General features: G+C 33.6%; 1 pseudogene; it reads left to right on the top strand.

Moving 5' to 3' along the window:
• The first annotated feature begins 43,148 nt into the window (after nucleotides 1-43,148).
• Nucleotides 43,149-114,135, top strand: LOC149574928 (DNA (cytosine-5)-methyltransferase DRM2 pseudogene; annotated as a pseudogene).
• The last annotated feature ends 30,044 nt before the right edge of the window (nucleotides 114,136-144,179 follow it).

Here is a 144,179-nt window from a genome sequence, read left to right as displayed (position 1 = left end):
ATTTATGTTGCATTATATTAATAATGATAAGGAGATTATCCTTCCATATTTTTCTAGTGATAACTCAAGACTCAACTATAAACTTGGAAAATCTATTTTTCAATGCAATCACCCAATCCAAAAAAGGATTGAACTTATCCACAAAAAAGACCACGTCCTCCTTCAAGTAGCTAATGGTTTGTGGAACAATGATTTGATACAATTACCTTCATTTCTAAAAGCTTTTAGTTCTACCTTCAAGATCCATGAATACTGGAATAGTCCAATTATTAATAATTTCAAAGGATGATAATTTTTATTCAACCCTTGCCTCTTCCCACACAATGTAATATAGTTCCTCAAATAGTGAGTCCATTATCTTTTTTTTTCCTTTAATCTCTTTAGGAGCTTTAGGATTTCATTGAATCATGTCATATATCTTGGTGATTTACAATGTAGATGGTTTCCATCTATTTGATATTTATGCCATATAGAATTGTTTATCTTAAACCCAATCAACATTTCATTTAATAAGAAATATCCTTGATACACATCCTCACATTTTCCTATTACACTTTTCACCTTGAATTTCAAGATTTTCTCCAAACTTAGGGGAACAGTTCTGCATAGGATTCATGTTTGAGCTTCGCACTAAGTGCATTCTCTATATCTTCTTGAGTCTTTTGTTGTTCCTTACTAGGTGGATTTTGAGCATTTTGATAAAAAAAATTTTTCTTTTTAGGCTTGGAAACCTTTTTTTTTGGATTTTCTTATCCATGTTAGCAAGTTTGATGTACAATTCATTTATCACCTTGTTCTATCAAAAAAGATTTTTAACTTCTCCTTAAACCTCATCACCAAATATTTATTAAAATAGACTGAAACATTAATTTATTATTAGATATCAATGGATCTGTATCTCCCATTATTATGAAAATAGTATTACCATCAAAATCTCTAGCAAAAATTTATACTTTTGTTTCGTGAGCTCCTTTGAAGCTCATCCATCTAGCCAAGGTATAGGTCTTTGGGTTGTATCGTGAGCCAATAATCTTTTATTCAATATCAAATTCAAAAATTAAAGATGGATTGTGTTTTGTTCTCACTTGGTCTAAAAAGAAAGTTTTCTTAAGAGTGAGACCAAGGACCAACAACACATCACATTTCTTCAACATCTCTTTGGCTTCCTCAACTATGTAGTCAATGTTAATAAAACATTTAATTCTTTAAACATTCAATTCATTGTCTCATCATGCTAAGACCCCTCCACTTCCACGAGTCTGATTTGATTTTGTTCTTCAAAGTTCTTCATGTTCATCTTTATCCAAATATCTTTAAATTCTTGGGAATGTATAAAATCAGTAAATTTAGTGAACCTAGTAGCCATAGCTTCCATTTTATCTCCTAAACTCATGGTATTTTCTTCAACATTTTCTTGTATAGAGCTTTATACCCATAAATATCCTCTTGGAAGACATAAGAAGGGGGAAATTTTTTGACCACTTCCTCTTTCCTCATATCTCTCAATGTGTAAGCAATCTCTTTATTATCTCCCATCCCTTCTAACATATCATATGGGACAATGGGAGGGTAGGAATTAGCTTTTGATATCTTTGTGGGAGGTGAATCATAATCATAATTATTAATAATATTTTTTGTTTCACTTTTGGGAGGAGGCTTAGGTTTTGGATCCTTAGTCACAACCATTTTTCTATTCAATTTATCAATGTCTCTAATGCATAAATCCTATCTCTAAAATTCATCTGCCTTATCTTCATGAAATGTTTCAAGGCACATTTATCTCCTATTCTTTTCCAATTCCACAAGGGTTTTCACTTTACTAAATCTTTGTAGAATTTGGGAAGCATCCTCATGATTTCTCACTGTATACTCCTCTAAAGCAAAAGATTTAGTATACTCATTCACCCAAGACTTGATATGACTCTCAAGTTCATGGTTCTTAGCCTTTCCACTACCCATGTGATAATAATTCAAATATTCTTGAATCTAGTCTAAGGTTCATTTAGTAACTTCATGAAATGTTTCAAGGCACATTTGTATCCTATTCTTTTCCAATTCCACAAGGGTTTTCACTTTACTAAATCTTTGTAGAATTTGGGAAGCATCCTCATGATTTCTCACTGTATACTCCTCTAAAGCAAAAGATTTAGTATACTCATTCACCCAAGACTTGATATGACTCTCAAGTTCATGGTTCTTAGCTTTTCCACTACCCATGTGATAAGAATTCAAATATTCTTGAATCTAGTCTAAGGTTCCTACACCAATAGCAATGCCACCAAATCTAGTAATATTAGGAAAAAAGGTGCCCTTCCTTCTTGGAGAAATAGTCTCTCTCTTCAATCATAGGAATTTCCACATAAACTCTAAGAATTCTATTCTCTTTGACAAAAATACTATGAACACAATTAAATCACCTCTACAAAATTGATCAACAAAGTTGTGAGTGAATTCCTCATCTAGCCTATTCTTCATAGGCCTTAAGATTTCCTCAACTATGGGAGGGATCCTTATCACCTATAATCACTCAAAAATGGTTATTTAGACTATAATCCCCTTTTCTATCAATTTTACTTAATCTATCTATTACTTATTCTTGATCAAATAATTACTTTGCTATTTATTTGATTAAATATAACCTATGGTTTGACCACTTTATCCTAAGTTTCCTATTTAATTAAAATAACTTTCTCCATTTTAATTAAATAAATCCCCCACTTCTCACTTATCTTAAGTGTGTACACATAAAGCATTATTCCTATTTTAAAAATGAGGTTCACATTTTCTAAGGTGGGTGGAATCTTCATTCTCCTCCACACATCTCTCACCTTTTTAAACTCCATTGTCAATCTTTATTAGGTGGGATTCTTGTGCACATTGATGACTCAAGATGCATCCTCCACCCTTGATTAATCCTCTATTGAATTTTAATCTCAACCATCCATTTTTATTTAAAAGGAGGTCTTTATCTTCATTTTCTAATCTAGGTCTTTTATGCTAGCATTATGTTTCGGGTTTTCTTAGTAATTTTAGAGCACTTGGAGCACTCATTTAACATTAATCTTGAATCTTGATTATCTTTCTTGCATTTTATCTTGATGGAATAGTATCTTATATTTCCTTTATTCTTATAACTTAAATTACATAGTTTAACTAGGAGGCTTTGTAATACTTGCATTCTTGATAGTTTAGCTTGCATTTGCATTCTTCATTTAGATTTAATCTTGCATTGTATTTGCATGGTGTTTATTGGATTCTATCACTCTTGCTCTCATTTTTTAATCTCTCATTCTATGGTGCACCTTGCAAGGTTTTCCTAGCTAGGTTCATTTGAGAGCCAAAATATTACTATTTGCACCTTTGCATGTCATAGATTGAGAGCTATAAGCTGCCTCTCAAGTCTCTCTTTCTATGAGATTCTTTGAGAATAAGTGTTTATGGAAGTGTGACAACATTTTGGTATACACCACATACTATGTCATAGCTCTAAGAATCCACATAGGTAAAGCTATCATGAAACATAATATAATTGACATCCCTACTATGTTTTTCCCACGAGCGATACCACAACCATATAGGGAGTTTAATAGCTTGACCATCTATAGTGGTGAGTCTTAATGAATTATGAAAATAATTGTAGTTTTAGAAAAAAAGCATATGACATAGTAAGAATTAAGTCTTGAATGAATTCAACCTCTTCCATTAAATCAATTCACCATTTATAAGCCTTTCCAACTTCGTCACTATATCATATTCATGGGAAAAATGAGCATTTTGTATTCTCATAGCAAGATACATCATGTCAATAGGACACCTATCCTTGTTATCTTCAACCAAAACCTATCCCCAATCCTAGTAAGTCCTTTGGAAAAACCACATGAAGCTTTTTGTAGGGAAATGGGCTTTACACTATAGTTGAATTGTCTTATTCCTATCCTCCATATTCATAAAGAAAGAAACCTCTTTAAAACTAATTCTCTTTACTAGGAGCTCATAACCAACATGGAAGTCCTCTCTATCAATTCTAGAAATATCCTGTATGTCAAGCCCAAAACACTACTGTATCATATGTATACTTAAACATAAAAGAAGGGTTTCATCATTTTTTCTCACACATCTAGTTTTTGGTCTATAATACTTTGCTAAGGCATCAATCAATTGAGTTTTTATAGATACATTAGGAACTATGAGCTTTTTCATCTAGTCACCAAGGGTTGTAGATAGAAATTTTCTCTTCCTTCATAGAATAAAAATACTAGAACAATTCCCTACCATGAATGGGGTAAAAAACTATCACAACAAGCCCTCTTAGTGTCACTAAATACACTTGTAGTTCCAACATCTTGAGATATTGGAAAAATTTCAATAGGGTGTACTATGGAGGGTGAGTTACTTTGTCCCCTACAATCACTTCCTTCTTCTTCCTGGGCATGACTAATAATTAAGATAGAATAAGGGAAAATAGGAAGAAAGTCTAACTCACTGATTTTTTTGTAGCTCCTTTCATTTTTCTATAGTCCTTCATGTGCTAGAAAACCAAAATGTCAAGAATGTTTCAAAATTTCACCAAATAATGATGCCCACCTTAATATATTTCACCTCAAAATAAAAATTCTTCATCCAAAATGAATTTCCTAATTGGTCATGACCTTGTCTGACTGATATCATAAATGTGTCATCATTTTTTACCACCCAAAAACTTTTGAATGCGAAATGAAACCTTTTTTCCAAGTCACAATCCTACATTATCTTTATGTGTGAAATAGCATCGATCACTATTTCACACCTCCTTATGAAAACCTATAGAAAAATAACACTTGTGTATATTTTGGAAACACTCCATTACACTGATAGTGAAACAACAAAATATTGCTTATCACTACTTCACAACCTCCATGAAAATGTTCATGTGAAATAGCAAAACACTACCATTTATTACAACTCTACAAAGGATTATACCTTGAAGATTTAATGAATGAAATATAGGTGATCATTGCTTGATTTTTTATGTTTTAAAAAATAGCACTAGTGGTTCATTCTAAGGATGAGGTGTTTCACATAAATGCCTCCAAGAATCCAAGATTTCTCTGGGTGAGAAGACCCTTTTGCAACCTTATTGGAAATAATATAACAAAAAGAAAAAAATGGAATAAAATATAAATAAACTACGTTATGACTTGGAAAATCTAAATCATTGGTTGAAGAAGTGATTAAGGAAATAAACATGGACATGCAACTCTTGAATCTCCCTAAGGCATTCTCCAAGTAATATTAATCCTTACCAGCTTCACCAATAACTACATATGGACTATCCCATAGAGAATCAAAATTTCCATGCTTTCCTTTATCCTAATCCTTAGCATTCCATTTGATCACGCATTCTCCTTGCTTAAATGATTTGTCCATAGAAGTTTTATCATACATGTTCTCATATTATTTTTGGGTTTTCTCATTTTGTTTATGTGTTTTATTTGTACTTTCATCCAATATTGTTGACTTCTCAAGTCTATTCTCTATGAAATCAATGTCCATAATATCTTTATCAATAAAAAACTTATACACTAGCAACAAATTATTTAAGGTAAATCTATTCTTATATACAAGTTCAAAAGGTGAGTATCCAGTAGATTTCTTCATGGTGATTTTTTTCACTCAAACAACTATTTGTAGTTTTGAATCCCATGATTTTATTATTATTAGAGTATTCTCTTGACAATCCTTTAACAATTATAATTTCTTGATTCTTCCTGACCATTTCCTTGTAGATGATAAGGCAAGGCATAAGATACAATTATCCCACAATTGTTACATAATTCAACAAACTCTTTTGACCTAAAAAACATCCCATTACCAGTGATTATCTTGGATAGTGCCCCAAATATTATCCAAATATTTTCCATCAAAAAATTAATCATAGCCTTTCTACTTGAATTTTTGGTAGGTGTAGCCTCAACCCATTTAGCAAAATAATCATGTAGCTACTAGGATCAAATAATGATCTCCACTAGATTTGTCATGGATTTCACCAACAAAATCCAAACCCCACGTTGGTATTTGTATAGGCCTAAGTGGTAGTGCTCCTATATATTTTCATTTACCTAAGAAGTTTTGACAAGGTTCACATTTCCAAACATACTTGAAATGATCTAAAATAATGATGACCAATAATATCTTGCCCTTAAGATCTTTTGAGCAATCATTTTAGCTGAAAAGTGTCCCACATATACAACATCATGCATTTCTTGTAACACCTTTTCAGCTTGAAACTAATCTAGGCAAAAATGTAATAGATCTTCAAAATTTCTCCAATATAAATCCTCTTAGATTAAAACATACCTGGGAAACTTTTTCAATTATCATTTAGTTTATTTGAGCATTTCATATTCTTCAAGAAATATACTATATCTTTTTACCAGGGGACTCTTTCAATACTGGTAACCATATTCTTAAAATCAACACATTTTTCTTGTGCTACTTCTAAATTTGATTATGTCATGAGCTTTGCTAATCCTTGACCCCTCACAAGTTTAATGATCTGGATGTTGATATTGAAATTTTGAACTTGATTTATCCATCTACATCTCTTCTTAATCACTCCAGGTCGTCTAAAAGTATCTTTGACAATAACATTTGGTACATAAGCGATTACTTCTTCTCCTACTAAGTATGGTTGGAAATATTTCACAATTCTCACTAATGCATAAGTTTGTTTTTCTATAATATCATATTTGAGCTCTACATCTTGCAATGTCTTATTAAAAATGATACAGGTTTCTCATGATCTTCACCATTCTTTTGCAACATTATTGCCACAATGATGAGATATGAAGTAAAAGAGAAAATATAAAAAATCTTAGTAAAATCATGGGATTTTAGGACTCAAGCCTCTTTAATTTCCCTTTTAATTTTTACAAAAGCATCAAATACTTTTGTAGTCCAACTTAAAGTTTGCCCCCTTTTTCAAAATTCTTGCAATAGGTTTGACAATCTCAACAACATTGATAAACACCTTCTAATGAAGTTGATTTTCCCAAAAAATTATTGAATTGCCTTTACTATTTTGGGAATGGAGATCTTATCAATAGATAATATTATTCAATAATCAATTCTTATCCTAATCTTTCATATAATGTGCCCCAATAAATTGCCTTTGGTGACCCCAAAATGATATTTCTTGGGATTGAGAGATATACCATATTTAAATGCAATTATAAAAATTTGTTCCAAGTGGTTAAAATGGTCTTCTTATTCTTAGAATAAGTAGTGTGATCATCTTGGTATACTGCCATGATTACATTTATCAAATATTCAAATGCTACATCCATTTCTCATTGGAAATTGGCTCTTACATTTATCAATCCAAATGTCATCCTTACATAGACATAGGTACCCCAAGGAGTATTGAATGTTATTTTGAACTCCTCACTCTCCTTCAAATTAACATAATTATACCCTAAAAAACCATCCATTATTGTTGTCAACTCATTTTTCCATCACCCTATATAGTAAGGCTTCCATGTCAAGCAATGCATAGTTGTATTTAAGTAAAGACATACTGAGGTTTCTAAAATCAACACACAATCTAATATTACCATTCTTCTTTTTGTGTGGTACCAAGTTTGATACCCAAGTGGAATGCCTAATAGGTTTGATAATCTACCTAGCTTAAGAGGCATTTCATATTGAAAAAAATCCTCCCTATAAGACTTCAATTCATCATAACATCATGCACATACATATCTATACTTTCTTGGAGTTTTATCTATTATGATCTCATTTTTGGGGTTAACTCTTTTCCAATGAGCACTTCTCTTTGGGAATCATTAGAACCAAGAATTACCTTTTCCAATTTATTTTCAATATAAAGGGTTGGTTTCTTATTCACCTTTATCAAATATTCTCAAGGGAAACTAAATCTCTTAGAATCTTATTAGCCTTTAGTTATACAAAATCCTTTCTAAATAGAGTTTATTTTCTATCCTCAATTTATACATTGGCATTGAAGTCCATCTCTTGATTTTGATATTCATCTTCACAGAAAAGAAATCTTAATAAATCCTTATCATCTTCAAAAAAAATAAAATTGAAGATGTTGTTAGGCACTAAGGGTCAAGATTTCACTTCTATTTCTGACATGCTTTAAAGGTAGCATCACCAATTTTGAGTGCTACACTTGTAAAGAAGTCAAACATAATATTTGTGATCTATCTACCTAATCAATAGAAAAAGAATCAAAATACTCAATAATATCCCAAACTTCATTTCTGTATTACTTCAATCTTGTATTTCTAGTAGTATATCTTGACCTGATTTGAGATATTATTATCTCCGAGTCCCAAACACACTGAAAATTTATATCCCATACTTTCTAGCAATATTCATCCACAACAATAGTGTCTCATATTATGCTACATTATTTCCATAACAAAAGGTTAACAATCAATAATATTTGAAAATTTTATTTGGTGGAGAAATGAATTCCAGTATTGCTTCATTCCCCTCTTTATTGTAAGCTCCTTAAAAAATAAATCCAAATCTGCCGTTGAAATTTCTCAACTAGAACCCTTATTGAATTAGTACTAATAATCTCGCATTGGAAAACTTGATCACTAAAGATGTCCATATCAGAATGACAAAAATAGGTCAACATGTTTGGATCAATGTTTTCAATGATATATGAAGATCTGGGCTCTTTATTTATCTTGAATTGTTTCCCATTCACAAGGATAATGGTATAGGATAAATAAAGTTGCAGTACATGTCCTCTAACCATTCTTGTCCATTATCTAGACAAGAGAATACCATAATTTAGAGGAACATCAACTATATTGGTTATATAAGTTGTTTTTGGGCATTCAACAATTTTGAATTCCACGTCCTTTATCATACCAACCACAAGAAATGATCTGTTATCCATAGAATAACACTAACTATATGTAGTGTCAACATCCAAATTTAACTCTTCCATCACCTCTAATGGCATGACATTTATGGATGCTCTAGACTCAATTATATAATTTCTTACCAATTTTTTATTTGCCAAGAGGGTCATATAAAATGGGTCCATTTGAGAAAGATGTTAAGGTAGGGTTGTACCAATATAGATTTATGGAATTGCATGATCATTCATATTGATATCTCGCCCCTTTTGTTTCCCAAGGGACATCAATAATCAACTTTATTGTACTCTATCTATATTGTGCAAATCTCACCATCTCTAGTAGTAGTACTAATACTTTTATCTATTGCAATACACAAGTGATGTCAAAAATAGATGAAGGTATATTTGTGCTTGAGAGTCCATTTGCATCTTCATTTTTGTTCAGGGTCTTGGATATGTTTTCAAATCTAGCTTCATCTTGTCCAATGTTATCTACTAGTTTTGAAACAATGGTATTATTATTCATATTTTTTGGCAGTTGACCTTTCCTTAACACTTCTACAAACTTTTCTTGTTCATTATTTTCCACCCTATTTCTTAGGTGATAATTACTTTTGTCTTGAGCCACTATTGCTATGGTGAGAGCCCTATTTTCCTCATTAGTCAAATAATATCCTTCTTGGCATGCCACATCATCATCTAATAATCATTTATGTTGTTGATTATATCTTTGGGCATCCACATAAATTTAATTCCCATCCTTAGAAGAATCATAATCATTTGGTACTCCATATCTATGATTGAACAAAGTATTAACAATTTTATTTTGATCGAACTCCTTATTTTCTAGGAACTCTCTTTCCAAACTTTTTTCTACTACACATTATGAAGATGAATGGGGAAAATTATATACTATACGCCATCATCCTTCATCAATCATACAATTTCTTTATTTATTGAATGGATTTGGGGTATCCATATTCTTCTTGGGGACTTTCTAGTTTACCATCTTTCTATGATATATTATAGGGCATATCATGAAGTCAAGGTATATAAAAATAAGACTTATAACTCCCAGGCCTTTCATTTTTTCTCACTTTTAATGAAAAATTGTTCAAATATTCAAGGCTTTATCTAGCTTATCTTCTTCTTTAATTTTTTATGAGCCCAATGATTTTTTGATTTAACATCATCCCATTTACCAAATTTTCCAACAACTTTCTTATCTCTCTCAATTATTAAAGTGATCTTAAAAACATCATATAAACTTCTAGGGTCTCTTGATCTTATTTCATAATTAATTTTGTTGTTAAAAGCATTAGAGTAAAATACTAAAAAAAATTCATTTGGACACTTCATATATGGGGGAATTTTATATAAAAAATTGTTAAATCTCTTGTTGAAATTAGTCATTTAATCCCCTTTTCACACTAGTAACCTCATGAAGAACAAATAATGGGTCATTGTGATCACCAAATTCTTCAAAAATATTTCTTTTCATCCTAGCCTAACTATCAATTGAAGAATCATGTAGTACTTTAAACCATTCCCTCACATCTTTAGCCAAGGATTGAACAAAAAGCTTCATGTAGACATCCTCAAGAGGGACCTCCTTAGTTTGTATGACATATTCAAACATGTTGACATGAATTTCACTCGACTTACAATTAACTTCAATGAACTTAGGTAGATATTTTCTCCAATTAACTAGTATATCATGAGGCCCCCTCCCCTCCAAATTATTGTGAAGTCAAAAGGACTATACTTATTTGCATTCATGGGTCCCCTGCTCAAAAATGAGGATCATGTACTGGTATTGAAAATTTTATGGAAGTGGGGGAGGAGGTGGGTTATGATACATATGGTAATAGTGGTTATACATAGGTTTTGTACCAAATTGATTATTGTTAACAAAAGAAGGATAATGTTTATTCTAAAAATTATGACCCATTTGTTTTTCTAATTTCCTAGGTAATGGAATATCATTCCTCCTCTATTGTTATCCCTTGTATTTCTTGTTGACCATTTTATTCCTCAAGAGCCACATTATCTAACTAATATATAAGTTTTTGGTAGTGTATAGGTAGCTGAACATTACTATCTTTAAGCCTTTGGAGATATGAAAAGAAATATTGTATCTTATTATCAAATTCTCATTTTGTACCAAAAAAAATCCCTAATAAGCATGTGTTCTATGGAAAAATTAGGAGGATGAAGCTTCAAAGATGAGAGGGGCATCACCTCTTTGAAAGGAAACACACCCAAAATTTCTTGGTTATCCATTAAACTCTTCTCGAAACTCTCCTTTCCTCTGATGAGGTAAACACAACCATTCACCCTAATTAACCTGAAATGGATCCATCTTAGTAGGGCCCTTAGTTTTCCTTGTAGGGAAATCTCTATGTATCAAAATATCTATTATCACATTGAGACCTCCTCCCATTGATATGATTAAGGACTATAGAAAATTTATACCTTATGTGCCTAAAATCTTTAATTTTATGATCTATCATGAAATAGTTTTAAATCTAGAGTCGCCACTTCTCTTAGAGAAGATAACAATGATCAAATATGTCCCTAGTGGATTCACCAATCTATTGGATCACAAATCAATACATTGGGAAGAAATAGATTTTGCTAGACATTATTATTAGACTCTCAAACTTGATATGCCCAACTAACAAAATCTAATCACAAAATGATTATAACTCCTTGCTTCTTCAGGATCTATAGGACTCAGGTAGTTGTACCTACTCTCTAACTCTTTCCTAAGTTCTAATATTTTTATAAAAGAAATAAATGAAGCTCTTTTGGAATCTCAAACACTAAGGATAGAAAATTGATGCAGAGAACACTACAAAAAGTGTGGTTATGGGTCGTTCACCAAATTCACTCTTAAAGGATCATCTCAAAAATCTTTCTTTGCTTCAAACACTCATTTACCATCCCAAATCCATATTCATGGGATAAAATGGACCTAAGGACTCCACTAACCAACTTAGGAAAATTTCCATTCAAGACAAATTTTAGCTTTAGGACCAAATTCCCTATTTAAGGGAAAAACATGGATTTGACCTCCAAACACACAAAAATCACAAAAAAACACCTTGTACACGTATAAATTGAGTAATGAATAGATAATCAACCATTGGTTGGGCTCCCAAAATCTTACAATGCACATAATCCTTACTTGGCTAATAGAAAGGCCTAAAACAATTAGGTCTCTTAAAGAGGTTTTAGGGACTTAACTTTGAAAACCTCCACATATACCCATGAATAAATGTACATTATTTATACCCTTTTTAGAGTTCTATGAAATTCCAAAGAATTAGACTTAGACTCCTTTTGCATATCCCTAAACTCTTCTAGTGGTGACAAGCCATTAGGCTAATTAAGCTTCAAATACAAAGAAACTACTGATAATTGGATTGATCAAAATTTTCTAATCCATTGAAAAATTCCCTAAACATGTTACAACTCCAAATCCACTTTTTTTCTACATCCACCACTTGCATTTTGTCCACTGCAGAAATTGTACTATTGTTTCCTACCTAAGCACATAGGGATGCTTTATCTAGGGCTTGACCTTAAAAATATCAAATAGTGGTTTCTACTGCCATTATTTTGGAATCCTTAAGAGTATTGAACCTAATTTATTTTCACAAGAGATCATACAAACCAAACTATGGAAAGTCAATTTGGGGCCATTTTTATTACAAACTCTTATGGGAACAAGAGTCTAGTAACTACTTGCAAAAAAACCAAGATTTCTCACTTATTCCTCCACATCAAACAATGAAACTAGATTAAAATGAAAGCTAGGAAAGATAACTATCTTACCATAAACATTAATCACATTTGTAAGTCCCTACAAGTCTATACTATGTGCATAAACATGGGAATTGCACCAAAATTCACTATTTTATTATCAAAATCTCCACTATAGTATGCACAAATCATCATTCTACCTTCAATAAACTATTAGAGGGATACATAGAGCTTTGCTAATGGTTACAAGTAAATTTTTGTTGATGGGAATGTATTTTGCTAATATTTTTCTCAAAAGTTGTCAATATTGCTTTTGGCAACATTTACAAATTTTGCATCTTTTTCCACAATATTTGTTAGAAAGACTTGATGGGGATCCAAATTGACCACCTACAACCTAGGACCATACTAAACCATGAAAAATATCATATCATGCCACTTTAACCAAGTCTGACTAAGGGTTTATACTTACACCTTGTGTCAAATTACCTTTCAAAAATGGGCTCACACATGGATCTATTGATCCTTATTAAAAATTGAAACATTTTAACCTACCCTACATCATTTAGGAGGGGTGCCCCTAAACCATACTCCCCAAGTTTTTTGATCTCAAGTCTTCTTGAGATTAGTTCTTCCAAGATTGTGCCATGCTTCTTCATTTTTGCTTCATCTATCCAAATAGCTTCCTCTTCAGGGTATCATGCCCACCTAAACAAATATTTTTTGTATATGTTCTTTCTTTCCCTCTTAATGAAATTTGTGTCCAATTTCCTTTTAGGTCTCTTAGATTCATGGTATGGAATGTCTATAATGACCTCTTCCAATTCTTCAACCCATATCTATGAACTTGCATTCACATATCCCTTATAGGGGTTTAGATCAACAATATTAAATATAGGTAAAATTTCAAGATGTGAGGGGAGCCCAATTTAAAATGCATTAAGGCCATGTTTCTTCAACAACTTGTAGGGGATCACATTTTTCACTGTTAGTTTGGAATAATTTCCTTTGGGAAATCTTTCTTTCTTGAGGTGTGGCCATGCCAAGTCTCCCACCTGCAACTGTACATGTCTCCTTTTATCTATAATCCCTTTGTACTTTTTAGAAGTCTTTTGTAGGCCTTTTCAAACTTTATCATGGATCTCTTTTATACTATCTCCAATTTTTTCTCCATGGGCACTTATCCATCTATCTTGAAGAAAATCTCTTAACTACAACACCCTCTAGGATTATGACCATACACTATTTGAAAAGGGCTTTTACTAGTGCTTTTTTTCACTAAGTTATTGAAGACAAATTATACCTAAGGCAAGATAGAATCCCACATTTCACCATACTATTTATTCAAACACCTCAATAAGTTTCCTAAGGATCTATTCACCAGTTCAGTTTTCCCATTTGTTTGTGGGTAATAGGTAGAAATGTTAGTGGAATTGGTTCCCAACCTCTTCCACAATGTACTCCAGAAGTTGTCAATAAAATTTGTATCTCTATTAGGAACAAATATTTGAGGTATTCCATGTATCCTCAATATCTCCTTGAAAATATTTTTGGCTATATATGTAGCATCACTTGTGCTATTGCATTGCAAGAAATATGGCATTTTACTAAACCTATCAACTACTAAATAAATGTTGTCAAACACTTTTTGAGTTCTAGACAACCCCATGGAATTTTTTTTGGAAATTTGGCTAAGGTGATGATGTGATGTTGTCATTTATGGCAACATGATTTTTGTATGACCAAGGCAGGTCATGAGAATGAAGTTCAGGCAGTTATACTTAGAAAATGTCTTAAGTATCTAACAATTTTATTAGTAGTAGAAAGACCATTTTGATGTGCATAGTCAGTAGAGGTATATCAACACATGCACAATTAGGTATGGATAATATAGATTTTTAGGATGATGTATTTAAGTGCATGTAACAATACAAATAGTAAGACAATAGTTATGACCAATTTACTAGTCAAACAAATTAAAGGGAAGAACAATGCATGAAAAAGAAGTGAGGATTACGAGTTAAGGAATTATTTTGGTTACAAAATAATTACTTAGTTAATTAGGGATGACATCCTAGATTTTAACCCTAAGTCAGATAAAGTTAATTTTGTATTATGCCGAGCATGTGAATTCTTGAAGGCCAACATGGCAAGTTTTGTAAAAAGAAAGGTATAAGTAAAAGATCATTATATGCAAAGTATGAAAGTTATACATGTGAGATGAGAACTTATGAAAAGGTAGTAATATATGATATGTGAAGTGCTATGAAAATTATATGATGCAAAATATGATGTATGATCAAAAGATTATGAAGTACAATAGACAAAAGTAAGATGCTTTTGTATCTATCTCTTTTTGTATAAAGGAACTACATTGTATAATTGCATGTTTGGGTAGTGGGCTCTTCTTGCATACATTCTATAATTGTATGTACCAACTCCTAATAGGGCTGAGGCTTTTGATAGGGCCTAGTCCTCTAACAAGGACCGAGACACTATATGTACTTCATAGACTCCTAATAGGGACAATATCCTTAACCAAATTCTTTTGTTTAGTGGATCATTTTGTGGGTACCATCTCCACTGGGGTTTTCCTTTGGCCTAGATTTCCCTAGTTAATAAAATATGGTGTTATGAGTTCTCTTTGTGTATGGTTATTATTACTGTTCAACATGTTAGTTTACTTTTGTACATATGTTATAAAATAATTAACAATATTTAGTTGTGGGAAAAAGTTTGTAGAATACTGATTCACCCCCCCACCCCCCCCCCTCAATATTTACTTATTTCTAAAAATTGGTATCAAAGCTCAGTTACTCTAAATAGGCTTAAGAGCTTGAGTAAGATCCCTATGGATATGAAACAGTTAAAGAGGAATCTCAAAGAAGCCCTTGAGAAGATTGATCTTCTTACTAAAGAAAGAGACAACCTAAAAGAAAGGTACAAAGATGCAAAATATTACATTGAGAAATTAAAAGATAAGATTGATAATCTCAAATATAGAAAAGAACCTAGAGAGTAGACAAAAGATAGTGATGAGGTAGAAAACTTAAAGAAAGAAAATGATGTTTTGAAACACAGTTTGAAGATTGTTGAACTAAAGATAAGTCTGAAGAAGGATGGTAGCAAGATTGAATCAGATCTAAAATTTGAGAATGAAAATCTAAGATCCCATCTAAAACAAGTAACATCTGAACTTTGATTCTTTCATAATAGAGCATGTAGAACTTGAGAAGTACAATACTATTATGAAAGGAGAATTAATCCAGGCTAAGAAATAGTTAGAAAAATTATATTTCAATAGTGAAAAAATTGATGAGCAATTATATTTTCAGATATCTTCCCATGATAAGACTGGTCTTGGATATTTAATTGGAAAAAAACAAGAAAAGAAATTTGAAGCTATAAAAGAACCAAATCCATTTGTTGAAACCCTTGAACATAAGAAGAATGATCAAAATGAAATTGAGCCAAGTAAATCTAAAGAAGTTGAGCAAGAAATGCAACCTGAGAAATGTGATGAACCCAAGCAAACAGAGCAAGTTGAACTACCTAGAGAGGCAAGGTATGAATTCAAAGGTAGATGATTTATATATAATGAAGTTTTTCATATGAAGAGATATTGTACAGGTAAGTCTTTTAAACCTATTACTAATTTCTATTTTTATAATTGTCATGATTTTGGTCATAAAGAAATTGATTGTAGGAAACCTAAGTTTGATAGTTATAATAGCAATAGTAGAATGGTTAGGGATACTAACCCTATAGGTAATAAAAGGAGAAGATCCTCAAGTAGACATAATGAAGGAGAAGGAGCTAATGGGACAAGGGGAAACATTGTGTATTACAAGTGTAACAACTTTGGACACATTGCTAGGAATTGCATAGCACAAATTAATCAGAATGGACCTAATTAGAGGAGTACACCTGTATGTCACTTATGTAATAACTTTGGTCACATTGCAAGATTTTGTAGAATGAATATGAGGAACTTCAATAGAAACCCAAACTTTAGAAGAAAAAACATCAAAAAAGATAGAAGAAGTGATTGCAAAAATAAGAGTTAGAAAGTTGTACTCAAAGAGCATGTTGAAGAATTCAAGGAGGTATTTGTGATGGTAAAATATTGATCAAGTTCACATGTGGTATTAGAAGAACAATATTTTGATGCACGTGATGAAAGATTGAAGTCAACCATTATATGTGATTCATCCTACTTGAATTAAGCATTTTTCTATTGAAGATAGAGCATCAAAAAGTTACAACTAAGGATAGAGACCGAGTCAAGTGATGTAGAGTTAGCATAAGGAATAGCAATTTGTATGGAAGATATGGTTAAGAGCGCAATCAATTTGGAGATCTTATGAAGTCATAAGGCAAAGATAAAGTTTTCTAGCAATAAGGAACAACTTTTTATGAACTAGTAGTTGAAAATTTAATGTGAAGTTCAAATTGATAGGATTTAAGGCATGTACACAAGATTTATTGTGCCATTTGATCGAGTGAAGAAGTTAAGAGTGAAAAGACAACGAATTGGAAGAGTTTTTAAGTGTAAATTGAACCAAGCCCTATTTACATAACTTCTAGGTATTTTATAGAGTTTCAATTGTGTTTTTGAAAGTGTTAAATCAACTATAATGGAGAATCCCACAATATGCATTGTGAGTGAGAGGCCTATGTATAAGTTTAAGAAACACCCTTAAATTTTCTTGGAAGATGATCCTCTGGGTGCATTTTCTCAAATTCTCACTAAATTTCTACACATAGAAGATGTTAGAGCTTATATCCATTGTAAATTTGAGAGTATTGGTGACAACGACATTCATAATGAGTTGAATGAGGTCTGCAATAATGATTTTTCATTAAAAAATGGGTGTGAATACCTAAAGGACATGAACATTATTAATAAAATGTTCTATACTAAGTTTTATAACCATGAGTGGACAAGGATAAAACTAAGAAAAATCTACGAAGACATGTTTTGGGTTGGAGACATTCCAGTTATGATTGACAATAATATGATCCATAAACTCACTGGATTTAGCAATGAAGGAACCAATCCAATAAATGAGAAAAATGTGAAGAAACAGGTAAAGGTAAACCTCAAAACAAATTCTATTGGAAGAATATGAGAACTAATTTGATAAAAAAAACTAGATATCAGATTGATCAATAAAATAATTGGTTACAAGTTTAACTATAATTCAAGAGTGAACTCTATACCTGCTGGATTCATTCATGTAGCTTATCTGATGGCGGAAAAGAAGGAGAAAGTAAACTTATGTTAAATTGTGAAACAACAACTGTTGGACAATATTGATAGGTTGAAAAAGAAAAAGAGCACATTATTTAGATTTGAGTCATTGTTAGCTCATTTATTTATTTCAAGTAATCAAAAAATTTTGTGGGATATCTAACTAGGAATGGGACATGGAACCCTGCACTATGAGATCAATAACTCAATATTTTAGAAGATAGTTAGAACAAAGAGTTACTGAGGACATATCAAAGATGATGAAGAGTTTTTAGTTGTGATGAAACAAAGAGTTAGAATTACACCTACATTAGTTGGAAAGTATAAGAATGACACATGTATGGAGGCAGTGGAACCAAGAGTAAAGTTCATAGATCCCATAAGCTATAAAATGAGTCAAGAAATCATTGAAGGGTATGTGAAGATCATACTCAAATTAGAAAGAGATACATATTGTCCTAGACTTGGGACTTATGATGAGAAAATCAAAGAAGTACAAGGAGAATTGTATAGCAAAGATATCTAGAAGAAAGTTGAAAAAAGATATATGCAATTTTAGTTTAATGAAGCTAAAGGTATTGCCTTGGAAATTAAAGAAATTGGAAAAAAAAAAGATATTGGTAGTTACACCTCTTGTAGTAGTAGGACCTACAAAAGGTGTTAAAATAGTAGGGCCATCTAGTTAGACCCCTATTGCTCCCTATGTTGCAATGTCACAAGTACAACCCACTATTGCACAACCCCTCTAGAAAAAGAAAGAAGAAGAGGAGGTAACTATAGTTGAGGAGAAATTAGCTACAAGGAAGTTAGAAATACTTTCTAAAGTTAAGACATAACCCACTGAGTCCTCATCTAAGAAAAGAACTAAATAACAATCTAGTGGATTGAGAAAAAGGAGAAAGTCATTGCAAATAATTGAATCTGATTATGATGATGATGAAGAAGAGACATAAGACAAAACTATAGAGAAGATAGTTGGAGAGGAAAAAAACATCATTTGGAAAGAAGCCAAGGAAACCCAAGGTAGAGAATCTAAATATTCAAATCATTGATAATGATTAATTTTGTTCTAGTAAATAAGTATTATAGCTTGTACAGTAACATGGATAGACTACAACTAGAAAATGCAGCAGTCAACAATATAATTTCGAGGAGTAAAAGATTTAAAGACATTTAGAAGAGTATCCCACAATATTTATATAATGGACTAATAAATAGGAGAAGAATATTTGTTGATGAAGATAAAAGAATTACAGAAAATGAAGTTAGAAAGATTTGTAACGTTAATGATGATGAAGATATGAGTAGAATAATGAAGGGTATTGAGCCCTTGCCAAGAAACAAAAGAAGATTCATTCTTCTAATGGGAGGTAACTATGAAGAATTAAATAAAGAGACCAAGGAAGCCATTGTTAATTACATGACTTCTATACCCAACTTTGTCAAGGAGAGCATAGAGAAAGGGGGAGCAATCCCTAAGACTGTTGAGCAAAGTGTACTAGAGAAAGAAAAGGACACTAAGATGACAAAAACATCTCTATAGATCAGAATTGGTAATGAAACCATGCAATTGGATAGTACACAAATAACTACGATGTGCAAAAAAATCCTTTTAAGGATTATGGACCATGCATTGTTGACAATTTGGTCAGTTACACTAGTTTTGAAAATGATGAAGAAGATAATGAGTAGCAAGAAAATAAAATAAGAGAAGATGAAGAAAGTAGGAAGAAAGAAGAGGATGAGAAGAAAAGGAAAGAGGAAGAAGAAAAGAAAAGGAAAGAGGCAAAAGAAAAGGAAGAGAAAGAGGTAGAGAAAAATAAAAAGAAAGAGGAAGTCAGAAAAGGAGGAAAATAAAAGGCAAGAGGAATAGAGAAAGAGAATGGATGAAGAGAAGAAGAAGGCAATAGAAGAAAAGAAGAAGACAAGGAGGAAGAAATACAAGATCAAGAAAGAAAGAAGAAAGAGGAAGAAGACAAGAAAAAAAATGAAGAACTTGAAGCACTAGTTAATTAGCTTCAATATCTAGACCACAGAATAGAAGACATTGACATACAAATTGAAAAGATCTATGGAGAGATAAGAATAATTGATATCAACAAAGTAAGGATTGTAAAAAGATTTTCACTCTTCAAAGAGAATCTATCTCTAGAAATTGGAACCTTAGAGCAACATATAGAAGAATGTCTTAAATATAAGATATTATTTGAGAAGTTTTCCTATTTAGACCTTAATGTAGCAGATATTGTAGCTTATGGACTTTGCACCCTTCTTAGCATATTTGAATGTGTTATAAATTCATGGAAAAAGAACTTTGAGAGTCTAAAGATCAACTTTGATGATTGTATGACATGACTATGTTGGAAATATAAGAGGAGTAACTGAGAGGGGAGGGGTGAATAAGATACCACAAAAATAATTCCAAGTCCCTTGAATGTATTTGCAAACTTATTACTAAGCCAAGATCTTGCACTGCTTGGTTAGAACTAGATATATATTGTAACTTAGTTAACAAAGCAATCTTTATCTTTAACTTTGGTCTTTGAAACCTTTCCTACAAGCACCAATTGCTCTTATACCAATTGTCCCATATCCCTATCGACTAAGGAAGATGATTGAAAATTATAGTGATATCATGGCACAAATGCCTAAGGAGCCAATAGGTGAAGAAGGAAGGGTAAACCCTAAGTCCCCTGAGCTTGATGTAGTTTTGGAAGTTGAAGAAGAGGAGCCAACAATAGTGTCATAGGTAGCCAAGGGAAACAAAAGGCAAAAAGTGATCCAAGTGCCTGATAAGGTAAAACAGAGGACACTACAACTAATGCCTAGAAAAAATCAATATTTTGATGACCTAAGGAAAATTTATTTACAAGATAGAGTAACATCAATAGAGAATTCTCTAACTGACTTACAACTGACAACAACTAGATTGGATGATAGGATCATCTAGACATAAAAGTTCATGGAAGATGATGAATTCTTGAAATCTACTAAGTCTAAAAGTTTCTTATACATAGTGAGTTAGTATTGAACCTCAAACCAGGTGAGTTTGAGGAGAAGATTTAGGAACTAGTAGTTAAATTGTGGGCATATGATCCCAAGAGTGAGAAAATGAATCTTATAGAGGCTAGAGACCTTGTACAAAGGAGTGGAATGCTTCTAGTGCCTAGTTGGGATCTTAAGAAAGCATTCATGCTAGATCAAATTAGAAAACAAGAAAATGCAATTTTATATGAGGTGTTTGGTGCTGATGGTTTACAAAGAGGATTAGCATTTAACGTATATTCTAAGTCCTTGGCAGTTTGGAGCATGACAGCTGAAATAATAAACCAAAGCTAATGGGCATTCAAAGCACTGCTCAAGGAAACATGATAGTATGTACCATGAAAAATACTTTTAGTACAAAAACCTCAAAGGACATGAAATATTTTCATTCATGAATGAGGCCAGGGTTGAATAAATTAAGACTAGATTAGCCAAGACCTTCCATGATTACATTAACATTAGAAAATTATATGAGGAAGAGCTCAAAAAGAGCTATATCTATGGGCAAAAATAAATGAGTTAGAATCAAAGGCGAAGGAGCTATAAGCTAAAGTGGCATCTTTAAAAGATTAGCTCAAGGAAGTGGAGCAGAGCAGAGTAGAAATCAAGAGTGAGAAACCAACAAAGATTACTGAAGAGACATCAACTTAGACTATAGAACAAGTGTAGAGTGGTACTGAGCCACAAAGAATGAGTTTGGATGTTGAAGCTCCATAATAAGGTGGTGAAATACTTAGAAATTTTTTTCTAAAGGGTATGATAGTCCACAGGATAGGCACTTTGAAGATCTCTCAACAGGTACATAGCATTTTCATTTCTTTTCAAAGTACTAAACATATATGCAATGGAGCACTATTATGGTTGTCACCTATTTTTAACCAATGGTGGCCATACAATTAATTTTTTTGAAAGCTTAATTTTATTAATGGCAAAGAAGCAAGATCTGCCTGATAAAATTTTCATAGTAAAGGAAGGTTTAGAGATAGTAAAATAATTAATTGGTTTCTTTACTAGTAGGTTATAAAATTGTGCAAAATAAAATGAAGATTTTGATAGGGGGATTCATTCTTACATCCCACCAATTTTGGATGTTGAAACTAAGTTAAAAGACTCATAGGAAAGGTCAAATTCTTTTGACTCAATATTATCCCTAGAAGGAGTAACAACCACTTTTAATGGTGATACTGATGATGTTGCTTTTAATTATTTAATTGATTCTCTCTTCAAAGTGGAAATTGATATCAACCGGTTTGTAATCGAGTCAAGAGCCACAACATATGCTAGGTGGAATAAGGTAGTTAGTGATTTGGATGAGGTTAGAGGAATTGAATGGCCAAAAAAAGAGAGATTTATGTGTGGGAAGTAGTTGGAAAAATTAAAGTTTTGCCCACACGAAGTAGTTGTTAGAAATAGATAACACTTGGGGGGGGGGGGGCAATTAATCACTATTCTACAAATTTTTTCCCACAACTAAATATTGTTAATTACTTTATACCTTGCATATGAAAGTAAACCAACAATTTTGAATAGTAAACATAACCATACACGTAGAGAACCCATAACACCATTATTTGTTAACTAGGGAAGCCCTGGCCAAGGGAAAACCTTGGTGAGGATGAAACCCACTAGATGATTTACTAAACAATAGGATCCTATTAAGGATATTGACCTTGTTAGGAGTCTATGAAGTGCATATAGTGTCTCAGTTTGGACTAGGCCTTGTTAGAAGCACCAAACCTATTAGGAGTTGGTAGATCAATTACAATGCATGCAAGAAGAACCCACTTCCCTAACATGCAATTATAAAATTCAATTCCTTCACAAGATATATATGTAGATGGTTCTCACAATAGTTTTCATGTCACATCTAATCATACAACTTCCACAATATCTGTGCATAACATATATTCACTGCACAACACACTTTCACACTCCATACTATCTGCACAACATAAGATCTTTACTTATATCTTGTGCATTCACAAATTGTTGCTCAGTCATCTTCCATGTCTTTACACACTGTAAATAATATCCACATATTCAGCTTAATATGACTTGGTAATTATTTTGAAATCAAGAATAATTTATAAATTCGTACAACTCTATTTTTTGCTATGCTCTGTTCTACATTATTAAATACCAGCATAGTTAAACTTACTGTAACTTGTGTCGTATTGATCATACACATATGCACATTGGTAAACATCATCATGAAAATGTTACAAATCTTTCCTCAACTATGCATAAGCTAACTCTCTATGCATCGTCTGTATTGTTAAGATATGTTCACTGTACTCCTACAAATTGTCTCATACTTAGACAATTTTTTATCTCTGAATGTATAAATGAAATGCTGAGTATATGTTGCCATAAATTAAAACCATCAAGACATATAACTAACCATATTAACAAAAATATCCCCCTTTGGCTTTGATGGCAACATTTGGGAAGATTGGCTAAGTCCCAAAATGATGTCATACAAAAAAAAACTATATACAAATTGCCTTCAAAACATAATAATTTTATTCATGTTTTGATGGATCATTACATCCCTTATCATTCCTTTAGATTGGTACATACATAAGCTCCCTCTTACATATACATTTACATCTATACAATTTTCCTCTAATAATACTCCCCCTTTGACATCAATGCAAAGGTGTCAACAGAAATTGTATCACAAACACTTGCTGCCTGTTGTTGATGAGCTCATCATTCTAGATATAGAATTTGAAAAATCAATATTTAGTCTATCAAATGCATGCTTCCAGTTGACTTTGACTATATTTTATATATTGATGAGTGTGCAAAGTGCATAGGATGCCACTTCAACTATGCTCAAGTCAGTATAGGCAAAATTGTCATAAGAATTCTTTGTTGAAAGACATTCCTCCAATTGCATCTACAAAATTATAACCTTGCATGCCAGATATTCTCTAAGAATAGAGAATCTTCCTATTACCTTCTCCTTATCAAATTTGATGCTTCTAATAGTATTGTGGATCTTCTCAATCTTGTTCTTAGAATCTTCAATTCGGATCTTTGGTTGTTGCAATCTTATATTGAGTGACTAATGCTCACTCATATGGCCTTTATCTTTGCATCAAAATAAAATAAGTAAGTATAAGGCATTTGACACTACCATACAACTTCTTACCTTCAGCAATACACTGTCTCAATTCCTTGATGTTTCCATCAAGTTCCTTCAAATCATTGTGCATTGTGTTGAATAGGGTTGCATCGTGATTATTTTGTGCTTGTGTTGCTACTAATTCAGCTAAGGTTGTGAATTCCCCATCAAAGGTCTTCACCGACTCTTTTTCCTTGGCTTGCAAGTCTAGATTATGTACAGTTGTAGAAATTGTCTTTTACATGCGCTCCAAGACTTCAAAAAGGGTCTTCTCCAAAGACTTTACAGATTTATTTTTCTCAAACAATTTGAGCAAGGTGCCCAATAGCTCTTTCTAGTCTTCATCATCAGATGGAATAAGTACTATTGTTGATGTTCTAGCTACTAATACTACTAAGGATATAGTAGTCTTTATATGTTCCTCTGCATTCTTCTTTTCCTTGGCCTCTTTCTTCTTCTTAATGTTTATGCTCCTTTTCCTCTTTCCTCTTCTTTTCCTATTCTTCTTTCTTCTTTTCTTCTTCTTCTTTCCTTTTCTTTTATTCATGTTCCTTTCTCTTAATTTCTTCTTTTTCCTTCTTCTTTTTATGTTCCTCTTCATCATCAGAATTGGTATAGGTAGTGATATTACCAACAATATTTTCCCCATACACTACAAATGAATTCTCCTTTGTGTCCATAATAATGTGCATACTATCCACTTGTATGGATTTAGTACCCATAAGAATATGAGGTGGAGATAGTGCTTGATGTGTCCCTTCTACCTCTTCCTCTTCTCTACAAGGTGTGTCTATCTATACATATACTGGACTATTAGCCTCTACTTGCACACTCTCCTTAGGCACTGAGGACATGAAATTTACTATAGCCTCCTCTATTTCTTGCCTAACCTCTTTGTAATTTCCTCCCATCAGAAGAATTGATCTTCTTTTGTTCCTCAACAAGGGCTCAATACCCTTCAAAATTTTATCTGATTCCTCTTTAGATCCAACATCACATAACTTGTTTATAGATGTGATCTTCATATTCAAATCTTCTTCTACTACCCTTATCTTTCCATTGATCAACCTATTGTATAGGTCTTAAGGAATCTTATTTTGAATGCTAGAAAATTTCTTATTCCTCACAATCATATTTCTTATTATCACATTTTCTAATTGCCTCCTATCCATACTATTATACATGCTATAAAATTTATTCAACTATACAAAATTGTTATCATTTATAATTTGCATGTTTAGATTCTCTATCTTTGGTAACCATGCTTTCTTTCCTGTGACTATTGTAATACCCCAAAATTGGCTCATTGCCATCTCAACCAATTCTGGTCTATTTCTAATCAATCTTAAAGTCCTATTCTAATAGGCAATTCTCATTCTGCTATTCGCTACTTGACTTAATTGTCAGATGCAGAAAATCTAAATCTACATTCATCATGCTTATTATTTAATTCCTATAGTATTTACTCATATTAGTCACATTAAACCTATTGATTAATATTTAATTTAATTATTAAGTATTTATACTTTAATTAAATTAAATTATATCCTAAGGCTAATGTACTATGGAATTAAATTTATTTAATTTAATAAATACGCCTATTTTAATTAATTAAATTTAATTATTTAATTAAATAAGAAAGGTATTTCTAATTAATTGAAAGAAATTATTTAATTAAATGGAGTACTTACTTCTAACTAATTAAACAAAGTTATTTAATTAAATGGGAAGACATTCCTAATTAATTAAATGAAGTTATTTAATTAAACAAAAGTGTTTCTAATTAATTAAAGATTATTTAATTAAATAGAAAAAGTAATTATGAGAGCATATCTCATTTTATTAAATTAAATATCTCAACAAAATCTCTCTTCAGTTCAAAAAGGGAAATTTCCAGTTCACTATTGATAAAAAATGAGTTAAATCAGTTAACTCCTTTTTCTACTCAAATTAAAACAGTTAACTCCTTATTTTACTCAAATTAAGTTTGTTAACTCCCTTTAATTTGGGAATCTCCCTTTATGATTGAACCTCATATTCAATCCTGACCGTTGATCTGAATCGATCTCAACCGTTGATGGATTCCAGGAGAGTCTATTTAAGAGACCCTCATCTCCTCATTTTAGGAGGATGAATTTGGAGAATTTGCATCGAATCACTACTAAAATTCATGCTCACGTTTGCTTACATTTCTTGCATACATTCTCATTTTAGTTTAATCATGCATATGCTTAATCTAGTTTGCTTTATTTGTTCTTAGATTACATTGCATCTTTCATTTTAGATTAATTTGCATTCTCATTCTTAGCTTAATTTCATTGTCAAATCCTTCGTTCTTAGAGGGTCTGGTTGCCTGCACCTTGATTTTGAGGATATTAATAGGCAAAATCCCTTTAGATAGAAGGCAACAGGTCGCTTTGCAAGGAAAATTTTGGATGAACAATCCAATTTTCATTCCAAGATGAATTCGCATGCAATGACCGTGTTGAAGTGTGTGTGTTAGCATAGGCCGCATTTTCACATATACAACTGCCATGGCTTCTTGTGCATCTTTCTCAATAGGTTTATCTTCATCATCATCATCTAAGCTTTTAGAACTACTCACTTTCATGGTTTTCCTTCTTTTTATAGGCTCGATGCTGATATGCTTTACTCTTTTCTTTGCTTGAGGTGCATGTTCTTGCTAACCTTCACTAGTCTCCCTAAATTTCTATGTGTAGTAGGTGCTTCAACCTCTGACTACCTTCTTACTTGTCCATAGCTTACTCTTATATGTTGTACATGTGTAACTACTACATATGGTGTAATAGGAGCTTGCACACATGGTTGTGCCATAATTACTTCTTCTGAGGGTCCTGCAACTGTAATAGGTGTTACTATCAACACTTTTGTCTACCCACATGCCTTCATCTCTAGTGCAATTCCCTTTAGCTCATTGAATTCATTTCTAGTCATGCTAGATTCCTTGAGTATGGAATCTATCTCCTTCTCTACTTTCTTTTTACTCTTCTCCTTGTGGAGCTTAGACTCTACAATCTTTAACGTTTCATCATAGGTCCCCCATCTAGGACATTATGTGTCCTACTCAAACTTGAGTATGATCTACACATACCCTTCAATTAGTTCTATACTCATCTCATAGCCCATATTCTTAATGAACCTCACTCTAGGTATCATTGCTTCCATCCATGTGTTATCTATTTCCACCATGAAGCACAAATCATCCTTATACTTTTCTACCATAGAGTAAGGTATCCTATAACTTAGTTTCATCTCAAACTGAAAATTCTTCATCATCCTATCAATATCAATGTCTCTGATATTCTTAGGTTTAGATCTATAAATTTGAGTTACAATCTCCATTGTGCACTCATTTCTATCCCAATTTATTACTCTAGGAAACTTCTTAGTAACATAAAAGAACAAATGATTCAATAGAGACTCAAATCTAAATACTACGCTCTTAGTTTTCTTTATCTTTGTAATATTGTCCAATAGCTACACTTTGACAATGTCACACAAATTTACTTTTCTCCTTTCAACAAGCATCACATATTTTGTATGAAGAAATCCAATTGTTACAAAGCTTACCCTTGATCCATGGTTTAACTTGTACCCTAAGATTTTGGTCAATAATTTAACTCCTTTATCCTGAATAGGATCAACCCTCATATTCCTTTCATCAAACTTGGTTTTCAGGTTTACAACTAATTTCCTAATTCTTTTCTCATTCATAGAATTACAACCTTCATTGCTAAATCTTATGACCTTGTGGATTAGGTCATTGTTAATGACAATCTATGCTCACCTAACCAAAACATATCATCATGTATTCTACTCAATATAATTTGGGTTCACTTGTGATTGTCAAATTCTATGTAGAACAAATATTTTACCATATTCAAGTCTTCAAGGTTCACATACTCAGACTTTAGGGTTAAGTCATTATTACACATGACTCCTAAGTCCTTGTGAATTTCCTCACCACCTATGCTCTCAATTTTACAATGTATATAATTCCTTATGTCTTCTACATATAACACTTTTTTTGGAACTTGCAAAAATGCACCTACAGGATCATCTAATAAAGAAACAAATGGGAGTTTCTTGAATTCATACCTCAATCTGTCACTAATATCATGCACTCTTTGCCTAGCTATTCCTTTATAACTATAAATACTTCAAGAAACTAGATTCAATACTATGTAAAATACCTCAAATTTATAATTTTAGGTATTCTGCAACTTTCATCTTCACAGACTTTCTTTGCACTTCAATTGTTGTCAAATCTCTCTTTAATTCACTCAAGATACTTAGCTTGAACAAATGGTACATCAAATCTTGTTTATGATCCTTAAATCATTTCAAATCCTATTGCACAATAAATGCATATCTACTACAAACTCAGAATATTGTCTATATTTACCAATGACCTTGATCTTACAATTTCCACTTACTACAATCATATCAAGACTTGTGCACTGAACCATATCTTTCTCTCTATATCTTCTACCTTTTGTTAACTACACAATCTCTAACTCACTCTCTAACATCAATTCTGACCATTAATGCTCTATTGCTTATGCAATAGCTTAATTCAAATAGGTCGAGTCACAAAAAATTAGTGACTTCAACTTTCCATCATATGCATCAAAGAATTGCTCTTCCAATAATGTGTGTGAACTCTCTAGATTACTAGCCTTCACAGATGCTTCTTTGAATTCCTCAACATGTTCCTTGACTACTTCTTTCTTATTGTTGTTGCCTCCATTTTCATTCTTTCTATCATTCTTGTTGTTGTTTCTTCTATGATTAGGGTTCATGTTGAATTTTGCTGTGTCTATTCTACATAATCTTGTTGTGTGTCCAAAGTTATTGCATAACTGACATACAGGTGCATTTCTCCTCTGATTATTCCCATTCTAATTTTTAGGTGCTCTACAATCCCTTGCAATATGTCCAAGATTGTTACATTTGTAACAAAAAAATTTCTTTCTTTCATCATCATGTTTGTCTCTATCATTAGATCTTCTCAGAGAGCTACTTATTCCATTACCTATAGGGTTAGTATTCCTAAACATTCTACTATTCTTATTATCATCAACAAACTTAGGTTTCTTACATTCTACTGCCTTATGTCCATAACCATGATAATTATAACAATAGAAGTTAGTAATAGGTTTATAAGACTTACCTATATAATCTTTATTCATATGGTTAATTTCATTGCATATGTAGGATCTACCTCTGAATTCATGTCTTACCTCTTTAGATAATTCATCTTTCTTAGGTTCTTCAACTTGCTCTATAGTTCTAGGTTCATCAAATTTCTCTGTCAAATTAATTTTCTCAACTTCATCAGACCATTTGAACTTTTCTTTGAGAATTTCTATTATATGATCTGGTTCTATCCTAATCTCATCTTTCTTTGTTGATTTCTCTCCAAGAAGATATCCAAGGCCTCTCTTTTCATAAAAAAGTCTTTGATGAAATATTTGTTCATCAATTTTCTCAAAACTTGTGTAAAGTTTCTCTAACTATTGTTTAGCTTGCGTTAACTCTCCTTTCATAATGATGTTGTATTGTTCCAACTCTGTATGATATCTCTTAATAAAATCTAATTTAGATGTGACTTGACTTAATTGGGATCCAAGGTCTGCATTCTCAGATTTTAGATCAAGTTCACTCTTATTGTCACTAGTCTTAAGACTCAACTTTAGTTAAACAATTTTCAACTCATGTTTCAAGATCTAAGTCTCTTTCTTGAGATTTTATGTGTCATCATTACTACTAATCTGCACAAAAGGTTCCCTTCTAGATTTAAGATCACTAATTTCATCTTTTAGTTTACCAATGTAAACTTTTGCATCTTTGTATCTATCTTTCCAGTTATCTCTCTCTTCAATAAGAAGATCAATTTGTTCAAGGGCCTCTTCAAGATTATTCTTCAACTGTTACATATTCATTGGGATCTTACTTAAGTTTTTAAGCCTCTTCAAAATAAATGTTCTATGATATCAATTGTTAGAAATAGATAATATTGAGGGGGGGGGGGGGGGGGGGTGAATCAGTATTCTACAAACTTTTTTCCACAATTGAATATTGTTAATTATTTTATATCTTGCATATGAAAGTAAAAAATTAATGTTGAATAGTACATATAACCATACATATAGAGAACTCATAACACCATTATTTTTTAACTAGGGAAACCCTGGCCAAGGGAAAACCCTAGTGGGGATGATACCCACTAGATGATTCACTAAACAATAGGATCATGTTAAGTATATTGACCCTATTAGGAGTCTATGAAGTACATATAGTGTCTCAAGTCCTTGTTAGAAGCCTCAAACCTATTAGGAGTTTGTATATCAATTATAATGTATGCAACAAGAGCCCACTATCCTAACATGCAATTATACAATTCAGTTCCTTCACAAGATAGATATACATACATTACTTGGTTGATATTGTAACTCACACTTTCTCTATTCTTACATCAAATTTTGCATCATATAAAGCTCACAAATTGTTCTCACAATATTTGACATGTCACATCTAATCATGAAACTTCCAAAATATCTATGTATAACATACATTCACTGTGCAACACACTTTCACACTCCACACTATTTGAGCAACATAAGATCTTTACTTATATCTTACACATTCACAAATTATTGCTCAGTTAGTTTCCATGTCTTCACACATTTGAAATAATATCCACATAGTTAGCTTAACATGACTTAGTAATTGTTTTAAAATAAAAAATAATTCTTAAAGTTGTACAGCTCTATTTTTTGCTATGCTTAGTTTTGCACTATTAAATACTAGCACAATTAAACTTATTGTAACTTGCATCATACTGACCATACACATATGTACACTGGTACACATCATCACAACAATGTTACAAACCTTTCCTCAATTATGCATAAGCTAACTCTTTGTGCATCATCCATACTGTTAAGATCTATTTACTGTACTCTTACAAACTGTCTCATACTTAGACAATTTTTTGTCTCTAAATGCATAAATGAAATGTTGAGTATATGTTGTCATAAATGAAAGCCATCAAGACATCTAACTAACCATGTTTCCAACAATAGTTAGAGATCATAACTAGATGGAAAAAGAGACAAAATAGAGAAAAGGCAGTGATTATGACTGACATGTTGTTAAAGTTGTACACATGCTCATCTTGGAGACACCTAAAGAGAAATCGCCACCTGCTAGTTTTGAAACTACTTCCTATCTTTTCTCTAAGTACAAAGAATGTTTGTAAAGAGAAAATATCTAAATTGTGTTTACATTTATTTTTTAATCAAATTTTGACAAGTGTCTTCCCATCTGTATCTTTTTTGCAATCCTTGTGTTATAAAAGGATTCCCAAGATGTGGAGTTGAGGTCCAAATTTTGTTTTCTTTAGTGCTTATTTAAAATCAATCCAAAATTTTGTGTCAATGGATGTTGTTTCAAATTTGTATCTCAAGAACATAGTGTGTTGCATAAAATTGTAACCAAGACTATGCAAATCTCAAATTATGAACATAACAATGGAGAGTATGTTCGGTATGCTCTTAGGAACACAACAATGGATGAATCTCTTGGATGTGTGAATGCAAATGGAATGATGGAATATGTACCTAGACTAGATGATGTGAGAAATCAAAATGACAGAATGATGATGCAATGATAAGAAATTCTAATGGACCTCTAATGACTCCTAACCCCTGCCAGTATCAGGCCATTCTTCTCATGAGGAAAGCTTGAGACAAGGCATCCATTTAAAGTGGATGGAGGAAGCATCTAGAATGTGCTTAGAAACCACTAGGAGATAAGGATAAGAATTGACAACTAAGCACTGGAGATAAGGATAAGAATTGACAACTAAGCGCCTTATCTCACATTCTAGATAGATGGATAAGACTAATGAGATGGCATGTGTGTGTAGAAGGTTCCTAGGGTGTAGACAACATGTGCTTAAAAGATGTGATGACAACTCATATGAATGCACATACTTCTAGGCAGTTTGAATAAAGATTAAATAAAATTTAATTTAATTTAATCAAGGTCTAGAAGAATTAATGGGAATATGGAGGATTTTAAATAAATAAAATTTATTTAAAAAAAAAAGAATATGTGGAGAATCATGTGTTAATTTAAATTAACACATTAGAGCTAGGAGTATTTAAATTAAATTTAAATACTTAGACAAAAATGAACCTATTTAATTAAAATAATTTAATTAAACAAGTAGAGGAATGTGACTAGCATTAATTAGATTAATATAGTCATTTGGGATAATTTTTTACGTCTACACATAGTGATGAATGAATGAACTACCTTTTATATTTTGAGTTATATTTTGAGTTTTGTATTAGATAAATTTATTATTCTCAAGGAAATTAATACAAAAGAGAGGAGTTACTACATATCTATGTCCTGAGTTTCTATCTCCCTTTCATATTCTTATTATTTTGAGACTAAATGAGAAAAGTTCATTTCAGTTTAATGCAGCTTGGATATGTTGTATATCAATTCATTGATGCTTTTAATTCAATAAATTAAGTAAATGCTTCTATGAATTGATAGGGTTTCTAAGTATATGGGAGGGATATCATAAGAATGTAAATTAGGGTTAACAACTAATATATTTAATTGCATGTCAATTGAATAGATAAAAATTTACTGACACAACTCTGTGTAAGAATGGATAAGGCATTGGTCATAAATTTAGATACAAATTGAGGTAGTCAATTAGTTGTATAATTCACATTTAAGTCCAATCAAATACCTAAAGTCTATGAGAATAAATTACATGTTGGTCATTTAGTTATTGTGATAGCTTTTGAGTTTATAGTTGGCCACTATAAATCCATAGTTGATTTCAATTTCAAGAAGATATTAGACCATTTTCTGTTGTGAGGGATGAATAATGGGTAAAGAAAGTAAATAAATGATATAATCCCTAGGTATACCTACCTTTTCCTATAAATCCTAAAGTGTAGAGTGTCCATGTACTTTGTTAAGTTGGTCTAGATCTAGAATAGGTTTTGTTAAAGATGGGAAATAGATAACCCCTAGGTATCTACCTTTATTTTGTATTCTAGTGTTGTTTTAGATCTGTAGTTTTAAAACACCAAAAGATTCAAAAGAAGTAAATCAGACTACCTATAGATTCATGATTGGAAAACTTTAGTATGTGTTTCGCACAAGGCCTGATATTGCATTAGTAGTTGGTATAGTTGCATGATTTTTTGCAAATCCTAGAGAAATCATATGATGGGAGTGAAAAGAATTATGAGATACCTAAAAGGCACTCAAGACTATGGTCTATGGTAGAAGAAAGGAGGAAACTTTGATTTGAAATCCTTTACTCATGTTGATTGGGATGGAAGCATTGATGATAGGAAAAGCACCAGTAGAGGAGCATTCTTTCTTGGAAAGAGGTTAGTATCATGGACAAGAAAAAAGTAGAATTGCATCTCTCAGTCTACAACAGAGGCAAAATATGTTGTTGTAGCAGTTAATTTTTCCAACATAATTTGGTTCAAGCAACTATTTTCAAGAATGAAGGAAGAAATCAAGGATCCAATGGTTGTCTATTGTGATAACATAAGTGAAATTAACATATCCAAGAATCCAATAATACACACCAAGAAAAAACACATTAGAATCAAGTATCATTTTCTGAGAGAGTTAGTTCAAGATAAAGAGGTTAGATTAGAATATGTGAATAAAAAGGAGCAATTTATTGGCATACTCACCAAGCCATTACCTAAAGATGCATTTTTGTATCTTAGAGGTAAACTAGGGGTCATTCCCCTATTTGATGCTCACTAAAGTATAGATTAGTGATGTATCAACCAAGCTATATTGAAGATCTATCTAGTTGATGCAAGAATCTCATAGCTTATTACATATGAATCAGTACATCAGGTACATTATAAATTCATTGCATAAATTCTTTAGCATTTGGTGTCAAAGAGGGAGAGATTGAAACATGTTCATATCAAAAAAATTGAGGAAGAGATTGATTATTTTTTGAATCAAAGGAAGTTGTCTATAAGAGGGAAATTTTGATTAGATAGATTCTAATGTTAGGGGGAGAATCTCAAAGGGAGTTCTCATGGAATTAGAATAAAACTAAGGATATTATAAAATTATATTGATCTAATTTTTCTTTTCTTAAGAAATGTTGTGTTTTCATCAATGTCAAAGAGGGAGATTATTGAAATCAATAATCAAACTGTATATTGTCATTGATGTTACACAAATGTTACATTTTAACTAAGCACAACTACTAGTAACCAAGCTCAGTTGGGCACTAAAGAAGACTCCAGTATCAGAAAAGTATAATTTAGAAGGAATCTAGTTTAGAGAACCAATGTTAACCAAGTTAACTTGGTCAATGAAGGATTCCAGTATAAACTAAGTCAAGTCAGTTACCAAAGGAGTTCAGGGTGAATTGAGTCAAGTCAATTACTAAAGGAACTCAGTGTTAACCAAGTGACTCAGTTTTAATGTCATTTGACCTTTAGCAAAACATTTTTGTTAATTTATAGGTTAATTCAAGCTGACTTAGTGGGTGTTAATTGTTTGTTTGAAAAGGATTTTTCAAGCTGACTTGACATTGGCTTTCATATATATGAAAGGTCAAGTTGTGGATTGAAGAAAGTAGTTTTGCAAAAGAGTGCATGATGTGAATTAAGAAGGATATTTGATTGAGGACAGAGTATCTAGGGAGCCACAAAGAATATTTTGATAAGAAAGGATCTAGAGGATAAACTAGAATAGTGATCTGAATCTACAAATGAGTTGCCTCATCAATTAGGTCAATCATCGTTACTCTCTAACAATTGTAGCAATGAAGAAATCTCTTAACGAAGTTGACTTAACAATCATTTTTGTAAATCCTTTAACAAGGTGGTATTTCTAGATTGAAGTGTCTCAAGACCTCTAACAAGGCCACTCCTAATAGGCTGATTCAAATCCTTTAATAGGGTCACACTTAACCATGTGTTTTGTAACCTTTAACAGTGTTGGCTCCTAATAGGGCTCACTTTAGAAGAGTGAAAAAGTTGTAACTAGTTGCATTGGTGTTTTTCCCAAATCGGTTTTCCATGTTAAATCTTGGTTTCTTATGTGTTCATATTATTTAGTTATTGCTTTATGTTTCTAAAACTAAGTTACTAAAGGTTAATATATATTAATATATCAAGATTGCTTTGTTAATCGAGTTACAATATATATCTAGTTCTGATTGAGTAGTGCAAGATCTTGGCTTAGTAAGAAGTTTGTAAAGACATTCAAGGGACTTGGAATTATTTTTGTGGTAACTGATTCACCCCTACCCTCTTAATTACTCTTCTTATATTCCTAATAGACTATTTTCCTACCAAAGAGGTATTGATCAAAAAAATTGACTTGTAAATAAATTTTAAACTTTGATATCTTTGTCATTGATGTTAAAGGGGGAGAAAAAAATGTGGAAAATTGTATAGATGTAGATGTGGAAAATTTTGATATCTTTTTCATTGATGTTAAAGGGGGAGTAATGTAATTAGGAGGTATATAGAAAGATGGTTAACAAAATGATCCACAATTTTGCAAACTTTTTTCAAGGCCAATTTTGTAAGGTGTTATGGAATTTTGGAGAGATTAGTTTTCTTTTTTGGACTTAGCCAATTTTCCTCATGTTTCCATCAATCAAAAAGGGGGAGATTGTTGGCAATTTGGCTAAGGTGATGAACTGATGTTGTCATTTATAGCAACATGATTTAAGTATGAACAAGGAAAATCATGAGAATGAAGTTTAGGCAGTTATACTTAGAAAAATATATAAGTATCTGATAGTTTTACTAGCAATAGAAAGATAATTTTGATGTGCATGGTCAATAGAGGTAATATCAGCACATGCACAATTAGGTATAGATAGTATAGATTTTTTGGATGACATGGTTAAGTGTGTGTAACAATATGGACAGTACAACAATAGTTATGATTGATTTTCCAGTTAGACATATTAAAGGGAAGAACAAAGTATGACAAAGAAGTGAACAGGTTAAGGAATTATTTTGGTTACAAAATAATTACTTAAATAATTAGGGATGACATCCTAGATGTTAACCCTAATTCAAAGAAATTTAATTTTGTATTATGCCAAGCATGTGAATGCTTGAATGCCAATAGGAAAAGTTTTGTAAAAAGAAAGGTATAAGTAAAAGATCATTATATGCAAAGTTTTAAATCTATACATGTGAGATGCAAACTTATGAATAGGTAGTGATATATAATATGCAAAGTGATACGTGAATTATATGATGCAAAATATGATGTGTAAGAGTTTTTGTATCTATCTCTTTTTATATAAAGGAACTACATTATATAATTGCATATTTGGGTAGTGGGCTCTTCTTGTATACATTATGTGATTATATATACCAACTCCTAATAGGGTTGAGGCTTTTAATAGAGCCTAGTCCTCTAACAAGGATTGAGACACTATATGTACTTCATAGACTCATGATAGAGTCAATATCCTTAACCAAATTATTTTGTTTAGTTGATCATTTTATGGATACCATCTCCACCGAGGTTTTCCCTTGGCCAAGGTTTCCATAGTTAACAAAATATGGTGTTATGAATTCTCTTTATGTATGGTTATTATTATTCAAAATTGTTAGTTTTCTTTCATATGCATGTTATAAAGTAATTAACAATATTTATTTGTGGGAAAAAATTTGTAGAATACTGATTCACCTCCCCCCTCCAGTATTACATATTTCGAACAATTGGTATCAAAGCTCAATTATCCTAAAGAGGGTTGAGGCTTTTAATAGAGCCTAGTCCTCTAAAAAGGATTGAGACACTATATGTACTTCATAGACTCTTAACAAGGTCAAAATCATTAACTAGATTCTTTTGTTTAGTTGATCATTTTATGGGTACCATCCTCACTAGGTTTTCCCTTAGCCAGGGATTCCCTCGTTAACAAAATATGATGTTATAAGTTCTCTTTGTGTATGGTTATTATTACTATTCAAAATTGTTAGTTTTTTATTTCATATGCATGTTATAAAGTAATTAACAATATTTAGTTGTGTGAAAAAGTTTGTAGAATACCAATTCACCCCTCTCAGTATTACCTATTTCTAACAATTTGTTTTAGAGCTCAGTTACTCTAAAGAGGTTTAACAGCTTGAGTAAGATGCCTATGAATATGGAATAGTTAAAGAGGAATCTTGAAGAATCCCACAAGTAGATTGATATTCTTACTAAATAAAGAGACTGTTGGGGCTAAAAATTGCATGGTCAATTTTGAGCACCATTGAAGAAATTGAGCCCTATAAATGCTTTTAAGTGCACATGTAGCTGACTTTACCTTTGAGACCCCTAAGGTGTTTAATTTTTCTAACACCCTACATTCAATGCATCTATATGTTCTATGAAGTTAAACTGTCATTTCGAACCATTTTGCGAAGTCCTGTTTTGAGTGCATTTCCAATCTACATTTTCACCTAAGTGTCAAACAATGATAGGAGGCTGTGTTTGCAAGTGAATATCTCGCACCCAGAAACATTTTGTGACAAGCTTCTTTGAGAGTGTCTAGTGTCTATACTTGAGAATCTATGTTTCATATTTTGAGTCGTTTCAAGTTCATTTGATTAGGATTTGAATCCCTCAAAGTTGGTCAGTTACTGCTTTCATGCTTTTGCACTTTGCACCTAATTCTAGGAAGCCCTATTTGACGTGCTATAATTTTGACCAATTTGACCAAAATGAAAAATTCCTTTTGTGTTGCATTTTAGACATTAGAGACTTGTTATGTTTCAAGTTTTAGCTTATGATGAATCTATTTGATCAGTTTTCAAACGCGATTCCAAATGGAATTTCTATCTTTTTACTAGTGTCAGTATTTGTAGATTGATTGGAAGCCCTATTCATGATGTCATATCTCATGATTCATGATAGGTAAAGTCAAATGGATTGTACCCCTATGTTTTCCTCTAGAAATACTCCAAGTGTGTCAGTTTTTAAATCACAATGAATCCATATGCACACTTTTTCGAGTCAATTCCATTTCCAAAAATCGCTTTGTCATTGTTCCCAGTTTGCAAAATCCAAGTAGTCTACTTTGAACATTCACCAAATCTGTCTTGTTATTCTTCATGAGCCCAAATTCTAGATCCATAATTTCCTCATGATAGAGAACCAATGCCCCAATTTTCATGTTTCTATGTGTTCATTTGCCCAGTTTTCAAAGCCAATTTTGATACCAGTTTATTGTTTTTTGACATGTTTTCTTGTAGGAAGTCTTGAAGGGTCAACTTTAACAATGAATATATTTTGACCATGAGACGAGATTCAACAAGGTGCAAGAATTTGGAATAGAGAGTCAGTGTGCCAGTTTGTAGAGTCTGATCAGGTGTTCTGGTCAATTTTTAAGGCCAGTCAACGGACCCTCTGGCATTAAAGTGATAGTTTGTAGAAAGTGATAAAACGAGATTTTAATGATCAATTAATGTTTGAAATAAATTCCAGTGGATATTAAAGGGGTTAATAGGCTAGTTTGAGGATTTAGTCATTCAAAAATGAATTTTTTTTAGCCGGACCCTCTTTGGGGTCCGACTAATTTTATCATATTGACAGAACTCTCGAGAAGTGAAAATATTTTAAAAGGGGGAATTGTACAAGTTAGGATCATCTCATATAAGAGCTTGATAATATTGATGTTGGAAGCCCTCATTTAGGCAGTGTGATCTATTGATGAGCATCACAACCGAGGTATTAATTAAGAGAAGCCATATATCAAGTGTTGTTTGATATGAATGTGCTTGCTATAAGTGCAGTTGATCATTAAGTTAATGTGAAGGAAAATGTCATGCATCCAATTAGGCCACATTTTATTGAACCACTATCTTGGAAGTGAAGGGCAAGGTGTGACAGATGTCATATTTGGGGACTATGATTTTTATGGAAGACTACCAAGGACCTGGCTTAAGAATGTGAATCAGCTGCTTATGAATTTTGGGATGAACATGAATTCACAAAGAAATTCAAATCATTAAGTCCAATGTTTATTTTTCAATTTTCAAATATGAATTGTTGAAGGCATTTGGTGAGGAAACCTTTTTGAATGAAATTAGAGCATTTTCTACTGCACGACTTCTTGGTAGCCATAGGGGCAATCGAAAAGCAGGAAGACACCATGATAGGAATAGGGGTGTCTTTTATAATAGTCAACGCCTTGAAATAGGTGGGTTGACTTAAAAAGGTAGAAATGGTTGCCATGTGTGAAGAAACCCACATGAATGAAGCAAGCCACAGGGGAAACATGCAAGGCACAAGATTTTCAAACAAGGAAAATATCCATGTGTTCAGTGATGGAACCCATGGAAAAGGTAGAGCCTCATAGTGTTGAGCGTAATTCATTGTAAAATAGAGCACAAGTAGCAGCAAACTTCAAGCCATCCCCACACATTTTCAGGGGAGCTCACCTTGATAAAAAGCGATGGCAATTTGAAGTAACAAACCCATGCAATGGTCAAAAGAAGAGGCACATTGCAAAGGATCTCGCAGCACTAAAAAGAAAACCCAACACATTCAACAGGAGACATGCATAAAAAATGATGCAGCCCATGCCATGAAAGCTAGAAAACCCACATAGCTAATAAGAGCAGACATGTTAAAAGAAATCGCTAAGAGGTAAAAGAAAAAGGTACCTGCACGTGACAAAGAGTAATTCACGCTGAAGTAAAGAGGAAGGTGTAGATAATAAGAAGGACAATAAGTAGTCATGCCAGGAAAGAGGAAAAATAGAATGCCAGTTACATGGAGCAAACCCACCCAACATGAAGAAGACTCCACGTTGATTTTACAGAGCATATTAAAAGGAACAAAGCAAGCAAAGGAGAACAAGGTGATTTCAAAGGTAACTCGCCATCCAAATGCCGCTTCAACAAAGTGCAATCTATATTATTATTTTTAATTAAGGGGAAAAGCAAGTTCAAAAGGAGTCCAAGGCATCGGTTGAAGACATAGGGCGTCCATGCTATGAGGAAAGGAAAAGTTTGCAGGTAGAAAAGGGACATAAGAGTAATCAGCGTTAGTGAGTTTGAAAGAAAACTAGAAGCATTTATCCCACATTTCTTATGAGGTCGACCTTTTACATATTTAAATACTCAAACACACCTTATAGAATGTGAGTTGAAGTAAGAGCCTTTTGAAAGGCTGCAGGTTGTGTGTGGGCCCCGTGTACTAGTGGAAGGCAACTGACATGCAAACCAAGGGAATTTTGAACAAAGTTCTATCCGCGCTTACATGGATCGATTCAAGGAGATCACAACACATGGAAAATCTTATGATACTTGCTATTTTGCTATGGGAAAGTTGCACAAAAATTACCATAGCGAGATAGCGATGCTGATGTGGTGCGGATAACATGGCACTGACATGGATGAGGTGGCGGTGATGTGTCCAGTGTAGATGATCAGAAAAGGTTGTCAAAATTCAGTGGTCACCAAGTCGCCACCGAAAAAGTTGAAAATTTTTGGCAAGCAACTTCATAACTTGCCAAAAATTTGAAAAAGTCAGCAAGTGTATGTGGGTCTCGCCTAGTTGCAGATGGCCAATTAGACTATGAAAAGTGGTATTGTTGAGCGGATTAGAGCCAGTTTAAATGTGCCAAGTGTCGATGTCCGATTGAATAAGGGGATGAGGAGATTTTGAAAAAATAAAACAATAAATGTCTCTGCACGTTCAGTCATAAAATTGAAATTTTTTTTTTAAATGTTGGATTTCTATAGTTGAAACTATAGAATATGTTAAATTTTTCAATTTCATTCTTTTGTTATGCAAAGCTATGAATGGAAGCCTGAACTTCAAAAGGCCATATATGGGGCAATTTTTGCCAAAAATGGGCACTTCAATATACAATCAAAACTAGAATGAGACGAACTTTCCAAATTTGAGGTTAGTTTTTGTACAGGTGCTCACCAGTTTGACATATAGGTCAATTTGTGTTTCCCAGGGTATTGGTAGCAAAACAGGTAGTTTTGATCACTAAGCATCAGAATTTGTTAGAGGGCATATTTAAGAGTTTGTTGGAGCTTGATGGTGAAGAAAATTGACTCTAAAAGGTTTTCTTGAAGCCAATTAACTAATTTTTCACTTTTGCATTAAATTCACTCATACGTCAAAATCAGTTACATATTTTCATCATTAGGTTGCTGAGATATTTGATGCCTTTGAGAGGTAAAATGAAAAGATCTTGATTCACCATGGAGGAGAGAGATTAGAGAGAGTCTTTTGATGGCAAAGAGAGGGAATTTTAGGTGGACAGATGTTGGAAGCAGAGAAAATCTAGAAATTCTTTCTTCCTATATCAATCTCATTCTTTCTCATTGTAAGGGTTCCAATCTTTGGAAAAAATCAGCACACTACTGTGATACCAAGGTTTTGGACCCTGTTCTTGATGCATTCCCAATACTGAGACACCATTTCATTTAGCACTTTCTCTCTTGTATGAATAGCATTAGGAAGGTTAATATAGATAGTTCAGATCTGTTAGGTTTTTCTGTGTTTTCATTTCATGCATTTGGTTGTATAATTTCAAGGAAATAATACAAAGAGTAGCATATGATTGAGTTTCAGTTGAATCTTGTCTCCATTCTAGTGAGTTGTAATGTTTTATGACCTTTGAACAAAGAGCCTCAGTCATAGTTGTAGTCCCTTAAGATTGTATGTTGTTTCATTGTTGCTGATAATTCAAGGAATTGTGCAAATGCTTCATAGAAATCAACAGGGTTGCAGATTTATTGAGGAGGATATCAAGTAAGAATGAGATTTAAACTAAACATAGATGTCTATTTACAAGTTGAATAGATAGATCAGATATCTGAAGATGCACATATGTCTCAAATATTCATATGTATGTTTGTGATTCATGGATTTGCCCAATGATTAAGGCACTGATCAATTATAGAATCATTAGGTCTTACTGCTGTATATCCGAGGTTTTGCTGAATTCAACATTATTAATCAAATGTTCTTTCCCTTTCATGTTGAAGGACCTAAATGTTTAACCCTCACTCAGCTTCTAAAATTCATAGATCTGGATTTAGCTACTATAGATTGATGTTATTTCATGAGTTATTAGGAGAAATAAGGGTAAAATCTACTTAATAGATTCAGGGATATGTTTTTGTACTGGTACCATATATTGAATTTGAGGTCTACTCACCTAGGTCTTGCAGAGTCTAAAGAAGAAGAAGGGTCGTGGCTTATAGTTGGCTTGATGTCTAAAATAGCATGTTGAAAATGGGAGTTAGCTACCCCTAGATGTGTTATATTCTCATTGGGATAATTGAAAACCCTCCAACATTTTCAAACACCAATAGAGACAACCTAAAAGAAAGGTATGAAGATGCAAAATATTACATTACGAAATTGAAAGTTAAGATTAATCATCTCAAATATAGAAAATACCCTAGAGAGTAGCAACAATACCAAATTAGGAGGACAAAAATTAGGAGGAAGAATAAAACATGAATGAGGGTGATTTTGGTTCCGACCTGGAAGGCTACCCGGATAGCAAGTAAAAAAGCAGGAAGGAAGACGACGAAGAGAATAGTGAGGAAAATATTGAAATGGGTAATATTAGAGAAGGGGGAAATCTAAGTGACCACTTGAAAGAACTTAGGGATGAAAAAGAGGAGATGGAGTAGGCTAAGGAGGAAAATTTGAGGGACGAGGAATGGATTGATAAGGAGATGTCTCTGGCTAGAGTTGATGTGGAGAAGGATAAAAATGGCTCACCACATAAAGATTCTATGCTCTTCTTTTTGCACATTGCAAAATTAAAAGATGATACCATATTGCAAGCTAACTCATGGTTGTATAATGAGTTAATGAGTCTCAAAAAGAAAGTGGAAAATTTGCAGCAAAACTAGGACATGGACCCTAGCAAGCTCAATCAAGTGGAAATCTAGGTGGGGAACATACCAGACAAACTTAAAGACTATGAACAAAACCTATAGCTGCTTATCAAGGAAAGTGGTAATAAAATGGAACAGGTTACATCCAGTACCTATGTAGCTGCTACAAGCCTTGGAAAGAGGACCAATGAAGAAATTATGTCACCAGGGGTCCGTGTAAGAGAATCAGGTAGAGTTCAAGGAAGAGAGCTGCGGAGACTGCTGGTGGTTCGATTGTTGATTCCATTCAAGATGCTGTAGAGATTGATAAAGAAGTGGTCAAAATGATCAAAGAACTACAATAGCAAGTTTTCCTGGTCTTTGGTTTTTGGTTTTTTTCTAGTCCTGATCTTAGTTACTAGTCCTAGTATATGGTTACTGTTTATGGTTGTTATATCTAGTTTTTTATCTATTGTTTAAACTAGGTTCCAGGTCCTTGTAAAACTTGGGTTTTCTTTTTGGATATTTTCTATGGTTTCAAGTCCCTATAAAACCTGATTTTGATACTTTTTAAATAGTAGGTTTCAGGTCCTTGTAAAACTTAGTTGTACTTCATGTTATATCTTTTCTATTTTTCTTAAAAGGTTCCAGGGCCCCTTCAAAATTTGTTTTTACCATAATCTAAAACCTAGAGACCAGACAAAAGATAGTGATGAGGTAGACACCTTAAAGAACAAAAATGAGATTTTGAAATTTGAGTTGAAGATTGTTGAACTTAAGCTAAGTCTAAAGAAGGATGATAGCAAGATTGAATTAGATCTGAAATCTGGTAATGCAGATCTAAGATCCCATCTAAGGATGATGGGTCTTCCCTCTTGACTCAAAAATACACCTATTGATACATTGGATGCATCACATTCTATTGTAAATTATTTTTGAAACTCTAGGAAAAAAAGTATAGAATGTTTTGATACCTTTTGTTTGACAATTGAAAAGCTTCCTTTACCTCCTTGGTCCACACAAATCTACACTTATGTCCTCCCTTACCAATCTCCAAGATTAGGGAACAAATATGAGTGAAATCCTTGATGAACTTCCTATAGAAAGTAGTTGTTACTCCTAAAATGAATTAAGTGTTGTCATTAGTCAAAAAGATAAGTCATGATGAAGTGAAGAATCATGTCAGTGAACCTTATTACCAAAAAGAGATAGACACTAAACAAGAATACACCTACCAAATAAATAAGGTTACTGAGCAAAAATATTTCTAGGCTTATAATGTTGTAGAATAATTACTGATCATATCATACTATCAAGAAAGTATATTATGAAAGGGACAACATTTCAACTGAGCAGATCAACAAGTGTTACCGAGTCACACAAGATGAACATAAATTTTTATAAATTCACAAAATACTATGTGATTGAGTCCTACTAAGTAAGGAAATAGTTTTAAAAGGTCTAGAACAAGGTTAGGTGATATGTATTGGGATTGATACATGATTTTATGGATCCCAAGAAAAATTATAAACCAATGAAAATAAATCAATGTTTATTGGTAAGTGAGAATGAACGTAGATCATAAATCTAATTATTTGAGCATTCTAGAAAGATCCAAATCTAATTAGGTCAAGTATAGAATATCTATATAAGGATAGATTGTGAAAGAGATCATGATGTAAGTGAGGTTATAAGGAATGAACGAAGAGAATAGATAAGGTAGATAGTGCTATTGAGCAGAGAAGGAAAGTAATATTGGTGAAATCAGATTGAGTAAGATAATGAGACAACACAAATAATAAAGGATTTAACACAACATTCAGGCATATGCATTATTTTTTGGAAATATGGTTAGATACATGTCTTGATGATTTTCATTTATGGAAACATACATTCATCATTTTATTTATGCATTTAGACTTAGAAAATTGTCTAAATGTTAGACAATACAACAACACAGAGAAAAGATGTTTAGAGTATGGATGAATCGTTGAGAGTTAGCTTATGTGTAGTTGAGGAAACCTTCATGACAGTATCATGATGAAATGTGCCAGTGAGGAGATGTGTACAAATAGTACAACATGAGTTATGATTAAAATACTAGTACATGTATTTAACAGTGCAGAACATAGTATAGCTAAGAATTGGATTGTACAGTCTTTGAAATTATTTTGGTAATGAAATAATTACTAAGTTATAATGAACCAACTATGTGGATATTATTCCATAAGATATTTTATATTATTTCAAGTGTGTGAACACATGAAGCTTGACTAAGTAGAGTTTTGTAATTATGCAAGGTATAAGTAAAGATCTTATCTTGCACAAATAAGTGTGTTATCTATGATAGATGAGAAAGAGTTATTTGATGTGAACTAGTGTACAAAGAGCTTGAAAGATTTGTGAGCCTTATATGATGTGAATTCTAATTTATGATTTGAATAGGTGCAAGTTACAATAGTAAGCAAGTATTGTACGTATATCTATTCTTGTGAAGAACTGAATTGTATAATTGCATTTTAGGGTAGTGGGCTCTTCTTGCATACATTGTATTTGTTCCACCAACTCCTAACAAGGTTAAAGAAAATCCTAACAGGCTTGAGTCTTCTAACAAATCTTAGTCTCCTAATAGGGACTCAAGACACTATGTGTACTTCATAGACTCCTAACAAGGTCAATATCCTTAACAGGATCCTATTGTTTAGTGAATCATGTAGTGGATATCATCCCCACTAGGGTTTTCCCTTGGCCAGGGTTTCCCTAGTTAAAAAACAATGGTGTTATAAGTTATCTATGTGCATGGTTATATTTATTGTTCAGCATTGTTAGTTTACTTTCATATGCAAGTTATAAAGTAATTAACAATATTCAGTTGTGGACAAAAGTTTGTAGAATACGGTTTCATCCCCCCCCCACCCCCCCCCTGTCATGCCCAAACTTCAGGGCAAAAACACACACAATTTTTTTAAAAAAAAATTATTCCTTAAAGGGTTTTATGATGAAAAGATTGAGATAACACTTTAAGTACTGGTTCTCTACATTACGTCTTAAGATTATAAAAATGAGGACGGTTGCATCGTTAAGGTTTTGAAACTTCCGTTATTATAATGATATGCAAGATTTACATAATTAACAATGTAAATGAAAGGAAAATTAATTAAATAAATTCCCCATTTAAACTTATTTCAAAAAGGCAATCGACCCTTCTATACTTTATTTAATTAGGACTGACTAAAATGATTATAACCATTAAAATAAAACACTATTAACTATACTTAGATTAAATTAACATCAATGATAAAACTAACTAATTACATTAAATTTAACTAATTCAAAGTAATAACAATTTTAAAATTTACACTATTAACAAAAGACAAAAAAAAATAATCTAACATCTAACTAATATAAAATCAAAAAAAAAACTTTATAACTAAATTAATTAGCAATAAACAAACCAAAATAAATAACATATATCTAAACTAACATACTAACTAATGCTAAATCTAAAACTTACTTAAAATAAATTAATAACAAACTTAATTAAAACTACCTATAACCCCTATCCTAACCCTACCCCCCCCTACACCCTGTAGGCCTGCGCATGCGCTGCCCAAGACCTGCGCATGGCAGACCGGGCCCTGTCCTTGCGTGGGCAGCACGTGACGCTGGCCTGGTCAAAATAAGGCGCATACCAAGGAGAGGGCAGGGGACAATTTGATAAATTTTATTTAAACAAAAACAAACTTTAATGCCTTCACACAAGCAAGCACCCAGTTGGAGAGGAGATGGGACAAGGGTGTCGGTGATGTCATCAATCATGATGACAGCTGACTTTGCAACAATGACCTTTATTTAAGCAAGTTTAAGTGACGTTTTCCCAGGGAGATGGGTAAGAATTGATATCATAAAGTCTTGTTGGTGAGTTAGGATATTTAGTTATACTTTAAGTTTTATTTCTTTAGAAGATAGTAATTATTTTATTTATTATTGTTTTATTTGAAAGGAAATTTTGAATTAAAGGATCACTCAGAGAATATTCTCTGTTGCTCCAAATTCATTAAGTCTTTTCTTCCATACATTTTCCAGTGAGCAAATTTGCTCTTGGAAGTGTCTATTCTCTTTTGAAACAAATTATTTTGAACCAAGATGCATATGTTTGAGATCAAAATTTTATTATTAAACTAGGTCTCAAAGTGATCCATAGTTTCATTAATCTATTAAACTATAATGTTAATGCAAGAGTATGCATGAGGAAATCTCTTAGCCTTTAAATTTGAATTGCATGTTCCATGCATAAATATCTAGTGCATACCATGAGTTCTAAATTTCCTTCAATTTGAATACAAAGATTACAAATTCTTAATTCCATTGATTCCATATGAGAAGGGAGAATTTGATGCAAAGTAAGATATCATATGCATGATTTACAAAGGTGGTGAATAATTCTATTACAACTTGCGTGAATCCATTTGTGAATTTTGACAAAAATTGATATATACCGAGGAAACCACATTGTTGAATTTGTGTTGATTACATCATAATTCTTATACAGCAATCTATAAGACTTTATCATATCCAATGCTATTTCTTTCATTACCACAATTGAAATTTGAATGATCATAAATCAAGAACATTTATCTATCAATTATTCCTTCACAATATAAGCCAAATTATGAAATCACAAAGAGCATTGCAAGGAACTTCCATAATCCTTTTTTTTAAATTTATTTATTATGCAGCCTGGTTCAAGACTCCATCGGGAAAGAACCAGTAAGAAAACCTGATTTCGTTGCCAATCATTCACAATATAAATATACATATAATTACATCAAATTCACAATACAATGATGATTTATTCAAGCTTCTACACAATACTTTATCTCTTCAACTTCAATTCTTCATGGAACCACAAGGGGAAACAAGGCTGACCCAAGGCAATTCAACACAATCACAAAGACACAATTCAACATACACCCATCCGGTTTAACACACTAGATCCATCCATAGGACCTTATTTGCGGGGGGGGGGGGGGGGGGGAGGTGGATTTTCCCAATGGGAGATGTCAATTACCATACCTTAATATAACCCTTTCGGGATTAAAACTTAGGAACTTTCTTTGTTCCTCAAATGCCCTTTCGGGGCCAATTCAAAAAGGATATTCTTTCCCTTCCATGCTCAAGATTTCACAATATCAACGAGGTATGTGGTGACCGGTAGGGGCCCATACACCCTACCCTTTTTTCCCTCCTCTCACCATGAAAGGAGACTCTGCACCATTGAGGTCCAACTAAAGCCCTACCCCCACATGGCCACTTCTTCCCTATCCAAGGGTGAGTAATGCCAAAACAACCCCATGAAAAGGAAAACTCAAAATTGCAAACATAATCAAGAAAGGAAAACAACCAAAATGACATGGTTTTCAAATTTTCCCACATACCCACAACCATACAACAGTGAAACAACAAAAAGGTAACATGAACATGAAACCAAACATAAAAACTGAATAAAGGAGATGAGAATTTCCTACCTTCACAAAGAGGTAATGGCAATGAACAAGTTTGAGTAGAGTATCCCTTTCCTTCCTTCAAGCTTCAAGAAATCTTCTCTAAATGTAGAGATTGGGTAACAACCAACTAGTCCAAGGAAGGCCTCTAAATAAGCCTCCAACTCAACCACCCAAAAGCAGCAATAACTATTTCCACCCACTAGCAACTCTAGAAACTCCTAACTCAACCTACACTATGGTTAAACCCTAAGTGGAGATGAGGTGAGGTAACTCAAGATAGCCATGGTCAATTTTCGCACAAAGGAAAAAAGGGACTTTTTGAGTGTCCTCAAAAGTCCAAAAAAGGGGCTTAGGGGTTGGAAAAGACCCCTAACCCATACCCATACCCTTTGGTTAGAATAATAACATGTTTACAAGCCTAAGGAAAGGAGTTAGAGTCAAATAAAATTTAGGAATAAAATAGGTCCAACTCACTACTCTAACTTGCAAATAAGCACTAATCTGGATTAAGGGATGACTAGCCTTGATTAAGAACCTAATCGAAAAACTGACACTAACTTAAACCAACTTGGTCCAAAGGTTAAACAATTAACCCTAAACAGCACACCAAAGCACACAAACATTTTACGAGTGTCAAGCGACACTGAAAGAACATAATTACGAACATTAACATTCACTGAACAAAGAAGATGCATACATACATCTCACAATACAATACGTGAATTACGAACAACAAAGTTTTCAAATTTAGCACATGGAGATCAGTTCTGTTCTTCCGTAGGGTTTCTCGGCTAAATATCTGCACACTCATTTCACACATCAGTAGTCCCGTAAAATCACATGTACATAATGTATACGTATTCAAAAATTCACATAAATTAAAACATACATCAATAAGGGTTTCCTTATCCTACTTAATTCTTAATCATTTAAAATCTCTTAAATCAAAGTCTCGATCCTACATTTACTGATTTCATCAACATACATATACATGAAACATTAAATGACAATCATCAAATATATCGGAAAATAACATCACACAACATGAAATAATAAAAATATGTTCTAAGCATCAGATAATGTCTCAACATCTCAAGTCGTGAATATCAAAAAATAATAGTAATGCATCGCTATGCTACGATGGGTCGGGGCGAGGCCTCACACCCCCCAAAGCCCCCCATCAGTATTTCTATTTCTAACAATTGGTATCAGAGTCTAGTTACTTTGAAGAAGTTTAACAACTTAATTAAGATCCCTAAAGGAATGGAACAATTGAAGAAAAACCTAGAAGAAGCTCTTGAGTGGATTGACCTTCTTACTGAAGAAAGAGATGCCCTAAAAGATAGATATGAGATGTGAAAGTGTTCATTGGTAAATTGAAAGACAAGACAGATTATTTGTAATCTCAGAAGGAATCAACTGTACAAATTAGTGATAATGATCTTGAAACATGAACTGAAAATAATTGAACTTGAGTCTTAAGAAAAATGTTGGCAAGAATGAACCAAAACTAAAGGCTGAGAATGCAAATCTTATATCCCAATTAAGTCAAATTACATATTAACTAGATACTATCAAGATTGAGCATGTTGAATTAGAAAAGTACAACATTATTATGAAAGGAGAATTGACACAAGCTATAAGCAATAGTTAGAGAAACTTTATTCCAATAGTGAAAAGATAGATCAACAAATATTTCATTAGAGACCTTCTTATGACAAGACAAGACTTGGATATATAATTGGAGAGAAATCAGCCAATAAAGGTGAAATTAGAAGAGAACTAGGTGCATTTATTGAATCCCTTAAGGAATCTAATCTGAGTAAGGTAGAATCAAGCACATCTACTGAAGTATCTAAGGAAGTAGAATTAATTGATTTGTCAGCTAAATTTTATGAGCTTAATAAAGTAGAACAAGTTGATAAAATTAAGCAAGATGAACCACCCAAGGAAGTAAGATGTGAGTTTAGAGGTAGATTCTTCATGTGTAATGAGGTTGGACACATGGAAAGAGATTATGGACATAAGGCAGTAGAATGTAAAAAACCTAAGTTTGATGGTAATAATGAAAATAGTAGAATGTCTAGGAATACTAACCCTGCAAATAATGAAAGTGGAAGACCATAGAATAGATCTAATGATGGAGAGAAATCTAATGAAGAGAAGAACCAATTCATGTGTTACAAGTGTAACAATCTTGGACACATTGCAAGGAATTGCAGAGCACCTGAGAATCAGAATGGAACTAATCAGAGAAGAAATGCACATGTATGTCAATTATGTAATAACTTTGGATAGAGTCGATACAACAAGATATTATAGAATGGATAGAAGAAACTTTAATAGGAATCTAAATAACATAAGGAACACCAATAGAAATGAAAGAAGGAATGATAATGGTAGTGACAACAGTTAGAATGAGGCAATTAAAGAACATGTTGATGAATTCAAGGAAGCATTTGTGATAGCTAAAGATCCAAAAAGCTCTTATATAGTTTTGGAGGAATAGTTTTTTTATGCACCTAATTAGACATTGAAGTCATAGATTGTTCGTGACTCATCCTACCTAAATTAAGCATTTTTAGTTGTGGCATTGCATCAATTGGCTAGAACTAATGTTTGAGAGAGAGTTGGATGTTGTGCAGTTAATAGGAGATTAAGGACATAGAGAGAAGGTTATGGTCAAGTGTGCAAGTCTTGATATGATCATAGTGAGCAAGAATTGAGAAATCAATTTTACTGGTAAATAGAAATAATATTTGAATATGTAGTAGATACACATTTAATGCATAGTGTGATTTGGAATGATTTAAGGATCCCAAGAAAGATTGTATGTACCATTTGTTCATGTGAAGTGTCTTGAGGAAATTGAAGAGCCATTTGACATCAAATTGAAGTCTGAAGTAAAGATTGTAAAGTGAAAAGTTGCAGAAACCCTAAATCACATTTTTAAGGCATTTTATGAAGTTTGAATCCAGCATTTCAATGCTTATAGTCATAATTTCAGTGGGTAGTCAGAATGTATATGATGTCAGTGATAGACCATGATATGAGTTTAAGAAACATCTATTTGTTTCATTATTGGATGATCCGTTGCGTGTATTTTTGCAAGTTCTAGAAAATGTGTTACATGTTGAGGATATAAGAAGCTATAGTCACTATAAAAGAGAGAGTATAGGTGATGATCAAATTCATCAAGACCTAAGAACCATGTGTAATAATGACTTATCCTTGAAGTCTAAGTATGCACACCTAGAAGGTTTGAATTTGGTAAGGTATATATTTTATACGAAGTTTGACAATCACGATTGGACTTGAATCATTTTGAGTAGGGTACATGATGATATGTTGTGGCTAGGTGATGTGCAGATTATTATTAACAATGACCTTATTCATAAGGTCATAGGATTAAGTAATGAAGGTTGTAATCTTGTTAATGAGAAGAATGTTAGGAAGATATTTGAGACAAACTTGAACACAAGGTTTGACAGAAGGTGTAACGCCCCGCCAAGGGATCCAAAAGAATTAACCTAAAGTTTCACTAAGTTTGCTAAACATTTTTTTTTTTTAAAGTAAGGATGTATAACATACACATCAAACGCATAGTAGCGGAAGCAATACCATGTAATCATCGACAAACATACATTGCAAGTTACATTTCTTAAAGATCCCAAGACGTTGAGTCACGTTTAAATTTAATTAATTCTAAGTCTAACAACTATCACATACATATGAAAGAATAATCAGAAAGTCCCATGTCCATAATATACATTTGTTTCGAATGCCTCTCGGAAAATTAAATTCAGAATGCCCAATCATCCACTGTACAAGTCACAGGGTATGAAAGGCTTAAAAGAATATACATATGTAAAGATCAAGATACAACATCCTCAAATCCATGATACAAAGTACAGTAAAAATATATGAAATTATTCACCATACATGATACATCCATACATCCATAATGATAAAACATCTATCATAAAATCTAACCAGCCATCATAATAATCCAAGAACATAGTGAAGGTAAATGCCAATCACGAAAACTCCAGCCACGGTGACCATGGAACGGATCTCAATGGTAAGAGTAAAAGCACTACCAGCCGACCGCATGGAACCTAAATGGTCCACTCCCACCGCGCTAAGGAGATAGTCTCAAGTCTCAAATAGGATAACGAAACCTATAATCATAAATACTCTCTAAGTCTAGGAAATCCTATAAGTATGCTAACTCAAGGGTTCCTAAAGAGATCGACATCTAAATCCCAGAGGTACCACAAGACACATAGGAAACCTAATATGCAAGCGGGAAAGTGTCATCGCAAAAGTCACGTAGAAGTTACCTGAGCAATCCCTTAGGAATCTCGGGTCCCTACTGATCCTGCGACCACTAGTATCCTCTCGTACTGACGAGGCCTACTATGGAATGCAAGGTCGTAACCAAGCATCCTCTCTACCCCATCCTAGCCTGTACTAGCACTCAAGGCATGGGAGAGAACATACGATTATCTTGTTAGGTTCATTTTCTCTCATTTAGTGTAAATGTTTTCACTTATTAAAAACGACTTACAATGGGTTTCTCAAGGCAGCCTCTTAGGGCTTCGACCCCCATTGCAAGCCACTTCCTGACTCTACAGATAGATAACCTACCCTAGGCTCATGAAATCATAAATCAAAGAATCATAATAAAACCACCTCAGTCCTATACAAGCAACTGAAAAACATCATAAAAGATAAGCCACAAAATTACATCAATTCTTCATGAGCAACAGATAAGCATCAAATAACAATCATATGATCACGACAATTCTCTATTAGCAACTGAAGGTATCAATGATAGATCACAAAATCCAATGGTTCTCCAATAAGCAACCAGAAAGTATCCCAATAGTAAATTACAATACTGATCGAAGACTCCAAAATGGTCATCAAATATAACTGATCGAGACTTGAAAATGGTTAAGTCAAGTATCTCAAATACGTACATCTCAGCTTCACACAAGGAAACTGGAAAGCAATAACAAACAGTAAATACAATCATGTCATAGAGCACTTCATCACATTACCATGGTCAGGTTAAGAAAGATCGAAACCAAATCATCATGACATCACATTCACAACCCCGAGCCTCTGGTAACAACCTAAATTGGTCAATGCTAAACCAACCCCATAACATTCAAAGCACAAAGAAAACATCAAAGTCTCAGAGATTGGATTTGAAAGTATATTATTGAGTTAAGGTAAGGTTTATGTTTCAGTTTCCAGTGTTTATATTCAAGTAAAAAGTTTTATAGTTCAATTTGATTGATAATATACTATTGCGTTAATGTGAGGTTTCCATTTCCAGTTTAACATAAGTTTTAAATAGATAGAACCCATAGTTCACCTTTACAAATTATCCCATTCCTAACTCCAAATGAAACACCTAATTACCCTTAATTGATTTTAAGTCAAAGTCCTAAAACAATCTAAGGTAATAATTAAATTATTAATAATCCTTGTTGATTATAATAATCTACGCTTCCATTAAAATCGGTATTATAATATTAAATTTGCTTAAACAAATTTTCAATTTAATTAATCCTAATTAAGTCAAACCTAAATAAGATTAATTAATGATACATAAAGAATCATATGACGTTTATTAATAATTTGTTTATTTATAAAATTATTAATAAACAATAAAATTTCAATATAATTTAAAGTTTAATAAATTTTAAATTAACTAACAATAATATTTAATAAAATAATTACAAAAAATGATTTTAAAAAAAGAAATCGTAATATGAAATTACGGTGTTTTTAAAGGCCCGCCGGCCTGCCGTTCACCTGCTGCGGCAGCGTGGGGAAAGGTGTGGGGCGTGGGAAGTGGTGGCCCCACCCCACCCCAAATATATTATATATTTTTTTTAAATTTTTTTTTTAATATTTAAAACAAATCTCCAATTTCGATTTTAATAAAAGTATAAAATAAATCAATTTTATTTTAAAATAGATTTATTTAATTTTATTAAAACAATAAATATATATATATATATAATAAATAATGTTTATTTTAAATTTAGTTTTATTTAATTTTCATTAAGACAATATCCTCCAAAGAAAATATATATATAATATATATATATTTTTAAAAATTAGAACTTTCAATTTTACATTCAAAACCCTTACCTAATCAAATCTTAATTTCTAAATCAAGAAAAAAAGGGTTCTAATAATTCATCCAGTCTCCATGGATACAAAAATTATTGACGAACAATTAATAAATTCACAAAATTGAAAGCTTAAAACTTTCATCACAGAGAATTCGGATTTACAAACCCTAGACACGAAGAAGACAGGAAAGGATAATTTTGTATTTAATCGATAATCAACAACACAAGACCCTACCTGATCCTGATGCTATTATGAAATCCCCAGGAACTGTAAGAGAATTCGCTCCTCTCAATAACCTTCTTCCCAAAATCTTTCTTTGGTATTCGCCTTCTGAAAATCGCTTCCAAAAGATGTCTCCCCAAAAATTTCTGTCCAACTTCGTATATCTCCAAAAATGAACCCCCAAAGTTGTGATAAGCAATTTCTCCTCAAATCGGGGCACTAATTGTGCATTTACTCGAGAAGACTCTTCGCACAACTCAGTTAACTCCAAATTAACCTTTTATTATCTTTTCTTTTATTTTGCATTCAACTTTCATGCACATTAAGTTGAATTATTAAATAACTTTATTTAATATTCCACTTGATTTCTATTTTTAATTAATTTATTACTTTAATCTTATGTGCACTTTTAAGAAATTAAAATAACATTATTAATTTCTATAATTTAATCTTTTAATTTAATTCTCATATTTAAACTCATGCTTAGATCATGCGATCTAGAATTCTTAATAATTTAATATCTTTCAACTTTTAATTTATTTTAGAACTTAATTGATAACATATTTAATTAATTTAAATAACAATAATACTTAGCATTTATTTAAAAATGAACTCCAAATATATTATTATTAAATTAAATAAATATTATCCTGTTCTAAATTTATCTTTGAACTTTAATCTCCAAATTTAATTCTTTTATTTAATTAATTTCTCAATTAATTAAATATAAAGATATCATAATAATTCTCTATTAAATTAAATCATTAATTAATCTTTTTAATTAGACTTAATTGATAGAAAATACACCAAGGACTCATAAAGCAACATACGAAAACCCATCATACAAAAACACATACCAAATCAAACAAAAGGGTTATAATCACGAAATTACATCATTTGATGCATTCGGAGGGTACTTAACTCAGATACTTGTCCTATTTATCAATTAGGACAATTGGCTAAAGGGTTTAGGATTTGGACTTAAGAGTTTATCTCCCCTCTCTTACCATTGAGACAGTGCGATAGGGTACGCTCATCCTGACAATTCAGGGAAGTTGATACATGGTACCTGCAACCTGCATAAAATCCACACATGTACAAACACAATATTCTAAGCTAAATAGACAATGGTAGGAAGTGGTGCATTGTGTAGATCCCGACTAGCAGGTGACTACGACTCCCTTCCTTAACCATATCAGAAACACCATAAATAAATAAAACAACACGCACACCATACACATGCAGTATGGGGTAAGTATCCATAAGAAGCACATGGAATAATAAACCATCTAACTAATCATCATCGATAACTGAAACCATTGAATAATCATCATACATGCATGAAATATAGAGTACCAAGTAATCTCATCATATAATAAACTAAGTGTAAACATCATCTGATAATCTCTAAAATAATAATACTAATCATCAAACATAAATTGGCCTAAAAGAGTTTGGCAATGATAATAGAAATGCGACTTAGGGGCGGGCACTACAGAAGGAACATGAAGGTAGACTCCATTCAAGAAAAATGAATAAGATTACTAAGCCAGATATTAGGGTACAAGTTAAACTATGGATCAAGGGTTAACTTAGTACCAGCTAGATTTCTAAATGTAGCTTATGTAGTGGCTATGTAAGGAAGAAAATTAATTTTTGTGAAATTATTAGATTGCAACTATTGGATAACATTGCAAAGATTAAGAAAACTAAGAGCATAGTTTTTAGATTTGAGTCTCTATTGACTCATATATTCTTCTATGCTACAAGGAAGTTTCTTGGATTAATAAGTTAGGATAGTAGTGAGTGCACAATGAAGATGGTGACTTAATGCTATAGATCTAAGCCAAAAAAATGTCAAAGATGATGGTATTGATCGGATGATGAAGAACTTTAGACTGATATGAAATAGAGGTATAGGTTACCTCCCTCAATGGTAGAGAAGTACAAAGAAGAGATATGTTTCATGGTGGAAATAGATAACGCCCGCATGAAAGTAGTGATACCAAGAGTCAAAATTATAGAGCCTATGGGATATAAGATGAGCAATGAGCTTGTAGAAGGGTATGCAAAGATCATACTCTAGTAAAGAAAGGACTCAGAATGCCCTAGATGGGGTACTTATGAAGAAAATATGAGAATAGTTCATTCAAAACTATACAACAAGGAAAGTAAGAAAAAGATAGAGAGAGATACATTCCATTCTTAAGGAATTTGGCATGACTAGAAAAGAGTTTGATGAGATTAAAGGTATTCTGTTAGAGATGAAAGTCAATGGAAAAACTGAAGTGTTGGTAGCAACTCCCACTATTGTTGCAAGACCTTGAAAAGGTTTGATTGTAGCACAACCTTGTGTGCAAGCCCCTATTGTGCCTTATGTAGTAGTTGCACAAGTGCAACTAGTTAGAACAAGGGATGAATAGCCTAAGAGGTAGATAGAAGTGGAAGCACTTATTGCACAGAGAAAGTCTTAGAGATTAGTAAGGGTAAAGCAAGAACCTACACCATCAACCAAGAAAAGGGTCAAGCATACCATTAGTGGACCAGGAAAATGAAGAAAGACATTTCAAGTAAGTAGGTCAAAGAGTTCTAAGGATGAAGTTGAAGATAATCCCGTTGAATAAGATGTGCAGGAAGCTAGAACAACAACTAGAAAATGAGCTTGGAAACCCAAGGTAGAGAATCTAGACATGCAGATAATTAATGATGATAATTTTGTACAATTAAATAAGTATTATAGTATGTATAACAGTATGGATAGAACATAGTTAGAGAATTCTATTATAAGGAATATGATTTTGAGGAATGTTGGGCGCTCATTTTATACGAGGTCAATGGTAGGAATCCATTGCACAATTCCTCTCTTGAAAAGCTAATATTTGAGGATCAACTCCAAGGTTTAGTATTTGTCTTATGATGTACCAAAATCCACTCAGTTGAAGATAAATATGATTGTTCATGAGGAGAACTTTGTTGGTTCTTATTTAAACTTAGAATGAAGTAAATCTATTTTATGTCTCAAAATAACAGACTAAAGAACAATATTTTTGTATTTTTTGTTTTTTCCAACGAATGCAATTCTACCAATGCAACTAAAATGAGTTCCTATTCTAACAAGGGGTTAGCAAAGAAAATAACAAAACTGAAAGAAAATAACATGAAATTGAAATCCTAAATAGACTTAAGCTACAAAGAACAAGACGTTGCGAGTTAAACTTTCAAAAAAATTTGTAGGAAACCAATGAAAATAGGAGCAACGCTTCCTAGAATAAACTAATGCAATCATCAATGGAAAATTTCAATAACTGAATGATGTTTCACTCCTCATCAAATTGCAAGGCCATGTAAAGTGTGCTCATGCGAGACAAAGAGCTACGTAGGCACAATTTGTGATCTCTCCTCAAGCTAGATACATTAGAAGAATTCGTAAATTTGTAGCAAACACCAAAACTAAAAGGTCACACAACCAGAAACAATGCAATAAACCTTTGGCTCAATCATAATCTCATGAATAAAATCCACAAAAATATGACACATTTAGGAAAGAATGACTACACTCCTGTGTGCTAGAAAATGTGACCTGCAAGAAGCATGGGTTAACAAACAAACACTAGTTTGAAAGCTTTCAAGTGCATCAAAGATTCATCAAAATGAAAAGAAAAAATATCAACTAATGCTTGCTTGAGTTTTGCAACCCTAAGAAACCAACAAATCCAACCTTCCAGCCATTTCTACAGCTCAACAAAGGCACCCATAAGAGGCCTTGTTGGTGTGTTAAGATTGGGGGATGTTTGATGTGCTCTCCCAAACACAACAATAAATGAATCTCTTGAGTGAGTGAGTGCAAGTGTGTATGCAAGTAAGATATGAATCTAGACTAAATGAGGTGAAGAACACTTCAATAAATGGCTATGGAGAGAGCCATTCTTGAAGGCATTCAACAATGAAGATGATATGAAATGAAAGAACTAACTAGATATGCAAACTATGATAAAAATGCAAGCTAAAACTACCATGAAAGCTCAGATGAAAGCTCAAATCTCAAACCAACATGATAACAATGCAATAATAGGAGATGCCAATGCTTGAGACAAGCACTCTATTTATAGGCTTGAGGGAGGGCTTGGTGAGGTGGCATCCAAGTAAGTGCCACATAAGGTGACATGCAAGCCATGTAAATGGTCAAGAATTCAAACTTTTCTTACACATGTGTGAGCAAACTTGAGAAGAAGAGTGGGAGACAAGAGTGTGTAGGCATGCCATCTCACACATGTGTGAGCACACTCTTAGGCTAATGAGGGGGATTAGGGAGATGATTAGGAATGATTAAGTGGGATTAGGCGTAAGAAGATGAAAATGATGGGTGTAGACTAGGCTCTAGGTTAGGTTTAAGACTAAATTAAATGAAATTTAATTTAATCATGGGTTTAGAGGAATTAATGGGATGAGAGGATTTAAATAAATAAAAATTATTTATAAAGGGGGGAAAGATGGAGGATGATGTGTTAAATTAATTTAACACATTAAGGCTATAAGTATTTAAATAAAATTTAAATACTTAAGAGAATGAACTCATTTAATTAATTAGCTTAATTAAATAAGTAGAGGAATGTGAATAATATAATTAATTAATTAATAATTAATTAAAATTTCACAAAAAATATTAAAATTAATTAATATAGTGTTTAGGGATGATTTTAAGTGTCTACATTTTACCCCTCTTTGATGTGATGTCGAGACGACATCATATCAAAGAAAAGAAAATATAAGTTGCCCTAGAGAAGGATAGAAGTCCTAGGAGTTGTGTCAAAGTGACAATAGGGGAGGAGGGTGCCCCCTCGAGGAAATGGGGTGAAAATGAATATATTTTGCCCCATTTTCTCGAAAATAGACACAGGAAGGAAAAGGGAAAGAGAAAAGGCTTAAAAGATGACCTTGCATGACTTGTTGGTAAGCTTGACATGAAGCAGGGTGAAGTGGATAATGATTAATCTAAATGCAAATTAACTACATGAATGCATGAGATTCATTTGTGTTCATATGGAGAGCACACCTTATTTTGATATTGCAAGAGGAGTTATGCATCAAATGCTATAGTAGCATAGATGACAATATTCCTTTGTGTGGACTAGACTCTCAACACAATAGATATAGGTTTCAGAGTCATGATGGAACAAATGACATATACACACTAGAGAGGTCTGGGCACACCTAAAGTCTTGTTAGGGATCTTGGTGGAAAGTGTGCTAACCCGTTGCCCCTAGTGAGCAATGTAAAATCATAACTCAAAAATTGATAGAGATGTGCTAAAGAATCATGAAAATAGATCATATTGCAAAATGACATGTGTAATCAGGTTAATCCATTCAAATGATACCAAGATATTGAAGATTGAGGCACACTTGGAAAGGCTATTACTGACACACAAAGATAAAATCAACAAAAAGACTTTGACCAAGTAGTCATTCAGTCCATAGTTCTTACCATGAACTTGATTCTGAGAGTGAAATTTGTTAAGCTTGTGTTGGAAGGATTCATCCTGTAAGGCAAAATTTGATTGTTTGATTGAATTGTAATGAAATGTTTGTGATTGTTCATTGGAAATAGTGTGAAAGGAAAAATGTTCTTAAATCATTTAGTCTAAGTGTGAATTTGTGTAAGTTTGTTTGCAATCACTATTTTGATAAGCTCAATTTGATGGGTTAAATCTCGGTGTCATGAGAGAAATAGAAGAATGTGGATAAGATAAGATAATGGATGAATTGAATTGGAATGGAAGGGTGAGGCAAGAGAGAAAATGATAAAGTTTTCTCGAGGAAAATGTGTTGAATGGAAGACTAGAAATTTGATCAAGGTATATGCAAATAGATGGAAAAATGAAGGAATTGATTATGCAAATGATTTGAATGAAATGATTAGAAGAAGAGATTTAGATTAGAGGAGAAATGAATTGATTGAATGAATTGGAAGACTTGGATTGAATTTGATATAAAAGGAGGCATGATATAAGAGATGGAGACCAATGACAAGGGAGAACCAAGGAATGGTAAATGGAGGAAAAGAAATGTGAGTTGGTGGATGAAAGGAATGGTGAAAGGATATGAGGGAAAATGCAGAGCCAAGGACCATGTTTTGAACACAAGCATGGGTGGAGGGAGGGTATAAAAAAGGGGATGATTATATGGATAAAAAGTGTGATATGAAGTGGAGGAAAGGTATGGTATGACCAAGATCAAGGAAATATGAAAGGGGGATGGAAGTACATGTGAGTATGGATGGAAAAATGGATGAAATGAACATGACAAGAACTATGGAAGGGAAGATATGGATAGGATGTCAAGATCAAATGCATGAAAGGATGATGGAAGCATGTAGGAAAATGTGTGGATAATGCACAAGGGATATGTCAAGTGAGCGTATCGATGGATGAAAGGAAAGTGAAAGTCAAGATCAAAGATGGAAAAGGGGCTAATGAACGGTAGAGGGAAGGAAGGAAGATATGTATGGAAGCTTCGTATGAATGGAGCTTGCCCCTAGTGTAGAGTGCAAGTGGAAGAGGAAAAGTGAATAGATGGAAGGATAAGTGGAAGTGGAAGGCAATGGACACATGATAGGAAAATGAAGGGAGGACTCAAGCATCTAGATATATGGATGGTATCCCTTGAATTTTTATAATTCCTTTTTCCTTTTTTATTTTCAAGGAATTTTGATTATTTGCTCATAGATGTTGATAGGGTAGTAAACGGAGGAAAATGACTTATGAAAAAGTTTGGATTAAGGGATTGGAGTGGGTGGGAGGAAGATATGGTTGATGGATGCTAGGTTGGAAGATGTTGTGAATGAATGGATGAAGGAGGTGGAAAGATCGTCATCGGTACACACCTTGAAGGGTGATGGAAAGGAGGGAATTGTGGAGGATATGTAAGTTTGGATTTTGGGATATAGGCACCCAAAATGGAAGAAGGTGACAATGGATTTAGGATGGTGGATTTGGGTACATTAGGACCCAAAATGGATGTGGAAGCCTTTGGATTAGCCAAATTGGATGTCATTTTGAATCTTTCTTTGAGATTCATTGCTACATTAAGTAGCTTTGGTATCCACAAAATTTTTGCATTTTTTATTTTCAGCCTTTGTGGCCTTTTGATTGTGCTTTGGATCAGATTTTTCTTTTCTTGGACATGTCATTTAGAGGGGACATGTTGATCCTTGGATTTTTTACTTCATTTTCTTTTTCTTTGGCATCCAATTTGCTTCCATTGGCTATGGTATGGGTGGATGAAGGTAAATGAGATGGAGAGCTTATGGATGATGAACGTTGGAAGGAATTCAAGGATGTGTGCCTATGTTGATCTTTAGTAGGAACATGAGCGGATGAAGGGGAAAACATGGGTATGGTGGATGGGTGTATGTAAGGGCCCAAAATGGATGGAAGGGATGAAGGGTTTGACAATGGAACATAAGGACCTAGAATGGATGGAAGATAAGGACCTAGAATGGACTTGGAAGAGGAATGATGGGAAGTTTTAGGTTTGGATGGAGGAAATTTGGAAGGTGCACCAACATCTTGAGACATTATTTCTTCAAGGGCATGCTTATGTGTGTAGGCATTATTTCTTGAGAAGTAGGCTTAAGAGGATGAAAATGATGGGTGTAGACTAGGCTCTAGGTTAGGTTTAAGATTAAATTAAATGAAATTTAATTTAATCATGGGTTTAGAGGAATTAATGGGATGTGAGGATTTAAATAAATAAAATTTATTTAAAAAGTGGGGAAATATGGAGGATCATGTGTTAAATTAATTTAACACATTAAGGCTATAAGTATTTAAATAAAATTTAAATACTTAGGAGAATGAACTCATTTATTAATTAGCTTAATTAAATAAGTAGAGGAATGTGAACAATATAATTAATTAATTTATAATTAATTACAATGTCATGGGAAATATTAAAATTAATTAATAAAGTGTTTAGGGATGATTTTAAGTGTCTACAACTCCAAATGCGAGCACCAAAAGCATAATTTTATTGCATAATAATGGAGGCCCTTGTTACATATTACAGTGGGGTATTTATAAGAAATCATTTCCTCAATTTGTGTTGAGAGTGAGAGATATCTTCATGCAATAAAATGCTTTTAAAACATTAAAACAAACTAAATATATACAGACTAACAATTAATATGGTGCTTAGAGGGACTCCATCCATATTTTATTCATTAATTGGATGCATGAGCCCTTTACATGTCAAAAATAGAGAAAGCAAGAGAAAGAAAGTAGGAGGAAGCCATTAGTCAAAGTGGAAGTGCATGGAGGCACCAAAAATAGAAGCTAGTCCTTCACTAGGTGTGTGTCAAAGTTAAACTACCATCAGAATGTGCTCTCGATGCATGGAAGGTGTTATTTTTGGAACTGGCAATTAGCTGTCGGCACACCTCTAAATTACAGAGCTGTGGACCTACAGACCTATGTACCTGCAAACTTGTATGAAAATGCAGAGCTAAAAACCTATGAAGCTACATGAAAATGTGGAGCTATAGACCTTGACAGGATCAAAATCTCCAAATTTTACTAAGTGTCAAAATTGAAATTCTGGAATCTGGCTTTTGTTCTTCATCCCAAAGCTATGTTTAGATGTTTACCCTTGAATTTCTCTATCATATCAATAATTTTAGCTACATTTGGAAGATCTAAAGCCTCATACTTGTCCTTGACCTTTTGTTTATAGTTGTCCACCTCAATTCTAGTCTGTACAAAGTCTCTGAGTTTGGTGTCCAGCTCTAATAGTGCTTCTTCTATCTTGAAGGCTTGTTTGATATCTTCATCACTCGATGCTTCCTCTAATGGCTTATTGAAATTATCCACTACTACCTCAACTAGCAATAGCTTCTCTCATTCTTCATCTTCAAAAATTTCTAAGCATGCATCATTGTACAACTTTTCTGCTTCCAAATTTCACTCTTAGGCTTGGTCCTTGAGCCGATGGATCTCTTTGTGTAATGTTTCCATTACTTTATTGCCATCCACTATTTTTTCTATCCAATAATCAATCAAGTCTAGCTCTTATTTGATATATATGTCAATCAAAGTGTGGTACCTTTGCCCTTTTATGGCTTGTAAAGTCTACAAATCCTTGCTCCATGCCCATACCTCATCCATGATACTAAAGTCCTACCTCAAAATTGCTACAATCTTATTCATGTTCTCATGTGTACCATGCAGTAACTTCAAATTCCCTGTGATTGTGGTAACACCTTTATCCTCAAGGCTTTCTCACCATTCCTCACAAGGTCTCAAAAATGGATTGAGCCATACACCTTCCCCTTCTCTAAGAATGGTATTTAGAGTCTCCTCAGGGCACTCAAGATTAAGAGGACCAACAACTTTGGCTAGATATCCTTTTAAGATCTCAACTTCCCTTCTAAGCATTCGGATTTCATCTCATCTTTCTCCATGTGCATGAGAACCTCTTTGACTCCCATAGTCATCATCTATTAGGCTCAATCCCGTGTAGGCTTTCCCAACATAACATCCTTCACTTCATAATCCTCTAGACTAAAAGCTTATGCATCTATACCTTCAGGAGGAATAGCCACTTGTGCAAATAAATCTTGGTTCTGTATGGTAGTGACAAATGCCAATGGCATTGCATCATCTAATGGAGACTCAGGTTTGTTCAATATCTCTACAATATCATAAATATCATCCTCTAAAGCATGAAATTGAAGCTTAGCACTCCTTATTATCTCCTTTTAGAACCATCTCAGAATGTGTTTCTCTACAACCTTGGCTCTTGATGACGAAGGGGTGTGTTCAACTACCTCCTTCCCTTTATCACTCTTTCTTGAAGTCACCTCTTGTTGTGAGGAGTCTCTTTCTATAACTTAAGTCTCCATAGATCCTATGGCTTGCTCCTCAACATCTTGGGAAGGTTGTTGTGCATATTCTACTATCTATCCATCTTTTGATGCTTCATCAATAGCCCTTAGCTCTAGTTTCTCTTGTGGTGATGGTTCCTTTTGAACTTGTTCCTCTTCTGAACTCAAAGGCGGGGGAGTTACTGAACCCTTTTATACCACCATAATCTATGGTGGGGATGGAGGAGTAAGATTAGGACATTGTGTATCTAGCAGCATCTGCCTCCAGTCTTCCTATTGGAGTTAACCTATAGGGGTGTCTCTAATCTTATCTCCAACCAATTCTGTACCCACAAACATGAAATCAAAATGCGCCATCAAGAAAATATCCTCACCTCCTTCCCTTTTCTCATTCACCTAGTGCTGCACTTCATCTTCTTAAGAAAAGAGTTCTAATGGTTCTACTTGAGTAGATGGCAGGGTACCCCTGGCACACTTTCTTCTTTCTAACTTTGTAGCTTTTGCTAACCGAGTTCTTCTTTGTAAGGTTACTTGTTCCTCCTGCTCTTTTGACTTTGTTTCATCCTCATCTTCTTCTTCCTCTAGAATAGTTTCAGGAATAGATGAATTAGGTACTAATCTCCTACTAATCCTTTGCCTTTTCTTCATCTTAATCTTTATCCTCTTATTTCTCTTAGAGATGGAAGGAGAAGGGGGCTCTTCTTGTATAGGAGGAATGGAGGCTTCTAGAATCTCTCCCTCTTCTGGTTGGCTTGGCACAATAGGAGGCAACTAAGGTTCATCCTAGATTTGAGAAGCTCCAATACCTTGGGACTCTTGTGAGTTTTATTCATGCTACTGAGGAGACACATGTTCTGCAACCTATTCTATCTGAATCCTTTGAGGAGAGGTTCTCTTCCTCATTCCCTTCCTTTCAATAGGGTGATAATATCCCACTAGGAAATCAAGCTAGTAGACTATCTCTGGCCTAATAGGAGGCTAGAGCACAAAGATAGGAACTGTGACTTTCCTTCCTTTACCCCTTTTTGGGTGAGCATGTGCATGGAAGATTATAGTATCAAGAATTGGATCAAGTGGAAAAGGTTTCTTGATCCAATTCTTTGTCATTCTAATGACATGTTTTGCTCAATGATAGATGTCATATCCTTCCTCTCTGTCAACCTTTGCATTTAGAATGAGTCTTTCATCGACTTTATCTGCATTGAACAGGGGATTCAATAATTCTTTAGAGTCTTGTAGCCTTATCTCATTAGAGATATTCAAATGGATAGCCTTTTCTTCTAGATACAAAGTCATCCTCCAATTGTCCCTGATGCAAAAATTGTAGCCATTTGTGGTGTTCATGCAATGATCTTCAATGGCATCCTCATGATGGAAGTCCTTTCTTTCCAGGCTTTCCACTTTACCAACTTTGTCAAAGTATGGCTGAGGAAAGTTTTATCCTTCAAGAGGATAGTTCTCCCATTCCAACTTGAAGGTCAAAATATCTTGTATTTGCTTCATATGATATAGCCCAATGACCAATTTCCATTCCCAAAAGGGTCTTCATTGCCTCTTTAGCTTCTCATAGGCCTACTCAATTTTCCTAGAGATCTCCAATAGTACCAACTTGTCACTTGAGTATCCTAGGAGCTTCTTAGGATTGATAGATGCACCACCCACCCGAAGATATGTGAATGTCTTGAACTGAATGAAGTCGGCTCCGAGAGCCATGATCTGTGCTTTGGCTTCATTAGATAACCTCTTCCCATAGTCTCCCTCAATGAATCAAATGATTGTAAAGATAAATGTATCATTCACAATCATGTACTGCTTGCTCTATGTTGAGAGCTTCTTCTTCACCAACTAATGGTGTGGTGTGAATTTAGTGATGTTAGGAAAAAAATGAAATAAACAAAGCATTCACAAAACCAAACTAACAAAACATATAAAGAGAGACAAAGTGAGGTCCTCAAGTGATAATATGAGCCATGGATAGGCTCTCTCAATGAGGATGATCACCTGATTTAGAGATGTGTCTATTTGATAGGATGTATGCTCGATTGCTTCCAAAGGCTTCAATGGATGTTTGATGGCTTTTTGGTGTGAGTGAGTGAGATTGGTAAAATGGCTTCTCAAAATAGCATTGTAAGTTTATGGTAATGGATGTGCTTAAAATGGCTTGGGAGGGGATTCCTTAAATAGGCAAAGGGCTTGAGGGATCGATGGCTAGGATGGAAGGAAAGGAGAAAGCTTATGGAGGGCTCAGATTGAATGAGAGGAGAGCACATGGATTGTGCTTCCTCATAGCCAATTAGGGAGTGACACATGTCATAGGGTCATTGGTTAGAGTAAGAGGGGTTAAGGGGTCAACAAAGGAGGCTCAAAGCTCATAATGGCTTGTAAGAGCAATAAATGGGCTTGTAAGAGTCATTTATGGCTTGTAAGAGCACTTATGGCTTGGTGGTTGGGATATTTTAAGGTGATAGACTTTGGCTTGGTTTAGGAAAGTCTTAAGCTTGCTTAGGAATGTGCAAATGATTAGGGGATGGGTTAGGCTTGGGTTAGGATTAGTTTAGGGATGTTAAAGATGTGCAAGTGGATGGTATTGATGAGGGTGGGTGAGTTAGTGGCTAAGCTTAGTTAGTATGGGTGGATGGGGTGGATTAGGCTAAATGGAGGATTAAGGATAGGTTAGGGGCTATTAGATTTGAGGGATTTATTTATCAAATAGACTTATTTAATAAATGAGGGTTTTGGAATTAGATAGGAAAATAGGATTAATTGATAAATAATGGGTTATTTGATTTATCAATGAGGACTATAGATGATTAATTAAATTAATCAGCTAGGGGATGGAAAAGGTTAATTTGAATAGGAATTCAATTAATGATGCCTTTAGAGATAACTAAATAGGATTATTGAAGCAGTGTAATCAGATTTAGGTGTCTACAGATGGTAGACTATGTATGGCTAGGCATTAGGGTCCTACATACAACCTTTCTTGTACAAACTAGGATAGTTCATTGCCTTTGCTGCAAGTAGGTACACCATATAAGAATTCATATAAAACTTCTTCTTGTCCTTCACTATCCTTAGTTGCTCACACAATTTTTTACTTAGTGTGGTGGCCCAATCTAGTGGTATCCTTGCATGTCTGATGGTCTCAATGAAGTTGACCATGAATGTAGTGAGATGACCCACTACAGGTAAGCCCATGACTCTACTTAGGAGAATGATAGAGTATCTAATTTCATCCTTCATGTATCCTTAGGTCATATCCACTTTTCTAGTTATCTTTCCCTAAGGAGGCTTGTCAATGAGGTATGAGGATTTTATAATCTTAATGGCCTCATGTTGATGCTCCCTGTACCATCTCTGAGCCACTTTATAGGAAAGTCAGATGAACTAGTGTAATTTTGGTAGGTGGAAAACCTTCTCAATTTTATCAAGTTAAAAATCCAATACCACTTCCCCTATGATGCTCTTGACCACTCTCTGATCAGGCATAAAGTGTTTTGATAGAGCCATGATTAGTTTAGCTGATTGCACTAATATAGGATGTGATGCTGCACTCACTAATCCGAAATGGATCAATGCAGATACGAAGGTTGACCTCTCTGTTGGCTTGTTGCAAATTCTTAGGAAATCTCCTAAATCTATATGTTTGAGGTCGATATCTCTGATCTTAGCATAGTCATCATGGAATCTTGATTTTGAAGGTATGCCTTGGAACTTGAAAACTACAGGTTTGGGTGCTGCTCTGGATGTGAACGCCATTTGATCACATTATCTACACATTGCAAGAAAAGCATTTTTTATTTACAAAATAGCATAAAAGTAAAGACATAAGTAAAAGAAACACCCCCCTTCGGGGATTTATTTATTTCTATATTTGAAAATTTTTGTTTAATTTTTTTTTTCTTTTAAAAGACATTATATATATATATATATATATATATATATATATATATATATATATATATATATATATATATATGCCAAAAACAAACAAAAATGAGAAAATGGCATGTAGTGTGAAAGGGGAGGTGTGCAGCACCAAAGGGGTGTGTGGTGCCAAGGCGTGTGACCAAGGGCGTACAACACTAAGGCACAACCAAGGCGTGCGGCCAAAGGCACACAATGCAGAGGCATACGGCCAAGAGTGCGCAACACCAAGGTGTGTGGCATGCAATGAGATTTGTGAAGGGTGTCGAACATAGAGGGGGGTTTGTCTACCTTGCACGAGCACTATGAAAGTTATGCCAAAGAACCACAAAAAAGAATGAATGAAATGGGAAAAGGGAGGAGGGTTTTATAACCATCCCCCCACCACGCACCAAGTGAGATGCTCACACGTGCCTAGGTTATATGCGCTTGTAAATTATTATTGTTTTTTGAAATTTCCATTTCAATTATTATAATTTTTTAAATGTTTTTCTGATTTTTTCAACTTTGTAAATTTTTTGTGTTTTTCCATTTCTTTTTTTTTTAACTCTAAAATTCTAACTTTCAACCAAATTTTCTTCTCCTGATTCTCAAACTGCGAGTCTAGGAATCAAAAAAAGTAGGGGGTCCCCATTCCTAGTTAGGAATGGGGCATGTGTTGTGGACACCACAAAAAATACCCCCAAAAAAAGGAAGAAATGATCATGGTGTTTCTTCATTCGTAAACATTCCTCCAACATGTGTCAAACACCAACCAAACTTTGAACATCTCAAGCGTCTTTCAGATGATTCTTCAATCAAAATCGCAGAATTCAAAACCTTCAAACTTAGTGTGTGTATTATGTATTCATTTCCTTTGACATGTCAAGATGTAGTCAATCAAAGTTTTCTAACAAATAGAAAACAATCTTCCACTCTTCCCAACTCTATCATTCAAGATCTCGACAAAGGCTTTTTATCAATCACTTGCTTGACCAGATGAGAGAATCAGTTTGAGGGCTCTTGACAGGATGCCACGTTCTTTTAAATTTGTGGCTATTTGAATAATTGCTCCACACTGTTCAAAATGTTACTTTTGATGAAACAATGCTTTGAATACAAGATACTTTGTTTTGAGAATGTATCTTTTGCTAGCTTAGATCTTTAGAATCCTTTAGACTTAACACTGCATTTTCTCCTTCTTTTTTCTGTATCCTAACTATGCTTACACTGTGTAGTCAAGACATCAACATCATTTCTTAGATTCAATCTCTTGTGGACATCCCTTGTGTTCCTCTTTTAGAAATTTTTGGAAACTCTCATGCCAAATGATGATCTTAGCAACCTTTCGAGGAGACCCTTCCTACTTGAACCAGTTAAAGTTTGGATCATCTCTCACCATCTTTGACTTCAAATTGATGACATCTAAAACAATCAAATTTTAAAGATTTTCAAAGTGTTGAGAACTTGTTGGTCTAGGTCTCTGATTTCTGGACTGAAAATATCCTATTTCCACAAGAAATATATGTTGCTTGGTTGGCATAATATGCACAATTGTCTAAATGTTTTGACAAAGAAATACCTCTTCTTGAAATTGAAACCAAAGAGTGGTTAGTGAAATCTTTGAGAAAATGTCAAGTACACCTTACCCCCCCAGGACTGACACAACTTTGAAAGCAAACACACAACATAAAAGAAATTACACTCATAGAAATAAACACACTTACAAAAATGAAAATCTAACTAATTTTTTTTTGTATCTTTTAGGCTTTGAAATAATGCTTCAAAAATTGCCCATTTATGGGAAAGGGAAGAAATTCCCCCTGCAAGGAACTAAGCCTAAAAATGTTTTCTCCTAGAATTTTTGCAATTTGATAAGGGCCTATGCACAAGCATTGAAACTTGGTATGACTACCCAACTTTTCTTTCACATTATCCCATAGTAGAACAAGATCAGAAATCCTAAATGATTTGATCATGGCTCTCTTTTCAAACCATCTCTTTACAATAGCCTGATGTTTAGCCATGTGCTCTAATGCAGCTATTCATTTTTCATCCATCTCTAAAAGATTCATCAATTTGATTTGTACTTTGTCAACATCTTTAGCATACCCACTCATGAATTTCAAAACTAGAATTTTGAGATTAAGTGGGAACACTAGTTCTTTTCCATAAATAAAAAAATATGCAGAAGTCCCCAAGGCATTTTTGACTCTCACTCTATCTGTCCATAAGGTGTATTTCAATTTTGTATGCCAATCCCTAGGATTCTCTTTCAACAATCATTTTATTACTATGATCAAGTTCTTGTTTGTAGATTCCACTACCCCATTTCCTTGTAGGTAGTAGTTTGAAGAGAACTTGATAATGACTTTGTTTTCAAATGATCATTGGGTCAAGAATGTGGATGCAAAAGTAGACCCATTATCACATACAAGGGCTAATGGTATTTTGAACCTGGTAACAACGTGTTCTTCCAAAAAATCTATCACCACCTTAGCAGTACAATTTTTGAATGTTTATATTTCCGTCCATCATGTGCAGTAATCCGTAGCTATAAGAATAAAGGCATGTCCAGTTGATGATGGTGGGTTGACCAGACCAATGAAATCTAGCTACCACTTTGCAAAGGGATGTATCTCATACACAGGTTGTAAGGACATTGCCAGATTCCTTTCCCACTTTGCATACATGCTTGAAAGTGTCTTTGAATATCGAGGGCCAAAAATAACCCGATCTTAGAATCACGTGAGCTATTGCTTTTTTTGAACCATGTCCTGTACCATTCTTGTCATGAAAGTGTTCTGTTAGTAAACAATTTTTCTCATAAATGTTCATATGTAGAAAATAGGGAAAAAGAATGTAAACTAACAAATGAATTCCTATAGAAGAGGTTAAGGAATTCTCTGCTTAAAGTTTCTTCGATGAAAACAAGTGCAACTACCTTTATTACAATGAGAATTTTTGATCTAAAGACTCAACAGAATGACCTTTTCAAAAAAAAATCTACTAAAAGTGTTGAATCAACTTATTTTATCTCATCAATACAAAACAAACTTTTATGCAAAAGAACCACTCAATTTTAATTATCAAGATTATCTGCATAGTTGAAAATTAAACCATTGAGTAGGCAAATTCTATAAAGTTAACTTCTCACAGCATCCCAAGTTTTGAATTAACAATTTCAAAACCAATAACAGACACAGCCAAAAGCTTAAATAGTATCTTCAAAAATACTGATTTAAATAGGTAGATAATAGTATCCACTTACAAAGCCTTTAACCATAAATTAAACTGTAGAGTTTCATTGTATCTGCAAAATTATGAAATGCTACTTCTAGACTTGGAATAAAATCACAAACAAAAATAGTTTTCTCTATCAATCTACTAGAGAATTATAACCCCTATACCATACTAATTATTACATATATATAGGTATGGGGTTGGACTACTGCCAAAATTACCCTGCCAAGAGTTAATTGTCTTTGGGTAAAGTAACTACTAACTGAAATGCAAGAAAAAAAATGCCAAAAGAAAATATAACTAAGTGATTAAGTGTAACCGCTTCTCTTGATCAGGTAGCACTATCTCCACTGGCCATGCCTTTCACCATTTTCCACATTTCATAGGTAGTCAAAAAGGCTAAGATAACGGATTGATGTGGCAAACCAATATAGGTGAACATTTGCTTCCAGATTTCTTTCATCTTCTTCAGTTCAACAACCTTTTCTTCATGCATTTCCAAGTGCTTTAGATTGATGATTAACATAGCCTCAATATGCCATAGCTTCTTCTGACATTCTATCATTCTCCCGGCCTTGGAGTTTAAATACCAATTTCCCTAGAAAGACATCATTTACCCCTTTAAACTCTTTGCATAATGTAGTTTCTTGAAGATCACTGTAATACTAGTAGATGGGCATGTCATCAACCCAAGGTGTATGTGGAAGATAGTCCCATTACTTAGAGGCCTCTAGGATGTAGATAAGATAAGAAGACAAGAAAAATGGACCACAATTGTTAACAGCTATTAAACCCCTATGCAGGTTTTCTGCTATCAGGTCAGACAAATCAATGAACTTAATTCCTTCAATGATCTTCTGTATGAAAAAGTACATCCATGACTCCTAGTGGAATGCATGCTCATTTCCCTTAATCCTATTTAGCAGAAGAACAATGTCTATGATCTCTTTTATAAAATGCTCAATAGTCAATGGCTTAGGAAATCTAGAACTTCCCTCTGCTACTTTCAAAAGCCAGGACTGAGCTATCTTGTTATCATAGCTACTATTGTTTTTGGCATATAGGTGCTCAGCTTCTTTGAACATCCATGGCTTGTAGGGTTCCTTGTGAGGAATCCTAAAGGCTGAATGGATACTAGTTCTATGGATTCTAACAATCACTTCCCCTAAGGCTTTCTTAATGCACCCAAAAATAGGGTCATAATGGCTTGCACATTCAAGGATGAGTTTTAGGTATGTGATAGTAGTGGGAAAAGTGGCGGCTTCTAATAATCCACTATCAAATAGCCTCTAGTAAATAGGGCTTGACTGGGTGTTCTTGGCTCATTCAATTACCTCAGATAAATTTTTATTTACCAGAAGCGTCTCATGAATTTCAGGCAGGGAACTGAGAAAAGATGGCTTCTCTAACTTGGGCATTTTGGGGCAGAAAAGAGTCATGATTGCTAAGAAAGATATGTTTACTAGATATGGCTTGAAATATCTCAAAACAAAGCAAACACAATTTGAAATGCAAAGGGTTATGGAAATGCACTTACAGTTTGACAAAGACATAACCTACAATTCGCCCTTCTTACCCAATAGTGCTAGAATTTCTTTGGAGAAAGTGGAATGAGTGGGAAAGGCTAAAATGAATGCATTTAAGGAATGATTTTGTGTAGATGATTGTAGGAAAGATTTAGCAAGTAAGTGCAATAATTGCTCATCCATGTGACATGCATTGGAAAAGACACCGTGTGTGCTTTGTTTAAATACTCCATCAAATTCGCACGTATACTATTATGCTAAGTGATCATAACATGACAATTTTAACCCTTAATCAAATCATACCATAGCTGAACACGTACTACCTTAAACCCCTTCACTTATAACTTTGCATGTCTTGGGAAGTGCTATACTGAGACCCACCTTGGTTTGGCACAGAAATTTGAAACCTGCATACAATTATTGTTAGTGTGCAAAATCAACATTGAAGCTAAAGTTGAAGTTTTGTGTGGTCAAGGTTCAACTTCAACTTTGACTTTACTGAGGCCGATCTGAGAAAAGAAGTTGGGCTTGGCATATGAAGATAGACATGGTCTCAAACTTGAAGTTGAAGTAAACTAAAACTTCAAGTTCAACTTCAAGGGAGGAAGACTTGGGACCGAAACATTCAAGGATGTGAGAAAAATATAAGTGCTAAAAATCGGCTCCTGTTGGGGAATGAGACTAAAAGGACCTAGGGTCTTAGGTTTTGCAAAGCGACTCAAAAGACGATGACACAACACAAAGAACAATACAAGAAAGGAAATAAAAACCAAAAGATGGTATTTACAATGAGACGCGAAACAAACTTAAAGATCGTACAGCTTGAGATCCTGCCTATTGTAGGATAGGGGAAGTTCATCTCCATTGAGGTACTGCAGTTTGAAGGTACTTGAACCTAGTTCTTCAGATATTACAAATGAACCTTTCATAGGCTTTCAAAAATAGAATGAGCTCCTTTAGGTTCTCTTCTCTTATCCCATAACAGCACCTAATCTCCTTTCATGAATCTTTGTGGCCTCAATTTTTGATCAAAAATCCTTTTAACTGTTGCTTGATGATTTGTGATGTGATCCACTAGCTCTCTTCTTTATTCTTCTATTTTTTAGAGATACAGTATTCTCTTCTCAATGGAAGACTAGAATATTTTGTCTTCAATTGCTTTTTGCGAATTCAATGTAGCTAGTTCTAAAGGCAAGGATAATTTTTCCTCAACTCTGTACACCAATTAAAAAGGTGTCATACCTATGGCTCTTTTGGGAGAAGTTCTGTCAGCCCAAACTGCTTCATATAACCTCTTGTGCCAATCTCTTCCTTTTTCATCCACCAATTTTTTCATAATGTTGACTAGGTTTTTATTTGTGGACTTGGCCTGTCCGTTGCCTTGAGGGAAGTAATTCGAAGAATGGGAAAAATGGACACCATTATCATAACAATAAAATTGAATTTCACTGGATGAAAAATTATGTGCATTATCTATCACTATTTTATTGGGAGTACCAAAACGGGTCAAAATATTTTCTATCAAAAATTTGCACACTACCTGCAAGGTTGTTGCTTTAACAAGAACTACCTCCACCCATTTAGTAAAATAATCAGTAGTAGTAAGGATGTGTGTATGTCCTACACTCAAAATCATATTAATATGCCCTATAAAATCCAAACCCCACTATTGAAATGGTTCTTCTATGATCATTGGTTTAAGAGGTAGAGAAGCTAATTGTGGTTTCCCAGTAAACAGTTGACATTTTTCACAATTTCTAACCCAATGGTAAGTAGCTTTAAACATCCCTAGCCAATAGTATCCACTTCTTAGGATCTTGAATGCTATCACTATTGACAAAAAATGGCCTCCATAGGCTCCATCATGGAAGGTTCTCAATAACTTATCATGTTGGTCTGTATCAACACATCTTAAAAACATACCATCTAAACCTCTTTTGTATAAGATATCATCAATAATAACAAACTTGGCTGCTCTAAGTTGAAGGGTGTGTCAGTCCTTTCCTTTCAGATGATCAGGACATCTCCCATATGTTAGGAAATAAGCAATGTTTGAATACCATTCATCTTTGAGACTTATAAACAAGCAGGTGGGATATGACTCTTCTTTTTCACCTTCCATAATAAGCTTACACAACCCCTGTCCTCGAGCCAATTTAGTCGGTCGAATATCCAAATCAAATTCTTGGACTTTTTCTACCCATGTCGCTCGATTGTTGATTGCTACATCCTACTGCATGAGAATGCTCTTGACTGTAGTGGATGGCACATACACTACAGAATGTGAGTACAAAATATAGTACCTAAAGTATTTTACTACTTTTACAAAAATGAAAGCTTTCTTTTCAAACAGAGAGTAGTTAAGCTCATGTTTCTTCAGAGGTATGCTCATAAAAGAAATAGGCATCTCTTCCCCTTTGTCATTCTTCTAGAGCAATATGCCTGACATGGTATGCTCAGATGCATAACAATACATTATGAAATCCTTTTTAAAATTAGGATGAAAAAGAGTTGGGGCTTTAGCAATAGCTTCTTTTACCTCTTTGAATGCTTTTGATGCTAGTTCATCCCATTTGAAATTATGCTTCTCACTGAGTAGCTTGGCCATAAGTTTAACAGTTTTCGCAAAATTAGGTACAAATTTTCTCAAGAAATTGATCTGTCCGAAGAAGGATTTAATGCCATTTTGATTTATAGGAAGACATAATTGTTGGATGGCTTTCACTCTTTCTGGGTTGATTTTGATTCCTTCTTTTGAGACCATGTGTCCAAGTAACTTTCCCTCAGTCACAACAAAAATTGATTTCTTTGGATTCAATGAAATTTTGTGATCTCTACATTTCTGGAGTACTTTTCTCAAATCTTTTAGGTGTTTCTTCCATCTTCTAGAAAACATTGTCAAGTCATCAAGGTACACTATGATGCATCTATCCAATAAGTTACTAAAGGTTGAACTCATAGCTCGTTGGAAGGTGGTACCATCATTTATTAAGCCAAAAGACATTATTTTATAGGCAAAGGTTCCCCATGGTTTTTTAAATGTTGTCTTATGTTGATCATCTTCGGCAACTTCTATCTGGTTATAACCTGAGAAACCATCTAGGAAAGACATCATTTCTGAACCAGCAACTGTTTGAAGAATTTGGTCCATTATTGGTAAAGCGAAGTTATCTTTCAAACTTGCTTGATTAAGGTTTCTAAAATCAACACAAATTCTTATCTCTCTATTCTTTTTCTTGACTGGCACTATGTTTGCCACCCACGTAGAATGATGAATTGGAAAAATAATGCAAGCTTTTAGCATCTTATCTATTTCTCTGAATATTGCATCAGAAACTTTTGGATTATATTTCCTCAATTTTTTCCTAAAAGGGGAAGTACCTAGTTTCAAAGTAATATGGTGCTTGAATTTACCATTTTTGAAAGTCTTTAAATCATCATAAGACCAAGCAAAGACATCTATATATTTTGACAGGAGCTTAGTGAATCTAGCTTTCTCACTTTTATCACAACAAGTTCCCAAAATGATAATTTTGGGATTATGTTTATCTCCCAGATTCACCTTTTCATAATCAACATTCGGATCCTCTTTAGATGTTGCATCTTGAGCTAGGAAGGTGTCTTGCCTATCAAAAAAAATTTCAAGCTCGACCAGGCCTTTAGGTATTACATTCCCTTTTAATTGTAACACATCTCTCATCAGGAAAATCAGGACAAAATTCCCTACATTCCACATTTAAGCCTTCAAAGTAGTTCATAGAGAACTTCTCAACACTTTGCAAGAAAGCATTAATATGAGCATTGTCTTTAAATACTTGCCAAGAATTATTATTATCAAGGACACTTGGTATGTGAATGATTTCCACTAAATACTTCTTGTTTATGAAATCAGAATGAGGAATTAACAAAGAAGTTGATACTGCCAAGGAGTCTACCTTGTCATTCAGTTCTTGAGGGATTGCTTCAATTTCAAAGGCATCAAAACCTTCAATTTTGTCCCATACATAGTTTCTATAATGCTTTAGTCTTTGGTTTTTAACTGAAAACATGCCTTTAACTTGTTTTACTATTAACTCGGCATCTCCTCTTGCTTTTAATAGCTTGATGTTCATTATTTTGGCTTCTTCTATGCCTAGAAGTAGGGCCTCATATTAAACTATATTGTTAGTATTTTCAAAGGCAAGCTTATAAGAAAAGGGGAATTTTTGATCATCAGGTGATATGAGAACTACACCGGCTCTAGATCCATTTGAACAATAGTTCCCATCAAACTCAAGAGTCCATAGAAGGTCTTCTCCTAATGACTTCTCACCTATTTTCTCATCTTCAAACATAATCAAATAATTAGCAAAATTAGTTTCTTGATAAAGAATTTGAGATTTGGGGTCATCACATGGAAAGACTATATATTTGGATTTTGTTTTAGGTAATAAGGTTACTATCTCCTTTCCAATAGGTATTACAGCTTGAGACCAATCCATCTTAACTTCCCCTCCTAGATCTTGACAGAAAGTTTGACTGAGAAGCATGCCATAGCTTGTGGGGATATCTGCTACCAGGATGGTGAGTTTAATCCTTTTCTGAGGGTAAGTGACTAATGACACTTGGGCATCTTTAATTTAACCCACTAAAGGTACTTGTTTTGAATCCATGGAATAACATTTGCCAAATGTTCTGGTTAAAGGAAGGTCCAAAGCCTTTGCTATTGTTGCTAGCATTATATTATATGAAGCCCCTGAATCTATGATGTAGTTATTCATCTTAAAGCCATGTAAAAAGAGGGAGACATAAAATGGATTAGGTTTTTGGTTATAAGAAGGTTTATGACTAATTAGGTCTGGTTGAATTACCTCTTCCTGACTATGGGATTTTTGTGTCTCTGATTTCTTGCCCTTGGAAAATTATTTCTTCTATTGAGCAACTGTTTCATTACCTCTTGAGACCTTGACTTCATATATTTGTTTGGCTACTTTGTCAGGAGATGAATGATTAACATACTCAATCAACTTATTAAGTTTATCAGGATTCATTCTCAAATATTTCGCAAGAGAAATTTGTATCCTTGATGTCTTACAAAACTCAACAATGTGAAATGTGGAATCAAAATCAGTCACTTTCTTTAAGATTTGAGAGGTAGCTGTTAAAACAAGTGATGACTTAACTTCACTTTCTCCTTTTGCCCTTTGTTCTTTAGCTTGAATAGGAGTTGAGTTATTTTTATCATGGGTATCAGCTGCTCTGTTTCTCTACCCTTGAGTCAAGACCGAACATGAAGCCTCTTCTAAGGTTAATAAGATGTCATTACCCCAGTCAAAATCAAATTCATACTCAAGGTAATAATTTATGGAGTTGCCAGGTCCCTCAGAAGATTTTTCTTCTATTATTACATTAGTGGAAGTCACTTTTTCTGCTTCAAGCTACTGATATCTAATATTTTTATGGTAAGAAGTTCCCTCGTGATCATTTGTAAGATGAAAAACACATATGTTGTTTCTGCTAGGTGGAGCTTCAATTTGTAATCTTTGTTGACTTGAGGGTAATGTAAGTTGTTTTCCCTAAAAACTACTTTAGCTCGAATATTTTCTTGGAATATCTTGGTAATGAGTGTTCATTTTAGGGAGTTGTTTCTTAATAGTCATCACATCATTAGTGAGCTTCTGAACCAATGGATCTGATTTTTCAGATGAAGGTGGTTGAGTTTTAGAACTCTGCATTTCTTTCTTCCATTTTCTTGCAGCTAAAAGGTCATCTTCTAGTTCAATTGCCAGTCTCTGGGCTGCTTTAACATATGCTACTATGTTTCTCCTTAAGTGAAAACTAATGTCTGGAGGCAATGCGTTAACAAAGAATCATTTATGGCTTTCATCATTGGGTCTCTTGGTAGCAAGGATTTTATGAATTATCTTATTGAATTTTGCTACAAAATCTCTCATGGGTTCATGTACTTACTTTTTCAATTGTGTCAACTGGAGTAGCAAGGTATGTTCATCTTCAGAGGATTTAAATCTATCTTCAAAAGTAGTACGCATATGATTTTGATCAATAATGGACCCTTGAGGTAGATGATGAAACCAATCTGCTGCATCATCAATCAAAGTTTGCACAAATAACCTCACAGCTAAATCTTCATGTGCTACAGCAAGAATGACACATGCAGTATTAAAGGCATTAAGATTCTCATTAGTTGATTTCTTTCCAGCCCCATAAATTTGGTCAAAAATTCTCTAGCACCTTTAGGAAGTGGATTAAGATTACCTCCAAGAGCCAAGGGACCTACTTGTGCACCCCACAAGTTAGCAACCATCCTAGGGAAAACAAAATTCAAAGGTTGGATGTTTAAATGAGAAGGTATTAATGTCCTTGGTAAAATTAAGGATTGAAGGTTCATAGCTATTAGGGTGGATTTCTTAGGGGAAGTTGGCCTACTCTTACTCTTTATAGGCTTCTTCCATTTCTTAGAGAGATCAAGGGCGAAACTGAGGTTTTTTACAAATTTATAAGACTCATCAATGAACCCCTTTCTTTCTTCACTTCAAGTATATCTTCTACTATCTAGCTTATCACTATGTAGACTAAAATTCAACACTCAAAAAGGCCTTGGGATTAGTCTATCAACTATTGCTTCTTCATTAGCAATAGGTACGCCTCTAATGAGTTTAGCTCTTTCTTCTTCTCTTTCAAGCACTTGGTTAACTTGTGTAAATTGTTCTAGGCTTGTTTTGAGTTTCCAGGCTTGTGCACTTAAGTCATAAATGATATCTTCTTGTGTATTATCAAACCCTAAGCCTAGTTGAAGTACCAGGAAAACTTCATAATGAGGCAAAACCATTTTATTGTTCCCTAGCAAAGTCGCCAAAAATTGTTAGTAAATAGTTTTTCTCATAAAAGTTCATATGTAGAAAATAGAGAAAAAGAATGTAAACTAACAAATGAATTCCTATAGAAGAGGTTAAGGAATTCTCTGCTTAAAGTTTCTTCAATGAAAATAGGCGCAACTACCTTTATTACAATGAGAATTTTTTATCTAAAGACTCAACAAAATGACCTTTTTAGAAAACAATCTGTTGAAAGTGTTGAATCAACTTATTTTATCTCATCAATACAAAACAAACTTTTATGCAAAATAACCACTCAATTTTAATTATCAAGATTATCTGCATACTTGAAAATTAAACCATTGAGTAGGCAAATTCTCTAAAGTTAACTTCTCACAGCATCCCAAGTTCTGAATTGACAATTTCAAAACCAATAACATACACAACCAAAAGCTTAAATAGTATCTTTAGAAATACTAATTTAAATAGGTAGATAATAGTATCCACTTACAAAGCCTTTAACCATAAATTAAACTGTAGAGTTTCATTGTATCTACAGAATTCTGAAATGCTACTTCTAGACTTGGAATAAAATTACAAAAAAAAATAGTTTTGTCTATCGATCTGCTCAAGAATTCTAACCCCTATACCATACTAATTATTACATATATATAGGCATGGGGCTGGACTGCTACCAAAATTACCCCACCAAGAGTTATTTGTCTTTGGGTAAAGTAACTACTATCTAAAATGCAAGAAAAACAAAATGGCAAAAGAAAATATAACTAAGCGATTAAGTGTAACTGCTTGTCTTGATCAGGTAGTGTTGTCTCCACTGGCCACTCATTTCACCATTTTCCATGTTTCATAGGCAGTCAAAAAGATTGAGATAATGGATTGATGTGGCAAACCAATATAGGCAAACCTTTGCTTCCAGATTTCTTTCATCTTCTTTAGTTCAGTAACCTTTTCTTCATGCATTTCCAAGTACTTTAGATTGAAGATTAACATAGCCTCAGTATGTGCCACGTTAGAAAAGTCTTACTTAGCTTGTGCCTTCTTGTCTTGCCATTCTTGAAACTTCTTCTGAACCTCTTTGATTATCTCATTCGATTGGGCAACATATTCATCTTCCTTTCTCATGAATTGTTTGGAAAACCATTTAAGGTCATTTTGAATAATCTGGTGTATAACCTTAAGTTCTTGCAATGCTTGTTTAATTTCAATTACCCCTTGCATCAATGCCTCATTCCTCCATTTGATGTAGTCTTTGATGACATACAGGGCCTTTTCGTCTAGACCAGCTACAGGGCATTCAGCCTGGAACTTCTGTAAACTGAATTCTTGCACATCTTCTAACCACACTACCACCTTTGCCTAGTTATTCTTCTCTTTTTCATATCCTTCATTTCTTGCCTCCACCTTTTTAGAAATGTTTGATATTTCTTTCAAATCATGGTCTAAGTGACCTATGTGCTTTACGATGTCATGCAGAACATCATGAACCCATTAGCCTGCTATTTTTGCTACCGCTTTACACTTATGTAGATTCTCCAATGATTTTTGATTAGTCACAGTGGACACATCAATGATCGATAACATTTCATTGATTGGCCTTGATTTAGGATGAAGGATAGCATTAATATATTGTGTGATGTTTTTTATTGTTTCCTTCATTTCTTGCTTATCCTGTCCATCCTTCCACACCCTGTGTGCAATCTTTTTATTGGTTGCTTCAAAGAACTCCATGTCTACCTTGTGATTCCCTTTTCCTAGGTCAACCTTTGTTATCTGGTAGTCTTAAGGGACCATAGAATCACGTAAGCTTCCATCTAGTGGTGTAGCTATCTCTACTACCCAATGCCCTGAATTCTTATCAAAATTAATCCTTGCCTCAGTTTTGGCTTTCTTTACTTTAGGTGTCTTACCAAGACACTTACTAACCAAATCATCAATAGGCATGGATATTGGGACTATGCTCCTTTTCTTCTCCATTGATGTCTCTAACCATTTAGGCATAGCCTGATCTAACTTGGGAATTTTGGAGTGGAGAAGCGTCATGATTGCTAAGAAATATAGGTTTACAAGATACAGCTTGAAATATCTCAAAACAAAGAAAACACAATTTGAAATGCTAAGGGTTATGGAAATGCACTTACAGTTTGACAAAGAAACTACCTGCAGTTCGCCCTTCTTACCTGATAGTGTTGGAATTTCTTTGGAGAAAGTGGAATGAGTGGGAAAGGCTAAAATGAATGCATTTAAGGAATGATTTGTGCAGATGATCGCAGGATAGATTTGGCAAGTAAGTGCAATAATTGCTCATTCATGTGACATGCATTGGAAAAGACATTGTGTGTGCTTTGTTTTAAATACTCCATCAAATTTGCATGTATATTGTTATGCTAAGTGATCATGACATGACAATTTTAACCTTTAGTCAAATCTTGTCATAGCTGAACACGTATTGCCTTAAACCCTTTCACTTATAACTTTGCATGTCTTGGGAAGTGCTATACTAGGACCCACCTTGGTTTGACCCAAAAATTTGAAACCTGCATACAATTATCATTAGTGTGCAAAATCAACATTGAAGCTAAAGTTGAAGTTTTGGGTGGTTGGGTTTCAACTTCAACTTCGACTTTACTAAGGCCGATCCAAGAAAAGAAGCTGGGCGTGGCATATGAAGACATACACAATCTCGAACTTGAAGTTGAAGTAAATGAAAACTTCAAGTTCAACTTCAAGGGAGGAAAACTTGGGACCCAAACATTCAAGGATGCAAGAAAAAATATAAGTGCTAATATGTTCCAAGACTTCTTTTGCTTCCTCATGGCCTAAACACTTCAGATAAATCCCTTTATAATTTCTTTTATACAACTTCTTGTCATGCAACATATAAGATTCACAGTTCATTTTAAGTCCCCTACATTGTGAACTATCCATCCACTTAGGACATTGGTCCTATAGGAGATAATAGACAATGCCTTGATACCAAACATCTATCACCACTCCCTGATTAATGTCAACTTGTGATACAACCATCTTCTTTTGATCATCCTCATTTGTTTCATCGTCAAACTTGAATTCCTTTTCATTTCCATCTTGGTTATCAACTATCATTTTTTACAACCCTTAACCTCTAACTAATCTCATAGATTGAATTCTTGAAGTATGGCCATCCACTTTCCTCTCCTTTCACCAAGTTCATTCTGCATCAAAAGCATCTTTATTGCTACATTAGGTACAATTGCATACACCTTACTTCTGAGTATATAGTGACAGAACTTCTTTACTGCCTTCATCAATGAAAAGGACTATTTATCAAAGTTTGAATATTTCAACTCTTTATTCTTCAAAGGAAAACTCATAAAACCAATTGGTCTCTCATCTTCCTTTTCCCTTTTATGTGTCAAGATCCCTATGCAAGAGTGTTTGGAAGCAAACGAATAGATCTTGAAAGGTAACTCATAATCTGGACTCACCAAAACTAGGGCCGTTGAAATAGCAATCTTTATATCTTCAAATGACTTGTTTATCATAGGCACCCATTCCATCTTAGCCTCTTTCTTGAGTAAGTCATTAAGGGGATGAACTATCTCTGCAAATCCACTTACAATTTTTTGGACAAAGTTTATCTTTCCAAAGAAAGACTTCAATTCTTTCCAACTATGTGGAGGTGCTAACTTCAAAATAGACTCAACTCTATCTAGATCAATGGAGATTCTAGCCTCAAAAATAACATGTCCTAGGAGCTTTCCTTTAGTAACACCAAATGAACATTTCTTGGGATTGAGAGATATGTCGTATTTACAACATCTATTGAATACCTGTCTTAGATCAGCAATATGGGTACTTTGATCTTTTGAAAAGACAGTCAAGTCATCCATGTAGATAACTATACACCTATTAATCAATCCTTTGAAAGCTTCATCCATCACATGTTGAAATGCACCTCCTCCATTAATTAGTCCAAAGGGCATCCTTCTATAGGAAAAATTTCCCCACTTCATTGTGAAAGCCATCTTTAGCCTATCTTCTTCATCAACCATCACCTGATTATATCCCAAGTAACCATCCAAGAATGACATCATTTTTGAACCATCAACAATTTGCAAAACTTCATCCAGTGAGGGCAGAGGATAATTGTCTTTCTGGGATGCCAGATTCAAGTTGTGAAAGTCAAAATGAAGACGGATCTCTGCAATCTTCTTTTGAATAGGAACCAAATTTGCCACGCATGTGGAATGGTGGATAGGAAATATGATCTTAGCATCCAGTAGCTTCTTTACTTCTTTCATGATCAGTGGTTCAATGAGAGGATTTACCAATCTTTGTCTTTTTTAGAATGGCTTAGCATCAGGCTTCAACAGGATGTCATGTGTGATAATCTTAGGATCATAAGTCTTCAACTCTTCATAGCTCCAAGCAATGACATCTTTAGACTCGATGAGTAATTTGAGCATGTCTTCCCTTTCCTATGAGTTGCATGCTTTTCCTATCTATACCATTCTTGGTTCTTCATCAATACCCAAATTGTATGAGTCACATTCTTTGATTCTATTTTCTTGATTTTCCCTTGTATTGAGTGTTGATTCATCACGGTCAAAGATGCATTCTAGTTCAACCATTCTTTTCAGAGTAGTGTTAGTTTTTAAATTTAGAATCCCATCTTCATCTTCAAGTCCATCATCTTCGGGTCTATCATCTGATGTATCGTCAATTTCCTGTCCCTCAAAATGACAACTACACATAATAAACTCAAGTATATGTTGATCATCTTGAAAGACCTAAAAGTTAATGATATTAGCAGGGATGGATGGAACAGCGACCAATTCTACTGAAAATATTTTCAACTTGGTTCTTTTCACTAGTTGTAATGCACTAGCTGAGATGGCAAGAGCATCCACTACCAAGTTCTTTCTTCTTGGAATTGACTTAATGTTTAAGGCCTCAAAGTCATCCAATGTGCCCCATACCCTTTTCCTGTAAGCAAGTAATATTTTATCTTTGCAAGAGTATATGGAGTTTACTTGTCATATGACCAATTGGGAATCCCCTTTGATTTTGAGAGCTATAAATCCTTTCTCCATTGCAAAAAGTAGTCCTCGGATTAATGCCTCATATTCTATGGCATTGTTAGTGCCTCTAAAATACAACCGATAAGCAACATAGAAAGACCTACCTTTTGGGTTGACCAATTTGATACCTACACCAGCTCCCATCTTGCACCTAGAACCATCAAAGTGGAGTTTCCAAATTGTATTTTCCTTGGGTTTTCTAACTTTATGCTTAGTTTTCCTTAAATTCTCTTTCACTTGAGCCTTAAATGATTATTTATTAGGAATCCATTATAGCTTTCCTTGCGTAGGACTTGATGAATCCCCTCATAATCTATAGATAGAGGAAGTGTGTGTGTTTCTTGTTTTTCTTGAATTTCCCCTATCAGCTCTTTGATTTCTGCCACTTTAGGTTCAAGATGAATGACTACTGAAGTCCATCCTTTACCTTTCACATATCATCTTCTTCTTTGGACTTTGATCATCCCTAGAGGAGGAGAAGAAAAACCTCCACCATCTGAAGAGGTATCACTGTATGACATGTTTAGATCTTCACTTTCTTCTTCAGTCTTTTCAACAAGATAGGACGAGTTCATAGAATTTTGACTATCTATGAGTTCATTTGTTGGGATACTTTTATCCTTGTTTTCCATTAGGTATGTTAGTACATTTGTAACTGCTTCTTGACATAATGAACATTCAAATTCAGAGTGGCTTACTTTGAAGGAGGAGAATATTGGGATCAGCTTCTTCTCCTAAATATTGTAAATTAGTCACCATACTATCTATGAACTATGTCACGATTTCACTTTATGGCATTGGCACCTTAGTTTCTTCATTCTGATCTTGAGGTGTATTGTTTGGAACCATATCTAATATCATCACTTTGTATGAACCCAAATCTGATTATAAGAATGCTATCTCATTTGGGGCATTGTAATTTGTGATCATTGTTTTCAATTTGGGAAAAACATCTATCTTGATTTGATTGTTCAATCCTTTCCATGTTAACCACAATTGAGTAAAGTCTATAGAAAACCATCCTCTTAGAAATTTCATCCATTCTCTACTCAAAAGTAATCCATATGTCTCTAGTATGTCAACCACATGTATATCAATAACATCTTGAAAAGGTTGACTGTTAACTGTATCCGCACATCTTTCAATACTTCAATGACTTGCACTTTTGTTTTATCCAACTATATTATCACTCAATTAGAGGTTTGAGGACTAACTCCTAGCCTTTGAGTTATTGATAATGATATTACATTACACAAAGCTCCTAAATCAATGAGGCAATTGTGAAGATTCTCCCCATATATCCTTACACTTAGCAAAAACATGGGTACCTCAACTTTATCTTTGAACATAGTGGGCATTGCTTTTGCAACATTCACTTGTTGAGATACTATCTTTTGAGGGATAGCATTCATATTTTGGGAAACCTTTGTATTATCCAATGTCTTCATAAGAGCTTCTCATTGTTGTGGACAATTCTGTAACATGTCAAACATGGACATATTGGCTTTAGTTTTCTTCAAATCTTCTACTACATTGTACTTTTTAGTGGACCAAGCTGGGTTCTTTATTATTATTGGTACATTAACTTGATTTTGATTCTATTGTCCTCCCTCCACTAGTCTTACTAGTGGTAGATTTTTACTTGCTCTTGGATCAGGTGGAGTTGGTTGCAACCCTAGAGGGATCCCATCTGTTAAGGGATCCTTTCTATTTCTGAGATTGTATGTATTCTGATTGTCATTTCGAAAGGCAAACATCTCATCATGTTGAAGGTCTAGTTCTTATCTAAATGAGAATGAGAATTCCTCATTTCCTTCTTGTTCCACTTGTGTATTCTATGTAGAGTCATAAGATTCCAATAGCATAGCATTGAATTGAACAGAGGAAGATTGTCATTTACTTGTGAGTTTTGATTCACCTCCTGATTACCATTGTAGCACAAACCATTTTTGTTAGGCACATTTTGGCTATCATCATATTGATTGATATTAGTGTATTTCACATTGTTGTTGTTGTTGTTATCAAGAATGCTCCTATTATTAGGATGAGTGTTCCATTGTCGATTTATCCTTTGGAAGCCATTGTTGCGATCAGGAGGATTGATGTTGTTTCCTTTGCCATTGTTTCCTACATTGTTGTTGCTATTCCCATTGAAGTTCCTATTGTAATTCTAACCAAAATTGTTTTTGTAGGGGCCAACGTTATTTCTTTGGAAGTTGTTATTTTGTCCTTGTGACAATCTAAGAAATGTCAATTAATTGTTCATCTGTGACATAGTCTTCTTCATTTGACCAACTTCTAAAATAAGATTGTTATGTGTTTCCATAGGAACCATTGCTTTCTATTGAAAGAAAGCTATCTTTGGAGGTTCATACCCTGGATATGTTATTGCTTGAGTTTGTGGAGTGGGTGCCTATTGTAACAGAACTAGGTTCATAGGTATGAACTGGCTAGGCACTGTGGGTGCTTCCACTAGGTATGTTGGTATTTTAGGGACTGTTTGTGCTAGAAGCATCATTTCTCCTCCATTAGGATTGGCTTGCTTCATGAACGTGATTTCTTATACAAATACTTTATCCAATGTGTTGATATTTGCTACTAGAAGTCTTCTCAGAAAGATTGTAGTCAAAGGGTCCATAGCATTCAAATAAATCTGAATAGCAGCTTCAACCGATATGGTGTATGGCATTTCCAACTTGTGGTAGGCCATATGAAAGTGATGGTTGAATCGTGAAACTATCTTAGTTGGAGCCCTTTTGATTGATATGAATTGTTGATGTATCACAGCTAGATTGATGAATGTTTTGAATTATTCCAAAAATAATTTTTTGAATGTATCCCAATCTCCAATGCATTCGGGTGGAAAATTGACGTACCAATTGAAGGAAATTTCTCCTAAAGAGTAGGGAAATAAATGAAGAACCACATCCTCATTAGCAACTTGTTTGTGATTGAAAATTTCCTTGAATACCTTGACATGATCTTTGGAAATTTGTGTTTCACCATAGGTGAATCTTGGGTAAAACTTCTCAAGATTCTTTGGGAGTCATGGAGTACACCTCTCAAGTTTATTGGTGAGTCCATGACATTTGCAAAAAAGGCCATTAGAGGGTTTGGTGGACCTAATGGTGGTTTTTGAGGAGTAGCTATTGGAGTATGTGGTGGTTCTGTAGGTGGTTGGAGTGGAGGTGGAGTTGAGGAAGATGATGAAAGTTCGAATGGAAGTGGTTGAACTTGGGATGTTCCCTTGTCACTATGCGGTTTAAGGAAGTGGGTAAGCTTGAGAAACTCATGTGCACTTGGCATTGATCTTAATGCTCATTGAAATGGGGATTTTGGATCAATATCCTCTAGCTTGCATCAATTTTTGGAGAAAAGTGAACCTCTACAGAAGTACACTTTCTCACTATTCTAAATTTTGCACACCACAAAGTTTTGCACACCTACGCACCTACAAACCTGTAGACCTATGTAGCTATGGACCTACAAACCTACGTACTTGCAAAGCTAAGGAACTAAATTTTTCAAAAACTCAGGAAAGAATTTTGAACTTTTTTGAAGTGCAGATTATTATAGAAGTGCAAAATTCTGAAACTTTAACAAATTTTCTTCCTTTCTGGGAGTCAAAAGGGCCCCTCATTCTAGTGGCACTTCCATTGGGTGGTCATTTTACATGAGGTCAATGGTAGGAATCCATTGTGTAATTCCTCTCTTGAAAAGCTAATCTTTAAGGATCAACTCCAAGGTTCAGTATTTGTCTTGCGACATACCAAAATTTGCTCAGTTGAAGATAAATGTGATTGTTCACGAGGAGGCCTTTGCTAGTTCTGATTTAAACTTGGAATGAAGTAAAAAAAAAAAAAATTCTCAAAATAACACATGAAAGAACAATATTTTTGTATTTTCTATTTTTTCCAATGAATGCAATTCTACCAATGCAACTAAAATGAGTTCCTATTCTAACAAGGAGTTAGCAAAGAAAATAATGAAACTGAAAGAAAATAACATGAAATTGAAATCCTAAACAAACATAAGCTACAGAGAACAACATGTTGTAAGTTAAACTTTTGAAGAAATTGGTAGAAAACCAATGAAAACAGGAACGATGCTTCCTAGAATCCACTGATGCAATCATCGATGGGAAATTTCAATAACCGAATGATGTTTCACTCTTCATCAAATTGCAAGGCCATGGAAAGTGTGCTCATGTGAGACTAAGAGCTATGCAGGCCCAATTTGTGATTCCTCCTCAAGCTAGATATGTCAACAAAATTTTTAAATTTGTAGCAAACACTAGAACTAAAAGATCGCACAACCAAAAACAACACAATAAACCTTTGGCTCAATCACAATATCATGAATAAAATCCACAAAAATATGACAGATTCAAGCAAGAATGACTACACTCCAAATGCAAGCACCACAAGCATAATTTTATTGCATAATAATAGTGGCCCTTGTTACATATTACAGTGGGGTATTTATAAGAAATTATCTCCTCAATTTGTGTTGAGAGTGAGAGATATCTTCATGCAATAAAATGCTTTTAAATTATTAAAACAAACTATATATATAGACTAATAATTAATCTAGTGCTTAGAGGGACTTCATCCATATTTTATTCATTAATTGGATGCATGAGCCCTTTACATGTCAAAAATAGAGAAAGCATGAGAGAGAAAGTAGGAGGAAGCCATCAGTCAAAGTGGAAGTGCATGGAGGCACCAAAAATAGAATTTGGTCCTTCACTAGGTGTGTGTCGAAGTTAAATTGCCATTAGAATGCACTCCCGATGCATGGAAGGTGCTATTTTTGGAACTGATAGTTAACTGTCAACACACTTCTGAATTGTGGAGCTGCAGACCTATGGACTTGTGTACCTACAGACCTATATGAAAATGTGGAGCTATAGACCTGTAGAGCTACATTAAAATGTGGAGCTATGGACCTATGGACCTCGACAGGATCAAAATCTCAAAATTGTACTAAATGTCAAAATTGAAATTCTAGCATCTAGGTTTTGTTCTTCTTCATCCCAAAGCTATGTTTCAATGTTTACCCTTGAATTTCTCTATCATCTCAATAATTTTAGCTACATCTAGAAGATATAAAGGCTCATACTTGTCCTTGACTTTCTATCTATAGTTTTCCACCTCAATTTGAGTTTCTACAAAGTCTTCGAGTTTGGTGTCCAACTCTAATAGTGCTTCTTATGTCCTGAAGGCTTGTCTGATATCTTCATCACTGGATGCTTCCTCTAAAGTCCTCTTGAAATTCTCCACTACTACCTCAACTAGCAATAGCTTCTCTCATTCTTCATCATCAAAAATGTCCAAGCATGCATCAATGTACAACTTTTTTGCTTCCAAAATTCGCTCTCGAGCTTGGTCCTTAAGTTGATGGATCTCTTCATCTAATGTTTCCATTACTTTAATGTCATCCACTATTTTCTCTATCCAATCATTAATCAAGTATAGCTCTTCTCTGGTATATACATCAATCAAAGAGTGGTACCTTTTCCCTTTGATGGCTAGTAGAGTTTACAAATCCTTGCTCCATGCCCATACCTCATCCATGATACTGAAGTCCTACCTCAAAATTGCTAAGATCTTATTCATGTTCTCCTACATAGCATGCAGTAACTTCATATTCCCTGTGATTGTGGTAACACCTCTATCCTCAAGGCTTTCTCACCATTCTTGATAAGATCTCAAAAATGGATTGAGCCACACAACTTCCCCTTCTCTAAGAATGGTATTTAGAGTCTCCTCGGGGCACTCAAGATCAAGAGGGCCAACAACTTTGGCTAGATATCCTTTTAGGATCTCAACTTACCTTTGAAGCATTTGAAGTTCAATCTCATCTTTCTCCATGTTCTTGAAAATCTCTTTGAATCCCATAGTCATCATCTATCAAGTTGAATCCCATGTAGGCTTTCCCAACATAACATCCTTCACTTCATAATCCTCCATACTAAGAGCTTCCACATATGTACCTTCAAGCGAGAGAGCCACTTGTGCAAATAAATCCTAGTTTCATATGGTAGAGACAAACATGAATGGAATTGCATCATGTAATGGAGACTCAGGTTTGTTCAAGATCTCTGCAATATCACAAATATCATCCTCTCAAGCATAGAACTGATGCTTAGCACTCCACATTATCTCCTTTTGGAAACATCTCAAAATGTGTTTCTCTACAACCTTGGCTCTTGATGATGAAGGGGTGTGTTCAACTACCTCCTTAACTTTATCTCTCTTGCTTGGAGTTGCCTCCTATTGTGAGGACTCTCCTTTTTTAACTTTAGTCTCTATAAATCCTATGACTTGCTCCTTAGCATCTTGGGAAGGGTGTTGTGCATATTCTACCATCTATCCCTCTTTTGACACTTCATCGGTAGCCCTTGGCTCTAGTTGCTCTTGTGGTAATGGTTCCTTTTGAATTTGTTCCTCTTCTAAACTCAAAGCTGGGGGAGTTACTGAACCCTTATCTACTACCATAATCTGTGGTGGAGATGAAGTAAGATCAGGACCTTGTGTATCTAGCAGCATCTGCGTCCAGTCTTCCTGTTGGAGTTCACCTATAGGGGTGTCTCTAATCTTATCTCCAACCAACTTTGTACCCACGGGCATGAAATCAAAATCCATCATGGAGAAAACATCCTCACCTCCTTCCCTTTGCTCATTCACCCAGTGCTGCACTTCATCTTCTAAAGAAGAGAGTTCTAATGGTTCTACTTTAGTGGATGGTACGGTACCCGTGGCACTCTTTCTTCTTTCTAACTCTGCAGCTTCTGCTAAACGAGCTCTTCTTTGTAGGGGTACTAGGTATAGGGTCTCCATTGCCTCTTTAGCTTCTCATAGGCCTACTCAATTTTCCTAGAGATCTCCAATAGTACCAACTTGTCACTTGAGTATCTTGGGAGCTTCTTAGGATTGATAGAGGCACCACCCACCTGAAGATATGTGAATGTCTTGAACTGAATAAAGTACACTTCGAGAGCCATGATTTGTAGTTTGGATTCATTAGATAACCTCTTCCCATAGTCTCCCTCAATGAATCAAATGATTGTAAAGATGAATTCATCATTCACAATCATGTACTCCTTGCTCTACGTTGAGAGCTTCTTCTTCACCAACTAATGGTAGACTATGTATGGCCAGGCATTAGGGTCTTGCGTACTGCCTTTCTTGTACAAACTAGGAAAGTTCATTGCCTTCACTGCAAGTAGGTACACCATATAAGAAGTCATATAAATCTTCTTTTTTTCCTTCACTATCCTTAGTTGCTCAAACAAGTTTTCACTTAGTGTGCTAGCCCAATCCAGTGGTATCCTTGCATGTCTGATGGTTTCAATGAAGTTGACCATGAATGTAGTGAGATGACCTACTGCAGGTAAGCCCATGACTCTAATTAGGAGAATGATAGAGTATCTGATGTCATCCTTCATGTATCCTCAGGTCATATCCACTTTTCTGGTTATCTTTCCTCAAGGAGGCTTCTCAATGAGGTACGAGGATTGTATAATGTCAATGGCCTCATGCTGATACTCCCTGTACCATCTCTCAATCACTTCATAGGAAAGTTGGATGAATTGGTCTACTTTTGGTAGGTGGAAAACCTTCTCAATGTCATTAGGTTGCAAATCCAACAACACTTCCCTTGTAATGCTCTTGACCACCCTCTCATCAGGCACAAAGTGTTGTGGCAGAGCCATGATTAGTTCAACTGATTGCACTAACACAGGATGTGATGTTGCACTCACTAATTTGGAATGGATCAATGCAGATACCAAGGCTGACCTCTCCATTGGCTTGTTGTGAATTCTCAAGAAATCTCCTAAATTTGTATGTCTAAGGTCGGTATCTCTGATCTCAGCATAGTCATCATGGAATCTTGAATTTGAAAGTATGCCTTGGAACTTGAAAACTATGGGTTTGGTTGCTACTCTAAATGTGGATGCCATTTGATCACGTTACATGCACATTGTGATAAAAGTGTTTATTAGTCACAAAATAGTGTAAAATTAAAAACATAAGTTAAAAAAGGTTCCCCTTCAGGGTGTTATTTATTTCTATATTTGAAATTTTTATTTTTATTTTTATTTTATATATATAATTTGCAAAAAACAAAAAAAATGAGAAAATGGTGTGTGCCACAAAAGGAGAGGCGTGTGGCGCCAAAGAGGTGCACGGTTGAGGTGCACGACACTAAGGTGTCTAGCCAAGGGCATGCAGCATCGAGGCATGTCCAAGGGTGTGCAACACTAAGGCACGCAGCCAAGGCATGTAGCACCAAGGTGCGTGGCCTGCAATGAGGGTTGTGAAGGGCACCAAGCACGGAGGGGGGTTTGTCTACCTTGCTCGAGTGCTACGAAAGTTATGCCAAAAAAACACAAAAAAGAATGAACAAAATGGGAAAAGTGAGGAAGGTTTTATAACCCATCCCCTAACCGCATGTTGAGTGAGATGCGCGATGCACCTCGGCACCTGTGCTGATGCGCGGCATGCACTTCACTTGTGCACGTGGGTTATATGCGCTTGTAAAAAAAAATTTAAAAAAATTGAAATTTCAATTTCAATTTTTATAAATTTTTAAATGTTTTTGTGAATTTTTCAACTTTGTAATTTTTTTGTGTTTTTTCATTTCTATTTTTTTTCAATTTTTTGTTTTTTTTTAACTCTAAAATTCTAACTTTTGACCAAATTTTCTTCTCCTGACTCTCGAACTGTGATTCGAGAGTCAAAAAAAGTAGGGGGTCCCCATTCCTAGTGAGGAATGGGGCATTTGTTGTGGACACCACAACAAGGAACAAGAAGTTTGAGAATATACAAAATAAGATACCTGAAGACCTATACAATAGGTTAATTAATAGAAAGAAGAGAGTGTTAGAAGAAGATCTTAGTATGAGGATCACAACAATAAATAAACTATGTGATTTTGACTTCAAGGAGGACTTATATAGAATTTTGAAGGGTATTGAACCTTTTTTGAGGAACAAAAGAAGAGAAATTCTTTTGATGGGAGGAAACTATGAGGATGTAAGGAAAGAAATTGAGGAGGCAATTGTAAAATATGACTATAGTTCCTAAGGAGGGTGTGTAGTTTAAGATTGATAGCCTAGTATGTGTTCAAGTACATACACCTTCCAAGGAAGAGGAAGAAGTAGAGGAGACATAATAGGCACCTTCACCACCTTACATCATTATGGGTACTGAATCCATGCGAGTGGATAGTATGAACATAACTGTAGACACAAAGGAGAATACTTTTGCAAGATATGGAGAAATTATTGTTGGTAATATCAGCAATATCACTGCATACACCAACTTAGATGAGGAAGAATAGAAAAAGAAAGAGGATGAGAAAAAGAAAAAGAAAGAAGAGGAAGAAAAGAAGATAGTTGAGGAGGAAGCAAGGAAAGAAGCTCAAAGGATAGCTAAAGAAAAGAATAAGGTTGAGGAATAAAAGAAGATCGCAGAACTGAAAGAAGTTCCACTTATTCTTGTAACAACTCTAGTAACAAAAACAACATCAATAATAGTACTAGAACCATCTGATGATGATGATGATCTGAAGGGTCTGATGAGCACCTTAAGCAAGCTATTTGAGAAGAAAAAATATGTAAAGTCTTTGGAGAAGACTCTAGCTAAAGTCTTAGATCATATGTAGAAGATAGTTACCACAACTATAGTCACTCCAAACTTTTAGATCAAGGCCAAAGAGTTGGTGAAGACCTTTGATGGGGAATTTACAACTTTATCAGAAGTAGCTTAAGTGCAAGCACAGGTGAGGTATGATTCATCATTATTTCATATAGTGGGCACAAAAGTCAGAAATGATCTGATAACCTTAGATGTTTTCATAAAATATTTGAGGAGAAGCATAGATGAAGGTAATAAGTTGTATGGAGAATGCACAATGTCATACAGTTACCTATCAAATTTTGATAACAAGATCAAAGGATAGATGGGTGAGCTTCATATACTCACTACTAGATTGCAACAACTAGAGGCCAAAATTAAAGATTTCAAAGCTGAGATAGAAAAGATCCACAATTATATTAGGAGCATTAAGTTTGACAAGGAAAAGGTGTTGAGGAGATTATCTATTCTCAAAGAACACTTATCATCCAGAGTTGTCATTTTGCAGAGGCAGTTGGAGGATTATCTTGCAACTAAGGCATCCTATGAAAAGTTTGCCTATACTGACTTGAACATAGTTGAAGTGGCATTTTATGCACTTTGCAGATTGATAAATATATCTAATAAAGTAAAAGTGAACTAGAAGAAGGATTTTGACAAGATGAAACATGATTTTGCAAATTGCATTTCCAGAATGACTAGTTGATCAACCAAAAATAGTTTTTGACACCTTTGTCATTGATGTCAAAGGGGGAATATTATGTAGAAAGAAAATTGTATAGATGTATATGTATATGTAAAGGGGAGTTTATGTATGTTCAATGTAAAGGAGTGAAAAGGAATGTAATGGTCCATTAGAATATGAATAAAATTATTATGTTTTGTGGGCAATTGTGTGTAGTTACTTCTATTTGTTTTTGTTATGTATGACATCATTTTGGGATAGCCAATTTTCCCAAATGTTTCCATCAATGCCAAAGGGGGACATTTTTGGAAATATGGTCAAATAGATTTCTTTATGATTTTCATTTATGGCAACATACATTCAACATTTCATTTATGCATTTAGAGTTAGAAAATTGTCCAAGTGTTAGACAGTTTATAATAGCACAGAGAATAGATGTTTAGTGTATAGATGACTCATTGAGAGTTAGCTCATGTGTAGTTGAGGAAATATTCATGACAATATCATGATGATGTGTGCCAGTGCATAGATGTGTAAGGATAGTATGACATGAGTTATGATTAAAATACTAGTATGAGTATTTAATAGTACAGAATGCAGCATAGTACAGACTTGGATTGTACAACCTTAGGAATCATTTTAGTTATGAAATAATTACTAAGTTATGTTGAGCCAACTATATAAATATTATTCCATAAGATATTTTATATTATGTCAAGCATGTGAACTCATGAAGGTTGACTCAGTAGATTTTTGTAATTATGCAAGATATAAGTAAAGATTGTATCTTGCATAGATAAGTGTGCTATCTATGATAGATGAGCAAGTGTTATGTGAAAGTGCAAACTAGTGTACAAAGAGCTTGAAATATTTACAATCCTTATGTGATGTGAATTCTTATGTATGATCAGAATAAGTGTGAGTTATAGTAATAAGAAAGTATTGTATATATATATATTCCTGTGAAGAACAAAATTGTATAATTGTATGTTAGGGCAGTGGGCTCTTCTTGCATACATTGTATTTGTTCGACTAACTCCTAAAAAGGTTGAAACAACTCCTAATAGTATTGAGGCTTCTAACAAGGCATAGTCTATTAAAAGGGACTTGAGACACTATATGTACTTCATAGACTCCTAATAGGATCAATATCCGTAATAGGATCATATTGTTTAGTGAATCATCTAGTGGGTATTGTAGACACCTAAATTTGATTACACTGCTTTGGTAATATAATTTAGCCATCTCTAAAGGCATCATTAATTAAATTCTTATTTAATTAATCTTTTTCCATCCCTAGTTGATTAATTTAATTAATCATCTATAGTCCTAATTGATAAATCAAATAATCTATTATTTATCAATTAAATCCTATTCTTCTATCTAATTTCAAAAATCCCCATTTATTAAATAAATCTATTTGATAAATGAAATCCTCAAATTCAAAAACCCCTAACCTATCTCTAATCCTCCATTTAGCCTAATCCACCCCATCCACCCATACTAACCAAGCTTAGCCACTAACTCACCCACCCTCATTAATGCCATCCACTTGTACATCTCTAACACCCCTAATCTAATCCTAAACCCAAGCCTAATCCACCCCCTAATGTTGTCACATTCCCTAAACAAGTTTAAGACTTTCCTAATTCAAACCAAAGTCTCCCCTCAAAAAGCCCAACCACTAAGTCATGAGTGCTCTTACAAAACATAAAAGACTCTTACAAGCCCACTCATGACTCTTACACCCATCTTCCACACTCTTCCCTCTTCCACACTCATTCCTCTTACATCCCTCTTACATACTCAACCCCACTCATCATGCCTTTAACCAACCCTTTACCCTACCCTCTCACACTCATCCTCCTTGTGACAAGTGTCACCTTCCCATTGGTGCTAAACAAGCACAATCCATGTGCTCTCCTTTGAGTGCATCCTAGCCCTCCTTAAGCCTTCATCCATCCTTGCATCTAAGCCCTCCATCCCTCTACCCCTTAGCCTATAAATTGAATCCCATCCCAAGCCATTTCATCAACAATCTTTGAGCTAAAGTTACCATGCCCTTTTGAGAGCCAAAAGCCATACCCATACCCTTATAATGCCAAATTGAGAGCTCACAAAGCTACCAATTTGCTATTATCCATCTCCACCATTGAAGCAACTTTGAGCATTTGAGCATACATCCACATCAAAGGACACATCTACAAAATCAAGGAAGCATGGAGTTTTTCTTTTTTGGGTTTGCATTCTCTAATTGTTTCTTTTGTCTAATCTCATATGTGAATATAGTTTTAGTTTGTGAATGTTTGCTTTAATGTTAATGTTCTTTGCACACTAATATTCTTGTTCTAAAGGTATCATCCCCACCAGGGTTTTCTCTTGGCCAGAGTTTCCCCAATTAAAAAATAATGGTGTTATGAGTTATCTCTATGCATGGTTATATTTATTGTTCAACATTGTTGGTTTACTTTCATATGCAAGTTACAAAGTAATTAACAATATTTAGTTGTGGGAAAAAGTTTGTAGAATACTAATTCACCACCCCCCTCCCACACTCCTCTCAGTATTCTCTATTTCTAACATTATTTTAGATAAGTTATTATAGGAATACTATGTTGTTATTGTATTCTAAGAACACATCTATTGGGTAGGCCTTAACAAGCCTAATTTGTAAATCTCTTAATCAAGTACACACTTGAAGAGTGATGTGAAATCCTTTCACAAGGTAAACTTATAGGTATTTGTAATTACTCTTAACGTGGTAAATCATCAAAAGTAATATATTTGTATTCTCTAACTGAGAAACCTTGATGCTATAGTAGTGAAGGATTGTGGGTGCCATCCCCACTACAGATTTCCCTCTAACCAAGGGTTTTTAATTGGCTTAAATAATGTGTCCAATGTGTTTATTCATGTGTTGTGTTTAGGTTGTGAATTTTTTTAGTTTTCTTTACTTTCATTCAATAATAAGTTGTTAAGTTCATGCATGCAAAGAAATATCTAGTGTTCAAAGGTTAGATCAATTTTGAGGGTTAAAACTTTAAAGTTACTAATTCATTCCCCCTCTCAACACCTTAACTTTCTAATATTTGGCATTAGAGCCTAGTTATCTTAGTTATAAGTCTAACCACTTAAGAGAAAAGATCTAAAGAGATGGAAAGATATAGGTATGAAAAGATTATTGATAATATAGAAATGAAACTTGCAAAAGCACATATTGGTATACTAACAAAGAAGTTGAAGCATTCACTAATAAAGATGAATGAGTTAGCTCATCAATTGAAAGATACCCAAGATCAAGTTGAAGAACTTTTAGAAAAATTAAAGGGAAGCTTTTCTAATGAATCTAAAGCTTCTATATCAGATTTGATGGAAACAAACAAGAACCTAGCTAAGCAAGTTAATTTGCTAAAATAGGAACAAGAAGCTCACTTAGTGAGAATGTGTAAGTACTAGAATAAAAGAGAAAATTTTATGATGACAAGAGAATGATATAAGATGAAGGAAAAATAATGTGTAATATTAGATGAAAAAGATGTCAAAATTTAGAGGTTGACACAAAATCACTATGATATGACAAATCAATTACTTGGGTGTTAATCATGAGATTGCAAGGAAAGTGGAAGAGATTACTAGATAGAGGTTAGAAAATGAACAATTTAAGAATGGCTTGAAAACTAAGAAAGAAACCAATAAAAGGCTTAAGAGATCTAAGTAAAGAATAAGAAAACTAGACGAACAATTGAGAAATCAGAGAAGACCAAGAGATACTAATGGACTAAGATTTATAAAGCACTCTACAAATGAGAAAGGAGAATCATCAAAGCAAGAAAAATAGAGAAATTTTTATGCCAATCAAAATTGAAAGAGACTGACATGTTATCACTATGGAAAATTCAATTATACAAAAAATGTATGTAGGAGAAAGGTTTGCAAGTCATTTGTTACTCCTAAATTTGATAGATATTGCTATAAAAGTATGGTCTTCAAGCATTTGAGTGTAAATCCAAATTCAATAAGAATCAAAATTAATAGAAGTTTAATGGTTATTTCTACACATGTACTAAGTATGGACACAAATCACAAGATTTCTTATCACAGAAAAAGGAAAAATGGATACCAAGAAGTCAAGGAAATATTGTTAGCTAGGATTATAACACAAGTATTACATGCACAAATTGTGGAAGATATGGTCACGTTGCAAAAAATTATATAAGATTGCATATGGGAGGAAATACTGGTACTTGGAAGAATTATGGCATGGGATGTTTTCATTATCATAATATTGGTCACTTGAGCAAGAACTATTGATACTAAGCATACACACCTAATGATTAAGACACCAAAGGAAAGGGTGTAGCATGTTTTGATGACATTCAAAATCAAATGGGAAATATATGGAGAAAAAAGAGTGAAGAAAGTGGAACACCAATTGGATCATTCAGTGTCACCTCATCATCTAGATTGGGTGACTCCACAATCACAAGCTAAGTCATACAAGTGTGTATGGGAATTGCATTTGAATTTTTAGATGATTTTGTTGGAAATATAGGATAGACTAGGTTACTAAGAGGGGAGGGTTGAATCAAGAACCAATAAAACTTAATCTTATTTCACCAATTAATCATTCATATATATATGATCTAATTGCATACATGAAAGATTGAAAGAATTAACACATTCATAACATATTGACACAAGATATGGTGACCCAAAAACCTTCCAAATAGAAAGTAAAATTGGGATGGGGATGATACCCACAAGCTTTAGTACTACAGTATAAATTTGGTCGATTAAGGCTTATAATTGATCACTTCTAATGATTTTCCATGTTAAGAGCAATAAGGACAACTAGGTCCACCTTGTTAAAGGATTTACAAAACATACAATGAAGTATGCACTCAATAAAGATATTTGAAAAAGACTATTAAGTCTACCTTGTGAAAGGATTTAATTGATACACCTGTTAAAATGAACCAATAGTTGATCTCTGATCTGCAACTCTGATTTTTTGGTTGAGATTCCTTTGAAGTGTAACAAGCACCTTGATGTGATAGATAAGTCTTTTCTACTCCTTATATTGCTTGTAGCCTTCTCAATTCATACTTCTACTCTTCATTATTTTATCTCATGTGTGTTCTTATATATTTGGATATGATACAATATATTTCATATATAGAAAATCCATATTACAATTCATCAAATTCAGCTACAGTACAAGTTTCACCAAAATATACAAAGTCAGCTCAACTGCTGGCACTCAGGTTTTGAAGACAAACTCGATGAGGTTCTAATATTTGGAAATCAATGTCAATAATTGACATTTTCATGCTCTTGGTAGACATAGAATCCCAATTCATACTAATCACTTACAAGTAGTTTGAACTTAGTTAGCACTGGTGACTCAATGAACACTACAAAACTCAACATATAAACTTAATCAGTTGGTTGAAACTGCATGGCTCAGTCAACACTAACACTACAAGCTTGGTATAAACTGAATCACTTGGTTGACACTTCTTGACTCAATCAATACTAGATTCACATCACTGATACTACAAAATTGGTAGACATTGGAGACTACGGTTGATACTATGCAACTTGTTTAATACTATGAAACTTGGTTTGCACTGTTACTTATCAACTTAGTAAATGCTACTTAGTGTGAACTAAATACTGATTTTGGAACTCAATAGCAATTATAGAACTTGGTAGAACCTAGATTACTTGGTTAACACTGTAAATTGCAAGATAAGCTTAGTAGTTACTAACCATTTGACTAAGTGTGAGTCACTAATAAAAAAACTTGACCCTTTCTCTTTAGTAACAATAACACTTATCAATCAAAACTAAATTCTCAAAATTTTAAGTCCAAAACATTCTTTAGTCTCTATCCTATGTCTTCAACTTGGTAACATACTCTATTTTTGAGATTTTCCAAAATTTCTTTTGTAAGGATGTTTTATGATTATCTGTACATGTATTTGTAGAATATTATGCTTCTCCCCCATACATATATCACATATTATACATATATCTCCTATCTTATCTTATATCATATCTTATCTCATCTTCTCCCCATTTTGGGACATAAATACCAAAGTTGTATGCTACATGGTAATGCCAAAATGTGACAAGAAGTTAGAATGTACCTTTTTTTCCCAATTTTTATGTAACACCTTACTTACATGCAATGCAATATGTACAATGTGATTAGCTTTGGATAAGTTATTGTCATGGATGAGAGTTTTGGCATGTACAATGTGTTTCTACAATGCATCCATGCTTGGAAGAATCATGCCTTCGATGTCTACAAGTTTGGCCCTAATCCTAGCTTCTTCCCTTAATAATTCTGCTTGCAAATTAGTTAGAAATCTAATCTTTGAGTAGTGAGCAGAATTGTAGCTCGGGTCAAGTGACAACTAGTGTGCACTTGTCTTCAAGTCTTCATCTATCTTAGATAGTTTATCTTTGATTTCTTGAGTGAACATAGATGTATCACATAACTTGATAAATAATAAAGTAACATTATTTGCAGAGGTTTCTAATGAGCTAAGACTAGTACATAGTTCTACTTGATTTATTGCAATTTTTAGTGCCAATTGCTCCAATACTTTGTTCTCAAATTTCTTCTCTACTCTCTATAGTAACTTTTCTTGTCCATTCAGATCTTCATTGAATTTCTAGACAACTTCTTCTAACTAAACCAAAATATGTTGTGTACTATCAACCTCAGTAATTAGAGCATCTGCAAGTATGTTCTTTACATCTTCAAGCACTTGGTTTTCTTTTCTTTTCTCTTCTCTAAGCTTATGTTGCTTAGCTTTCTTTTGTAATAATTCACCAATGATGTTCATTTGATCAATATTCAGAGTAGAGATATCCAAATTCAGGAAAACTGTATCCTCATCAAGATCAATGTCTTCTTCTTTACCTTTATCTTTGCTCTAAAATTTAGTACTTTCTTAAGACTCACTCTCAACTATATTTGTACTTACTTTTTGCATACTTGGAATCATAACAACAATATAAATAGAAGGGAGAGCAACAAAAGTGGATATTGCACTGATAGTAGAAATGCCTAGTTGTTGTGCAGCCAAATCTAATGATGGAGGAAGCACTAGTTGCTTAGTAGATGAATTGCTAATCACTTCAATCAATATGGTACTCAACTAAATAGGTGTAGAGATTGGTTGGGTGCATGGATTTGTAGTGGTTTCCACAACCAACTCGAAAAAAACTTTCTCTGAGCTTGATGGCATTAAAGCTTTTCTCAAAGAGTGAGGAAATTAGGCCATAACTAATGTTGCAATCTTCTATGGGTCAATTTCCTCAATACTATGAATCTCAGGGAGATTCTCCTCAGTAGCTTCATGTTCTTGCTCCTCATCATCTATATTTACATCATCTATTTCTATGTCTTCTTCATCATTTTTTTCATTTTCTTCCTTGTCATCTTCATCATCTATGTCTCTAACATGAACAACAAAATCACTTGGTTGATGAAGTTTGTAGATATTCTTCCATGTAGTTGTAGTTGTCTTCACCACATGTTCAATGTTATTTACCAATATCATGCATGTGTTGAATTTAAGAGTGATATTTTCTTCATTTTTCTTCATGGATTCTTTCACCTATATGTCACTAAGACTTAACATGAGCTACCTTAGATTATATTCAAATATATCTTTCACATTTTTCTTAGCATTTTCCCATCTTGGCTTGATTGCTTGCATAAGCTCATTGGGAATTTGTTGTACAAGTTGATCAAGTGAGTATTTCCATTTACCCAATTTTGACATCATCATGTCTTCAACTTGCTTCTTCTCATCTGCATTCCTGGTCTCATAACTGAGAGATTCAAAGTTTTCCATTCCAGCTCTTGCATTAATTTCCTTTAATTTTTCTTGAAATTTAGGTGGAGTTTTCTTGAAAATAATTTTCTCTACATCTTTCTCACCTAATTTCAATTTCTTTCTTGATCTAGATGCTCTTTTTTTGAATACTATAGTAGATGACTTGGTGGATCTAGTTATGATAACTCTACCCTTCTTCCTAATTGGCTCTTCTTCTTTAGATTTTGTTTCATCTTCTGCATCATCTTCTTCCACATCATCTCTTTTTCCTTCTATCAACAGGAGAGTAGAACTTGCTTTCCTCAATTTTTCTATCCTCTTCTTTCCTTTACTAACTACTTGAGGAAGCTTGATTGCAAGTTCTATTCTAGCTTTGGCTTCATCAAAAGTACCAAAATATGTGGCCTTGGGATCTACAGGTTCATTCAACAGTGCCTCAATAATATCCTTGGTGTCATTAATGTTAATCTCATAGGTTAGAGGCTTAACCTACACCACTCTAGGTTTGACTACTTGAATGTACACTTTGTCACAGTCTACCATAAAACAAACACCATCCTTGTAATCTTCTACAAGTTTCTTTGGAATTCTATATCTATTATTCATCTTTTCCTTGAATAAATCAAAGTAATTGTCCATGATACTAACAAAGTTCTCACCCATTTCTATTATATATTCATTAATTTGATATAGTATTGGTACATCTTTTCTCCATACGACTAAACCATTTGAAGGGAAAAAAAATTGCATCAAGAAGAATAAACAAATCAAGAGAGAACCAAACTTGCATGGATTATTCTTTGAAGTTTTGATTCTCTCCATGTTCTTGTTAAACTGATTCAACATTAGCTCAGCAAGGTCAAAGGACATGCTATTCTTTAATACCTTGAGAGCCAGATCAACTACCCTACATGACACATTGTTGAGATGACTAGAGCTATAGATCTTATGAGCTATTACATGAATTCCAAATTTTAGCTCCATGTTAGTCACATTATTGATCTTCATACCTCTTCCATCTCACTCAGCAAGAGTTTTGCTTTCCAGTTCTACCAGACTTAGGGTTTTGGGAGCCTTTGTTTTGTTCAACATTGGGAGCCCTATGATTCAATGAATCATTTTCTTTGTTATTTGAATAGGCTACTCCAACCACAGCTACCCATTATGTACATGGCTAAGAATAAACCTTATCATTTTATTTGAAATTCTCAGGGCATATGTAGAATATGTGTTAAACCCTTGGTTTCCAAATGTTGATGCTTGAGTTTCAATGCACCATTAACACATAACTTTTCCAGAGTCTCATCCATCTCTAGGGTTCCAATATCTTGTATCAAATAGTGAAAATGTGAACAAATATTGTTAACAAGTAGTACCTTTGGTGGAATTTGTGACTAAGCTCGAGTTGGATCAAGTGCTCCTACAAGTACTGGACTTAACTTGAAGTTTGGTGCCTTCTATTCAATTCCACAAACCAACATCTCAAACCCTTTCTTGATTTTACTATTGGAAGATGCCATGCTTGTTAGGGTTTATGAGAATGTGAAAATCTTCAACAACAAAAAATATAGATCACTTGGAAGCATAGCAATTGCCCTTTGCAAATACCTCTTCAAAAATTTATTGTGATAAATGAATTCAATTTCCTTCCTTTTAACATATTTTCATTTTTCAATCACCATAAATGCTTGGTACGATCGCTCATTAGGTGATAGACTATCTTCCACTTGGTTCAATCTTAATGCTTAGTAGAGTCATTCATATCTTGGTGTCCACACAATATTTTAGTGTATCCCAACCTTGCTCAGCAAGGTCTTGCAACTCAACCTAGCTTGGTAAGTTCTTGATTTTTCTACAATAACTCAGTGATCCTTTTGCATCTTAAATGCTAATATGGATCTTTCCTTCTAGCTAGCTAAAACTAATGTAAGATGTCTCCTTCAAAGTCTCAATTTTGGTCATTCATGTGGGAGATCAAGTTGAAATACTTGATTCACCCAATTCTTGAGTGACATGTGCTTCATGACTTGGACTTGTATTCTCAAAAGATTTTGGAATCCATTTTTGCCTCACCTACTTTTTGATATTTTCAAATTTGGATTTATTTTCATCTTCTATCCTTCTAGTGTTCATACAGTTCTTGGCAAGTTGTCCAAGTTTTGGACAAATAAAACATCTTCTAGTGGTGTCTCTTGTCCTCATGTGATGTTTCACACAGTTTGCTCCAATGGGCCCAAATTCTTCATAGTAGTGGCATTTATACCATGTGTTGTAGTCCCATCCAAATATAGCTTTCACAATCTATTATGTTGGGTTCAGTATCTGGGTTTTTCATTCAGAATATTTGTGTCCATGCTTCTTGCACTTGTGACATTTACCTTCAAACTTAGGTTTCTCTTTGCATTCACTTGCTCTATGACCATGCTTATTACAATTTTAACACAATCCATTGAATTTTTCTTTACTATTACTCCAACATTTGTTTGATGTATGACCTAACTTACTACAATGATTACAAGTAGGCCTTTGATTCTTTTGAGCTCCTTTCTTGGATGATTCATCTTCTTCCATGTATCCTATTCTTGGTTTGCCTTTTTATCTGTATTGACTTTGCCCATTCAATTGATTCATGTCTGCTTGAGATTTCATCATCCTCTCATTGGTTTGCTTTTCAATATTTAGATCATTTTTCAATCTTATATTCTCTAATCTTAGATTCATGATTTCTTCATGTATATTAGTAAGTTGATCAATGAATTTTGCCCACTAGTACATTTGACCCCATTTTTAGACCAAAATTTTTGACCATCTAATAAAATGGGGTCAAATTGGTCATAATATGCAAGGAAACATATCTTTTTTTTAAATACATGCTCGTGTTGGTCAAAATTTTGACCAACACAAGCTTAATATGTAAAAAGGAAATTTCCTAATGCCCATTATCATTGTATTCTTGATGTGCACGCAAGAGAGTATTCTCGATAAATTTCCTTTGCATTTCTTTGAGCTACAAATCGATATGATATGAACCCCAAGCAGGGAGAACAGGCGATGATGAGGATTGGTCACTAAGCATGTGACTCTTCAATTTGAATATAATGGATCGCAGAGGGTAAGTACTAAAACCATTGTTTTTGGCTAGGGTTTGAAGTGAAACAATTTATTTTTTCATGGCTTTGAAGTCATTTGTTCTAGACCTTCTCTATCTCTGCCCATGGCTAATATGGGTATGTTAATATTAAAAGTAGAAAATGCTACAAATATCCTACACCACTCTAAGAGTGCGGTATTTTTCTGGATGGGTGTTGTATCTTAGTCTAATAAAAGGTCCTGCTATCTTCGTACACCTTTCTCCCATCTATCCTTACTGACATGTATCTTAGCAATGTTATGCTATTGTCTTCTATGTTTTAGGGCTTGAGATGATTGCCAGCATATATGCTCCTTGGAAGATGAGAATGTTGTTGATTTTAGGGGATCAAGGGAGAATTTTGAGATGCCAGACCAAACAATTCTTTACTCTGTATTTGAGAAGCTTATTTATTAAATATGTATCTTTCTAAACCATTCAAAACTTCAAAGCCACATCATATATGTGGATTGAGATGATTATAGGGATTTGTATCCCTCAATTGTCCTAGAAAATATCTAACATCAATATTTTGACTAGATTTCAAGAAGCTTTCAAATTCTAGTTCATTGAATGACCTCTGACCGTTTTCTAGCAAATCCTTTTGCATAAGAAGCTTGAAAATAAAATTGTAATGGGCTATAATAGTTGCAAATCTTAATAAAAAACTAGAGCTCTATTATTTAACTACAGTTCACATAACATTTGGTTCTATTGAAGTTTCACATACCCATTTGATGAAGACTTTTGTGGATATAGTTTTAAAAATATTTTCTATTTGTTTGTTAGTAGGGTGTCAAATGAAAAATTGAAATAGAATACCTTTGACTCAGTGTCTTAACAGAAAATTAATGAATAGATGGTTGTTTCCCAAGGATCAAGCTGTTGCATCTAATATAATTGAATACTTCTTAGATAATTATTATTTAATCTATGTCACTGAATTATAAAACTACTATTTTATTTTCCATGCTTAGGAATTGATCATCTTCTCTATGGTCCATTAGAGTGCTTGGAATATCAAATGTACTTGATAGTTGTTAGATTATGTTCCTCGCTGAAATTTTCTCTATTGTCAGATGATGAGTGACTCTACAAACATTCTTTCACCTAGAAGAACTACCAGTGAAATAGATGTTGCCAAAGCATTATTGAGAAAGATTTCTTCTACAAAAGGAAGAGTTATTACTACATAATTTGTCTCAAATATTCACCGTCTTGGTAGTGTGAAAGCTATAGCTGAGCTCACTGGTAGGAATATAATTTTTTAAATTTCTCATTCTTGAAATATTCTATCTTTCAAGTACTAGAGGTTCTCTCTGCAAATAAAGTTACCAATGGTATCATATGCTAGATACATTTTAATGATCTTAGCAATAGTATCATATGCTTGATACATTTCACTGATCTTCCAAATTTGCACCCTATTAAGCTACAATATTGGATGCTGATCGAGAATCCATTTCATGTAAATGAGCTATTGAGTCTCATATATATAACACTTTTTGACTCCTTATTAATCAACAAAGGAACCTAAGTGTATGTGTCTTGCATTGTAGATGATTTTTCTCAAAAGTCTAACTCTTAATTGTGTCTATGAATGTCTAATGTGTATGTGTTTAATCATTGTTACTTTTGTGGACTAGTGATCCATGATTCATAAAGTTCTATTGAGTCTCATATATATAACACTTTTTTACTCCTTATTAATCAACAAAGGAACCTAAGTGTATGTGTCTTGTAGTGTAGATGATTGTTCTAAAAAGTCTAACTCTTAATTGTGTCTATGAATGTCTAATGTGTATGTGTTTTATCATTGTTACTTTTGTGGACTAGTGATCCATGATTCATAAAGCTCTATTTCAGTTATAAGAGAATATATGTTGAGCATGAGACTCTTCATTTCTTTTATTTCCTCTATTTATTTTTTCCTCCTTTTGTTTATAATAAGGCTTATGCTAGAACAGGTGAAGAACTAGCCTTGTAATCATGGATATTGACTCACAAACCTATCATGCATTTGTGTGGCTTTCCATGATTGGTAGTTAAGCAGGATGGATTTATTCTAAACAAATATTTAGACCAAAAAGTCAACCCTTGATCCATTGGGAACAACCTCATTGATCTTAGTTTATTGCATATAATTTCAAAATCTAGAATATTAAAATGTAATTGAATGACACAACCATTGCACAATTGTCAGACTCTTGTATATGATGACACATAGAATAAGCCACTCCTTTTTCTATCATCAAGCCTATGTTAGTGAAATGGTTGCTCTAATAGAAATACACTAATATATGTTATTTCCATTTTACATTTATCTACCATCAAAAGAAAGTTTGTGGAAATGATTGTTGAATGTCTTCTAACACATGGCCTAGAAAAATATGCAAGCAGCAAATGATGTCAGTTTGTAGCCTCATTTCATTTGAATGAGAAGTTGTTGCTTCTAGCATGTATCTTGCATTGGCAACAAGTAGTGGCAGGTCCTTGAGACACTAGCACATAACTGGTCCCACATTAGTGGCCTTTCCTACTAAGAAATTATGTTGTAGTTTTTGTGTGATTAGTGTTAGTTTTTGAAGGAAGATGATCCAACCTTAATAGTGGGAACTCATATGAAAATTACTAGTTTACCATAAATTTATGTGTACAGTTGACATTATATAAGAAGTAAAATGCTCATCCATTTTTTGTGAGATATGAAAAATATGAAATAAAAATCATTGCATATCAATAAATTACAAGGGAAAACAAATATAGAAACTCCCGTCACTTGTATTCAAGTAGAGTCCTTCAAATTTTTAGACATAATTTTCCCTCAATTGTTTTATTGATCAGGAATGAATCTAGATGAAACTATGTGAGAGTTATATATATCGACAGTTTGGTCATACTGTATGATGTATAATACGCAAACACTTGCCCAAACACATTCACAATTCCTCTAGATTTGACATTATTTTGTGTCAATAGGTGGAAATTTCTTTTCAATATATAAAAGCACAGAAATGTAGATGAAACATGCATGAAACATTACTAACTGAAAGAAGCAGATTCAACTAATAGAATTAGATAAGTAGTCTAGTTTAGGCAGGAGATGTTTTCTATTTCCTCTACCCGACAGGACAAAGATGCCTCAAATCATTGATGAAAAACATGCAATGTTTAGATGGCTATTTGTAGATGATAATAGAATGCATTGAAAGAATGTGTACATGTTGCCTTATCTATTGAAAAGAGAATGTACATGTCTACTTCAGGAGGCCAATTTCGACCATTTACTTCAAAGCATTATTTATACACAACTAACTATTTTTCCTCTTGTTGATTTCATGCACAATTGAATATTTTCTAACTTTGTAGGCTATAGAACTTTTAACCAATTGAATATTTTCTAACTTTGTAGGCTATAGAACTTTTAACCACAAAAAAATTGATTTTTCAATTTAAGGCTATAAACTAGTTTACATCAATGTTGCTTTCTTATAATGCATATTTCAGTCAAAGTATGTGCACCAAACTTTCACTCAAAACTTTAAATCACTTGATAGGTAGATCTTGATTGTAATTCATTGTATCCTAATTACAATCATTTTAGTTGCTACACAGGTCCATGCAAAAAGAAGATGCTTGTTCTTATTTTGTAGACTTACTGAGTAATTTTTTGGACCATTTTCCCAGAAACTAGACAATACTGTTGTAGGCATCCATTCTACAATGGTAGAAATGACAAAACTTTTGAAGATACATGATGAAATGTTGTTAACTAATTGCAAAACATCTAAAATTTCTTCTCTTGTATATTTGCTTTACTAAACTCTTCTTAATAGTTTGAGTCCCTCTATTGCTTTAATCACATTTACCCTATTATCTCTTGTCATGTCATAGAATTAAAAAATATTATATTTTATAACATAGAATGCCTCAAAAAATGTCATCCCAAGGGTAGGATAATGAAAGTTATTCTACTAAGAGAAAGTATTCTTCTCTCTTGTATATTTATCCATGCAATGCATCCTAAATATGCCAAAGCTTGGTCAATTCTATCTATATGACCATTGGTCTCAAGGTGATGAGGAGATCTATATTTCAAATTGATCCCTAATGCTTTTTGTAGATAATCCAAAACATTGACATCATTATTGTGTTAAAGAGAACAAATTTCCACAATCCATTATATTGTACTGATATGTTTTTGGATTCGATTGTGTTAAGATTTTTACCATCCAATCTTAACACAATCGAATCCAGAAACATAATCGATTCATTATTTAGTTGATAAAAATCTTAACACAATCGAATCCAAAAACATATCAGTACATCATTATTGTGTTTTATCAAGTATAAAAAAAAATTAGGTACATTATTATATCTAAATATCTCAGAAAAACCTTTTGCTGAAATACGGAAATCATCAGTCATTTTCTAAAATAAATTGGATAAATTTTGTAAAATTGTTTAAAAGTCCATAGTTTTGAGACTTGAACAAAATTTTGATTGACATAGGGTAGGCTTTTTGTAAAATCCTAGTCAAAATAAAACATAATTTTAATTCATTCAAAAATAGAGAAACTTAGGGCAAAAAAAACTAAAAAGGTACTTTGCGTAATGCATTCCATATTAAATCAATTTCAAATAAACACAAAATTTAATCAATTACATCTACCATACAAACATGCATACAAGAAGGGATAAAATTAAAATAAGATATTAAAAGTTGATATAAAAGAAAAGTTTGTTATGCATCAAATTGTTTTCTTGTATACAAAACTGGAATCAGAAATCTATGTCGCTAGAATCAACAATAAAGGTACAAAATTGAGAAGAACCAATCCTCCCAAAATTGGTTCAAAGATGTTGGAACTTACCATTTTTTTACATATGTTAGAAAAGTAGCCGCAGCCATCCTATTCATAAAAGAGGTAGCAACAAGATTATCTTCAATAACTTGTTCGTTTGTAGTTGTACAAGCTCACTCCTCCCTAAATTGCTCCATCACTACCTAATGACTAGCTTGAGTCAACTCATATATGGTTATCCTCCATAAATATAAGGTCACCATCCTCAATAATCAACTCAAATGCAAAAAAAAAATCAAATCAATATCTGTTATCATCTACAAGCTATGCTTGTGCTAATTAGCTCTCAAACTATTTTTAATCCAAACCATACTATTTGAATTTTTCAGGAAAATGATTGTGGAGTTTTATATTCAAAAATCAAAATAGGAAGATAAAAGAAACAATCAAGCTATAAAGAGGTAGAAATTTTACTATATAAACCTCAAGATTGGAACAACTAATTGGAAAAGGAAATCACACATTTTTTCAAGCTTCTTTAGATTACTTAAAACAATTACACATCTAAGAAATTCAAACAATGTGTTTTCTATCTTTCAAGTATTCTCAAGTTTTGAATACTTCTGCCACACAAGTTGGATAGTCATCATAGTCTGCCTAGCATGTTTTTTATGTTGTGCTCTCACTTTCTCTATACTATGCTTCGTAATTTGGTATGTAGCTATTGTGAATCATGTAATATAATTTGCTCATCATCCAATTCACTATGGGATGCCTTTGATTCCTCACATTATCCAATTCAACTAGCTCATGTCCTTAAATAGATGTTGGAAGATTCTCTCAATGCATAAGAATTTATAACTGCATTTGGAAGAGCAAACATCTAATAGTTGACATCAAATTTCATTTGTCATCAACAAAACCCCCCTTCATGAAAACCTACAACTTCATTATCATTTTGATGGTTTCAAAACTACCTTGGCCATTATAGCCTGCCCTAACACAATCTGACAATTTCAAATTACCACTTGATATTTACAAATTGTCCTTTTAGTAATTTCCTCCATCTTCCATAAACCAAACTTTCAGATATAGACTTAAATGAAGTGCTCTTTTTTGGAATTGCATAACTTTTTAAAAGAATGCGAATAAGTAGAAGTATTCAAATTTGAGTTCCATCAAAGTACTAAGTTTGGTCCTATAAGACAATTGCATCTACAAGGCCAAAACTATGTCCATCCACACCAAACAACCATTAAAATCATATAATATTTGAGCAACAACAATGATGACAACTATGTGACAAATCACTATGAAGCCCTTTTCTTTGCTAAAAGTGGATTCCCCATCTTATGTTATCCAAAGCTTCCCTTCTTCATTCTGTGAATCCTCTAGTTCTCTCACGTTCCTACATACAATTGGTACCAACTTTCATTCTTTTCTATACACACAACAAGTGGAACAAATGACATGTTACAATGTTATTATTGCAATGTAAACATATGCATGCTTAAAATTGCTTTTAAATGTTTGTACAATTATCCATGCTATTAATTTTGTTAGTTTTGCTAGAATCCATGTTCCCCAATGCAATCAAGTAACCCCACTTAATCCTCCATGCTCTAAGATCATACATGTTCTTCAACACTGTTACAGCTATTTTTCATTGTGGTTAATTTAATTATAATCATATAATAATATTTTCATCTACAAGGAAAGAAGAAACAAGATGGAGAGGCATGCAGGAGTAAATTTCATAAAAGAAAGAAGGAAGATATTATCATAAGTAGCTTGGAAATTGAATCCCTTTTAGTCCATAAGAGGTTAATGGGCTTTGGGGTTCTTGGCTATCCTGTAAAAGGCCATTCCAAGCAATTGAAGAAGTTTATGCAAGGGCCTCTATTCTTCTATTTCGAAAATGTTGCCATTGCACCAAAGGATGTTTAGAAGACTATATCTTGGCATTTTGATGGTATAGAGGTGGAGTTTATTGAATCCAAGTACTTTTCAGCTTCAAAGAGACTAAGAGGCTATGTACACAACCTTCCAATAGAAGGTAGATTTCATCTGTTGCCTCTACCTCCTATGACTATTCATGAAGCATTTCCTCAAACAAAGAAGTATTGGGCTTCCTAGGATCATAGGAAAAAATTGAATTGCATATGTGGCTCACGAGCCAATGATCTACAATGCCAGACACTCAGGTTAATAGCTAAAAGATCTCATGGTAAACCATCTTTGAGTGAGCAAGCATACATACTTCACATGTGCAAGAAGAACAACTTGATATGGGTGGGGCCAGATCAGATGGCCCCTTTGGAGCCTCATGAGATAGAGCTCGTACTAGGATTTGAAAAAGATCACACCCGAGGAGTGTCATCTATGATAGAATGCCTTCAATGTTTGGGAAATTCATTCCAAATTGACACAATAACATACCATTTCTCTGCAATGAAATCATATTATCTCAGTGGAATCAAATTCCTCTCTTTGTTCTCTGGTATAGGTGGAGCAGAGGTTGCTCTCCATCAATTAGGGATAAACTTAAAATGTGTTGTATTCGTCAAAATATATCCAAAAAATAGGTTTACACTTAGGTCTTGGTGGAAAAAAACACAACAAACACGCACATTGATTCAGAAGGAAGATGTGCAAGAATTGACCAAATCTTACCCTAAATGATGTAGCTTGTGTTAGTGTGGTTCAGCTAACATGTCTAACGAATTGGTTTTCCAAACCAAAAATAATGCATAGATGAACATTAACAAAATTTATAAACCAAAATTTAATCAAATGTCAATCTATAAATCAAAACTTCAATTTTCCTTTCTAACATTGGGAAGGAGGCTCTTCAACGTTGCCAGCTGTGAATTAATCCTTTCACGCTGCCTTCTTTCAGCTTCACTATGACTCTTTGATGTTGCAAGAGCCTTCGCTTCTGAAATCTCTTTCAATGTCAACTTTGAAGCATTCACAACCTCTCCTTTGCTACAATCAAGCACCAAAGAACCCAAGTTGTCAAACCATGTTGGCATTGAAGCTGTAAAACCCTTTTGGCATGTACTCCTAGCCACAAAATGCAATGTAGGAAATGATGAAGCACACAAGTTATCTTCCCGCAGTCACATAACAATGAAATTAAGGCAGCAAACAAAGCTTTATTTTATTTTGACATAATGTATAAGCCCATGTTGGTCGAAATTTCAACCAACACGGGCTTGTTTTTTAAAAAAAAGAATATGTTACCTTGCATATTTTGACCAATTTGACCCCATTTTATTAGATGGTCAAAAATTTTGGTCTAAAAATGGGGTCAAATGTACTAGTGCACTACTACATTTAACCTCATTTTTCTACCAAAATTTTTGACCATTAACTAAATAAGTTTAGGTTGGTCAAAATGTTAAGCAAAAAATTTTTTTTTTTATGGCTTATACATATATATTTTTTTTTTAATTCCTTACTTTCACTTTGTGTTTCACGCATGCGAGTTTTTAATTTCTTCACAAGGGTTTCACATGCGGGGTTTGTTAGTGTGATCAAGAAATGACATTTGTTACAGCAACAATATTTGGCACTCTACTAGAATGATCGACAATCAAATTGAAGTCTTCTATTTGCGATCCCATATTTTTGTTGCAGAGGATATACTAGATGGAATAGCCACGACCCCGCCATGTATCCAATAAATGATAGTGGCAAAATTTTACGAGGAAACATCACAAGTATTAGTAAAAGGGAAAGTAATTCTTTGAACTGCAAGAATATTGATATCTTGGTTCATATTGATATATTGATATCTGCAATTCAAAATTTCATGGAATGGATTACCGTCAGATGTTCTGCCCTCATGGGTTTTGGATTCACCTGACAGGAGCCTCCTTGTACCACCCAATTTAAAAACATGAAGGACTCTAGAAAATAAAGAATGAATGGTTAAAGTGCCTAAAATAGGTTTGTGACTTAACCTTCCAATCTTTGACTGTTTCTGTTACAGGTTTGTGGTTTGGATGTTTGGCATTGGTAGGTTGGTGCTATATTTACATATAGTTAAGTATTTGAATGTCTTTGTTCAAGTTGTTAAAAAAAAATTCCTAAATAATAGTTCAGTTCATAATTACTTGTGAAATCATTGAATATGATAGATCAAATATCTATTCACTTCAAATATTATAACAATATTTAGGAGATAAGCTTTATTTCTTTAAGTTTTGTAACTGGAGATGTAAGGGGAGCAAGAAATCAGTTTGAATGAATGTAGCATGTTGAAGATTTAAGGGGTCTAAATTTTCAATGGAAATATTTGTAAGGGTGTATTATTGATTCAATTTCACACCCAATTTCTTTCTTTTAATTATGGTCATACATGTATTATATATTGCTTGTATGGCAAGGGCTATGCAGATTCTATACTATTTTGGACAAAGTTTAAGCTGTGCAATTTTCACAAGGGTGTTGCCAGATGTTGTTTCATGTGATGATCAAATCTACTACTTCCTCTAATGCTACCTTTTCTTTCATGGAAGATGTTGATTGTGGGTTGGATCTTAACACACATGTACTTTTATCACCTTAGCTGTTGGGTCATGGAAGAATTGGAACTGACGATCAATAGTTGATTTGGTAATATTATTAAATGTTTTGATTTTTTTTTACAGTATCCTCTACCCTAACTTGAATTTTCATCGATCATTTATGCTTTTCTTATGACAAAGGGATAGAAAATCTAGTTGACCTCACCCCCTTCCTCTACCTGTTGCTGGCATATCAAAAGGGTTTGAAGCCCAAGCAACATTGATAGCCTTAAAAGATTATTGATGTATCATGTCTTCAACATTTGATTATATTTCTACATTATATATTAATCAATTCACCAATAATCAGGGCTAGAAGCTTTTCCTGGTCAATTTCTTTCATGGGCAAAGCTTGCACTCTACTTCAATATGTTTTAAGAATTGGGTTTAAAAGTAGATTCACTGTGAATACTCCTAAGCCTACATTCATTTGAAATCTGCAAGAACCAAGTAAATATATCCATACAATCAAAATGTCCTTGAATGTTTCTAAAGTCTTTTCAATAAATCCATTTTGTTCATAATCTGCAAACATTGTAGTCGACAAGAATGCATCTAGCATTCTATCAAATAGCTCACATGCCTTGTCTATGCTTCCAAATTTTACATATATGTCTACATGAGCAGTTATAATTACAATATTTGACAACATCTTTGTATTCTTCATTCTTTGATGGATTTCCATAACCAGTTTCAAATCTCTAAATTTTCTTAGGCATGAAAGATTCTGGCAAAGATTGCCAAGTTTTTCTTTACACCTTCTTATTGCATTTCATTGTTTAAAGCTTTCTCATGAAACCCATTCTGTGCATAGCTTAAAATCATAAAATTTCATAGAACCACATTTTGGGTAGGCATTCTATCAAATAGTTCAAATGCCTTATCTTCCCTTCCCCATATGAGGGTAGTTGCAAGTACAACATCTCACAAGATGTCTTTGCTTTCACAGATATCCATAGCCTATTGTAGAACTCCAAATTTATATACAGGCTATAAATACACTAACAGATGTAAATCGATCAAGCTGGAGGCCTTCTTTTTGCATATGCTAAAATAAAGTGAATTCCTTGTGAAGACACCTCTACATTCCCTATGCTACTGTAATCCAGTAAAAAATATTTATTTGGACTTATTTTCAATAATGTGTTGGTTAGATATCAGCACCAAGATGTTATGTATGAATCAAAGATAGTTAAAGTTGAAATACATGTAAATAAGCTTATTACTGATATTATTGTAGAAAATATAAATATTCTATTGATTTTAATATTTTATTTTCTGCACATGCCACTTGAGGAAATACTCACTACAATTTATCAAGTTTTTTATTTCATTATGTGTGCTTTTTTTAATCACACCTTTTGAGGATATATTACCCCTTATTTTTGTTTTAAATAACCTATACAATTTTTTTCTTTTAAATAGGAGAATTTTTTTTTCTTTAATTAGGATTGTTGTTTGGAGATTACACTGTGGAAGAGTGTGCTCGTTACTTGGAGATAATCAAAACATACGAGAACAAGCCAGCTGGTAGTATTCTAAAGCATACTAACAATGACTATCTATCATGAGTATTCTTCATACCTCTGTTGAATAAAAGTTGTGCACTATTCATGTAGATTCAAAACTTAGAAATATTCATTTCTTTTAGCTAGGAATAATAAAGATAAAATGACTGAAAGAAGAAATAGATTTAGAAGAACCTCTTTAAATGAATATAAGACATTTGTGTTAAATTGTTTTGTGTAATTTGTATTGTATTTATGAATGATCAATGGAAAAGCTTTCTTATATCTGCATCCTTCAGTGAGGAGTGCCATTGTAAGGGACATGTCTTGTGTCCCTTCATTTCCTTTGCTAATTGCACCTTTCTGTTACAAGTCTTCTAACAATAAGATCAGTTAGTATAACATTTTTTTAATAATGAAGATTGTATCCCTTCATGATCATTTCTAGACGCACCTTTTCCTTGTTAGATTTGCATCCTTTCATTCAATAATTAATCAGCCTTTAGTTATTGATTATAATATTCTCCTCATTGGTCAGAATATGGAAAGCAAAAATATGGTTACCACATACCACATATGGGCTTTGATAAGAGCCAAGATACCACATATTAAGGCAAGGGCTCATAAAACAATGTAAATTGTACAAGGTTAGAACTGATATTGTATAGTACGAATTGATAGATAATTTTAGTGATGGTAGACCTTAATGGGCCCCCTTCCACCCACTTACTAAAATACTATGAGGTCATGATGATAAAAATATGGCCTTTAAATAGTGGCAGAGATATTTTTTCAATTATATCCAAACCTCATGTCTAGAAGGGCCAAGGAGAGTTTTGAGCTTAGTGAGCCTGTCCAAGAGCTTAAATCAAATTTCTATGTTGTTGGCATTATGAGTACTCTTGATAAATGAAAAGGAGTCTTTCTCCATCATTTTCTAATAGTATTGCACATGAATTACCTTTTGACTAGGACCTTACCACCTATATGTCCTCTAGTGGGGCCTAAATGAGCCTCTCAAAAAATGAGTGGTATCTCACCCTTGGTTAAGTATCATTGGAGGAGACCATTATAGGATCTCCAATACAAGACATTTGACAAGACAAGATAGCAACCAAAGAGTTTTCTTATCCTAATATAAGCATTTTCATCAACTCTATCAGGTAATTTTTTTCCCTTCAGATACCCATAGATGTCAACAAACCATTCTTTTGAGTCTACATGTACACAAATGGGATCATCAAGGCTTGGAAATTATGATACTACATGAGATCTCCACACTTGTAGCACAAATTAATATGCATTGGTGATGATTTCAAGTCAAACCAAAGAGGCTACACTAGCCTTTGCATCCACATACCAATTTTCTCTCTTTCAAATACTATCTATGGTGTAGTAATAGAATTGATTAAGATCAATGGTAATTCTATATACTAAGACAACCTAGATTGGTTCCCCTTAAGTTTTTATTGGATCCACTATCAAGATACAGTTTCTATGTATATGAAGGATTTGAATCTATATAGGAATCACGACATGTACCCACATGATCAGGGCTTTGTACTCAATGATATAATTTGTCTAGTAGAATTCTAGGTAAAAGGAACTAGGAATTAATTTGCCTTCAAGGGATATCAAAATATAAAAATAATTAGAGCTTGCACCCCTTTGACACTTATATATGTCATGTACTTTCATCCCAAAGATATCACTGTAATGATGGCATTGTGGTAATTGATGTCCTGCATTTTGGTGTCATATGTTTCAAACACTTGATGGAATTAATAAAGAAGAATTTGTGAGTTCTCTGACATTACTGTCTATTACATTTACTATATATTCTCGTATACATTAAACTACACCCTACAGAGCAAACATATGACTGGTCAAAAATGAAGAATGTAGATCTGTACAAGTCCTAGTCTATGGTGATCTGGGACAATTATGGATAGTCTCTAGAAACAAAATTTAAAGAAAAAATACAATGAAAACAGCACAAAAATGTAATGTGAATCAAAATAAGACTCATTTTTCTATGAAAAAACATTATTGTGTTGTAATGGTAAAAATCAAGCAGAAGATCTTCTCCTTCATATTCAAAGTTTATGCCCATCTATATTTTAGTCTTGATTGACCCTTAACTAGTGAATCATGGCTGAAATTGTAATGATCTTAGGCTTACGAGTTTTTGAAATTTACCCATCTTTTGAGCTCACATGTTCTTGATTGAATATTGCATTAATATGTTTTGATCTTTTAGTCATCTTCATTAGTTGATGCATTAATCACATTAGTCATTGCTATCAGGATTAGTCATGGCATGCTGATGTTAGCACCTAAGTAACTTTCACCTTGTGACATCTCTTTGAGGCATTTGGCAAATAACTAAGATACATTGTCTATAAATCCACATTTTGCAAACATCTAGGCCTTTTAGAAATTATAGGATCATTTTAGTTAAATTTGAAAACATTAATCAACAATTTCCATATGTGTAGATATAAACATTAACTACAACATGTCCAATTTATTTGCAGGTATATTTTCCTATGAAGAAAGACCACGCCTAACAATATGAACGGAGAACAAAATAATGAGACAATGGCTGCATTATGGGCTCAGTTCCAAAGAAAACCTGATAAATGTTATTGTCCTTGGAAAAAGTGTAAGGACTTAAAGAATGGAAGAATTCTAATCACAACAACCTAGAGTCATTGTAGGCAGCATGGTCATGTTGAAGGGGGCCATGATTTTTGTCCATTGTTGAATGTGAATTTCCTAGTGGAGGAACATGGAGGTGTGAATATCCAAGCTGAGGATAACACTCCCATGGAAGAAGATGATAATGTGCCAGAGGACATGATTGAAGAAGATGGTATTGGGGCAGGTGATGAAGAGGCTCACAATGATGGTACTAGTGAATCTAATAATGATAATGAAGATGGTCTTGATATACCTTTACTTGAGAAGGCACACACGCCCTTATATGAAGGCTCCCAAAAAACTCTACTCTTAGCTATAGTGTTGTTGGTGAACTTAAAGGTTATGAATGGTATATCCAATGTAGCAATGTCACGTATGCTAAGGTATGTCATTTTTGTCATCTTCAATTTTCACATAAAATTACTATTCTTTATATTAATAATGCATATTTTTTGTTGTAGGTTGATTAGTGAGTTTTTCTTACCACCATCAAACATTTTTCCTCATTCATACCGAGAATTATCTAACATTATGGATCAGATTGGAATGAAGTATCAAACAATACATGCATGTCCCAATGATCACATTCTATATCATAAACAACATGAATTCGCAACAAAATGCCTTGATTGTCATGTTAGTAAATATTGGTCATTGTCATGTTAGTAGATATTAGTTAGATCAAATAACAAAAAAAGTGCCTCAAAAGGTTTTTCGGTACATTCCCATTATTCCACGTCTTCAACAATTATTCAAGTGCACTAGCTTGACACAATTTATGGATTATCATGCACGCAAAAGAAGTCAGGATGACATTATGTGAATGCTTGTCGATGGTTCTGCATTTAAAGAAATAGAAGAAACATGGTCACACTATAAAGAAGAACCTCATAATCTGAAGCTTTCATTGGCGACGGACTGTGTCAATCCATATGGAGATATGAGATCTGTTTACTCCATGTGGCCTATTTTTGTTATTGACAATAACATTCCTCCTTGGATGTCCATAAAGAGGGAGCACATAATGTTGTCAATGATTGTGCTAGGTATTTTTTCATTTTATAGTTATCTAAATTAATTTATAAATAGTGCATGAAAATGGTCATAATAATTATGTAATGTTTATGTTCATTCAATTGCTAGGTAAATACCAAGTTAAAGATATGAACGTGTATATTGAGCCCCTAATTGAGGAGTTGTTGAAGTTATGGAATGGCATCACTATGTATGACATCTCTAGACTGATAAGACATCAGCAATTTCAATTCCATGTAATGTTTGTATGGACAATACATGATGCCCCTGGGCTAACTCATTTTTGTGGTATGTTATATTGTTAAAGTCACATATTTTTGGTCTGTTATAGTGCTTACACATTACTATCAAATGTTAAAGTTGTGCATGGTAATTGTACATGATCCAATTATACATGATCTTTTAGGTCTTCAAACAAAGGGAAAATTTGCATGTCCAATTTGTGGTTTGAAAGATAAAATCTCGTCATTCAAGAAGTTTAGGAAAGCAGGTGTTTGATGAGTTTAGACACTTTCTTGACAATAATCATAGGTATCAAATTGCTGAAAAATATCTTTTCAATAGGAAAGAAGAGACATCATCAAGGCCACAAAGAATAACACTTCATTTATGGAAGTTGGAATATGATCGACTAAATCGTCAAGGTAATGTCCAATTTGTCTTCTGAAGTTTAAAATTTTTATTTTACATTGTCTTATATTTACTAATGCTGTAATTGATGCTCATGAAGTTCATCAAGGCATTAATGACCAACTTCCTAGAGGAATGAAAAGTTATCCTACTCAATTTAGTAGGTTACTGTACTACAAGGATCTCTCAATCGCGCATTTGTTTGATGCTATGCATATTGGAAAGAATGTAATAGAGACACTACAGAAAATTTTGGATGGAAGGCATGATAGAGAACAAATTACCAAAATTTGTACTAACATTTATGAATCCAGTCATGCACTAAAAGCTTTCATTGAATCAAATAGCAATGGAGACCGCATAAATACAAGTGCCCTTCTTTGGTTATTAATGGAGCAACAAAGTGATGCATTAAAAGAAGTCATAAAAAAAGAAAAATTTCCAACAAGATTTGTTGCAAATATAAGCACTCTTCTATCAAAGAAAGGTGATTTTGGGCCAGGTTTGAAAACACATGATTGGCATACCTTCATCAAGGTAAGCCATGTTCTCTATTTATAGTATATTTGTAAGATTGAATGTACTACCAATTGTATTATTTAATAATATATTGAAATGATCATTTTTTAATGATTGCAGTTCATCCTACTTCTATCCCTTCCACAACTGTTTAACAATAGTATTAGACAAGTTATATATGATCTTGGAACATACATGAGGTTAGAACTATTTTTTTTTAGATTTGTAGCTTTTTATCTAAAATCTATTGTATAATTTTATTTGAAATCTTGTTTATGTGTTTTTGCATGTTGAATCTCTTTTAGGTGGTTATCATCTAAAGAAATTGATAAAAAAAGATATAAAATATTGGAAGACAAAAATTCCACAGCTTATGTGTGAAATGCAAAAGTGTTTACCTCCAACATTTTTCAATGCTCAAGAACACTACATCATACATCAAGTTGAGGAAACTAAATTGTGTGGACTTGTACAAGCTAGATCAATGTGGATAGTTGAGAGGCACTTGAAATTTATGAAGGTCTTGGTTCAACAAAGAGCATGTCCTGAGGGTTCTATGATAGAGGGATATATGACATACTAGACCATGGTGTACATTAGTGAATATCTTCCAAATTTTATAGTAGATATCCATGTAGATCGCATTTGGGATCCCAAATCTAATGACAAATTCGAAGGGGAGTACCTAACGGGGAAAGGTAGATTGAGGAGGGTGAGAAGTAATTATAAGTTTTTTTTTATAATTTAATAATTCTTATCCATCATCAATATGTATAAGTTGTTTCTAACTGGTGTAATTGTCTTCTTTATAGTTGGTCGTGAGTGGGATACACTACACTTGTATATTGCAAACAATCTTGATTGGATGACAGTATCGATTGAACAATCTCAAGAAAATGGTCACTCATTAACATGGGATGGTGTTGCATCATTGGTTAAAGAAGCTCATTGTAATGGAGATCCCAATGTTACAACAATGGTACTTGATCTAATATATGGCTTAAGAGATACAAAGGTACGCATAAGATTACTAATCATGAGACATAAGTTTAATATCAACTCATAGATCAATGAGAAGATTCTTGACATGTTTGAATAATTGTAGGTCAAACATCACAAAGCTATGTACTACCATGGCTATAAATTCCACACAAAAAAGTTAGATGAAATGAAGAAAACGTGTGATTTCAGGATAAGTGTTGTCTTCGTGGTCACCAATATTTCATCTAGAACTGACATACATCCTCAACAATTTGAAAATTGATACTATGGCATTTTGGATGATATACTTGAGTGTGACTTTAATTCATTCAAAATAGTTCTATTTTTCATCAAATAGTTTAGGTTATGATTGAATCGAAATGATCCCAATAGGACTATTATTGAACATGATAGTGGATTTACTATGATTAATGCAAGGTCATTTGAGCCAGTCAGAGATGAGCCCTATGCTCTTTCAAGCCAATGCGAGCAAGTGTTTTACTTTGGTGTTCCACACAAACCAAGTTGGTCATTTTTTGTTAGACATGACTCAAGCGGAAGGTTGGTAAACTATAATGTGATTGAAGAAGAAGATATTGAAGAAGCACAAGAGGAAGTAAATGATTATCAAGAAGAACAGTTACCTAGTGATGAAGAAGAAGAAGATGGTGATATTTTGGTCATGCTGACGATAATGGTGATAATGATGATGATGATGTTGATAAAAATCACGATCATGGTGATGAAGATGGTGATGATCATGGTGATGCTGGTCATGATGATGATGGTGATGAAGATAATGATGATGGTGGTGAAGATGGTGGTTTGACGACGACAATCAAAGTGACAAGTATGATGATGGTGATGATGACAATGATGATGATGATGATGATGACATGGATGAAGATCATGATGATCAATGAAATGTCCATGTAGGATCAATGTTAACTATGATGGGTCTTGTATGACCAAATTTTTCTTTCCAAACCATATGTGCACATATAAACATTAAGTAGAACATGTCAAATTTTTTTTAAATATAAACATTAGTTACACTAAATTTTTAACTTAAGACAAATGATTTACATATAAAATCTACTTTATTATTAATATATTTTTTGGTAAGTCTATTACTTTAATTCCGCTGCTAATTTCTAAGACTTACTAATTTTTTTCACAGGGCGATGCGGATACACCATCTCAAACACCTTCAATAGAGGTAAATATTAATTATTGTAAATTTTAATGTTAATATAGAAACAAATGTCATATTATTATGTTCTTTTATTTATGGCTTTGGAGTTATTTTGACGAAATTATTCTGATATTTGATGTCACAAATGATAGGAAAAAGCTAGAATGATCACTAATCAAATGCAATCTAAAATATGAGTGTCATATCTACATGACATTTCCCTTAGTATGACCCTGTGTTCATCACCTAGAAAATTAAGCAAAGATACACTGATGAACTTGTTAACATTATCATCGAGGGTGACAGAAGTGAGGAGAAAGAGGCACTGAGAACAGAATTGGACCGTAGAATCCAATCTTTGAAGGTAAGCAATAATTCGACTAAAGCAGTAATAGAAGTTCAATAGATATTAATATTTAATAGTATCTTATGGATCGTAATCTCCAATTTTATATGTTCTTGTATAGACATATGTGCTAGTTGTGACATCACATGGTGAACATGGTGAGAGTCATTGCGCACAACCTTCGTGTAAGTAACAATTTGTTTGTTTTGATCAACATTATAACACTTACCTTTTTTTTTGTGGACATTTCTAGCTAGTATCCCATTTGATCTTTATCCATTGCAAATATTTTTGCTAACAATATTGTATTCTTCAGCTCATGATGAAGTGCAGACTCCTCTTTCGGTTGGCGGTCCAATATTGCCTGATGCATTGTCGACAACAAGGACCATGCAAACATCCTCATCTATGCCCACTAGAACTGGTAAAACCTTGTTTTGCTATATTTTGTAATGTGTTATATTTTGTAATGTATTTCTACAAGTTGATGAACAATGAAGTAGCATATCAATGCTTAAATGATGTCTACATAAGCTTGCATACACACAAACACATGCATACACACATTTCTCATGACCCTTGACTATTTCTCCCTGTACTATGTTTTCCATTGTGTTGCAGATGATTATGTCATTAAATATTACAAGTAAAATACACTCTCAATTCTATAAGATTATAATTGCCAATTTGTACTACTTTACTGATGTTCTAGATTTTGTAGCCCATTGGTTATGCTTCTCTTTAATGCTAGGCTAGAAGTTATCTCCATTCATGATAATGAATATTCATTTTAGCAACTTTTAGTTCCTTTGTATTGTGAAGCTCTTAAAACTCTGGAGACATTTTTTCTCATTTTAGCTATTATTACTGTGAATTCAATTTGACTGGTGGTGTCTCTCTATCGTTCAATTAATTTGGTGTCTACTTTAATTGTCATGATGTTTCAGTTGATAGACCGAGAAAGAGTAGTGCTGCTGACACTGATCCATTTCCTGGAGCAGTTCGTGTGATTAGTACTAATTCATATGAAGGGACATTGTTGCTGAATAAGAAAACTATGTTTCCATTAAAAGAACAAAAGCTTCTAGGTGCTTTAAAATTGTTATTATTTAAAGTGTAAATTTACTTTACTTTTACATTACTCATTTTGGACTGATAAATCCTTTATGTTTTTGTAGGTAATAATGCTTTCTTTGAACATCTTTTTCATGTGACATTGAGACTATTTGAACCCACCATACATAAAAGGTACGTAGTTTCATATCATTACTACATAAATTTTCTTTTCTTCCATTTATTGTAATATATTAAATTTATTGACCTAACAATCTATTTGTTTTTAAAAAGGTGGAATGTACAAGTTGTGGAATTAAAAAATCAGCTGATTGCATCTTTTGAGGAGAAATTTGGAAAAAACATTTTTGACACTAGCCTACTTCTCAAAAGAGCAGCAAAGCATATAAAGACTATGAGGGATCAATATAGAAGGGCTCTTAAGGATAACCTAAAGTACGACCATCCTCCTATGATTCCACTGATGGAGTGGAATGAAATAATAGAAGATGCAAAGGAGAAAAGGCTATGTGAAGATAGAGCTAATGAAGCAACACAGGGCAAAAAGAGGTATGTCATGATAGTATTAAGTACATTGTAATCATGCACTAATTATTGATATTTGTAAATATATAATCTAAGATGTTTGAAATTGTTCATAGATTGTAGGACACATCTGTGGCTACAAAAGCAAGAGTAGAAAAGTTTGGCCAACATAAACTTGGCTCTGGTGGTTATATGAATCTCCAGTCTCAACTTGTAAGTAGGAGCAATGAAATTTCATTTTTTTTAAATATAATGTTGCAAACAATTTTGTGTAATGAAACCATACATGGAAAATTGACGATATTAAGCAAAAAATAGAGGGCACAGAATTCAATGTGGAGGTCACAGATGAAGATAGAAAAATTGCCTTGAAGGAAGGCTATAAAGTTGTGGTTGCACACCTACGCAAAGAATCTGTAAGCCTTGCCCAAGAATCCAGTGCACCAAATGATATCTCATAGGTAAATTGGTTAGATGAAAAGTAAATTAAATTGAATAGTTGAGAAGATTCTTTTTTGGTATTAGTTTTGAACGTAAATTGACTACATAACAATGTGCATAACATTTTACTGTAGCCTTTATATTCTACCATAGAACCTACTCGTGATGAAGGCCATGATGTGCATTATAGTGGTGGAGGTATTAATTTTCTATTGGAAATTAATTATGCAATTATGAATACAATTTAACATCTTCAATTGCAATTTGACGTGTATCTTTTTTTTGAATATTTCAGAGCATGTCGAAGGAGTAGACCATGTTTCAAGTGTTCAACATGTTGACATGGCAGCGGATCAAAATGTTAATGTACATGATTTGGCATTGTTAGGTAAGAAAAATACATGTTATGTTGTACTCATACTTAATTACAGACTTGTAACAGTTAGAAAAAGAAAAAGAGTATGCCAATTTATCTCATTCACTTGTTCTTGCAATAGAGCCCCCTTTAGTGCAGTAGCCTCCTACTCCTCCAAAGAGAAGGAGCCATCGTAATTTGACATTACACATTCCAGAAGAGGAGGAGAATGATACAAATATGGATGCTCCTATGAATTCTTTTCTTAAGAGAGCTCAAAAAAACAAAACAAAAAAGAAATGATGTTTTAAAAATCTTCTTTGATAAACCTTGTTGGATAGTGAAAGAACTTTGTTTTAAGTAATTATGTATGAATGATGCATATTAATACAGATTTTTGTTTTATATTAATGAATATTGTTATGTGTTAATGAAGTCTTGATTAGTATTGTGTATTAATGAATTTTATATCATATTAATGAATGTTATGTCATTGTATTGATTGAATGTTATAGTTCATAAATGGATGAATGAATTAATGAAGTATGTAATTAGATGATAGTGGGTACTTTAGATTGATGTTAGGGGGAGGGGGGTGAGGCTAGATGAGCTTCCACCTTCACGTGGTTGGCCTTGTTGAGAAGAGAATATTATAGTATTCTTGAAACCAAGTGAAGCTCAAACTAACATAAAATGGACACTTTGCATGTGGTAGGTTTAAAATGATCCACGACTATTGTTGCCCATAACATAGAATGCAAATGTGATATGGGATTTATGTGTGGCTACCTACAAGGTTTGATATTTGATCAATTTTTTCCCTTATATATTTAAATTCTCAAGGTAGATTTGGCAAAGTCATTGTGGGCTAGTAATTTTAACTTTTGAGTCCTACTAAACTTGTTATTGTTGAATATGACTAATAGGTGATAGCTACCCTGAGAGAATTTGGGCTTGAGTTGTCAAACTTGATTCTTGGATTCAACTTTACCAAGAGTAATGAGTGGACTGATATCAAACTCCTCTCACATAGAAAGTTTCAAATTTGTTTAGTTTAACTAAACTGGACATAGAAAGTTTTAGATTTGGTTTAATAGAGCTTCTGTTGAAACCTTATATGACCATGAGACTCTTCAACTGCCAATTGTTGGAATTTGAAAATAATCAACTGCTATACATTCATCTTTTGTTGAGAACTATTGGTTTTGACTTCAACGAAAAACACATCATGTGTTAAACACATTGTGTTTTCAACACCATTGACAACCATCTAGTGATCTTGTCTTTCCATCACAATGTCACCATAATTCCATGAACAATATTGAAACACACTTTTCACATTGTCTCTATAGTGTCATGAATAGATTTGAAACACACAAACATTATCCAAGAGTTGTCATCCTCATAAGGTGGTATAGCTAGTGAAGGCATTCTGAACATCTCACAAACAACACTCTGAGATAGCACCTTTTGGCATCAATGAAAAATATGCCTAATCTAACAACATCAACATCATATCCTACATTGTTATTTTTTTTGATAAATTGAAACCATTGATGCTGCCAAGCACAGCCATATTGTGCCAAGTGCCTTTTTATCAAGGACCCTTCATCTATCATATTTGTCAACTTTTTTTATTGTCCACCAATTGATAAGAAAAGATCATTTTAATATAGATACTCTTCAAGGTACACATGAGCATGGCTTTCTATTCTTCACTCTAACCTTTGGTAGGTCGTGCTTCATCTTCAAGGCATCTTCTGTTGATAGATTACTAGGGGCTAGAAGCATAGGAGTATGTTGTGAAATTCCATACTCTTCCAATTGCTTGACCTGGCACACTTAAGGTCTCATTCTTTGTTCCTTGACTCATAGCCAGCTTCTTTGCCACCTTTTCAATATTGAGTGTTAAATCTACTGATTCAACCACGGTCATCTCTAATTATCTCCTTATTCTCAATTTTCCATACAATTATTCCTGCTCCTGAATCATGGGTGGCTTTTATTCAATGAAGTAATACTCAATGGAAACTAAGGCATCCTAAAACATTAAGTATAATTATATCATATAGTGATTAAACCTAAAGCTAAAAAAATTATTGAATGAAAAATGGGGCTTCATCAAATTATATTCAATAGAAACTAGGATATCCTAAAATATTAGAAAGAGGAGAATTCATAAAAGGTGATCAAGGAACATGAGGACTTCTCTAATAACATCTATCTCATCTAACTATTTAAAACATACTATATGATATACTTAGAATGTTCTATTTACACCAAACCATTTTATAACTATTCTATTTTTCCCTCCATCTATAATGAAAGGATAAAGAAACTAGTCTTATTATTCCATTGGTAAATGTTGTAACAATAGTAGGAAATGAATGATGGTAATGGAAATTTAAGTGCATCCATCAAGTACATGCTCATTTAACCCATCTAGTAATTTTATTGACAGCATTTGTTTTAGATCTAAAAATGTGGAATTTTGTGGTTATATAATCTACATGCAGAGACTCGAGAAATGCAACCAATGCTTGGGAGTTGGTAAGAATGTAAACCCTCTCTTATTGTAAATGCCAATGAATTCATTGTTGTTTTCTATGCATAATTTTACAATTGAACAAAATGAAAGGTCTTCTTTCCTTTCAATCTGTTCACAATAGAATAATTTTAGCTCGGGTATATTGTTATTTTGTATCTTTGAGTACATAAAATCTAGGGCAAGACAAAAAAAAAATTAGCTATGACTGTTGAAAGATTCAATATGTATGACAAGTTTTTTACTTAAAAACACAAAAGTTATTATATTTCAATGCTTCTCTATGTATTATAACATGAAATTTTTTTGCATTTGACTCTGAGCTTGTTTCATAAATAGTCAGAGTTAACTTCATTAACTACCATAACGAATTGATAGCAAAAAAGTGAATTTATCTTAATATCTTTAAAATGGATCATCAAAAATGATTCAACATTAATTCTCCAACATGATGTTACAGAATGATGCACTAGCAAAGCACAAGAATGCAAAAAAATCTTCAGTAATGTTTTATGTTTCTGTCATTTCCTTTGACACTTGACAAATTATATATCTATAATGCTTCTAACAACAGTAGGCAATGAATGATGGTAACAATAGCAAGAAACTTTTGATGATAATGGAAATTTAAGTGCATCCATCAAGGACGTGCTCATTTAACATGCTTGTTTAACCATCTTAGTAAAAATTTAAGTGCATCCATGGGTATTAATTTTTTTGTTAGAACTATTTAAAGAAAAATATCATTTAAGAATACTATGGGGGTTGACACATCTTATGGTTTTATATGAGAGGTTTGCAGATCATCATAGTTTTGACACCAAAAATTTATATCAAAGTATTTGCAACCTAGTAGATGAAAAGGATTTGGATGTAAAGACACTTAACTAGTGAGTATTGACCATACCTTCTTAATTATATGTTTTAGTGCACTACATTTTTCTGGTATGATTTCTTTATTGTTAGATCTTGACAGAGTTTCATGGGTTCAGAAGGGAGCATTCATAAATATCAATGGGTGGTACAAGTGAGTGTTGAAATTTTTCAAAGGAATCACACGGATGAATTACTAGATGTTATGGAGATTGATGTAGATCTTGTATATAAAGACTTATTTTATCTATTTTTCATGAAAAAGTAAAAGCAGCAAGGACAATCAAAGTTATTTTGGAGTACTACCTAAATATTTAGGAGCTTATAATGTCTTGAATGTCTACTTTGTTGGACCTTTTATTAATGTTATGTAGATAGTAGATTGAAGAAAACCAAGAACTTCTTCTAGGGCATACACCCAAGGTAGTAGTAAAGACATCATTGCGCAAGGAGAATGTAGGCATAAGGCTGAGGACAGTAACGATTTCTTGTAGTCCATAACATTTAACTAAACCCTGGTGAATCTGTGGTAGCTCAAAAAGCACCATTGAACCTTCTTTAAAAAAAAATATGCTTAACGAAGAGTGGAATTCATCAAGAACAAGAAAGAACTCTTTGAATACATGGTCACCAACTTTAAGCTAATGCATTCTAGCTTTAATATGAGCACCTCTTGCAACAAAACTATCCATCAAAACTTAGAGCTTGGAGCCCGAGTTGCAAAGCATATATTTGAAATTGATCCGGAAGACCATGTATCACATGTGATACTAGCTAATATCTATGTTGCAGTAGGGAAATGGGATGAAGTAGCAAAAGTGAGGAAACTGATGAGAAATAATGGGGTTAGAAAGGAAGCAAGATGTAGCTAGATTGAAGTGAAAAAGAAGGTTCATTTCTTCATGTTTGGTGACCCCTCAAACCCATAGATGGAGGAAATATATGCCGAGTTGGAAAAATTGACAGAAGAAATGAAGAAGGCAGGGTACTTGCCTGATACAAACTATGTGCTTCATAAAGTTGAGATGGATGAAAAGGAACAATATCTTTCCTACCATAGTGAAAAGCTAGCAATTTCTTTTGGGCTCATAAACACCTCGGCTAGTACACCCCTTAAAATAATGAAAAACCTTCAGGTGTACGGTGATTTCCATATTGCTATCAAGTTTATGTGCAAGATTGTTAAACAAGAAATTGTATTGAGGGACAGTAACTAGTTTCATCACTTCAAGGATGGGATTTTTTCTTGTGGTGATTATTGGTGATGCTAGTGAAGAAGCAACTAAAAGCAGGCTCTTCATGTTTTGGTAGGCAACGAGCTATTTTAGTATGTGTTATGTGATCATACCATGAAGACATTAACTGTGAACATACATGCTAGCAGCAAATACTATGAACATTGTTGAAGTTCAAGGGCTAAAATGGGGCTGATAACAAATTTTAATTTGAGTGTGAGTCTACTAAAGAGTCTGAATTTTCTGAACTGTGCGAGGCTCACTACCAATGAAAAATTTATATGAGTTATGGAAATTTGAACTATTTCACATATTAGAGTGCACATATAACTTCTTTTACCACCATAGGCTCTACATCTTAGAAATCATCCCCAAGTCCCTCAAATGGATTCAGCCAAGCAATCTTTTCCAACAACTATCAAATGCCTACAATGCCTCAATAGGCTCCAAACTTGTCTTCTCTTTAACTAGGTGTTTCCTCCACCTTCACACACTTCAATAAAATTCAACTAACATGTTCCCAAGGTTCCCAAATGCTCAACTCATCATCTGATACAAAAACTCAATTCTAGCCCTTCACTAGGCCTATTTCCCAATTAGCCCTAGCTATTTAGTTTTCCAAGGTTTTCTTCCACTTTTTCCCAAAACACTCAGAAATCTAATACCATATCTAAATACCCTTTCCCTAGTTACACAACATACTTTAAAGTTTCATACTATTCCTTTGGACCAAATGCCCAAAACATTACTGTTGCTCCATAATTAGCCCTCATGTTACAAAGAAACCACTAATATATCTCATCCCAAAAACATTCTAACCTTAAATATAGTTGTAATACCATCCCAAACAAAGGATTTTCCCATTCACGGGAGATTCCATCAAGTTTTTCTTGCCCAATTATCAAACCCTCCTTCCTAGATGCCTAAGCCTAGTGTTTTGCCAAACTCACCTCTCCACTCACTTCCAAATCCTCCCAATTGATCTAACACAATCTAATGACCATATCTTGACCTTCTATAAAATAAAATGTAGCCCTTATGTGGATGGAATCTCCTAACCTTGACTAGTCCAATCACCATGTAACCCCAAGATAGCACTTTGTCTCAATTAGAGACATCCTTATTCAATCTCTTGCATATCCTACATACAACCTCATTATATAAGTGCATTAGACATTATAACACCCTCTCCGATGAGTTACATATCCATCATAGTAGTGGGAGAGGTGAAAATCTTAAATTATTTGAGATAGTTAACTTCTATGTCATGTGACAGTGACAGTCACTTATTTGTTGTACAAAATCCTTTAACAAATGGCCTATTTCAAATGAAAGGAATCTTTAAAATCTTCTAAATCATTTTCAAATTCAATATAAAGCTTTGAAACAAAATAAACTTTGCTCCAATCCAAAAAACAATGAAAGAAATAGTCATTGTTTTATAGCAGTCTGAACATAACAGTGAAAAAGAGGTTGTTTTTATTGATTCTTTCAATCCTTTACATGAGATCTTCAACCATAATATCTCTTGAACAAAAAATACATTGTATTTATTGACTTCTTTTCCTCCTTCTAACTACCCAAACCTCAAATAACCAACCAAAAACTCCCTAACTATCTCATAACAGTCACTTGATAGTTTATCACCCTTTATTAACAACATTTTACTAATTTTCTCTTGTTTTAACATTTGATAATATGAAACTTTTTAAAACTTCCCTAAATGACTAACTATGCTTAAAATGACCTAAGGACTTCACTTATCCTCTTGATTCCACTTGGATTGCCATATGTGGCCTATTGTTACCATTTTGACAATTTGACATAATTTGCAATTACATTAAATTGACTGCATTTTATATTTACATTATAACTCTTTAAACTCATGTATGCTTCCTAGTACATGCTAGGACTCCCATCCCCTTGACATATTATAAATGACCCCTAGGTACATTCTAACCCTCACAATGCCATTAACACTTACATAATTGATCTTAATACAAAATTATCATAAAACATATTTGAAGAACCATTTCATGGTCTTATTACAACGAATGACCCATCATGGTCATGTTGACATCTTGTTGCCTCTAAGTTCTTCTTATGCCTTCATCCTTGGCCTTGATGCTACCGCATCACCTTCCTCCAGGAGGATTCAGCTAAACTATTCGTCTAGGATTCCACATTCTGCATGCATGTCTACCAAGGTAGTTGCAACTTAATTAAACAAATATATTCTCTCAATATGTCTATTTTGTGCATATCCAGCAACCATGACTTTTGATGACCACATTACATTCAGGCATCCTGTCAAATAGTTCACATGACTTATCTATGCTTCCATTTTGCAAGCATGTCTCCCAAGGAAAATGCTACTACTTCATCTACATCGTCTGAAAAAATCCTTTATGCTTTGATGGATGCCTATAGCTTATCCCAAAGCTCTCATTCAATAGTTATCAGCTGATCAATCAAGAGGAAATAGTTGAGAGCTTAGAGTGACACAATTTTCAAATGATCATATGAAATGAAATGGGTGTGCGAGTAGAAAGAAACTAGAAAGACATTGTGTATAGATGAAGGCATCATAGGTTGTTATTTGCAGCATCTAGACCTAGAACACAAGTTCTAGCCAAATCATTTGGGCCGACATAGCTCTCAAAACTATGCTAGTTGCAATTGAGATGTTCAATTCATTAAATGCATTGTCAAAAGATGGAAGCCTTCTTGCCATCCTAATGTACTATATTTTTTTAATAGGTGAGACATGTGATTGTACAGTCACATATTCAGCCTAAGCATGTAATGAGGAAGACACACAAGCTCCCAGTGATAGAGGTACAACATCTTCCTCAACATCTTAATATGACAGCTTGCTTTAGCTTGAACTGGTCTATTACATAGCTTCCACATGGTCGGAGATAGATCTGCAAAACTTTGAGGTAAATTTTCTAATCAGTTTAGATTGGAATAATATAAAATCCTTGACATTTATTTATACGAAACCTGTTGGTAGAATAGAAATTGTTCTCCAAATTACATTTTTTCCACATAGAATAGTTAAAATAAAACTTGATGGTGCAAAGAACAATGGGAAAAATAGTAAAGATTTTTTCTTGCTAAACAGATGATTTTAGCTAGAAGATGGCCAATTTTAATCTTATGCAATTTTAATGTGATTGGTATCCTTCTATAAGATGATTGTTGTTTTGATCACTAGCTTTGAGTGAATGTGTTGCACCATATAACAAACTTTTGCTTGATGTTGCATATAAACTTCACCAATAAGTAAATGTGCTCAACATTTTTCAAGACCTTGGCACTTGAGCTGCAGTATCCAGTCTAAGTGTTTCAAGTGCTTGTACCATAAATTTTTATCCATTCAATTACATATCATGTTTTTTTGTAGGGATCCAGACTAGTTTAAGCCTTCATCAAGAGAACATGTTCATTTAAAAGGATCAAATGCCTACAATGTTCACATTTCAGGTATCAGTTATGATTTCTTTCTACTCTCTTTTACATTGATTAATGATATAAATCATTTTTAGGATTGATATGGTTTACATTTTTGTTTTAGAAAGACTTTTGTATCAACATTTCAGATGATATTTCATAATCTATCTTCTACATTAACTAAAATCACATGTCAATTGAGCCTCTACAGTTTCTTTTCATCTATAGACAATTCTAACACTTTGTGAACATTATATTATGGCAGAAGAAAATAGCAAGGACATTCTTGGCATCATCTACAAGGAGCCATGGGGACAATTCAAAGCAAATATGCTTCTCCAAGTAAAAATAAAGAAGTCGGTAAAAGAGATGAAGCTTCCTTCCAAGGGGCCAAAACACCTTCCACTCCACGTGAATCACACAACTTCTCAACATTAAGGTCTTCCACATACTAGTCAAATGAAACTGATCTCTCAGACCTTGTTGATATGGACTATGGTAAAGTGTATGATATGTAAGTGTATGATGGAATAGAGAAAATCTAGAGTACCACTATAACTTATAATATAGAAGGATGGTGATAGTAGTTAGTTGGAAGTTAGTATTGACATTCCATCCATCCCTTTTTGGATACATGATGATAATTTTATTTGGTGGTTGTTTTTTAGCAACATAATAGTTCTATTCACATTATATATCAAGTAAATAAATGGCTTAACATTACTTAAACTTTTCATGCTATCCATTTCTTTATTTAATCAAAACGCTTGAAATGTGGAAAAATATTCACCATTAAATGGGTACAATCCCTGTGGAAATTAACTAAACTTAGTTGAATTATGCAATAATAAGTCATGTTATGTGTACCCCATATGTTCAAAACGTGAAAATAAGTCTTTTTATCATATGTTTTATCTTTTGGTGGGCCTTGTCAACCATGGACTGCCTTCATACAATGTACATGATTTTTCTCAATCATATAACTAATTATATATTCTTCATATTAGTTACTGTCGGTGTTTTTCAGGCATTCTATAAAACAGTTCACATGCCTTGCATATGATAGACATTTTGCATGCATCCTAGACTCTCTCTCATCCAGTTGATGATGGATTACGCAGAGTGATCTGAAACCATGATGCTAAAAAACACAATATCAAATCCAAAATGAACTTGCACTACAAATGGATTGTGGAAATTTGATATTGGTAATTTTGCATGCATGTCTACCAGGATAATCACAACTTAAACATATATTTGTCCTAGTAGACATGCATGCAAAATTAATAATATCAAATTTCCACAATCCATTTGTAGTGCAATTTCATTTTGCATTTGATTGTTTTTTAGAATCATGGTTTCAGATCACTTTGCGTAATCCATCATCAACCAAATGAGAGAGTGCAGGATGCATGCAAAAAATGTCATATCATACGCAAGGCATGTGAACTGTTTTATAGAATGCCTGAAAAAAAAATTACACCTAGCTGTTGGTCAAAATTTCCAACTTCATTGGTCAAAATTTTCACCAAAATCATTGGTCAAAATTTCCACCAACGCCTAAATTTTTCCTACCTTTGTTGGTCAAAATTTCTACTTTCATTGGTCGAAACTTTCTACCTTCATTGGTCAAAATTTCTACCAACGCCTAGTTTTTTTTCCTACCTTTATTGGTCAAAATTTATACCTTCATTGGTCAAAATTTCCATGAAGGTGTGAATTTTTTGCTACCTTTGTTGGTTGAACTTTCTACCTTCATTGGTTGAAACTTTCTACCTTAATTGGTCAAAATTTCCACCAATGACTGAATTTTTTCCTACCTTTGTTGATTGAAATTTCTACCTTTATTGGTCGAAACTTTCTACCTTCATTAGTCAAAATTTCCACAAAGGCCTGAATTTTGCACTACCTTTGTTGGTCAAAATTTCTACCTTCATTGGTCAAAATTTTGACCAATTCCTAATTGAACTTGAACAATAGCTGTGGAAGGTTTTCGACCAATGGATTAGTCAATATTTTGACCAACCAATATGTTGGTCAAAATTTTGACAAATGGTTTGGTCAAATTTGGTCAAAATTTGGTCGAAAAATGGGTCAAAATTTTGACCAATAAAGGTCAAAAAATGAACCCAAATGTACTAGCGGCCTATTGAAGGGATAGATGTTGAATTTCATTTTTCTTTCCTTCTATCTCTTCTTTGGCTTTATCTTTTTATTTCATGACTTTACATAATCTTACTAACTGAATTTCTTGTTCTCTTTTTTGCTTTCTAACTTCTTCTTAAAGATTGCAATTATTTTCCAATAGTTATTTGATAGCCTTATCAACTTCATCTAAAATTTTGTTCTAGATAGATATCTTCAATTCTTTCTTCAATGTAGACATTTCCATTTATTTGTACTACAAGATCTTTTCTTCTTTTCAAGGATTGAGAGTTTTGCTCCTTTTCTTTCTTTTGTTGCCAAATAGCCAATTCCAAATCTAGCTTTTCATTGTCAATAGCCTTGTCTAGACTATATACCTCCATTGCCTCTAATATTTGCTCAAGTTGTTAAACTTCTTCTTTGAGAACCATAATGCTCTAATACCAATTGTTGGAAATATAAGATACGCTAGGTTACTAAGAGGGGAGGGGTGAATCGAGAACCAATAAAACTTAATCTTATTTTACCAATTAATCCTTCATATATATTCTAATCTAATTACACACATGAAAGATTGAAAGCCTTAACACATTCATAACATATTGACACAAGATATGGTGACCCAAAAACTTTCCAAATAGAAAGTAAAAATGGAGTGGGAATGATACCCACAAGCTTTAGTACTGTAGTATAAAGTTGGCCAGTTAAGACTTACAATTGACTACCTATGATGATCTATCCTGTTAGGAGCGATAAGGACTGTTAGGTCCACCTTGTTAAAGGATTTACAAAACATATAATAAATTATACACTCGTTAAAGAGATTTGTAGAAGACTATTAAGTCTACCTTGTGAAAGGATTTAACTGATACACCTGTTATGATGAACCAGTGGCTAATCTCTGATCTACAACTCTAATTTTCTGGTTGAGATTCCTTTGAAGTGTGACAATCACCTTGCTGTAACAGATAAGTCTTTGCTACTCCTTACACTGCTTGTAGCCTTCTTAATTAATGTTTTTTCTCTTCATTATTCTATCTCATATATGTTCTTATATATTTGGATATGATACAATACATTTCATATATAGCAATCCAAATTAAAATTCATCAAAGTCAGCTACAACACAAGTTTCACCAAAATACAAAAATTCAGCTCAACTGTTGGCACTTAGGTTTTCAAGAAAAACTTGGTAAGGTTCTGATACTCAGCAATCGATGTCAACACTCGACATTGCCATACTCTCGATAGATGTAGAAGCTTAGTTCATACTAATCACTTCTAAGTAGTTTGAACTCAATCAGCACTAGTGACTTAGTGAATACTATAAAACTTAGCATATAAACTAAATCACTTGGTTAACACTGCATGGCTTAGTCAACACTAACATTGTGAGCTCAGTATAAAATGAATCACTTGGTTGAAACTTCCATGCTTGATCAACACTAGATTCACATCACTAATACTGTGAACTCGGTAGACATTGGAGACCATGATTGACACTATGCAACTCAGTTAATACTATGAAGCTTAGTTTGCATTGTTACTTATCAACTCGATAGGTGCTACTTGGTGTGAACTGAATATTAATTCTAGAACTTGGTAGCAATTGTAGAACTCAGTAGAACCTGGATTACTCAATTAACACTGTAAGCTACAAGATAAGCTTGGTAATTGCTAACCATTTGACTAAGTGTGAGTCACTAATAAACAAACTTGACCATAATGTCAATAGATTTATCTTCTCCTTATAATCATGAAATGATATCCAAATTAGCATATGTAAAGATGAAATGGGATAACTCACTTATCATTGAAATTTAGCATGGTCAGTAAGCTCAACTGAGTAAGTTAGATAGTCAATGGTAATGCATTGTGAATTGAGCAAGAGCTTTGAGGTTGGTAAGGAAGTTGGTCAGTACACAACTAAGGTTGGAATAGTAGAATTTATTGCACCCTACCTAACCCATAAAGAAATTTTTCCTATAAATAGGGTATTCAACTCTTCATTATTTACCTTTCTTACAAGAGTCTTTTTGAGTGGGTTAGAGATTTGTGTAAGCAATTGAAATCTGAGGTGAAACTAGTGAATTTGTCATAAATTTGAACTAGCAAAGTGATTTGGTGTAAGAATTTGAACATTCCCAAGAAGTTTAAGCATTAATAAAAAAATCCCTAACCATACAACTACAAAAATGGTATCCAATGCTACACGATTGAAGGCATCCAAGATTGTGAAACCAAATATGGTGAAGAGTGATGATTGTGAAGAACCAAACTATAAATTATATCTTGAAATTGTGACCAAAAAGAGATTGAAAAAGGACCATGTTTTTCATTTCCTCCAAGTGTTTTATTAGTTTGTGACATTAGTTCATACATTTACTATAATATTGGAGAAATTTTTGAATATGAGTTACAAGAAGCTCACAAGACATTGTGCGTAGATGGGAAATTGAAGGATGAGCATAAGCACGTAGAAACTAAGGGATTGATCCATGCCCTATACTTTTTCAAGGTATTTAAAGATTAGTGGATCTAAATTATACTTATCAAAGTTCATGAGCAATAAATGTGGCTAGAAGATCCTATGAATATCAGTAGAGATGTGATGCTTATGGTTACTAGCTAACCCATGGCTGAGAAAGCTAAAGCAATGAGATTTACACTTAGGGAAGAGATAGAGAATAACACCATAACAACTTGAGATGGTAGAGGTTTTTGAGTATCAACCATTAAATTACTCCAAGATAAAGTTTTTTTCATGTGTTATTACCTATCAATTATTCCAATTGAGCATACCTAATAGTGTACTATGTGGTGATGTGGATTTAGCCTACAAAATTGTGAAGAAATTTTTCAAGATTAATCCTGCTGAGCTACTATTAAAATAATTTGAAGTTAATATGAAGACCATCCGAGTTGCAAAAATTAATAAACTAAAATTTAGATCATTGTTGGATGTATCTTCTTTTATGTACAAAATTTCTTCCCTGCAATAGGATAAGTTAACCAAGATACAAAGAGGCTTGTCATTTATCAAATTAATGGTTACATCAAGAGTTTGGATGAGAACTTTGAGAAAGTGATAAATGAATACTTTGAATAATTCAAGTTTAGAATGTATCAAAGGTTTAGAATTCTCCCATAATTAGTTAAGGATTAAAAAGACATAATTTCTAATGAAGGGTGCTCCCCTTAATACCACAACACACAGTTGAAATAGAGAAACAACACAAATTGAGATAACAAAATATGGGCTTCATATTATTATCACAAATGCAAAATTATAGAATTAAAATATGCAAACCCACATGGGTGTCTTCCTTACTACAATCTATAAGTTAGAGTTGCAACTATCACCCTGAGCTACCCTGAATAACCTACAAGCCTTCCTTATATAGGCATTTTTTACCACCTATGAAGGATCTAGACACTAAGCCCTAACCCTTGAGGACAACCAACCTCATATTATATTATCCCATTACACTTTATTATATAGGATCGACTCAAGGAAATTTATAAATTACATTTTTGGATGAGTCCACTTCTAGAGACCATAACTAGCAAACCGTTGACCTAATGGGCTATTATAACCCCATTCTAGAATCCTCAGCTAGTGATCTACAACAAGTAATCATGCAAGTGTCCATCATTTAAGGTTTCCCCTTTTTTTGGAGAGATAGACCTTTATCACAAGACCCAAAGCATGGATAGCCAAAATTCATATTGAAAATTTGTAATAACTACACCAAAATACATGATATGACAATAAAACTCATCTAGAAGGCTATTATGTCAAAGATGAACCTCCAAATATAAGATTAGAATAATCTAAGCACATAATACCAACTTACTCAAATTAGCAAGCTCCTACAAATAGAAACACTGCATAGGAATAACCCTTATTGGGAACACAAAATTAGAAATAGAAATATTTTTGGGTGGTGCAATATTTCCCTTACACCTAGGATGCTCTTGTTTCAATTTCTTTCTTAGTAGGAATTGAAACATGACTGATTAAAGTTGTATAACTAAGGACTTCATGGTTAGAACTAATGGGCTACAAACTCGACATTAATTGAGATACTCAAAATATTGAAGTCTTTCTTGAACAACCAATAGATAGGAAAGAAAAAATATTTGGGAAATTTGAGGAAGAAAAGAAAAGGATAAAACTTGAAATCTTAGTTCTCAAGATGGAGAAAAAGTCTACAAAAATGATAAGACCACTAGAGGAGAGATTTAGTGATGAGAAATATGAGTCAGGTTAAGAGGAAATTAAAGGTAATGAATAAGAAGTTGGTGAAGTAGAAGTCAAGGAGGAAACAAAGGTATAGCAACTTAAACCAAAGAAGGGTAAGAAAGCACAAGTTGTAAAACTATAATGTCCTAAAGTTGCTTATTCTAGGACTAGAGCTACCACAAATTGCACACCCCCTATCAAAAAATGAAAAGTAAAGGTCACACAACTCAAGGAGAAGAAAAATTTGACATATTAGAATAGGAAAAAATTTCAACTATAGGTGACCAAGAAACTAAAGAAATAAAAGACTATAAAAAGTAATGATAGGGAGAAAACAAAATTAGATGAGGAACAATTCAAAGTTTTGGAGAGTTTTGTCCTGAAGACTATTAATGAACATACATAAGCAATAAGAAAAATTAGAAATTTTTGTTCAATGCATGTTTTAAAATATCACAAGCTAAATGGTGAAGATAAATTGAAAATTAAAAAAGATATAATTCATACATAGTATACCCACATCTGTGTTCCCATTAAAATTTCTAACTACATTCTTGATGAATTATACAATAAAATTATTGGAATATGAAGATACATTGTAGATACTAAGAGACACTTGAGCGAAAGGTCACTAGTAGTGAATATTCCAAATCTTACAATACTTAAAGTTGATGAAACATTAAAGAAATATAGAAGAAGATTCATGACAAAAAGTTGATCAGTGATAGTTATGATGGGAAGGACACAAGAAGTTGAGAAAGAAAGAGATAAACAATGGAAAATCATGCATAACTTAGATGAGGAATAAGGAAAATATGATGTATTAAATACTAAACAACAGGAACACATACAATTGGATAGTGAGGACATTGAGGAAATCATAAAAAAAGTGATTGATAACATACCACAAATGGAAAGGGTTTTAGTTTGTGGTGAATGATCAGGGAAGTACTATACATACTCCATGATTCCTCAGTGGGTTTTGGGGCTGGGTTGGGTCCTGAGTGGGGGTTTCAGGGTGTAGCCCATAAGATTTTTTTTTAGGGGCTATTTTATCAAAGTTGGTGAAGTAGAAGTCGAGGAGGAAATAGAGGTAAAGCAATTTAAACCAAAGAAGGGTACGAAAGCACAAGTTGTAAAACTACAATGTCCTGAAGTTACTCATTCTAGGACTAGAGCTGCCACAAATTGTACACCTCCTATCAAAAAATGAAAAGTAAAGGTCACACAACTCAAGGAGAAGAAAATGTTGACATATTAGAATAGGAAAAATGTTCAACTATAGGTGACCAAGAAACTAAAGAAATAAAAGACTATGAAAAGTAATGATAATGAGAAAACAAAATTAGACGAGGAACAATTCAGAGTTTTGGAGAGCTTTGTCTTGAAGACTATTAATGAACATGCATAAGCAATAAGAAAAATTAGAAGTTTTTGTTCAATGCCTATTTTAAAATATCACAAGCTAAATGGTGAAGATAAATTGAAAATTAAAGAAGCTATAATTGATACATTGTATACCCACATATATGTTCCCATTAAAATTTCTAGCTACACTCTTGATGAATTGTACAATAAAATTATTGGAATATGAAGATACGTTGTAAATACTAAGAGATAGTTGAGCGAAAGGTCAATAGTAGTGAATATTCCAAATCTTACAATACTTGAAGTTGATGAAACATTAAAGAAATATAGAAGATTCATGACAAAATGTTGATCATTGATAGTTATGTTGGGAAGGACACAAGAAGTTGAGAAAGAAAGAGATAAACAATAGAAAATCGTTTATAACTTGGATGAGGAATAAGGAAAATATGATGTATTAAATACTAAACAATAGGAACACATACAATTGGATAGTGAGGACATTGAGGAAATCATAAAAAAAGTGATTGATAACATACCACAAATAGTGGGCTTGGATTTTTGGGACCGTAAATATTGCTACAATGAAGAGAGGATAGAACCTATTAGTAGCTAAGTGTGGTTTGGTTGTGCATGCATTGGGAGATCATCCTATTACTTTACAATCTAGTGTGACCTTTTGTAGTTTTAATATTCTGAATGATTATTGTTGAGCAGGGTTTGAGAATATTGTGGAGAACAAATTTTCAAAGCTTTTTATTCAACATCTATATTTCAAAGTTTGTTTGTTGGGCTCTTACGGCTGCAAGTGGGGTCTCCAAAAGTCTTATTCTTGCTAGAGCTTCTAGTTGTGATGGATCTTCTCCCAAGGTGAGGTCATAGGAGAAGGAGCCATTTTATGTTAGCGAGCGCCAGAAGTTAAATAAAGTTAATGGTTGCTTTCCACGTAGTCAAGATTAGCATGTGCTAGTT

The sequence above is a fragment of the Cupressus sempervirens genome, chromosome 2, assembly GCF_028749045.1.
Source record: "Cupressus sempervirens isolate cs-2001-9-10 chromosome 2, ASM2874904v1, whole genome shotgun sequence".
Classification (NCBI taxonomy): domain Eukaryota; kingdom Viridiplantae; phylum Streptophyta; class Pinopsida; order Cupressales; family Cupressaceae; genus Cupressus; species Cupressus sempervirens.
This window is presented reverse-complemented; position numbering and strand designations above follow the sequence as displayed.